The 144,179-nt window shown below is 42.0% G+C and overlaps 1 protein-coding gene across 1 annotated transcript; it reads right to left on the reverse strand.

Moving 5' to 3' along the window:
* Positions 1 to 14,995: 14,995 nt before the first annotated feature.
* On the reverse strand, positions 14,996 to 92,305 carry CPD (carboxypeptidase D; the record flags this gene model as incomplete). The annotated part of the gene is made up of 21 exons (XM_080712488.1): positions 14,996 to 15,222; positions 18,354 to 18,453; positions 18,767 to 18,952; positions 20,083 to 20,214; positions 22,911 to 22,975; positions 23,085 to 23,180; positions 23,957 to 24,088; positions 26,691 to 26,826; positions 29,233 to 29,428; positions 33,308 to 33,631; positions 34,321 to 34,490; positions 37,136 to 37,278; positions 40,346 to 40,448; positions 47,287 to 47,396; positions 49,174 to 49,341; positions 52,549 to 52,740; positions 53,240 to 53,589; positions 55,726 to 55,895; positions 56,879 to 57,021; positions 81,196 to 81,443; positions 91,575 to 92,305. The coding sequence occupies 21 exons, from the start codon at positions 92,303 to 92,305 to the stop codon at positions 14,996 to 14,998; spliced, it is 4,122 nt and encodes a 1,373-aa protein (XP_080568614.1).
* Positions 92,306 to 144,179: the final 51,874 nt, after the last annotated feature.

Below are 144,179 nucleotides of genomic sequence, written 5' to 3' on the forward strand. Positions count from 1 at the left end.
TCCTCCTGTCTCAGCCTCCGAAATGCTGGGATTACAAGTGTGCGCCACCACACCCAGCTTATTTTACAGCTTTTGAGGAGCAAGATTGAAATTTTCAGTGTTAGTCCCTGACGCTCTCAGCATGTCTGTCTTCTGGCATTTGTTTATGCATGCTTTTTGCACATCACATCTTCATTTATTTATTTTGTGGCACTGGAGATTGAATCCAGAGGCATTCTACATCCTCAGCCCTTTTTATTTTTTGTGTTAAAACAGGGTCTCACTAGGTTGCCGAGGACCTCACTAAATTGCTGAAGCTGTCCTTGAACCTGAAATCCTCCTGGCTCAGTCCTTTGCTTTCCCTGGTTCTGCAACAGCACTGGTAAGTCCCTATTTGTGTCTAGGATTACAGGCGTGAACCGCTGCGCCCGGCTTATGCACCAAATCTTTATCATCTCTTTCACCTGGTTTATCCTTTCTCTCAACAGGTGCCTACAAGATTGAAAGAGTTACCCTCAGACAAAACTCGCTGTTTCCTTCACCTCTTAAATGTGTGCCTTCAGCCAGCCTCTTCCTTCTCAGAGCCAGAGGCTCTTCTCCTCATCCTGTGCGCCATCATCTACCCTCTCTAGCCTAACCCTTCTCCCCTGGCCACTTTATCCTGTGTCTACAGTAGAGGCCCAGCTACCTTTTCTTTCCAGCCACCAAATCTAGAAAGTGTGTGCTAACTCTTTCCACAGGCTCTCATTCTGACTCCTCATCCTGTTAAAATTCCTGCTGGGCACCCTGGTTATCCAGGAGGCTGAGGCAGGAGGATGGCAAGTTCCGGGCCAGCCTTGACAACTTTGTCTCAAAACAAAAAATAAAAGGGCTGAGAATGTAGCTAAGTGGTAGTACAATCCCGGGCTCAATCTTCATAGCCTGCCCCCTCCCCTAGTTGCTTTCCAAATATACCCTTTATTACCATTCTATTGATGTTGACATTTAAATAATTCTAGTGAAGTTGTAGTTACCTCCTGTGAAGTCCTTTCCCCCAATTTACTTATAATTTTCTTTAATATTTCCTCTACCTGTACATTGAGAACCACATTGATGTTGTAATTTAAGTTCAACTATGCAACATACAAAATTCAAGAGAAAAAACTCTATTTGCTTATATTTCACTCCTTCTGTTAGGTTGGAGCAGGGATGTTGGCGGGCCCCACCCCTAAAAGTTACAGCTGGCTGATGCATGTAACTGCAGTTAAACAATGGCCTAAGTGCCCTGGCCGATGCAAACACATATGTCACCCAATTCCTGACACAAGTGTCGCCTAGTTTCAAGAATTCTGATACAGACCACTGCTTAAGAAACAACCTATCTGCCTGGAAAGCCCTCAACTCCCCTCTTTCTCCCGCCTTCAAGAAATAGCCCCATAAAAAGTCTCAACCTGCAGACCCTAGCTGCCCGCTTCATTGGCCCTGCCTTTGGACCAGTGAACCTTGCCCGGGAGTGCAGAATAAAGCGCCCCTTGTCTTTTACTTGTCCTGCTTGTTTCATTCCCTGTGTCACAACTTTACATTTGGTGCTGAAACCCGGAAGGAGTGAGCACCCTGTCTTGCCATCCAGGCAAGACACACACCCTCCTTGCGACACAGGACCTTTGAACCTCTGCTTTCCCTGGTTCTGCAACGGCAGTGGTAAGTCCCTTCTTGTGTCTGTCCTTGGCGGCCATGCCTGGCCTCTCTGTCCACAAACCATGGCTGCATCCGAAACAGTCTTCACTGCAAGGCTCGGGACCTAGGCTGTCTGGGGAGATGTCCTCTCCACCCTCAGGTTCTCTGCGGCAAGGCTTGGACCTAGGCTGGTTGGGGAGACGTCCCCTAACCCTCAGGTTCACTGTCTGCAGGCCTGACCAAATGACTGGGATGCTGGTCTTTTGCTCTTGCCTACTGGCCCTGAGGATTAGATGTGGGAAATCTAAATTCTAAGCCAGGTCTGAAATCTCCCTTGGGATGACTTCTTTCAATTGGACAATGGGTCATAGTGGCCCAAAAATGGGACTTTTGATTTTGATGTACCCACTGACCTTAGTAATTTTTGCAAGCAAGCCAAAAAATGGACCGAGGTCCCCTACATCCAGGCCTTTTTACTTCTGCAGTCCCGTCCCTCTCTCTGTGTCCCTCCTGTTCTACAGTCCAGCCTCTCTATTCATCTCTCATGACCTGTCTCCAGTGCTACCACCCTCTGCTCCTTTGCCTGCCACCACAGACCCCCCTTCTCCTCCAGCTCCCTCTCTGGTCAGCAAACACACCCGCTCTCAGGACCCCTCCCTTCACTGCCCACTTCGCCTAGCTCACTGGCGCTGAAGGGGTGGTTCAGGGTCATGTTCCTTTTTCTCTGCTACACCTCTCTCAGATTGAAAAGTAACTTGGCTCTTTCTTCTCTAACCCCAGCAATTTAATTAATAAGAAATTCTGCTATCTTTTTCAGGCATGCAGGTGATCTACCACAAAGCTGCTGACTTTGACAAATTGTGGGAAATCATTCAGGCCCAGATGAAAACCCCGCAGTCTTCCTTAACCGGCAGACAGAGACCCTCACCCTATCCTAGATCTCCAGGCAGGGCTGCTGTCCTACACAATCAGCCCCAGACATCCAGGAAAAAATTTAAAAGGCTGAGGATGGCCCTCAGACCTCTATCTGAGACCTGGTGAATATGGAATTTAAAGCTTTAATGCCCAAGAGGAGCAGGCAGAATCTGAACAAAGAGGCCTGTCTCCAACAAAAGGTAAATCTGCAAACCTGAGCCTTGGTTGCAGCCCTGTGACTGGTGACAGCCAGGTGAGACTCCAGGGAGCCTGTTCACAGTGGGGTCACAACAACCAGATGAACACCTGGAAGATGCTTCAAGTGTGGTGAGGAAGACCACTGGGCAAGGCTGTGCCCTTGACCCCTAACCCTGACTGTGCCTTGCCCGGCGTGCAGCCAGAGTGGTCACTGGAATAGTGACTGCTCTGGGAAAAGTGGTGGGCCTCCTGTGTCTCAGCATGGGGGGCCACCCTTCCAGATTGATGCCCCACTGTTGGCAGTGTTGGGATTGGCTGAAGATTGATGGAGCCCAGACTCCCCATTACCCTCACCAAGCCCAGGGTAATGCTCAAGGTAGTGGGTAAGCCAATTTCCTTCTTGGTCGGCAAGGCAGCACCTACTCTGTCCTGCCCTCCTTTTCAGGGCCTGTTTTCCTCTCCATGGTCTTGGTTATGGGTATTGACAGCAAACCCACCTGCTTGCTAACTACCAGGCTCCTCTCCTGCCACCTAGCGTTCCCTGTAAACCCTCAGTTCTGGGATACCTCAACACCAGTGGTGGCTAGACATTGCGCCCCCATTAAATTAGACTTAAGGACCCTACCTCATTAATTCTCCCTGCCAGATGCTTCGGCTCCCAGGTTCACTCCCCTTTGGGGTGCTTGCTAACTTTCCCACTCCAATCCTGAGGCCAGTGGGGCCGCCTTGGCATCTGTGCACACCACCCCTTTGAGATGTTGCTGTGGGTTCTTGTTCTTAGCTGGTTTGAAACCTGTGCTGTGCAAACCTTTTCTGTTAGATCACTGATCAAAATTTTTTACTTGATTAGCAAGGTCAGGGGCTACATGGTTTTAAAGTTTACATGTTTTAAAGTTTAAGGCATGTACTGTCCACCTGTGTCCTTGGTGATTTCTCAGCCTTTCCCTATGTTTGTCTGTTAGAAGTTACTTATTAATTTAAAAACTTGTTTTATAATAAAAAAAGACACAGGAATATAATCTTTTAAAGTATGGAGGTTTTGGGCTATAACTATTTTGTGTAATTAGTAATTAACATTGGGTTAATATTGCTTGCTTTTTCATCTTTTAACTTTAGTCTAAATTGTGAGGGTCTGTATAATTCTTTTTTCTAAGTGTAGGGATCCGTACTTTAACTAACATTCAGTGTTCAGCTGCGCTAAAAGCTAACTTCTAGCTAACCAAGGTCAACCCTGGCTGCAGCCTTTGGCTAACAGCTTAGAGACAAAAAAAAAAAAAAAGGATTGTATTGTTTTGTCTAAGGATAAAGATTTGTTCTTATTAACAATCAATATAGGCTCAATCCCCATCACAGACGGGACCCCCTCTCTTGCCCCTGCCTTCCCTCTGGGCAGTCAGCTTCAGAGCCTGGCCAGTCTGGCGGGTGCACCCCTCCCTCGTGCCCTGTTGCTCCTCCTCCTGCTCTTGTAGCCGCTGCACCCAGCCTCCTATGGCTCCTGCTGCCAAGTCCCACAGCTCAGCTCCTGCTGACCTTTGCTTGCATCCAGGATGCCCAAGCCCCCCACTGCCCTGGCCTTGGGATACCCCCTCTGATCCCACACCACATTATGGCTCTGGGACCCAAAAAAGGCTGCATCTGTCCCTCTAGCACTTTGCTTACCAACAAATGGGTTCCAAAACCTCAAAGATACCCTCCGAATCCCCGTTGACATGTTTCTTTAAACACCGTTCTACTTTGGGACTAAAAATGAAACTTAAAACACATTATTTTCTACTGTAAAGGGTTCGGACAACTTTACTATCTGGACCAGCAAAAGGCAGGTGTCTTTCTATCTGTACAGGTTTTTTTTTCCTACTCCATTCTTTTTTTTTTTCTTCTTGTTTTGGTAGTACTGGGGATGGAACCCTTCTACCTCCAGGCTACACTCCCAGACCTATTTTATATTTTATTTGGAAACAGGGTCTCCCTTAAGCCAGCACGGCTGGCTTCGAACCTGAGCGATCCTCCTGTCTCCACCTCCCAAGCGCGGAGATTACAAGCGTGTGCCACCACGCCCAGCTCTACTCCATTCTTGGCCCTCTCTTTGTAAAATTGCTCCCTTTCACGCCCTCTTCCCCAATGCTAGACTAAGAATAAAAATCTTCAGATTCCCATTCTGATTTCTGAAACTCTGTACAGGAGCCTCTACCCTACCTTACTGCCCATCCCATTCCCGCGCTAGCCTGCAGCACCCAGAGTAGCAGCTGCGCCTCCTACCCCTATCCACCTGGCCCAGGGCCCAGGGCCCAGGCTCCAAGCCTGCCTGTTTCCCTGCCCACACCTGGTGCTGAGCCTCAACCTTGCCTCTGCACCACCCTCTCCTAAAGGAGCATTAAAATGGCTTGGTGGCTAAAGCTCTGTGCTTTCAGTCAGGCCTGGTGGCCTGGGTTCTGTTTCCAGTTAGGGACTAAATACACCTAAAAGGGTAATTGCAAAATTAATTTTCTTATGCAGGCCTCTATACAAGTTTTATTATAGAAAGTATGGCTGTTTTCACTCTTCTGGAGCTCATGGATGTTTCCAAATACAATGTTCATTTCTTTTAAAGGTTTTTCTTTGGCTGGGTGTGGTGGTGCACCCTTGTAATCCCAGTACTTGGGAGGCTGAGACAGGAGGATTGCACAGGATCAAAGCCAGCCTCAGCAACTTAGTGAGACCCTGTTTCTAAATAAAGTATAAAATAGGTCCAGGGTGTAGCCCAGAGGTAGAGGCCCCTGGGCCCATCCCCAGGACCACAAAATAAATAATAAATAAATAAATAAATAAATAAATAAAGGTTTTTCTTTGTCACTGGAAACATACATTGCTGTAATGATCTTTTCTACCATACTGTCCTGCTATGGGTAAAGTTTTATAAAATCTGTATATCTATGGACTATAACATTTTAATATTTGTGTTCCCAAAATGTACACTATGACCATCTTCTCTCTGGTAATTCTGCTTTACTTTCTCCGCCCTTCATGTTTTGATCTTTGTCCATATTTCCCATAACATAAAATAGGGCAGCAATTTAACCTGCCCTTACTTTTCCGTTCAGGATGCCAGAAATTTCCTGGGATGAGTTGTTTCAATTTACCAATAATTCAAAAGTAAAACCAGTTTAATATATGATATGTAAAAACAAGTGGAAAATACTCTCCAATCAAATAAAATTTGGGGGCCATGCATAATCAACCTGAGTAGGTCACAAATCAAAAAACCTCACTAACTGCTCTGTAAATGAGGTTCTCCTCTTGCAGATCAAAGGCCAGTGCATCCTCCTCCCAAACGCACAGGACCTCTGAAGCCCCTCACAGTGCCTGCGACACAGCTCCTAGCCCTTGGCCACAGTCTGCTCTCTGCTCAGGACTTTAATGACAAACCCCAGCTTGCCCTGGAGTCCACAACCCCAGCTCTCGCCTCCCTGCAGGAAAAATGTTGCTACTACATCAATAAATCTGGTCGGGTAAAACAAAACGTACACCCCTTAGGCAAATTGGGTGAGGAACTGCAAGCAAGACACACAGGGCTGAGTCTTTCCTTGGCTGGTTTCAGCCCCCCTGGCCGCTTGGATCCTACCCATGATAGGACCAGTCATTTTAATCTGTCTCCTTTTTCTTTTAGCCCCTCGCCTCTTAAGATTCACCTGCTTCCGCCTCGCAGAGTTACCTTGAGTGACTATTAACCAACTCCTGCTACAGCCATATGCCCGCCTGCCCAAGGACCCCTGACCGCCTGGTCCTGGCCTATAGCCCCCTACGATACCCCCCTTGGTCAGCAGGAAGTAGTCTGTGAGATTTTGGAGCCCGGATGTTAGGTTGGAGCAGAGACGTTGGCAGCCCCCACCCCTGAAAGTTCCAGCTGGGTGATGCATGTAACTGCAGTTAAACAATGGCCTAAGTGCCCTGGCTGATGCGTACAACCGCGAACACATATGTCTCCCAATTCCTGACACGGGTGTCACCTAGTTCCAAGAACTCTAATACAGACCACTGCTTAAGAAACAACCTACCTGCTTGGAAAGCCTCCAACTCTCCTCTCTCTCCTGCCCTCAAGAAACAGCCCCATAAAAAGTTTAGACCCTAGCTGCCCGCTTCACTGGCCCGCCTTTGGACCAGTGAACCTTGCCCTGGAGTGCAGAATAAAGCGCCCCTTGTTTTTTACTTGTCCTGTTTGCCTCATACCCTGTGTCGTAACTTTACACCTTCCTTTCATTCTAAGATTCCTTCTGTCATTTCCATTTGGTTTCAAGAACTCCTTTCAGCCATTTTTAAAAAAAAGAGCAGGTCAAGCTTGGTGTGGTGGCGTGCTTGTAATCCCAGTACTTGAGAGGCTGAGACAGGAGGATCACAGGTTCAAGGACAGCCTCAGCTACTTAGGCCCTCAGCAACTTAGACCCTGTTTCTTTTTTCTTTTTCTTTCTTTTTTTTTTTTTGTTGGTGGTGGTACTGGGGTTCCTGGAAGCCCTTCTACCTACGGGCTACACTCCCAGACCTATTTTTATATTTTTATTTGGAAACAGGGTCTCTTAAGCCAGCGAGGCTGGCTCTGAACCAGCGCGATCCTCCTGTCTCCGCCTCCCAAGCGCAGGGATTACAAGTGTGCGCCACCACGCCAGGCTAGACCGTGTTTCTAAAAAAAAAAAAAAAAAAAAAAAAAATAGCCGGGTGTGGTGGTACACGCTTGTAATCCCCGCACTTGGGAGGTGGAGACAGGAGGATCATGCACAAGTTCGAAGCCAGCCATGCTGGCTTAAAAGACCCTGTTTCTAAGTTAAAAATGTAAAAAATAGGTCTGGGAGTGTAGCCCGGAGATGGGTTTCCAGGAACCCCAGTACCACCAAAAAAAAAAAAAAAAAATAGAGCTGGGGGTGTATCTTGGAGGTAGAATGCCCCTGGGTTCAATCTCCAGTTCTGAAAAAAAAGTTATTAGGTGACGAATTCTATTCTATTTTTAATCTGATATCAATTTTTCCTTCATATAAAATCTAGAGTTGACAATTTCTTTTTTTTTTTTTTCAGCAGTTGAAAAATGTGCCAATCCCTCTGGCCACATTTGAGTTGTTTTCATATTACAGCTGATTTTCCTCTCAGTGCTTTCAGGAATTGCTCTTGAATATTTATTTATTTATTGTGCTGGGGATTGAACCCAGGGGCATTATACCTCTGAGCTACACTCCCAGCCTGGTTTTATTTTGAAACAGGACCTCGCTAAGTTTCTGGGGCTGGCCTCAAACCTGTGATCTTCCTGTCTCAGCCTCTCAAGTACTGGGAGCACAGGCATGCACCACCACACTTGTCCTCCATTATACTTTTGAACTGATTTGTTGAGTTTAGTTCATCTATTGTATTTTTCAGATCTAAAATTTCTGTTAAAAATCTTTGGGGTCAAGTCAATAGGTAGCAATCAAAGCACTCTTTGTGGTTCTATTATTTTATTAAAATGTTATTTTTCTTTGCAAAAAAATAAAATTTCTGTTCAGTTTCTCATCTTATCTTCTATTTATTTGCCAAGACTACTTATTTTGGTGGGGGGTATCAGCGTCTTCCTAAATTACAGAGGGTAGTCTTAAACTTGCAATCCTGCCTCAGCCTTCACAGTAGAGATTACAGGCATATGCCACCATACCAGGTGTAATATTTTATTGTAGCTTTTTAAAGAAATCCTTCTGTCGGGCGTGGTGGCGCACGCTTGTAATCCCCGCGCTTGGGAGGCGGAGACAGGAGGATCGCGCTGGTTCGGAGCCAGCCTCGCTGGCTTAAGAGACCCTGTTTCCAAATAAAAACATAAAATAGGTCTGGGAGTGTAGCCCAGAGGTAGAATGGTTTCCAGGAACCCCAGTACCACCAAAAAATAATAATATAAATTAAAAATCCTTGTCTGATAATTCCAGTATCTCTTATGTTGGGTATGCTGTGTTTTTTTCACTCATTTGAAATTTTTCAGGTTCTTGGCATAATGAGTGAATTTTTATTATATCCTGGATATTTTAGATGAGACTCTGGATCACATTTAAATCTCCTGTTTAAGCCGGTTCTTCTGACACTGAGTGTGTAGTGGGGCACCAGGAACTGCCATGTCCCCACGTGGGAGTGGGAGTTCAGGTTCTCTGGTGGCACTACAGGCCCAGGGTGCTTTTCCCTCCTGTCCTGTGGCCTCTGCTGACACCACACAGGGCCACCTTCTTTCCACCTTTCTGAGTCTCTCTCTTTTTTTTTTTTTTTTTGGTGGTACTGGGGGTGGAACCCAGGGTCTTTCTACTTCCGGGCTATACTCCCAGTCCTATTTTTTATTTTATTTGGAAACAGGGTTTCACAAGGTTGCTGAGAGCCTAAGTAGCTGAGGCTGGCTTTGAACCTGTGCAATCCTTCTGTCTCAGCCTCTCAAGCACGGGGATTACAAGCGTGCACCACCACGCCCAGCCTTTCTTTTTCTTTTTGGTACTGGGGATTGAAACCAGGAATGCTGCCACTGAGCTACACCCCTAGCCACATTATATTTTATTTTGAAACAGGGTATACATTTCTGAGGGTCTTGAAAAGTTGCCGAGGCTGGATTCAACCCTGCAATCCTCCTGTTTCAGCATTCCAAGGACTGGGATTACAGGTGTGCACCACCACTGGCAGCTATATCTTTAATTTCCTTTCTGCTTTCACTCCTCCTTTCCATCACCACTTTGTCTTTGGTGCTCTGCAGTTTCACAGATGTGCACACTTACTTTTTTTTTTTTTTTTTTTTTGGTGGTACTGGGGTTCCTGGAAGCCCTTCTTCCTCCGGGCTACACTCCCAGACCTATTTTATATTTTTGAAACAGGGTCTCTTACGCCAGCGCGGCTGGCTTCGAACCTGCGCGATCCTCCTGTCTCCGCCTCCCAAGCGCGGGGATTAAAAGCGTGCGCCACCACGCCCGGCCACACTTACTTTTTTTTTGTGGTACTGGGATTGAACCCAGGGGCATTCTACCTCCGAGATACACCACCAGCCCTGTTTTTTATTCTTTATTTTGAAGCAGGATCTCACTAGTTGTGGAGGGCCTCACTAGTAGCTGAGACTGTCTGTGAAGCGTGATCCTCCTGTCTCAGCCTCCCAAGCCCTGGGATTCCAAAACATGCCCACTATGCCTGGCTCCCACTAACTTTCTTGGGTTGGCTGCGTCCCTCTAATCTATGGATCTTTATCAGCTTGGATGAGCTCTCAGTGATGCCTCAGGGTTCCTATGCAACATTTTTTTCTCTTCTCCCCTTTAGAATTTATTGAACTCACTTTTTTTCAGGTAGTACTGGGAATTTAACCTAGGGGCATTCTATCTCCAAGCTACACCCCCAGCCCTATTTTATTTTTTATTTTTAAATAAGAGGTTTTTTTTTTTTTTTTTTTTTTTTTTTTCAAGTCTGGGGATGGAACCCAGGGGCATTCAACCTCTGAGCTATACCTCCTGCCCTGTTTTGTGTTCTTTATTTTGAAACAGGGTCTCACTAAGTAGCTGAGACTGGCTGTGAATCTGTGCTCCTCCCAGGACCTCTGCAAGTGTTCTACCACTGAGTTCCAGTCCCAGACCCCATGCCCACCATTCTTTTTTTTTTTTTTTAACATTTTAAGACACGATCTCTCTAAATTGCCCAGGCTGGCCTCAAGTTTGCAATCTTCCTGCCTCAGCCTCCCATCTAGCTTGGATTATAGGCATGTGCCACCACACCCAGCTACCTCACAACTTTTCTTGATCCTAGAGCTATGGCATGAGATAGATGGGGAGTGGGCACATGGTTGAGCTGCTGGGCTGCTACTGCTTGTGATGTCATTATGGAATGACTGAATGCCTATCCAGCTGGCTGAGTTACAAATGGAAAAGAGAATCATAGCTACGATATGACATGAATAATACTTTAGAAACAAGGCTTTCTTTTCAGTCAATCTATAAAGACAGCAATGTTCTATAGGCAACATCCTGTATTCCCATCCTGATTATATTTCCGCCCTACAATAGGTAGAAAAACAAATATATAACTTCTAAATTTGGACCTATAACTTTCTCTGGCATACTGCATTTGATAGTTAGGAGACAAAACACAAAAAAGACAAACATCATAAAATAACTTTTATACAGGATTAGTAGATCTGTTTACATATAAAAAACAGAAAGGACCTCATTACAGTTAGATTTCACATAAATTACACAGATTGACTTTTTTAAACTACCATTCAACTTAATTTAAAGTCCCTTTTAAAATTTTTCATTTTGAAGGCACAGTGCATGAAATAAACTGAAGACTGGAGCACTTGAGATGAGTGGCTGTTGGGCATGTTACAGAAACAGCTATAAAGAGTTCTGAAGTTGGGAAGTATCATTCTGAAAAAATGGACAAGTGAAAAAAAGCATAAAAAATACCATTATGTTTACCTACAGAAAACCCACATCATGGCCAGCACAGAATGTAGCAAGTACACTCATGTGATACCATTTCTAAAAATCATAATCATACACATTTACATAATTTTACCCAATTGCCTCAAAATGGTAACCTACTTTCATATTTTATAATGTATTATGTCCAATGAAAATCATTCAGGACAATACTCTCAAAGTCAGGTGGAATAATTAATGAATTATTGCAAAAACAGAAGAAGTGGGGCTTGGGAGAGAGCATCATGACGATAACTCCATTGTTTGGCTGGATTTCATAAAGGACCTTAATTATAGTCCTCCTCATTTGCTTCAACTAAAATAAATCAGAAATCCAAAGAGTTATCAGAAAGTTTATAGACAGAAAATCACTGATCATTAGCCTTACTGGGATTTTTAGCAATAACAACAAAGCAAAAACGGGAAATACTGGTTGCCACTGTTAAAACAGCTCCACCAGAGAACCATAATGGTGGGTGCTGTTTTAGTATTCATAGCCAAGAAGCTTTTAATACAGCAGCGGCAAAACCTGGCACAAATATATTTTTGGCAACAAGAATTAAAAGTATTTAATGCTGAGAATAAGTAGTAGAAATGGAGCAGGTCACAGTTACTGAGTAACTTGGTGTTAGCTCAGAAACACAATAAACTCAGACATACACATCTTTTATTTATTTGTCAACTCATAATTAGTTTGAAGTTTCAATACCCACTAATTTAGCAAATCCCATTCAGATGAAAGTTACCAAAAATTAACCAACCAATCACACTGGGCCAAAAATACAATTCGTTTCCTTTCTGAAAGATAACAAAGTCCCCAAGCAAGTTCCCATCAATGATAATTGCAAGCAGTCCTCAACTGGATGGAATCCCACTTACCACATCAGAACCAGAAAGGCTTTCCCTCTGAAGTTACTTGGAGTCATCTTATTGAACTATATCATCAGGACAAGTACATTTACGAAGGCTTTGAACATTATCTACTCAATTACTTTGCTTTTATTAAGGAGCTGGGAGGGGGAGAGGCTCACAAGCTGATCACCAGGATAAAACTATGCCTTGTGAGTAAGGGAAGGCACAACTCAGATTTGGGCAAATTTCTTAATACTGTGGTACTCACTTGCCTGCATGACTCGCAGGAAATGGAAAGTCTCTAGGAGAAACACTGAAGAAATGTGTTCTCCATCCCATATGGCTTCAATGCCTTCAACTGTGAACATGGCCTAAGATTAGAGCCACACATGAAAGACAGAGCAGGGCTGAGAACGCAGTCTTAGTAGTCCTGGATCCTGTACATACATGGCAATAGTAACACAGGATGAAAAGGCCTTGTTTTCCAGCTAAATGCATTATTTGGAAATTCATTAAAGACTCAAGACTTGAAGTAGAACTTGTTTTTCCTTTTAGGAAAAATTGCTAAAAGAACTATCTGTATGTTCATTCTTAAAAAAATTATACACACTTAAAAGGCATGGCCCTCAGTCAGTGAGATGTATGTTAAAGACATGTTTAATTCAAGAAAGAAAGAAATGTAAAGGTATCTTCTAGTGAAAACCACTGCTAATAAAGCAAAAGCTGTCACATCAACTTGGCTTCGTTTCTACTGCACTGTCCCATGCAGGGCCAGCCATTCTTAGGCCCCTTGTTGGTTTTCTGACTTTGTACTCTTAACAATAAAGCTGAAAAAGAGCAATGCATCACATTCTTAAAATGTAAAATGTTATACGCCGGGCGTGGTGGCGCACGCTTGTAATCCCTGCGCTTGGGAGGCGGAGACAGGAGGATCGCGCTGGTTTGGAGCCAGCCATGCTGGCTTAAGAGACTCTGTTTCCACATAAAAATGTTAAAAAATAGGTCTGGGAGTGTAGCCCGTGGGAGTGTATACCGGAGTCGTAGAAGGGCTTCCAGGAACCCCAGTACCACCAAAAAAAAAAAAAAAAAAAAAAAAGTAAAATGTTATTAGCAGAAATTAAATCATGTGTATTTCCTTAATCATTAGTATCCCACAATCTGTTCTGTGTATGTGGTGACAGGAGAGAGGGGAGGCAGAATTCAGAGGTGCTAGTACCGGGATGAACACCCAGACGACTTCAGCCACCCAAACTTATCACAGATTTGATGAGCTTATTATTCTTGATAAACAAAATCCCTATTTTACAAAGCCAGTTTGGGTGCATTCCTCACAAAACCTGGTTGAACGACCTATGTACAAGGAGTGAACTACTTCACATGGGAGCTTTGGGATAACTGACACATGAATGGCTGTGGAACATAATTGGAAAAAAGATGAGCGCTAGATTTTTGATCCCCTGATTTAGTACAAGTTCAGCAGCATCTTGGCCTTTAAAACATTCAGTATTAAACCATTAGATCATTGGTAAGACTCACCCTTACAAAAAACACCATTTCCACTGACTAGGATAAGATAGACATGATTAAATGCAAGCCTTTCAGGTCTCTGCCTGATTGGCAGTGAAGATGCCACTGTCACACCACAGTGTTATTTCATGACAGTCTGTAGTTTACATTTTTTTTTTTAAATAGAAGGAACCATAATTAAAAGCTTTCAGCTAAACTCTTAACAAAATTGGATGGTCAAAAAGAAAGAAGGAAGGAAGGAAGGGGGGGAGGGAGGAAGGAAGGAAGAGAGGAGGGAGGGAGGGACAGGAAATAAAGAGAGACAGTCAAATGAGACAAAAACCCAATCACTTGCAAAGGACTGTGAACAAGACCAGCCAGCCATTTCAATGAGGATGCTATTATAGGGTGAAGGCTCAGGCTGGAGCACGGAGCATAGATTTTTTTTTGTGTGTTCAAATGTAGGTTAAGAATGTACAAGTCAGTCTCTTCCGCACTTCTAGATATTTTCAGTGGAATTCAGATCTTGTAGATGGATGGGTCATCTGAAAAATGTAAGTGTACAACATAGAAATAGGTTCAAATTTAGGAAATATTAAAGAATTAGGCATTCCTAGAATAAATTAGTGTTTCACAGATAAAAGCAGCAGCACCTGTGGGTTTTTACCAAGTTAAAAGACAGGCAACATGAGTTTCAGCATTTGATAGATTTCCCTCTCAGCTCCATTCAAGTGGACATTTAGATCTTTCACAACAAAGTCCGTGAGTTCTCCCTTAAAATAGGGGATTTTTAGAGCATTGCTAAGCCATACAAGAGAGGTAGTAAAATCCTGCTTAGAGCACAGCCCACCAATTCTGATCTAGCCTGGAAACAGGTAGAAAGACAAATGCAGAAGCCCATTAATTCATTTCCTCATGTTAAATATGTTTAAAAATCATTCAACCTCCATTAAACCTGAATAAGAGAAACTCCAGCTATTTAATAACTAGAGAAGAATACTCCTCAGTGGGTTGAGAAAAACCTCGAGTTTTTAAAGCTTTATGTCAGAATCTGACTGCTGTCCCTGCCTTATTGGTTCTGGATTCTTTTGGCCTTTAAAATAAAGAAAAAAAGCTAAAGCCACTAGTAAACACCTGATGTGCAAAATACAACATCTACCAACTGGCTTTATGCTGTCATTAGATAAGCTCCAAATAGCTTGTTTTAAATTAAAAAGGAAGACAAAGTGGCTATCCCATCTCTGCTGCATAAATAAAAATCAGATTTTTTTTTAAAAAAAGCTAAGAGTATTTTAAGGAAGGGAAGTTCAAAACTGCCAGACAAATTCACAGAGAATAGAGATTTAGCAAATTAACTTCCCAAAGCTCTTTGAAAAAGCAACATAGTCTTTCTTCTTAATGCAGTGTCTCCCAAGAGGAACTGAAATTTTGCTTGGTACTTATGCTGGGAGATAGGCAAAGTATATTTTTCAGTGTTTGCTGGAATATAATGTTTCCTCTTCAGTGTCCGTTTCATCCTGGAACTCATGGCTTAGGAGGGACTTCTTGGAGCCGGTTGACATCAAGCGAATTTCATCTTCATACTCGTCATGATGCTGCCTGAGTCGATGAAAGCCATCCTTGTGTCTGTTAGACTTGATTGAGCAGATGCACCAAATAATGCAGGCTGTTAGGATCAGTGCTGACATGGTGGCCCCTGCCAGGAAAAAAAAAAAAAAAAAAAAAAAAAAAACCATTGTGTGGGCATGTATACTTTAAGGATATCAATCAGCAGCTACTTATAGTGTCTGTCTGTCTGACTAAAAATTGAACTCAGAGGCATTCTACCTCCAAGCTACACTCCCAGCCCTCTTTTTTTTTTGGTTCTGGAGATTGAACCCAAGGCATTCTTTGAGTCACACCCCCAGCCCTGTATCTTTTATTTGAAAAAGGGCCTCACTAAGTTGCTGAGAGTCTCAGTTGCAGAGGTTGGCTACAAACCTGTAATTTTCTGGTCTCAGCTTCTCATGTACTGGGAATACAAGCATGCACTATCATGCCTGACTTCCCAGCCATTTTTATTTTTTTGTTTTGAAACAGGGTCTCATTAGGTTACTGACAGCCTTGCTAAGTTGCTGAGGCTGGTCTTGAACCTGTGATCCTCTTATCTCAGGCTCCCAAATACTAGCTTTACAGACATGCACCATCATGCCTGGCTTTACAATGGCTCTTTTAATAATATGCCCCTCATTCTTTTTTTTTATTTCAAGTACTTAAGAACAACATTTTATCATTATGGAAGTAGTATATGTACACAAAAGTTAGAATATACAGATTAACAAAAACTAAAACCAAGAGCTGGGCATGGTGGCGCACGCTTGTAATCCCCGCACTTTGGAGGCAGAGGCAGGAGGATTGCGCAGGTTCAAAGCCAGCCGCACTGGCTTAAGAGACCCTGTTTCCACATAAAAGTATAAAAATAGGTCTGGGAGTGTAGCCTGTGAGAGTGTAGCCGTAGGAAGAAGGGCTTCCAGGAACCCCAGTACCACCAAAAACAAACAAACAAAACCCTAAAACCAAAAAACTCTACATCTTTGCATTTGTATTTTTAATTACCTTTAGAGCATATTTTCCTAGATCTTTCTTTATGCATGTACATATACATGAATTTTTTTTTCTTTTGTCACGATGAGTTACACTGTTGTTCTACAACCTGTTTTTTTTTTTTTTTTTTTTTTTGCAGTATTGGGAATGGAACCCAGGGGCATTATATCTCCGAGCTATACCCCCAGTCCTATTTTTTATTCTTTATTTTGAAACAGAGTCTCTCTGAGTTGCAAAGGGCCTCCCTAAGTAGCTGAGGCTGTCTGAAAACTGCGATCCTCCTGTCTCAGCCTCCTGAATGCTAGGACTACAAGGGTGCGCCACCATGCCTGGCTCTGCTATGTGCTCTTTATCAATCAATGACTTCCACTTTTCCTTTCTAGTGAATTTTCAGTTCATCTCAAGCCCTTCTTTTAAATTTGTACATAAGGCTAACAACAACAACAACAACAACAACAACAACAACAACTACTACTACTACTACTACTACTACAGTTTACAATAGCTAATAAGTGGCAGAGCCAGATGTAAAGCATGGATGAATTCTAGCTCCTGTGTTTATCACTTTTAGATAGATGGGTCATCTGTTGTTTACACTTTGTCATGTCCAAGTTAAGAACTCTTTTAAGTGCTCTATAACAGGCCCTATGATTACACCATGTTCCCAATTGCTATGGTCAGACATAAAATGTCCCCTGAAGAGCTCATTTATTAAGTTTTCAGAGTAGATATAATTAAGTCATAAGGGTTGTAATCTCCTCAGTGGTGGATTTATGGAGTGGCTAACCTAGGCAGGTAGGGTATGACTGGAAGAGATGAGCCCCTGGGGTGCTGCACTGAGGATTATATATGGTCCCTTACTTCTGGCCTCCACAGCGTGAGAGAAGAGCCCTCGCTCTCTCTCTCTGCTTCCCACTGCCATGGCCTGAACTTCACAGACCAGGCCTGACATGGACGGAACCCTAAAATCTCCAAAAACTGTGAGCAAATAAATCTTCCTTCCTCTTAATTGTGTGGTCAGTTGTTTTGGATTACAGCAGTGATAATGATGACTGAGACACCAATGTACTACTTTCTCTCCACTGATAATCACTCCCATACGCACCTTGTAACAAAACTTGGTCACTTTGACTCAAGTCCAAGTTATACTTAGAAATGAACCAAGGTTCTCTGAGAAATGAACCAAGTTTCTCTGTCTTAAACAGATACAATACAGCAGAGTATTTATTTTATTACATATTATTTTTCTTCCTAAAGCTTTTAGTAATTCCAACAATGGCACAAATCAACCCTGAAAAAAACCCAATATTTTCTTCTTTCCCTGAGCTTGAAAAGCCAGAACGAATATAAGTTGAAATTTTAGGAACTTGTGACCATAACATAAAGTATACCATTCACTCATTCAACAACTCTTCATTAAGATCTGCTAGATGGGTATGGTGGCACATGACTGTAATCCAGTACTTGGGAGGTTGAAACAGGAGGATCACAGGTTCGAGAACAGTTTTAGTCCTCTTTAGTGAGACCCTGCTTCAAAATAGAAAATAAAATAGGGGTGGGGACGTAGCTCAGAGGTAGAAGAATACTCAAGTTCAATCCCCAGATGCCCAGTACCACAGGGGGGAAAAAAAAAAAATCGGGTACCTGCAACCATAGTTCTAGGTTCTTGGGCTACAGATAAACTCCCGGATCCCATAGCTTTTATTTAATTAATTAATTAATTAATTTATTTATTTATTTACTTTTGGTGGTACTTGAGTACTTGGAAGCCCTTGTACCTCTGGGCTACACTCCCAGACCTATCTTATGTTTTTATTTGGAAACAGGTTCTCTTAAGCCAGCGAGGCTGGCTTCAAACCAGCGCGATCCTCCTGTCTCCGTCTCCCAAGGCCGGGGATTACAAGTATGCGCCACCATGCCCGGCATTAGCTTATATTTTAATGAGAGAGAGAGATTTAATATAGACAAATAAATGGGTAAATAAAAGTGAAGAGGAGCTAGTAACAGGGATACTAAGTTACCTAGGGTGATCAGGAAGGCCCATCAGTGGAGGTGACATTGGAGTACAAACCTGAATAAGTGAGGGTTAGGCAAGCCAGGCAAACACATGGGAAAACAGTGGCTTGGGGAAATCAGGTTTAGATAAGGAGAAAACATGATAAGCTGCAGGTGATTATGAAACTGATCCACTGATATAGCAAGACTGGTTTTAACTTCAACTGTTAAATACTAAAATTTCTTTACCCGATATAGTTACCACAAGCTCCCTTGGCAAGCCAAATATACGGTTATCTGTGTCGAAGACTATAACCACAGAACTAGCTGCATCATGACGCACAAAGACCTGAAAGAATAAAAGGCAAGAATTATGAAAAAGTTTATTTTAAAGTAGACCGTCTCCCTGTTGCATTCCCAGGGCCTTGATAGCAAACCAAGAAGATGACTCATTGTTATCTAAAGTATACAAAATGCTATAAATTTTGTCTCTTTTCTTGTAAAAGGAGCAACAAAAAGAGAGTAGGATACCATAATAAAGAAATGGTCATATTTTTTATTTCTTGACTCCTTTCATGCTTCCTAACAAGAGTTTCAAAATAAGACAAAAATATTATTAACAATAAGACTCTACATAGTACTACTCAGTGTGAGCATCTGACCTGTGAGTGTTGCTGCTGGTACCCATCAGCAATGGCATTGATGTTATGCACGCCTGGGGCTAGCAGTACGTGGAAGTAACCTCCTTCTTTTGTGTGCACTTTTATTCCTTCATTGAGTACAATGACTGCTTTTGAGATTGGTTTTCCAGTTTTATCTTTAACAAATCCATGAACTCCCTTGTGAACCTGGAAGAAATGATTAAAATATAAACATGTCTTCTTTTTTCTTTTTTCTTTTTTGGTGCATTATAGTGTCATATCATAATGTAAATCATGTTGACAAGGGCATACATGCACACAATACTTGGTGCATCTCCCCTAAACTTATGCTTTCATAATGCATCTTTTGGCATGACCAAAAAATCCCAAATACTGCATGCACGCACGTACACCAACACCCTGTGAGCCTGGCTTATTCCTTCTTCCCCACTGACCCTCATCACATTTGCTAGCCTCTCAGTGCTTCAGAGTCACAGGGAAAAGAGAATTTGGTAGAATCAAAGCCTAAAGCATTAGAACCCACTCTTCTAAAGCCTTGAATGACTTCCTTCCCACCACAGTACACTGACTCAAGTAATGCTATGTGATAGAAGAATCTGCAACATTTCACAAGGTCAAAAGACACCAGATTTCAGACATGTGGATATATGACCCATTTAGGCAACATAAAAAGAGCAAAACTCTAAACACCTTTAAAATAACAAAATTTACTTTTGGCACTGGGGATTGAACCCAGTGGCCTCCTACCTTTCAGCTATACCCCCAGCCCTATTTTTTGTGTACATGTGGGGGGCACTGGAGATTGAACCCAAGGGCATTCTACCTCTGAGCTATTCCTCCACCCAAATTTTATTTCTTATTTAAAAATAGGGTCTCACTAGGTTGCAGAGAGCCTTGCTAAGTTGCCAAGGCTGGCTTTGAACCTGCAATCCTCCTGTCTCAACCTCCCAAGTACCAAGTACTGGGATTACAAAGTGTGCGCCACCACACCTGACTGAAAACTAAAAATTTTGATAAAAGATGAAAACAATGTTTTGACTTTTTTTTTTTTTTTGGTACTGAGGGTGGAACCCAGGGGGCTTTCTACCTCCAGGCTATGCTCTCAGACTTATTTTGTTATTTGGAAACAGGGTCTCACTAAGTTGCTGAGCGCCTCACTAAGAGCTCAGGCTGGCTTTGAACCTGTGTGATCCTCCTGTCTCAGCCTCCCAAACACTTGGATTATAAGCATACGCCACCACACCTGGCTTGAAAAGAGTTTTCATTAAACATACACCTATATCATACTTCTAGTCAAAAAGGGAAGAAAGACTCACCTCCACCAACATGCTAAGAAGAGACCTTTTATTTTCTGCCCACAAGGAAGGAAGTTGTGCTGCACTGGGAAAGTAGCAGCAGCTTGTGTACACTGTGATTTCTGGGCAATGGCCATAGGTGACACTGTAATCCTAGAATATAAAGTTCAAAATCAAATGGAGGAAAGTTAATAAGGCAAGAATAATAACAAATTGAATAAATGGAATAAAAAGAAAATCTAAGTGATGCACAAAAACAATGTGTAATGTATTTTATGGCAATATAAATAAACTACTTTGTATCACACTGGGTCCAAAACATGACAGCTCCTCAGGAGCAGAGTTATGTCTAACTGCTTCCATAGCTCCCGTGCTCACTGCGCCTGGTCAGTAGAGGGGGTTTATTAGGGTTGGATAAATGAATGAATACATGTAGAAAGCCAGCTTCCCTCTATACTCTGGAACTTCACTATTGCTCTTAGAGCCTTGGAGATAAAAGAACAAGTCCTAATCCTCTGAGACCCTCAACGCAGCCTGCAGATGACAACAGCCATTTCCTATAATACAGCATCCATCCAAGCATGGGACTGCTTGTGTGGCAGGTTCCAAAACTTCCCTCACCACCTTACCCCCAGACCTGTCCTTGTTTGTAATGCAGCTACTAGGACTAACTCGTGTGCCTAGCCACGAAGCCTTGTCTTTGCCTTACCTCACTGTCATCTGTGACTTGCCCAAGCTGTTGACTCCACCTCTATACTATCTCTAATTCCATCCCTCACCTCCTCTGCCATTGCTGCTGTCCTCATCAAGGCCCTCATTACTTCTTGTCTAGACTATTCAAACCAGTGTCCCTATCACAGTCTCTTCTTCCCTCACTTTAAAGAGATTAACTTCCCATAGACAGCTCAGACTGTGTCACTATATCCTGTTCAAAACCTTCATGCCAAGCTAGATGTGGTGGTGCACGCTTGTACTCCCTGTACTTGGGAGGCTGAGACAGGGGGATCGCAGGTTTACAGCCAGCCTCAGCTACTTAGGGAGGCCTTCTGCAACTTAGTAAGACTGTTTCAAAATAAAGAATAAAAAATAGGGCTGAGGGAGTAGCTCAGAGGTAGAATGTCCCTGAGTTCAATCCTGGGTACCACAGAAAAAAACAAAAGAAAACAAAAAACCCAAAAAACAACCTTCATGGCTTTCCATTTCTTACACAGCATTCAAAGCATCAACCTATCTTTTCATTCTTGTTTCAATTACACTGCATATTCTAACTAAATTAGACTGCTTACTGACCTCTGTCCATTCTGATTTCTCTTCTGTAATGTCCTCCTTCACCAGCTCTGCATCCTAAATCCTCCCTCCTCTATAAAGGGGAGGCTGCATCTCAGACTAGGTGTAATCTTTTCTAGTTTCTCATGGCATGTTGAGAACTGCTTTCTTCTAGATCAATTAATTCTATAATAGTTATTTATGCAATAAGCCAGGGAATATATTTTTCACTAACAGCAAGTACCTCAAACAGTACCTTTTTTTTCCTTTTGTGGTACTGGGGATTGAAACCACGGGTATTCTATCTCTGTGTTATACCTCCAGCTCGCGCTCGTGCTCGTTCTCTCTCTCTCTCTCTCTCTCTCTCTCTCTCTCTCTCTCTCTCTCTCTCTCTCTCTCTCTCTCTCTCTCTCTCGTGGTACTGGGGTTCCTGGAAGCCCTTCTACCTCCGGACTATACTCCCAGACCTATTTTTTATATTTTTATTTAAAAACAGGGTCTCTTAAGCCAGAGCAGCTGGCTTCAAACCTGTGCGATCCTCCTGTCTCTGCCTCTCAAACGCAGGGATTACAAGCGTGTACCACCATGCCCGGCTACCTCCAGCTCTTTTTATCTTGAAACAGGGTCTCACTGTTTCAAGTGCACTGGCCTCATGCATTGGCCTCATGCACTGGCCTCAACCTCAAAAAAGTACATCATCATTATTATTTGCAGTATTGGGGAGTGAATCCAGGGGCATTCTACTTCTGAGCTACACCCTCATCTCTATTTTTTATTCTTTATTTTGAAACAGGGTCTCACTAAGTTGTGGAGGGCATCACTAAGTACATAAAGCTGGTTGTGAAATTGGGATCCTCCTGCCTCAGCCTCCCAGGTACTGGGATTACAAGGGTGCACCACCATACCTGGCAAAATAGTAACACAAAAAGTAACACAAAAGAGGTTAAAAGTTATATAAGTTTACATGAAACTTACATGTAAATTACATGAAATATTTAGAATAGGCAAATCTATAGAGACAGAAAGTAAATTAGAGGCTACCAGGGCTTTGAGGAAGGTGGAATAAGAAGTTATTGTTTAGCGGGTACAGAATTTCTATGTGGGGAACTGTAAAAGTTTTGGAAGTAAATATGGTATTAAACTGTAAAGTTAAAAGCGGCTAAAATGTCCCCTCCAAAAGGGTGATGGGAGCCGGGTGTGGTGGTGCACACTTGTAATCCCAGCATTTGGGAGGCTGAGACTGGAGGATTGAGGTTTGCAGATAGCCTTAGCTACTTAGCAAGGCCATTTGTAACTCAGTGAGACCCTGTTTCAACAATAAAAAGACTAAAAAATAGGGCTGAGAGTGTAGTTCGGAGGTACAATGCCCCTGGGTTCCATCTCCAGTAGTACAAAAAAAAAAAAAAAAAAAAGGTGATGGGAAGAGAGAAAGAGATTACTAACAGATTAATTTAAGCCTCAGCACGTCAAGAAAGCCATGAGGCAGATGCCAGTCACTTTATTGTATTAGAAAAGTTACCTATTCTATCTTTTGGTGGCCAATATTTGTAATTTCATTTCTAACCATGTTATGTAAAGCATACCTTCATACTGCCCAGGTGACTGTGCCATTCAGCTCCACGCATTACTCCTCCTGGAATATTCTCATCTATAAAAGCATTGAGAGATGTAGGACCAACAAGTCCATAAGCAAGACCCTTCCTCCCCCCAAACAACCATACAACAATGAGTAACAAAGAGTAGGGAAAAACACCTACCTGACTTATTTGGACAACCAGGCTGACCCATATGCATTGACGGATGATTATTGGCATAAAGAGATGCCAAATGCTTTAGAGTTTCTTTGTTTTCCACTGTAAAAAGAAAAATTGTATTTTAAGCCACTGGAGAAATCTAAAAAGATTTTTGTCCAAATCCAACATCACAGATACAAAGTAATCTTCCCCTTCTAATAAATCTTGCACTGCACTGAGGTTTACTGAGTTGTTATTATAGGTACATGAATTTGTTTAGGCCAAGATAACTGGACATAGAAGATAAATATTTCCTTACATTAAAAGGAACTAATAGTGAGGCTACACAGCAGGCTACCACACTAAATGCAAACTTGTTTTGGTATGTTTGACTTCATTTGAAAGCAACTGTGGCCTAGTAACAACATTTCTTGTAAGTTGCACTGAAAACAATCCAAAATATTTTCATATGTTGTGACTGCACTGAGATTTAACAGCAATGTTTACCTAACCACAAGGTGCAACCTGTCAGTCAAGGTTTAAAGCAGCAGAGGGCGGCTCGGTACTGATAATATTTGGTTACATGTCTGAGGCAGCTACTATGTCATATTCATTTTTGTATTCCCATGGGTTATACACCATAATTGCTAAAAAAAAATACTTGTGGATTAAATTGAACAAATATTTGGATGTCTAGACTCAATGAAGCTAGGTCTTCATTAGACCTGACTTCACGTGTTTGGACTGCTGATGTATGGATAATCTTCTTAGGTTGGTTATTACTCACAGGATACGGTCAAGTGCTCACCATTTAAAAAAGTTAGAAGGAACATTATTTACTTGGAATTTCCTACCTATGCATAAATAATACACATGTGAAATGACTTTCTACGTACCTGTCTGTACTGGTTTGTCATATGGGTATGTGACCAGCACAGAACCAGCATCTAAGGCAACAGAAAGACTGAAGTCCTGCTTCTGAATTAAATTTTCAATGATGGCTTTAGTCTCAGGCTGGGAGGCATTATCTAAGAAAAGAGAGTAGTCAAGTATAAAATATCAAGCTCTAAATTTTACTATGTATCTAAAAATACATGTAGTAAGTATCTAAAATGTTCTCTATTTGAGCATAATCAAAATGCTAACTTCCAAATTTGTAGATATGTATTTCTCTATCAGCCACTATTTTAAGCAAGAAAGATATACTCTACAAGATAGGTTATTCTTTTTTTGGTGGGATTTTACTGGGGATTGAACTCAGAGGCATTCTACCTCCAAGTTATACCCCCAGCCCAATTTTACTTCTTATTTGGAAACAGGGTCTCACTAAGTTGCCGGGGCTGGTTTCAAACCTTCAATCTTGCTGTCTCAGCTTCTCAAGTACTGGGATTTTAAGTGTGCACAAGGTACGTTATTTTACAAAAAGGTAAATAACTTTTTTGTGTGTGTGTGTGTGGTACTGGGGGTGGAACCAAGGGGCTTTTCTACCTCTGGGCTATATTCCCAGACCTATTTTTTTTTTTTTTTTGGTGGTACTGGGGTTCCTGGAAGCCCTTCTACCTCCGGGCTACACTCCCAGACCCATTTTTACATTTTTATTTGGAAACAGGGTCTCCTAAGCCAGCGCGCGCGGCTGGCTTCGAACCTGCGCGATCCTCCTGTCTCTGCCTCCCAAGCGCGGGGATTACAAGCATGCGCCACCACACCCGGCGACCTATTTTTTTTTATACTTTTATTTGGAAACGGTCTCACTAAGTTGCTGAGAGCCTCACTAAGTAGCTGAGGCTGGCTTTGAACCTGTTCGATCCTCCTGTCTCAGCCTCCCAAGCGTGGGGATTACAAGCGTACGCCACCACACCCAGCTGGTACATAAACTCAATTTCCCAAAATAGGGCTCAAGATAGGTTATTCTGGGTTCTACATACCTCAGGATAATGTGTATAAATTAATGATGCTAAGCAAGTTTAAACAAATTCTCACTGAATGAAAGAAGATGAATATATCCCATCTAAAAATAATTTATATGTGGAAGTAAGAGAGAAAAAAGAAAAGGGACTTGATGATAAAGAGAAAGACCAGTAGAGTGACAGAAGGGGACAGGGGAAGAAGGAGGGAGAGAAGGAAAGAGAAAAGATAATGTTAAGAGCATAAATGGATGTATCAGTATGAATCTCGCTGTCATGTATTGGGGAGGAGAAATGAAGAGACAGGGGAGGTATGGATAGGAAACAGACCAAATAATGCTATGTGTACACATGAATGTAGCATTATGAGTCTCACTATCATGTACAATTAAAATGTACCAAGAGCCAGGTGTGGTGGCACACATTTGTAATCTCAGCATTCTGGAGGTGGAGACTGGAAGATCGCGGTTCATGGACAGCCTCAGCTACTTAGCAAGGCCTTTCACAACTCAGTGAGATCCTGTTTCAAAAATTATAAAAGACTAAAAAAATAGAACTGGGGGTGTAGCTTGGAGGTGCAATGCCCCTGGGTTCCATCCCCAGTACCACAAAAAAACCCACCAATAGAATATTACAAAAATAACTTAAGGAATATGTCACCTATCTTTGAAACAAAGTAAGATTTAAGATTTTTAGAAAGCAAAGTGTTTTCTACAGCAGTGTTTACAAGAGCAAAAACTCAGAAACAAACTAAATGTAAATGTCCACTAGTAGGAAATGGTTGAATAAGCCATGCATGGCTTAATATTACAGGGCATTCCTGTAATCCTACTACTTGGGAGGTTGAGACAGGAGGATCGTAGGTTTAAGAACAGTCTCAGCAAGTAGTGGGACTCATCAACATAGTGACATCCTATTTTCAACTTAAAAATAGGGATGAAGGTGTAGTTCAGAGGCAGAATGCTCCTGGGTTCAACTCCCAGTACCATATATACAAAAGGGAAATGGTTGGATAAGCGAGAATATTGCCATATATTGATGGCATAAAATGTTATTAATAAAAATTATTAGCTGGGCATGACGACACACACTTCTAATTCCAGTACTGAGAGACTGAGACAGGAGGATCACAGAGTCAATGTCAGCCTCAGCAACTTAGTGAGACCCTGTTTCCACACAAAATAAAGGTTTTTAAGACTTACTGAGACTCTCAGCAACCTAGTGAGAACCTGTTTCCAAAATAAAAACTAAAAAGGGCTGGTGGTATAGCTCAGAGATAGAATGTCCCTGGTTTCAATCCCCAGTACAAGTATCATTAAAAAAAAGTCTTCAAGTACTCAAATGGAAAGATATCAATGTTATATTTAATGAAAAAGTTACAGAATAATACATAAAGTTGATGACTTCATTTAAGTAAATAAGAAACAGCCCCTCCAAATCAACATACATATTCAGTAAGTGTGTGACATAGTAGAGAGAATACACATTTCTGTATAACATCTCAATAAGATTAACTGAATTTCTATTTTTAAAACTTGAATAACTTCTGCAAAAAAATGAGAAAAATTTTAAATGTTTTCTGGATGTTTATACTCATTTATACCTCACAATCATAATCTAGATATGAAAGTACCTCATTACCCATCTACAAAATAGGATCAGCCAATCTCCTAGCAAAAAGAGAATTATCTACAAAGTACTTTAATGGCTTAAAAATGGGTCTTACTTGTGAAATCTGTGTCCAGGTCTTTGCCACGGGCATTTGTTTGTCCTGTCTTTGAAGTACAGTCTTTCTCTTGTGCTCGCTCTCGTCCATCTGGATTTAGAGAAGGGACAATCACAATCCTGGTCCTGTCAACCAACTGAAACAGAAATAGAAATAAATTAATTTATTAGCTCTATATGGAATCACAGGTAACTTTCCCACACCTCAAACAGAAAGTATTATTTATTTTAAATATAGTTACTTTAAAGGGAAAGCTACAAAGTTTTAAAATGCAAAATAAAATTCTTTCTTGCTGCAAAGAAATTTAAGAAACAAAAAGCAACTATACAATAATATTCCCAGAGACCTCCTGATGACCTAAGAACAGGATCAGAAAACACTACCTACATGTAAATGCAATCTGCTGCCTGCTACCCTATGTAAAATTTTATTGGTCCATAGTCGGGTTGATTTGCTGACTTAGGACTGCATTATATGTCAACAAATTATGTTGGAACAGCAGAAGTGAGTAGTTAAAACACAGAATGGAAGGAGTTTATTTGGATTCTTGGAGCTTAATGAGTTTTTAAAGAAATGTTCATGCCTTTGGGGATGAAGATCTGGTACTTGTATTTTTTTTAAAACCTTCCAGGAGTTTCTAAGGTACAGCCAGAGATGAAAATCACCATCTTAGTTACTCTTTCATAAAAAAAGCACAAAAATGTCCTTGAGATATTATTTGCAGCTTACTTTTTTATAAGAAGTCATCAGTGGAATGTGCTTTGCTGAAGATGGGTAAACTAATTTTTGATTAAGGCTAATTTAAGTGCATCTCACCTAGTTACAGAGATCCCTCCTGATCCTAAGTTCTTTCTAAAAGTCTTCTAGGAGAGGCCGCATGGAATAACAAAACTGCATGGGACTTCAGAATGGAATACACTTGAGTTTATTTCCTTTTCATTTTTTATAGGAAAAAGAACTCAAAAATTGACTCCACACTTGGGTTTAAATTCCAGTTTTACTGATTACTGGCAGTGACACGTCCTGTATGTTAACATACATCCCCCCCCCCTCGGTTTCCATATGTAATTGAAGATAATCATTCTTAAAAGGTTGAGAACTACATTTATATGCGAAGTACCTGCTACAACAAATATGACTTGTTTTCCCCTTTCCTAAATTCAATATAGACAGAGACAATTTAAGAAGTGTACTCTAAAAAATGCACTCTTTTCTTCCTTTTCCTGAGACAACACAAAACTAGGTCGATTAATAATGCCTGACTAAGCCCCTAGATCAAAATTCTTTTCTGTAGTCATTCATGGTTAAAATAAGCAATGCTGTACCACCTATTATAAAGTCTCTTGGCAGTCAGATGCCCAACAATTATATTACATGGAAAGAAAAACTTTCACTACATTTTACAGTACAGTGTCCTAGTTTTAAATAACTGAGTGGAATTTTCTTAAGCTGGAATGTACAGAACTGGAATAAAGTTAAGAATGGAACCTTGGCTTAAGTAAAAGAGTAGAGAACTGAATGCAAACCTTTAGTATTTTTTATTCTATATCTCTTAATATATACAAAGAAATACTTTGTACATATTACTAGATATTATTAATGATGAGTATATACAAACATAGTTTTTTTTTTTTTGGTGGTACTGGGGTTTCTGAAAACCCTTCTAACTCCGGGCTACACTCCCAGACCTATTTTTTTTAATATTTTTATTTGGAAATAGGGTCTCCCAAGCCAGTGAGCCTGGCTGCAAACCTGCGTGATCCTCCTGTCTCTGCCTCCCAAGCGTGGGGATTACAAGCATGTGCCACCACGCCCAGCCAAACAGTTTTTTTTTTTTTTTTTTTGTGGCACTGGAAATTGAACCCAGAAGTATTCTATCTCCTAGCTACACCCCCAGTCCTATTTTAGTTATTATTTTTTTAATTTATTATTTTTTTGTGGGTCTGGGGATGGAACCCAGGGGCATTTGACCTCCGAACTACACCCCCTGCCCTATTTTTTATTCTTTATTTTGAAATAGGGTCTCACTAAGTTGCAGAGGGCCTCACTAAGTAGTAGCTGAGGCTGTCCATGAACCGTGATCCTCCAATCTAAGCCTCCCGAATGCTGGGATTACAAGCGTGTGCCACCACGCCCGGCCTCCTTTTTTTTTTTTTGGTGGTACTGGGGGTAGAACCCAGAGGCTTTCTACCTCCAGGCTATACTCCCAGACCTATTTTATATTTTATTTAGAAACAGGGTCTCACTATGTTGCTGAGAGCCTCACTAAGTAGCTGAGGCTGGCTTTGAACCTGTGCAATCCTCCTGTCTCAGCCTCCCAAGCGCAGGGATTACAAGCGTGTGCCACCATGCCTGGCCCAGCCTCCTATTTTATTTTTATTTTGAAACAAGGTTTTGCTAGGTTGATGAGAGTCTCACTACTTGATGAGGCTGTCCTCAAACCTATGATCCTTTTGCTTTAGCCTCCCAAGTATTGGAATTACAAGCTACACCCGGCTATCCTTTTCCTTTTAAAGCATGTCAAAATAGTCTAATTTCTTACTTGGGTAACAGCTGGGTTCTTTTTGTAGTTCAGGCACAGAAATTCTGCCAGAGCCAAGAGCAATTCTGTTCCAACCGGTGCATTTCCATGGATACCAGCAACAAAGCGAATCTTTGGCTCTTCAGGCTCAGACATGTTGGGTTTATTGGAGACTTCAAGGGACCAAATATGACGATACTCAGCACTCTGACCCAAACTTTCAAAGGCCAAAAACAAAGAGTCAGCGAGTAATAAACCATTCTGTTAACATTGACTTAAACATTTTAACACACACACACACACACACACACACACACACACACACACACACACACACCTTAAAGTCTACTTATTTATTTATTTATTTATTTTGCGGGTCTGGGAATGGATTCCAGGGGCATTCAACCTTCAAGCTACACCCCCAGCCCTATTTTTTTATTCTTTATTTTGAAACAGGATCTCACTAAGTTGTGGAGACTCTCACTAAGTAGCTGAGGCTGGCCCCAAACCACGATCCTCCTGTCTCAGCCTCCCAAATGCTGGGATTACAAGCGTACATCACTATGCCTGGCTCTTATATTTTTGAAACAGGGTCTCACTAAGTTGCAGAGGACCTCATTAAGTAGCTGAGGCTGGCTGTGAACCTGCGATCCTCCTGTCTCAGCCTCCCATGTACTGGGATTAAGCATGCATCACAATGCCTAGTTTAAAGAATGAATCATTGTGTCAGGAAACCTTAAGAAATTAGATTTCCTTGGCCAAAGAAAGTCTGAAGCAGGAAAATATTATCAGATTTAGGAAAGATTATAATTTAATTTAGTTCAGAATTCCTCCAAATTCAGTCTTTCCCTTTATCTATCTCCTGGGATCTATGACTTCTTCTTCTTTTTTTTTTTTTTAGTACTAGGGATTAAACCCAGGAACATTAATTATACCTCTGAACTATACTCACAGCCAGATTTTATTTTTTTATGTTGAAGCACGGTCTCACTAGGTTGTGAAGGCTGGTCTCCAACCTGAGATCCTTCTGTTTCAGCCTCTCATGTACTGGGATTACAGATGTGCCACCATGCCCAGCTATGACTTATATTAACTCACATTTTTATTAGGAAAATATTTATGTTTTAAATCTAATTTTATGTAGATAAGGCACTTTACATTCTATTATAAATGCAGCACCAGTTTCATAGTAAAAATAACTCAATGAAAACAGAACAATGAGCTGGACATGGCACTTGTAATCCCAGTACTTGGGAAGCGGAGAGAGGAGGATTGCAGGTTTGCAGCCAGCCTCAGCAACTTCGTGAGGCCCTCTGCAATACAGTGAGACCCTGTTTCAAGATAATAATAATAATAATAAAAAAAAGCTAGGTGTGGTGGCGCAAGCTTGTAATCCCAGTACTTGGGAGGCTGAGACAAGAGAATCACAGGTTCGTGGCCAGCCTTAGCTACTTAGTGAGGCTTTATGCAACTTGGTGAGACCCTGTTTCAAAATAAAGGATAAAAAACAGGACTGGGGGTATAACTCAGAGGTAGAGTGCCCCTGGGTTCAATCCCCTATACCACACACACAGAAAAAAATAGCTGTGAGTTTAAGGCCTGATTTTTTTTTATTGGTGGTACTGGGAGTGGAATCCAGAGGCTTTCTAACTCCGGGCTATACTCCCAGACCTATTTTCTATTTTATTTGGAAACAGGGTCTCACTAAGTTGCTGAGAGCCTCACTCAGTAGCTGAGGCTGGCTTCGAACCTGTGCGATCCTCCTGTCTCAGCCTCCCAAATGCTGGGATTACAAGCGTGCGCCACCACGCCTGGCTAAGGCCTGATTTTTAAAAAATATAAGTGGAGATTTACAAGAGATAGATGGAAAATATATTAGCATTAAATTGAGAAAAATGAATAGAACAAGAAATATTATTGCTTTCTCATGATGCTATTCAGTGATACTCAGTGTATCATCTCCTGTTGCTCACCACTGATAGGTATGCCAAATTTGAGGGAGATATTTAACTAAAATGACTATCTTTTATTGGAAATTTAAAAAATTTAAGGAAGTTACATAAATAGCAAAGTAATTTCCAATTTGGGGTTTATTTGTATAAACTCTTTATGGTACTAATATAAATGATTTTTTTTTTGGTGGTAATAGAGATTGAAGACCATTCTACCTCAAAGTTACAACCCCAGCCCTTTTTAATTTTAATTTTAAAATAGGGTCTCACTCAGTTGCAGAAGGCCTCACCATGCTGCTGAGGCTGGTCTCAAACCTGTGATCCTCCTGTCATAGCCTCACAAATGCTGCAATTACAGGCATGTACACCATGCCTGTCAAGATAGATGGTTTTATTTATTTATTTGTGGTAGTGGGGATGGAACCCAGGGACATTCTACCTCTGAGCTACACCCTCGGTCCTGTATTTTAGTCTGTATTTTTTGAAACAGGGCCTCACTGACTTTTGAAGGGACTCACTAAGTAGCTGAGGCTGTCTGCAAACCGTGATCCTCCTGTATCAGCCTCTCAAATGCTGGGATTATAAGTGTGCACCACCATGCCCAGTCTAAGATAGATGATTTTAAAATATGAATGAGGCAAAAATATTTAAGAAATGAGAAAGGGAGGTAACTGATATTGCCAAGGTAAATATTAATCTTTGCATCTATAAACATTATAAACATTAAACTTAAAAAGCTAAATTTTCACTGGGCGTGGTGGCGCACGCTTGTAATCCCCGTGCTTGGGAGGCGGAGACAGGAGGATAGCGCTGGTTCGGAGCCAGCCTCGCTAGCTTAAGAGACCCTGTTTCCACATAGAATAGTTAAAAAAAAAATAGGTCTGGGAGTGTAGCCTGGAGGTAGAAGGGCTTCCAGGAACCCCAGTACCACCAAAAAAAAAAAAAAAAAAAAAAAGCTAAATTTTCTGGCAAAAGTAAAAGGACAAATGAAATGAAAGGCTAGATAACCCCATTTAGAGAAGGAAAACCATAAGAATCAACTAATCATGAAAACTATTTTGGAATAATTGTAACAAGACCTGTAAGAGGACTTATAAATAAGCAGGGAAAGTGAAAAACCCCAGAAAATAAAGAAAAAGCCATCAGTTTTACATAAGCTAGCTGCATATTTTCCAGGGAGTCTTGATAAAACATATCTCTAAACCCTCAAGTAATAGAAACTGTCAATAGACTAGAGTATAGGAAATGACAGCAACCAGGCTTCATTTTCTTATTTGGAAAAAAAAGGTCACACGTGATCCCTGACAGGTTAGCTCAGAGTTCCAAATTTCTTCTTTACCACTAGCAAAATAAAACAAAACAAGCACTATTTAGTCAGTGCTGGGTGTGGTGGCACATGCTTGTAATACCAGCATTTGGAAGGCTGAGACAGGAGGATCGCAGTTTGCAGACAACCTCAGATACTTAGGCCCTTTGCAACTCAGTGAGACCCTATTTCAAAATAATAAAAATAGGACTGGGGGTGTAGCTCAGAGGTAGAATGCACCTGGGTTCCATTCTCAGTACTGAAAAAAGAAAAAAAAGAAAAAAAAAAAAGGCAGTACATGAAAAAAGATAGGAAGGGTTTTGGAATCAGGCAAAGTAATCATGAGGGGGAAAAATGCATTTCTTCAAGCCTCAGGCTAATCTAACAAATAATGAGTTCAATGCTCTTCATTAAAGTTCCCAAAATTCATTGTTAGAAAGATCTCCATCAAGCTGAGTGTGGCAGCGCATGTTTGTCGTACCACTAACTCCAAGGATCATAGATTGGAGGCCAGCTTCAGCAGTTTAGTGAGGCCGTCTGCAACTTAGTGGGACCCTGTTTCTGAATAAAAGAAAAAGTATGCCTGGGGATGTAGCTCGAAAGTAGAATGCCTCTGCTTTCCATCCCTAGTACCACAAACAAACAAACACAAAAGAAAGAAAGAAAGAAAGAAAGAAAGAGAAGAAAAAAAGCTCTCCATCAAATATCAATTGCAGAAGAAGTAAACTCCAATTCTGCATATCCAGTTCCCAAGTATTTCTAAATATACTGTGAGACCAGTGTGGCTGATCTGAATACACTCTTAAAGGGAAGAAAGAAGCAATAGGAAGGCACTCACGTGGTAAGGTTTGTGATATGTGGATAGTTCATTACAAGGCCTCTCAAAAACTCTGATAAGTCTTTGTAAGAATGGTATCGATAAAGAGCCAGATTCGAGGAGGAGCTTAGCATCAGGCCTTGCAGACCATTCTCAGCAGAAAGGTCTTTAATTAAAGCCTCAAACTCCTTGGTGGTCGGGTCGCTGGCGTCGCCAGCGCCGGTGCCGTCCCCTTTTCCTTTCCTTGATTCATTGTTGGCATCTGTTGAGGATCGAACCAGTGTGAAGTTGACCTGAATAGCACCTTCACTCCTGACGTCCACGTTCTTGGTAACTGGGTTATACCTAAAATAAAGCAGACGGGTCAGAGCCATCCTTCTCCAGCTGGAGGACCCAAGCACTGGGAAAGAGAGGATACAAGAATTCTCAGAATAAATGTGGGATATCTTCCTAAGGACAAGTGTTTAACCTTGAAGTAATTCATGATTTTAAAGCATTCATAAGAACAGACATAGGTAAATGGAAAACATGAACAAATGTGTGTGTGTGTGTGTGTGTGTGTGTGTGTGTGTGTTTGTATGTGGCACTGGAGATGAAACCCAGGGGCATTCTAACTCTGAGCTATGCCCCTAGCCCTATTTTATTCTTTTATTTTGAAACAGGGTCTAAGTTGCAGAGGGCCTCATTAAGTTGCTGAGGCTGGCCTCGACCTGCAATCCTCCTGTCTCAGCTTCCCGAGTTTCTGGGATTACAGTTGTGTACTACCATGCCTGGCTTCACTATGACTGCTGCAGCTAGACAGGAGGCAATGTGATTAGAGTGGAGGAAGGTACAGGTACATGATTTCACAGATTTCTTACAATTGACAGTTCACGTACTAATTTTACCATGAGAGAAAAATGAAAATAGCTCCAAACTCCCAGCACTGAATGGGTTGCTCAGCAGACTCTAAGAGATTTTCAGAAATAATTTTTCAGAATGGAACCATATTTATCTTACCCCAAGCCCCTGACTTTAAAGCACTTATCACTCACCCTCGAGCAGATGCTGTGATTTTATAAGTTCCTGGAACTAAGAGACGCCAATAATCTCCAGTTTTGTAAGTAGTCACTGGGTGATTAACTTCAGCAACACTAATGGTGGCGTTTAGTATACCTCTGCCATCTGTGGCATCAAGGACAAATCCCTTAACACCCTGATGAACCTGTATAAAGGACAAGAACACCAGATTTTAATGCTAAAGGTCATCGTCTAATTACCTTAGGAACCCATATCCAAAATGACAGATTGCTAATAATGTAATACTTTTGTTTCCAAAGGCTAATATTTCATAGGCTGTTTTTTCTTTATCATGGAAATATAAGTAATACTGTTTAAGCTTGGAACATTATTTCATAACATAGACTATTCTATAAGAACACAGGTCTGGTCTCTTCAAAAAGCAAATGTCATTTTAAGAAAAATGGAAGCTGGGTGTGGTGGCACACATTTGTAATATCAGTACTTGCAAGGCTGGGATAGGAGGATCACAGGTTGGCGTCCAGCCTCAGCAACTTAGTGAGACCCTGTCTTAAAATATAAAAATAAAATAGGGCTGGGGGTATAGCTCAGAGGCAGAATGTCCCTGGGTTCAAGCCTAAATAAATAAATAAATAAATATGAAGGACTGGAATAAAGAGGGTAAAAAAGAAATAACAACCAAAAACAATGTGTAAATCTTGATTAGACCTAGTACTAAAATATAGCTATAAAATTCATTTTGGAGACAAGTGTGGAAATTTGAATATAGAGTAGGTATTAACTAATATTAGAGAATTCTTATTAATTTTCATGGATGAGACAATCGCATTGAAGATGACATGTAGGAGAGTATCCTTAAAGAGATCGAGCTGGGCATAGTGGCACATGCCTGTAATTTTACTAACTTGGGAGACTGAGACATGAGAAACTCAGGTTTGAGATTAACCTAAGCAACCTAGCAAGAAAGCCCGTTTCAGCCGGGCGTGGTGGCGCACACTTGTAATCCCCGCGCTTGGGAGGCGGAGACAGGAGGATCGCGCTGGTTCGAAGCTAGCTCCGCTGGCTTAAGAGACCCTGTTTCCAAAAACAAAAAAGTATAAAATAGGTCTGGGAGTGTAGCCTGGAGGTAGAAGAGCTTCCAGGAACCCCAGTACCACCACCACCAACAAAAACAAAACAAAACAAAACAAAACAAAGAAAAAGAAATCCTGTTTCAAAAACAAAAAATAAAAAGGGCTGAGGGTATAGCTTATAGGTAGAATGTCCTTGAGTTCAATGCCCAGTACTAAATAAATACATACATACATATATAATTACATACATACATGGAAACAAATTTTTTGTGTGTGTGACATCAAGAATGGAACTCAGGAACATTCTACCTCTGAGCTACACCCCTAGCCCTATTTTTTATTCTTTATTTTGAAAAGGGTCTCACTGAGTTGCAAAGAGCCTCACTAGTTGCTGAGGCTGTCCGTGAATTGCGATCTTCCTGTCTCAGCCTCCCAAATGCTGGAATTACAAGTGTGTACCACCATGCATGGCTAAGATGCTAAAATATTGAGGGGTAAAATAATCCCAACAATTTCAATTTATTCTGAAATAGTCCAGCCAAAAACTGTGCATTCCATGTGTGTGTGTTATATATATAAATATATATATATATATATATATATATATATAAATCAAACACAACAAAATTAAAAATTGTTAAACCTAGAAGTAGGAATAGGAGTGTTTATTATACTAGTCTTATAACTTTTTCATATTTTTAAAGTTTTTCAGAGCTGGGCGTGGTGGCGCACGCTTGTAATCCCTGCGCTTGGGAGGCAGAGACAGGAGGATCTCGCAGGTTCGAAGCCAGGTGCGTGTGCTGGCTTAAGAGACCCTGTTTCCAAATAAAAATACAAAATAGGTGTCTGGGAGTGTAGCCCGGAGGTAGAAGGGCTTCCAGGAACCCCAGTACCACAACAAAACAAAACAAAACATAAAGTTTTTCAGAATAAAATGTTTTTTTGTTTTTTCTGGTTTTTTTTTTTTTTTTTTTTTTTGGTGGTACTGGGTTCCTGGAAGCCCTTCTACCTCCGGGCTACACTCTCAGACCTATTTTTACATTTTTATTTGGAAACAGGGTCTCCTAAGCCAGCACGCATGGCTGGCTTCGAACCTGCGTGATCCTCCTGTCTCTGCCTCCCAAGCGTGGGGATTACAAGCGTGCGCCACCACGCCTGGCTTAAAATGTTTTTAAATATTAGTATTTACCCCAGTCTTTATGCCATACCACTTTGGAAAATGATAAAAGCAGAAACTTACTATACAATGTAATAATTATTGTAATTAACCATTTGCATATTTCTTATAGTCTGCACCTAGAAGCCACCATGCATATCCAAACAAGAGAAAATTAATTGCTTATTAATAAATAACTGGCAATAAGAAAAAGAATAAAAATATTTCTGTTATAACTCATGCTTCTATACTTGACAAATGCTTAGCTGTGTATCTAAGTTATACTGGTCTTTATAAAGTCAGGGTAAAAAGCAACCACTAGCCATAAAGTGAAAAATGTCATTACCTTTTTTGTTTTCTTCAACTCTTTCCCATATATACAAATAAATTTATTTTCATCCAAGAATTTTACAGATAAGTACACTAAAAAATTGGAAAACTCAAATTGGATAAATGTATTAAATCTTGAAATGTGAAAGGGTATACTCTAAAATTACCACATGGAAACCATTTGTTCACACAAAAAGCTTCTTGCTCTTGGGAGAAATCATACTTCACTCATGAATCGAAATCATACTTCACTCATGAATCATACCTCACCTGCTTCATAAACTGGATTAGAGATCTTCGATTCTGTTCCCAATACCTTGGCAAATCTTTCTCAAATGGATATTTCACACAACCTAGCTCAATGGTTACTTCAAAGCAATTTGTTTGTAAATAGTTCCAGTCCTGCATACCACCTAAAGGACAAAAAATTGAAACAAGTCACTATGAAGAAGTTCTTAAATAGTTCATATCTTAAAAGTAGAAAGTTAGCTGAGCATGGTGGCGCACACTTGTAATCCCTGCGCTTGGGAGGCGGAGACAGGAGGATCGCGCAGGTTCAAAGCCAGCCGTGCTGGCTTAAGAGACCCTGTTTCCAAATAAAAATATACAATAGGTCTTGGAGTGTAGCCCGGAGGTAGAAGGGTTTCCAGGAACTCCAGTACCACAGGAAAAAAAAAAAAGTAGAAAGTTGCCAGGTGTGATGGCACACAGTTTATAATCCCAGCATTTAGGAAGCTGAGACAGGAGGATTGTCGTTCGTGGACAGCCTCAGCTACTTAGTGAGACCCTGTTTCAAAATGAAAAATAAAATAGGACTGGAGGTGTAGCTCAGAGGTAGCATGGCCCTGAGTTCAAAGCCCAGAACCAGAAAAGAAAAAAGTAAAAAATATATTTAGAAGGCAAAGATCTAAGCCAGGCATGGTGGTGCATGCTTGTAATTACAGCATTTGGAAGGCTGAGACAGGAGGATTGCAGTTCTCGGACAGCCTCAGTTACTTATGCCCTTTGCAACTTAGTGAGACCTGTTTTGAAATAAAGAATAAAAAATAGGGCTAGGGGTGTAAAAATAGGGCTAGAAACTGATTCCTTTTTCTGTGGTACTAGGAATTGAACCAGGGGACACTCTACCTCCAAGCTACATACCCAGCCCTATTTCTTTCTTATTTTATTTATTTATTTATTTATTTATTTATTTATTTATTTATTTATGTGTGGTACTGGGGTTCCTGGAAGCCCTTCTACCTCCGGGCTACACTCCCAGACCTATTTTTACATTTTTATTTGGAAACAGGGTCTTCTAAGCCAGCGCGCGCAGCTGGCTTCAAACCTGCGCGATCTTCCTGTCTCTGCCTCCCAAGCGCGGGGATTACAAGCATGCGCCACCACGCCCGGCCCTATTTATTTATTTATTTATTTTCTTTCTTTCTTTCTTTCTTTCTTTCTTTCTTTCTTTCTTTCTTTCTTTCTTTCTTCTCTCTCTCTCTCTCTCTTTTTTTTTTGAAATAGGGTCTCTCTAGGTTGATCAGTCTCACTACTTGTTGAGGCCGTCCGTGAACCGGCGATCCTCCTGTCTCAGCCTTCCATGCACTGAGATTACAGGGGTGCACCACCATGCCCATCTTAGAAACATATTCCTTTAAAACTTTCCTTGTAGCTGGGTGTAGTGGTGCCCTTGTAATCCCAGCATTTGGGAAGCTGAGACAGGAGGAGCAGGTGGAGGAGTGGGAGGGGCTTCACCTCTGGGGCGAAGCTCAGAGGTAGAACACCCTGGGTTCAATCCCCAAAACTCCCCCCCCCCCCACACACACACACTAAATTCATCTTGGATCAGCACGGGGAGAAAAACAATTATGTGTTCATGGCAGGGCTTTTTTTATTTTTATTTTTTGCCATACTCGTGATTCAAGGACAGTCTCAGCTACTTAGTGAGGTTCTCTACAACTCAATGAGACTGTTTCAAAATAAAAAATAAAAATAGGGCTGGGGGAGTGCAGCTTGCATGTAGAATGCCCCTGGACTCCATCCCCAGAACAACAACAACAACAACAACAACAACAACAACAACAACAACAACAGTAGAAAGTTCAAGAGTAGCTACATACAGTTTGCCAGAAGTCAAAGAAAGGCTTTGATCAGCAAAGGGCATATGGCATCTAGAGGACATTTGGTTTCTGCAAGACCTTGTTATTTTTTTATTCTTTATTTTTTTGTGGTACTGGGGATGAAACCCAAGGTCATTCTACCTCTGAGCTACACCCCCAGCCCTAGTTTTTATTCTTTATTTTAAAAGAGAGTCTCACTGAGTTGCAAAGGGCCTCACTAAGTAGCTGAGGTGGTCTGCAAACTGCAATCCTCCTGTCTCAGCCTCCCAAATGCTGGGATTATAAGTGTGCGCCACCATGCCCGGCAAGACCTTATATTTTGTAGAGAAAAAATGAAATTTGGGATAGATCTTTGCAGTTTAACTGTATTGTGTTTTGTTATTTTAAACAAGTCATGTTTCATCTTCTGTGTTGAGCTTCAAAACCAACCTCAGCAACTCAGAGAGATCCTGTTTCTAAATAAAAAATAAAATAGAGCTGGGGTGAAGCTCAAAGGTAGAACACCCTGGGTTCAATCCCCAACACTTCCCCCCCACTAAATTCATCTTGGATCAGCATAGGGAAAAAAACAATTATGTGTTCATAGGAGGGCTTTTTTTGTTTTTATTTTTTGCGGTACTGGGGATGGAACCCAGGGGCATTCTACCTCTGAGTTGTACCCCAGCCCTATATTTTTATTCTTTATTTTGAAACCAGGTCTCACTGAGTTGCAAATGGCCTTACTAAATAGCTGAGGCTATCTGCAAACCTAAATCCTCTAGTCTCTGCCTCCCCAATGCTGGGATTATGGGAGGGCTTTTTGATGACTGGGATTCAGGGAAAACTTATCTGTACCTTTTATGCTAAAGAATGCAAGTATAGCTTACACTCTTCCTACTGGCAAATATAAGGCCTTTACAACAGCCAGAAATTAAATTCAACTTTTTCATTAAATTACTATTTACTGTATTACTTAATGCATTACTTTTACTCCAAACTCAAAAGAAGACCAAATGCAAAATAGTTGGAAAGGCTATTTTTTTTTTTTTCCTGCACTAGGGATGGAACTCAGGGACATTCTACTTCCGAACTACACTCCCAGCCCTATTTTTTATTATTTATTTTGAAACAGGCTCTCACTGAATTGCGAAGCGCCTTACTAAGTAGTAGCTGAGGCTGGCCAATGAACTTGATCCTTCTGTCTCAGCCTCCCAAATGCTGAGATTACAAGCGTGGGCCACCATGCCCGGCTCTGGAAAGGCTATTTGAATGTCTTAAACTACTTACACAATATTTTTTAAAGAATGGTTCTTTCTCAAAATTAAAAAAAGATCAGCAACAAGCATCACCATCTAGGAAGCAGAAAGTCCATCAGATTTAAGGCCTTGATAATCTTTACCTGGGACATTATACCAATTAGCTCCATTTGTTATTCCATGAGGAAAATATTCATTAGGGTACATATTCTTGCAAGGTCTACCTTGAAACATCTGGGAATTTTCCTTAAAAAAGAAAAGAAAGAATCTACTTTTATTTGTTTGAATCTATATAAAAGTAATAGAAGAATATAAGAAAATAATAAATGTGGTTATCAATAGGGTATATGAGAACATGGGGCCATCAGAAGCAGTGAGACCTTTCAATATATATATCGTTTGCTATGCCATTTGCATTCTGACTATGTTGAATTCATTTTTCTTTTAACAATTTTTTTATTGAACATAAATAGTATACATTTAAACTATACTTGGTGCCCTCTCCCCCCCCGCCCCCGTTTTCCCTTCCCCCCTCCCACCAATGGTTGTCCAGGTTAACCATGTCTTATTCATTTTTTTTTTTTTTTTGGTGGTACTGGGGTTCCTGGAAGCCCTTCTACCTCCGGTATACACTCCCACAGGCTACACTCCCAGACCTATTTTTTAACATTTTTATGTGGAAACAGAGTCTCTTAAACCAGCAAGGCTGGCTCTGAACCAGCGTGATCCTCCTATCTCCACCTCCCAAGTGCGGGGATTACAAGCGTGCACCACCACGCCCGGCATCTTATTCATTTTTAAAAATCAAAATTACATGAGTTTTGACAGGAAATATAGAAGACCATTTATTACTTCCAATTACAAGTAATATAAAATTCAACCCAACCACTCTCTTAAAAAATTATTTTCATATTCATATATTCATTTCATACTTTTCTTTTTTCTTTTTGTACCTGGGATTGAACCTATGCGTAATCTGTCTCTGAACTACACACTAGTCCTTTTATTGTTATTTTTTGTTGTGGTTGTTTGTTTGAAACGGGGTCTTGCTAAGTTCCTGAGAGTCTTGCTAAGTTGCTGCCCTTGAACCTGCGATCCTCCAGTCTCAGCCTCCTGTCTCAGCCTCCCAAGTAATGGATTATAGGCGTGCACCACCACAACCAGCTCATTTCATACTTTCAAGGAGCTTAAAGTCCACAAAGATAACACACATACAATGTGGAGTTAAGCAGCTTTCCCTGATTTCCGGGAGGATTAAGATGGGCCCATGTGCTTTGGCCACACAATGTACATTAATTATCCTCTAACAACTGGCTATGCCTTTCACTTCCCTTAAGACAATACTACTTTTTTTGTCTTGGCATCCTCACCATCCACTCAACATCTGGCATACAGCACATGTATAACTCCTTACTCAGTGACACATAAGGAAAAATGCCATGCAGACACACACAAAAATGCTTCAAAAAATGCCCAAAATGAGCCGGTCGTGGTGGCACATGCTTGTAGTCCCAGCATTTGGTAGGCTGAGATTGGAGGATCGAGGTTCTTGGACAGCCTACTTAGTGAGGCCCTCCGCAACTCAGTGAGACCATGTTTCAAAATAAAGAATAAAAAATAGGGCAGGGGGTGTAGCTTGGAGGTCAAATGCCTCTGGGTTCCATCCCCAGACCCACAATTAAAAAAAAAAAAAAAAAAAAAAGCCCCAAACTTCATTTCCCTCTTTTGGAAACATGGGAGGAGGGAGTATGGAAAAAGAAAAATAAAGATTTCCCATTTCCCTACCACCTTGAGAATTAAGCATCTGACTTGAAATATATACATAATTCCTTCCAGAAACTTAACATACCAATTAAAGGTTTATAATCCTGTAGTGCTCTTATAATTAGAAAACATTATTTTAAATCACTGTTATAAATGTTAACATACTCTTTTGCTTTCTGGTTTTCCACGAAAGGCTTGAACCATAATCTTATATGCCTCTGTCTCTATCTCTATTTCCATCAATATCTATCTATCCATCTAGCTATATTATATAGATGTACTACTGTACTATTATACTAATATGTGTGTTATAAACATAAGTAAAAATTTCAAAGTTAAAGGATACATTTAAAACTGTAAATAGGACTTTTAACACGTATCTTCCCTTTTTTTGTGGTGCTAAGAACGGCACTCAAGGCCTCATACATGCTAGGTAAGTGCTCTACTACTGAGCTCTATCTCTAGCACCCTTTTTCCTGCATCTTAATAGATCATCTAGTATAAATCCCACTTGACATCACTGACTTCATTCTCAGAGGAATAAGGAGCCAGTGAAGATTCTAAAAGGAGACATGTAATATACTTATGGCATTGAGAGTTTATTCTACTATTCAACAGACAAATATCACCTTTTCAAGAAATGGTATTGAGACAACTGAATATCCACATTCAGAAGAAGGAATCTAAGGCAGGCGTGGTGGCGCACGCTTGTAATCCCTGCGCTTGGAGGCGGAGACAGGAGGATCGCACAGGTTCAGATGCCAGCCGTGCTGGTTTAAGAGACCCTGTTTCCAAATAAAAATATAAAACAGGTCTGGGAGTGTAGCCCGGAGGTAGAAGGGCTTCCATGAACCCCAGTACCACCAAAAAACAAAACAAAAAAAACAGAAGAAGGAATCTAGACCTCTTCCTCACACTATACCCCAAAACTAGCTCAAGATGGATCATAAACCTAAATGTATGAGATAAAAATATAAAACTCTCAAAAAAATGCAAAGGAATAAATCTGTGACCTTTGTTTTCTAATTGTTATATTAAAACCCAAAATGACAAAAAATATCAATACATTGAACATCATCAGCTTTCCTTTATTTTCCCTGTTTGTTTTCCTCTCCTCATTCATTTGTTTTCATTAAAATTTTTTTTTTTTTTGCATAACTGGGGGTTGAGCCCAGGGACATTCTACCTCCGCACTATACCCGCAGCCCTGTTTTATTTTGGAACACGGTCTTTCTAGGAGGACGGAGCCTAAATACTTGTGAGGTGGGCCTCGAATCCGTTACCTTCATGTCTCAGCCTCCCGTACACTAGATTATAAGCACACGCCACCAAGCCTGGCAAACGGTTTTCATTTTCTGACTGAGTAAAGGTGTTGTTTCATATTCTCAATGTATGTTTTAGGTATATTATAATCTGTTTGGGGTGTCAATTTATACTTTTCTTCTGATTCTTGATTACTTTTTGGTGGTGAGAGGGTTTCCTTGTTTATATTTCATTTCCTAATTTTCTTTTCTTTTTTCTTTTTCTTTTGTTTCTTTTCTTTTTCTTTTTTTTCTTTTTTTTTGGTGGTACTGGGGTTCCTGGAAGCCCTTCTACCTCCGGGCTACACTCCCAGACCTATTTTTACATTTTTATTTGGAAACGGGGTCTCCTAAGCCAGTGCACGTGGCTGGCTTCGAAGCTGCACGATCCTCCTGTCTCTGCCTCCCAAGCGCGGGGATTACAAGCGTATGGCACCACACCCAGCTTCATTTCCTAATTTTCTGCAATAGTTCTCCATGAACTTTATTTTCTTCTTGTTTATTTTTATTACATGAGGCTATTTTACATGATTCCTAGGGTAACACTGCCCTTTTTTTTCGCAGTCTAGTAAAGTCCAGGTACTTCAGTGTGGTTGTTTTGTCTGGGTGGTAAGGGGGAAGTTACAAGGCTGTAGATGTAATAGTGCTTTCTGTCTTGTAAAACCCTACATTTACCCTTCCTCCCCTTTTTGTGATACTGAGGATGGAACCCAGGGGCCTTCTACCTCTGGAAGACACTCCTTAGCCTCCCAAGTACTGGGATTACAAGCGTGCACCACCATGTCCGGCTAATCCCCATTTTTTTCTTCTTTTCCTCATAACCACTTAATTGCCAAAGAGAAACTTTTCATTTCTTTTTTTTTCCCCCTCCTTTAGAAGATATGAGTTTGGACAATTTCTCCTTAAACCTATTTAAATTGTGTTTATCCCTTTAAATCATACCAGATCCTTTACATTGCATGAGTTTTGCAATCTCTTCCCAGTATTCTAGAGCTCTTACCTGCCCAATTCCTTTTTTAACATTTTTAGCTCTAAGGTGTATGGAATGTCATTCCAAATCACTTTCAGGCTAGCTCTTCACAGGTTTTCTCAGATGGCTTTTCCTCTCCACAAAGCCTTAAGGTAAGGTGAAGGTAGGATGGGTGCACGACAGATCATGTTATTTTTTTATTTTTTTTTATTTCACTCACAACTATTTTGTAGTTCAAGGATCTTTTGCAATAATAGGTAGAATCTAGGTAGTTGTAAAGTCATTTTATATGATTTGGGGAGAAATTCTGGGAGGTTGATTACTACAAAGATAACACTGTCTTGCTGGGCATGGTGGCGCACGCTTGTAATTTCAGTATTCAGGAGGCTGAGACCGGAGGATCGCGGTTTGCGGATAGCCTCAGCTACTTAGTGAGGCCCTCTGCAACTCAGCGAGACCCTGTTTCAAAATAAAGAATAAAATAGGGCAGGGAGTGTAGCTCAGAGGTCGAATGCCCCTGAGTTCCATCCCTAGACCTGCAAAAAAACAACAACAACAAAAACAAAAACACCATCTTTGGCTACTCAGAACTCTCCCCAAACTATTTACTTGTGAGAAACTTGGAAGCAAAGGATGAAAATTTTGGAAGGATAGCTTGGGGGGGGGTATTAAGATTAATGGAAGTCCTTATTTTTAGGTAAGATGGTTATTGGCCAAGAAAATGGGAGGCTGTGAGTAAAGACTGAGGATTCAGATGATCAGCTTTTCTGTTAACAACAGAAGATATAGACACAAGATTCTAGAGAAATCAGGCTATAGTGGGATTGAAAAATGGATGCGAATGTGAATTACAAATAAGTCATAATTGAGAAGACAGAATCTGAATGAACTCACATCAGATTACTCACAGTTCTTCAGTCCAATGCAAAGAAATCTACTGAGAATAGAAAAGGAGAATTGAGATGGTGGAGGATGAAGGTCAGGATCACCAGAGTAGGAAATGAGTCAGAAAGTCAAGCAACAAAACTAAACATTGCCAACTAGGACTGAAGGCTCAGCTGGGGTTAGAGGGCATACCCCAGGAGCGCAGCAAATTCCCATGGTGGTCTATTCTGAGAGGTACTTATGATGGAGAAGAGAATTGGTGGTGACTACTGAGGATTAGATAGTGGGAAGGCAGATATGTCAAAGAAATGTACAAGATCCTCAGGAGTATCACTGAAAAGATATGTCCATGGGGTCCAGCAAAATTATGAGAATAGGCACAGAATGTGATGGGAATATATACAAAAACATGATCACTTAATTTTGATTTTGATGGTGAAAACAGTACCCATTCTTCTCTTTCTAGTTCTCTTATGCATGTCCCTCCAAAAAATGATAAGCCCAGAGAAGATTGTAATTCTTTAAGGTGAAATAATTCCCAGCTGTACTCCTCCATGTGCAACTCTGAATAGCCTCAAAAGATCTCTTTGCAGAGGAGTAGGAAAGGTGGAATGATAAAAGGCTGTGATTAGCGAGCACAGAGTTGCAGTAATAATCTTTGTTATCTATAACCAAAAAGTTAGTCTGAATCAAGAGCCCAAAAACTTGAAACGAACATGCCTACTGCCCAAACCCTAACTTTGAACATATTTTTCTAAGAACCATTTTTCACAAACACAAATTTAATATTTCTTTTTTTTTTTTTTTTGGTGGTACTGGGGTTCCTGGAAGCCCTTCTACCTCCGGGCTACACTCCCAGACCTATTTTTTATGCTTTTTAAATTTGGAAACAGGGTCTCCTAAGCCAGCGCGCACGCCTGGCTTCGAACCTGCGCGATCCTCCTGTCTCTGCCTCCCAAGCGCGGGGATTACAAGCGTGCGCCACCACGCCCGGCCTCAAATTTAATATTTCTAATTGGAAAATGAATCCACATTCTTTATAGGAAGTTTAGGCACCAAGAAACTTCCGCCTGCTTCCCCTTGCTAGATATATTACTATAGAATTCAAAATGCCTTAATCAGTCATTGGGAATTTTCTTCTGCAAAGAGCCAGACAATAAAAATTTTAGACTATTTATTTATTTATTTATTTATTTATTTAGCAGTATTGGGGATGGAAGCCAGGGCCTTCAGCCCTATTTTTTATTCTTTATTTTGAAACAGGGTCTCACTAAGTTGCAAGGGGCCTTACTAGGTAGTACCTGAGACTGTCCACAAATTGTGACCCTCCTGTCTCAGCCTCCCAAATTCTGGGATTACAAGTGTGCACCACCACACCTGGCTAAATTCTAGGCTTTACATATCTCAAAATCTTGTTCAGCTACTCAATTCTGCCTTTTGTATCTATTAAGATGATTACAGGGTTTTTCTTACTATTAATACGGTAAATTACACTGACTTTTTTTTTTTTTGCAGTATTAGGTATTGAACTCAAAAACATTCTACTTCTGAGCTACACCGCAGCCCTATTGTTTTATTCTTTATTTTGAAACACGGTCTCACTAAGTCGCGGAGGGCCTCACTAAGTAGCTGAGGCTGCCCATGAACCTTTGATCTGTCTCAGCCTCCCAAGTACTGGGATTACAAGGGTGTACCATCATGCCTGGCTTACACCTACTTATTTCTAAATGTTGAAAGAAAATGTAGCTATAGACAGCCTGTAAAAGTATGGCTGTGGCTGTATGTCAACAAAATTTGATTTACAAAAACAAGTGATGAGCTAGATTTGGCCCAGGAGCTGTGGTTGGTCAATCTTCTTGCTTTAGCCTACTTTACTGGCTTGTAATGAAAACATCTGTCAAGTGAAATAAAGTAACATGCATATTCTCCAGGTACTGTGGTAAAAAGCAAAGATGTAAAGATATTACCTGAGCTTAAAGACTAATGGAAAAAGACATGTAATGTGTTCTAAAGTGAAATGGAAAACAGGAGAAAAAGCCCAAAGGCCAACTGAAAGGAGTCATGGAAGGTATACTGAGAAAGCACTTGACCTGAGACCTGCAGGACTTTAAGACATTTTTAATTAATTAGTTTTATAGCATCTGATATTCACATACAAGCCTACCTTGGAATAAGAAAGTGCTATTTGTTGAAACACAGCATCATCTGGTGATTTACTGTATGTGGCAATTCCTTGTTCATCATCATCAAAAGGATAGTTAACCACTAAAGAACCTGTAAGGGAAAGAGGAAAACGCATCAATTAATCTGTTTTGGGATGGAGTGTTAATGGGTTTTTGTTTTGTTTTTTGGTGCCAAAGGCTGAACCCAGGACATTCTACTTCTGAGCTACATCCCTAGTCCTATTTTTTAATTTTCTGTTTTGAGACAGGGTCTCACAAAGTTGCTGAGGCTCTTGCTAAGTTGCTGAGGCTGGTTTGAACCTGTAATTCTCCTGTCTCAGCCTCCCAAGTACTGGGATTACAGGTGTGCACCAGCATGCCCGGCAGAATGGAGCAGTAACGTTAAGCTAGTTTTTCACAATATTGTCAAAAAAAGGAAATGAATAAAATGTGCTAAAGCCAATTTTCCCAATAGAAATGAAAAATAAGCAAGCATGATGTCTTGGGTTCAATCTGCAGATCAAATATATACACAAGTAAAGCCATTAAAAAAGTTAAAACATTAGCACCATGAGCAATGGGGAAGAAATTTAGTGACAACATTTGCTACATAAATGTGATCATACAGTATATGATCTATTGTGATCAGCTTTGTCTCTTAGCATACTGTTTTTCTTTTCTTTTCTTTTCTTTTTTTTTTTTTTGGTTGTTGTTTTGCAGTACTGGAGATAGAACCCAGGGGACCTCTACCTCCAAGCTACACCTTCAGCCTTATTTATTTATTTATTTATTTATTTAGTGGTACTGGGGGTGGAACACCAGGGGCTTTCTACCTCTGGGCTATACTCCCAGACCTATTTTATACTTTATTTGGAAACAGGGTCTCACCAAGTTGCTGAGAGCCTCACTAAGCAGCTGAGGCTGGCTTCGAACCCGTGCAATCCTCCTGTCTCAGCCTCCCAAGCGCAGGGATTACAAGCGTGCGCCACCACGCCCGGCTAGCATACTGTTTTGCAAGTTCACCTATACTGCAGCATGTATCAGTATTCGATCCCTTTCCACATAATACCCCATATTTTACTAACACCCATGTATCAGTCAATGGTTGTTTGTACTTTTTGGTTATTATCAATAATGCTGAATTAATATTCCAGTACAGTGACCGTTTGTAGACAAGTTCACATGTGTGCATATTTTAAGTTTTCTTAGATATTAATACCTTCACTTTTACTCATATAACCCTAGGTAGACACTGATGATTTCTCATGTGGACTTTTCATTCTCTTCAGCTGGTCCATTCCTGCTGAATCATAAGCATAAGCCCATCCCCTCCTACGTAAGAATGAAGGCACTGTACTGAACTTAAGGGTATACACAGCAAGGGAATACTAAAATCTAAACTTACATAAAAGGTTATGAAACTTTAGGGAGGACTAAACATTCAAATCTGTTGGTTTTCGATTTTTATAAATGACAAACAGCATGCTACCAAATTCCTAGTGTGAGGAACAAATAGAAAACATGTGAAGAACTACTCGAGAAGAGGAAAAGGAGAGGATGAGCAGAGAAGGAAGAAAAAAAAAGAAGGAAACTGGGAAAAGGAAGGGAAAAGAGGGATAAGAAATGAAGGGGTGAGTAGAAGATAGAGGAGAAGCATAAAATTAGAAGAGGGGTACAGAAGGAGAAAAGGGGAATAGAAGACAGGAGAGAGAAAATGGAGCAGAATATTGGCATAAAGAGCAATGAGAAAAGATTTTTATTGTGATCTGCCGTAGAAGCAGTAATAGGATACTCATTTTAAGAAACCCTAAGACTACCAACAGATGAAATTGCACCGGATTTCCAAATGTTCTCAACGAGAACTAATTAGCGGGGACAGAGTCGCATACCTCCGTGCAGGTTTGCGGACAGCACGAATGGATAGGCCTTCATCCAACTCATTACAGCGATAGTTTCTGGTTGGGTAGGATCTGTGATCTGAAAAAACTGGTCTGGGAAATTTCGGTTCAGGTCAAAGTTGTTGCTGTTGTTTCTGCCAATTACACTTATCGAATCTCCTGTATCATAGAAGATTAAAATGTAAGGCACATTTTTTTTTCTGATATTTTATTTATTTATTTATTTTTTGTGGTACTGGGGTTCCTGGAAGCCCTTCTACCTCTGGGCTACACTCCCAGACCTATTTTTACATTTTCATTTTGGAAACAGGGTCTCCTAAGCCAGCGCGCATGGCTGGCTTCGAACCTGCGCGATCCTCCTGTCTCTGCCTCCCAAGCGCGGGGATTACAAGCGTGCACCACCACGTCCGGCATATTTTTTCTGATATTTTAATTAAACACATACTGCTTTAGTTATCTTAACTCAGAGGTAAGTGAAAACACATCAGGCTTCACTATTATCAATCCCATTGTGATTAAAATACATCCTTTTTTTTTTTTTTGGTGGTACTAGGGGTGGAACCCAGAGGCTTTCTACCTCTGGGCTATACTCCCAGACCTATTTTATATTTTATTTGGAAACAGGGTCTCACTAAGTTGCTGAGAGCCTCACTAAGTAGCTGAGGCTGGCTTCGAATCCGTGCTATCCTCCTGTCTCAGCCTCCCAAGCGCGGGGATTACAAGCGTGCGCCACCATGCCTGGCAAAATACATGCTTTTTATACTGTGTAATTTTAAAAAATCTATCATTTCTTGGCCAGGCGTGGTGGCGCACGCTTGTAATCCCCGCGCTTGGGAGACAGAGACAGGAGGATCACACAGGTTCGAAGCCAGCCATGCACGCTGGCTTAGGAGACCCTGTTTCCAAATAAAAAAATGTAAAAATAGGTCTGGGAGTGTAGCCCAGAGGTAGAAGGGCTTCACTATTGTTTCTGCCTGTGGTCATAATTTGAGAGGAAGAAATTCAATTACAGAAATTGTATTAAAAGCATTGCTAGCCAGGCACGGTGGTGTTCACTTATAATCCCAGCATTCGGGAGGTGGACACCAGTGGATCGTGGTTTGCCGACAGCCTCAACTACTTAGTGAGGCCCTTCGCAACCCAGTGAGATACTGTTTCAAAAAATAAAAGACTAAAAAATAGGGCTGGGAATGAAGTTTGGAAGTAGAATGCCCCTGGGTTCCATCTCCAGTACCGCAAAAAAAAAAAAAAAAAAGCGTTGCTCAACTGTCAGTAATCTACATGCAATGACATTACCCCATGTTGAGCAAGCATACTTAACTTGTATATAGCTCACTAGGACACTGTAAAGAAACAGATCAAATGAAAAGAAAACTGAGATATGCTTACAGTCAAGTGATCACAAAAAGGTGGTTAGCCAAGAACACAGTTGGATATTTATTTATTTATTTATTTATTTATTTATTTATTTTAGTACTGGGGACTAAACCCAGGGGCATTCTACCTCCAAGCTATACCCCCAGCACTATTTTACTTTTATTCTTGAAACAGGATCTTACTAGGTTGGTTAGAGTATCACTACTTACTGAGGCTGTCCTCAACTCTGTCATCTTCCTGTCTCAGCCTCACAAAAACTGGGATTACAGGCATGCACTATCACACTTGGCCAGTTGGATATTTGATTTGATGAAGGAAAAAGGCTCAATTTAAGTTTAATTGTGCATATTCCATTTTAATATGAAGAGCCCTGTTACTGTCAATATAATAAAAAAATTGCAAGTGAATGAGGATTCACTAGTGATGATTGGTTCCACCTTCCTGAAAGGGAGTTGGAGGGATGTGAGATGGATTTGTGAGGTAGACAAAAATTGAGGTCCCTAGGTAGAGACTCTGAATAACAGATAAGGACTGACCAGAGCCTGTGGGCTCAAAAGAGTTTCTGGGTAATAAGGGCCAGCGGATTCTCCCTCTGATCAGGCCAGTGTAGGTTATATAAATCATGTGGCTGCACATTCATATTGTGGTGCTTTTCCACTCACAGGTATCACTGCCTAGAAGTACTCTGGGGAGAGTAAATAAGCCCACCCCAAATAGATTTCTTGGGCATATTTCTAGTTGGTTATTTAGAAGAACTTTGGATATAGCTCTGAAAAGCTGTCCTTTTGTAAAAACAAATGTACATCTATTTACATTAGTGAATAGCAAATGCAGGCCAAGTTTTTTCTATCTGATATCCCTTTTCTGCCTAAGAGAGGTATTTCCATAGGAAGAAAAAGTCAGGGTTCTGACAGCTGACTCAGACAGAGAGGATCATGGGAGGCAGTTACCTGTAGGATTTTATCTGTGTAACAGAACAAGCCTTATTTTCTGTACATGTCCTCCCTTCAACCTTCCACAGCTGACAGCCATTTCCCTTCCCACTTACCCAAAGAAGCCCAAACCTCTATTCCTTTTTTTTAAGCTATATATAAGCTTCCACTGTCTAGCTGCCTTTAAGTTGCATAGTTTGTGTATGGCTTCTCTGTTTCTGCATGTTACTCAATTTGTCATTTTTTCCCAGTTAATCTGTCCATTGTCACTTTATTATAGGCTAAAATGATCAAACCTTCAGAAAAGAAACTTCCCTACAAAACCATGGGCTGGGAATGTATAGACTCTCACTATCCTGAGGTTCTGTAATAGGCAGCCAACATAAACCTGTTCTCCCAGCCCTCATGATACTGCCCCAGAGAGTCGGGCTTGCCTAGAGGAGGCAGAAGAATGGAAAGCCAACAACTTAGCAGGTTCTAAATATGTATGAGGAACAGAATCAAGTAAAAACAGCCCCTGGCATGATTTTTTTCACTTACAAAATAAAGGTCCTAATATGATAATTTAATAAGAATTATTATTAAATGAAACAATTTAGAGCTGGGCGTGTTGACACACGCTTATAATCCCAGTATTTAGGAGGCTGAGACAGGAGAATCTGGGTATCGGACAGTCTCAGCTACTTAGTGAGGCCCACCACAACTTAGTGAGACTCTGTTTCAAAATAAAGAATAAAAAATAGAGCTGGGGGTTTATTGGAGATAGAATGCTCTGAATTCAATCCCCAGCACTACACACACAAAATATAAACAATTTATAAATATACTATCTTTGATAAATAAGATCTACTATCAAAATTTTAAAAAGCTAATATAAGCTTGACTTCATAATCAATGATCTGGCCTATCTTACAGGAATACAAGAGTTAAAACCAATTAAAAATTATAAGCATAAAAAAGGAAGAAATTCCAGGCAACATGTTCAAATTTCCTTACCCCACAGTAATCATGCCATATGATAACAAAAATTAAGCACTAAAAATCAGCTCTTCTTTACCTTCCTGAGACTTTTCATACCCATCGGGATTCATGGATGGCATAAGATGAATTCTAGTGCTTTGAACCAAATCTGTTACTTCAGGATCTGTTCCAAAGTTCTTACAAAGATATTCAATGAGATTCAAAAGCAGTTCCCGTCCAACTACTTCATTTCCGTGCATATTTCCAATGTACTTAAATTCTGGTTCACCTGAAAACAAAGCAATTACATGGAAGACTTTTTTTTTCCTTTTCAATTATCACAGACTCTCTGATTTTCCCCAGTATGATAAAAATCCTGAGCCCAAATTTATGAAAACATGTATTTTGACAAAAGCAAGAAAAACCTTCACATCATATAAAGCAGTTTTTTTTACTAACATATGTCTGAGTTGACATAAAGCATACATACACATAAATCCTCTTCCCCCACATATACATGTGTTACATAATATAAAAATAAAAATGTGTTACATAATATAAAAATAAAAATATTAGCAGAAGGAATCGGATCTATGCACATATTAAATATTATGCCTAATATATTTCCCAACAACTTCTTTGTTGAAAAAGACTGGCTACATTTTCTTTTTTGATTATGGTTTAATTTGAGCTATACATACTACAGACAACCTTTGTGGACAATGCACAGCAATATAACCCATAGTTCTGAGAGGCACTGAAATTATGCCTAAGACCAAATCAATTACCTGGCTCGTGGACACCTGGATTATCAGATATCTCCATCACGTAGAGTTCTCTTGACTCAACTGATTTTCCCAATGAATAAAGATGAGTGATATTAGGATATTCATTGGCAAATCTTCTCAAGAAGATTTCCATATCAGGGAAATGGTGGTGATGGAAGTCTTTTGGCTGAATTGGCTGGTGGGAGGATGATGTTCCAAGAGGAATATTTGGGCTAGCAACTGTGCTAGCAGTTGCTGCAGCCTCAGTGGTCTCCAGAGTTGCTGAGATCACAGTTGGTCGAAGAGCGAAATCTACCTCTGTGGCTGGTCCTTCTTTTACTATTATGTTATTAATAGTCAATGGAATATACCTGAAAAAAATATTAAAAAGGAGGTTGCCTGAGGTTAAGACATGCAACGTTTTAACATTATAAAAACACAGTAGCCTTTCATACTCGTGTATGTAATAGTCTATCAAAACTCAAAACTAAATAAAGATAAATGTGTAAATTTAAGAGTTTCAGGATGTAAGCTCATGAAAAATCTCACTTTAAATCTTATGTGTGTGTGTGTGGGTGCCACAGCATCTTTATGCAGATCTTGAGAAAGCTCGATCAGGGGATCCGCAACGGCGTAGATCCCCCATGAAGTATGTCTGGCATTCCTTTCTTCATAAAATTATTTCAGGATTATTTGGATTAATATGTATAATTGGAATTTTATGTATAAACATTATAACTAAAACTGATGGGGAGCGGCTTGTGAGAGACTCAGGTGGCAAAGATATCTTCCCAAGGATAAAAATATTAGGCCAAATATTAAGTTCAAACTGACCTTAGTTAGAGCCACTGTATAAGAGTAAGTTTGAGTCAGCTTTGTGAAGTGAGACAAAATATACTATGATTATTTAAATGTCTGGCACCCTTGCCCTAAACTTTATAACAAATAATACTTTTTACTGTCCTTGGCAATCCTGCTTGCATGACTATGCTCTTGCTTTTCTGCCAAAAAATAAAGTATAAAAACTGTAACAAATCCTAAATAAAATGGAGAAGATTGAATCTGAATCGTGTGGCGTCTTCTCTCATCGGCCTCGGTTTCCCCTCATCAACACACGGACCCTGACTCTGCTAGGGCTGGACCCCGGCAGGGGGGTAATGAGGATTGAACCCAGGGTCACTTTTTTTTTTTTTTTTTGTAGTACTGGGGATGGAACCCAAGGGCTACCTCTGAGCTACACCCCCAGACCTGTTTTTTATTTGGAAACAGGGTCTCACTGAGTTGCAAAGGATCTCAGTAAGTAGCTGAGGCTATCCATGAACCACAATCCTTCTGTCTCAGCCTCCCAAATGCTGGGACCACGCCCGGCTGAACCCAGGGTCATTCTACCTCTGAGCTATCTCCCTTGCCCTTTTTCTTTTGAAAACAGGGCCTCACTAGGTTGCTGAGAGTCTCACTACATTGCTGAGGCTGTCCTCAAACCTGTGATCCTCCTGTCTCAGTCTCCCAAGTATTGATAGCTGGCTTTGAACCTGTGTGAACCTCCTGTCTCAGCCTCCCAAACACTGGGATTACAAGCGTGCGCCACCATGCCCAGTTCTAGTCTTCCAAGTATTGAGATTACAGGTATGTACTATGATGCCCAGGTAGACTGTCTTAGAATTATTTCTCTTGCCAACTTTCTCAAGTACCACATGCTAGAATGCTTATCAAAAAAAAAAAATCACATTCAAAGGCAAGATTATGCTTATTACTCCATTGTAACTGTTTCTATTATACTCAAAGGTATAAATTATCTAATTTTTGCAGTGCTTTATAAAACTGATATTCTGACTTTTTCCCCAAGTAGTAAAGTTCAAAATTAAATGATAGGTTATCAACTAAATCCTTATGAAATTAAGCTTCCAGAAAGGTTTCCAGGGGAGGTGGGAAACCACCCCTTTAATATATTAGAATGCTGATAAGACAGTTCTTCAAGCATTATTTCCAAATGCGTCCTGGATTTACATTGAGCGTTGAGGCAATGCTTTACACAGCCAAGCCTCTTTTCAAGCTTTTAAAATTGTTCTTCATCCCAGTGCTATCATTACGCTTCACAATGTTAAAACTATGTGACAAAACATACCATGGTAGCATTTTCTCATGGTAAAAAGAAAAACATCAGAAAGTAAGGAAAAATATGTTGGGGTTGTAGCTCAGTGATAGAGTGCTTGCCTACCATATGTGAGGCCTTGGGTTTAATCTCCAGTACTGCAGAGAGAGAGAGAGGAGAGAGAGGAGAGGAGAGAGGGGGGAGGGGGATGGAGGGAGAGGAGAGGGGGGAGGGGGAGGGAGGGAGAGGAAGCACACATGCAAGCAGTCAGGAAGGGAGGAAGGGAAGGAGGAATGAGATATGATAAAATAAGAAAAAATGAAAACAAAATATAGTAGCATTTACTAGACTATCTTTCTGTCTTAGACATTAAAAAAGGCCTGCCACTTTAATTAAGAGTAGTTTAAATTCTTACCCAGTTGAAACTACTGTAAGATTATAAGTTCCAGGAACAAGTAATCTGTGGAAATCACCAAATCTGCCTGTTGTGATATTATGATTAATACCAGCCACGGAGATGGTTGCATTCTCTAGCCCAGATCCTGTTACTGAATCTCTAACAAATCCTTTAATTCCAATGTGGACCTAGAGAACAAGAAACAAAGTTCAGAAACAATCGATTCTGGAAGGCAAGAGAACATAACACCTCTCTGCATTGATGCTAGAATTTCTAAAAAATAAAATTACTCCTCTATCTTTCCCAAATATTTTCCCCTTGAAGTTAAAATAAAATATAGATAAAAGTATTAAATATTTAAGCTTATGTCACATGTCTGTACTCCACACTTAAGATGCTTTTGAAATTCCCTCTCTTCTAATTCCCAGGCTTCTAATTCTCTCAATAAACTGCAATTTCTGGTATATCCAATAGTTGTATTAGCTTATCTGATATTTAAATTATTTAGTTATTTAGTTACTTTTGTGGGTCTGGGGATGGAACCCGGGGCATTCGACCTCTGAGCTACATTCCCTGCCCTATTTTTTATTCTTTATTTCGAAACAGGGTCTCACTAGGTTGCGGAGCATCTCACCAAGTAGCTGAGGCTGTTCACAAACCGCGATCCTCCTGCCTCAGCCTCATGCCCGGCTTTGATATTTAAATTAAACTGACATCCAATGGTTCATATTGTGGAAAAGGCTCCAGCGAGTATGAACACATGACATTGTAAGAATCTGATCATACAAATATGTGTATTATTCTTGGGGGGTGTTTGGGGCTGGGGATCAAACCCAGGGCTTCACACATGCCAGCGGAGCTCTCCCACTGAGTTACATGCTCCATCACTCAGCAGTAATATTTGGCAAACTGCTCTACTTTCTCAAGATGTTTGTTCTAAGACCGGCAAAGGGCATCCTATGGAGCAGAAAACTAGGGATGAAAGGGCAGAGCTAGAACATTTTTAATAGGTTATGATCTAATATTCTCTAAAAAAAACCCCTACAATGTTAAGTAATAAAAACACAAGATGAAGGATAGCTAATAAGGATTTTCACTCAAAAATAACTGAATTTCTCCCTTATTTAACCCATCCTTCCTATTCCCCAACCTTGCAGCCAGCTACTTTTACCTTTTCAATCAATGTGATCAAAGACTCACGATTGTTCTCCCATTCCTGCCGAAGTTGTGAAGCAGGCGGGTACTTGCAACAAGAAAGCTCTAATGTGATCTCAAAACAGTTGGCCCACACATAATTGTAATCTTGCATACCACCTGTAACATGAAGGATAAAACAAGTTTACATGAAGAAGGAATGGAATTCTACCCTGCAAAAGACTGAAGAAATTGAAGCAGCCATCTCTGCCACGTATGAATTTTCTTTTCATTGAGTTGTTTAAAATTGGAGAAGCCTCTTCAGTTGTAGAGGAGAACAAGAAGGAAGGGTAAAGGATTAGACAAAAAGGAAACATGTAACCAGTAGGATGAACAATGAGGAGGAGGAGGATTATATCAGTTACTAACAGTAACAGTCTGAGCGTGGTGGCACACACTTGCAATCCTAGTACTGGGAGGCTGAGACAGGAGAATTGTAGGTTCTCGGCCACTCTCAGCTACTTAGTGAGACCCTGTTTAAAAAAAAAAAATAGGGCTTGGGGGTGTAGCTTGAAGGTAAAATGCCCCTGGGCTCAATCCCCAGTATTGCAAAATGAATGAATGAATGAATGAATATAACAGCTCTACATTTGAGTGTGTACTATATTCTAGACCTGTCCTAAGAGTTTTACATGTATTAACATTTAATCTTTTTTTTTTTTTTTTTGGTGGTACTCGGGGTAGAACTCAGGGACTTTCTACTTCCAGGCTATTCTCCCAGACCTATTTTCTATTTTATTTGGAAACAGGGTCTCACTAGGTTGCTGAGAGCCTCATCAAGTAGCCGAGGCTGGCTTTGAACCTGCGCGATCCTCCTGTCTCGGCCTCCCGAGCGCGGGGATGACCAGCGTGCGCCACCGCGCCTGGCTGACATTCAATCTTTACAGTGATTATACGAGGCAGGCATTACTGTTTGTCCATTTCACAGAGAAGTGAGGCAGAGGAGTTACGATTTGTTACAGAGTGTCAGCAGACGGTGCCATGATCTTCAAGCTGTCAAGAATATTCATGTGAAAGCAGTAAATATTTAGTATTCTAACTCTACTCTCCTCTATCAAGAAGGTGGCAAGAGGAAAAAGAAAGACTGTAACTGTGGCAGTGCAGCTAACCGAGTTAGGAAACCAGAACACGGTAACTCTAATATGTTTAAGGGACAACAGAGTAAAAATGGAGTTTTGCATCCAGGGTCAAGCATCATCCCCCCTTTACACCTGTAAGCGCCCATACACTCATTGTGTAGAAAGCCTTTACCTTAATACTCTCTGTGCGACAGGGGGTTGAACCCAGGGGCATTCATTCTACCTCTGAGCTATCCCTTCAGCCTTATTTTATTATTTTAAAACAAGGTCTCTCAAGCCGGGCGTGGTGATGCACGCTTGTAATCCCAGCATTTGACAGGCTGAGACAGAAGAATCAACAGGTTTGCGGTCAGCCTCAGCTCCTTAGTGAGGTCCTCTGCAACTCAGTGAGACCCTGTTTCAAAATAAAGGATAAAAATAGGGCTGGGGGTGTAGTTCAGAGGTAGAATGCCCCTGGGTTTTATCTCCAGTACCACAAAACAAAACAAAACAAAACAAACAAAAAAAAAACAAGGTCTAAGTTGCAGAAGGTCCTGCTAAATTACTGAAGCTGGCCACAAACTTGCAATCCTCCTGTCTCATGCTCAACTCACTTGATTTCACCTCTTGTTTTAGCTGGATAAAGACCAGAGTGGAGAAAGAAAGGGATGTAACTTTTCTATGATCTCACCTTTCTCCTGAAATGTTGGTAGGCTAATATTTACAGTATCAGATAGTTTCCATGCCTACTTTTTTGCATATGAAATGGACCCTGCCGATAGTTACTTCCTTCCATTATCCTTGAAAGATGCTTCACAAGCCTTGCTTTGACTCAGTCCACTTCTACTACTCTTTGAAATCCTCCTACAAACTTGTGCCTGGCAAGGTGGACTTCCTTTTCCCCAACCATCCCGTTTTTTCCCCTCTGATAGGACACGGTACAATGTGACTTTTGAGAATCATCTTTTTTTAGCCCTAGTGTATCTCAGAAAATGCTATACAGGATCCTTCAGATCAGACTAAGAGAATAATTTTCCTTTCATTTGATCAGCACCAACAGGTATGCTTGAGTCATAGATTCTTCTACCACACACAGGCTGAGAACTCTTCGCACTAAAATGGGTCTTTATTTGCAAAGTGGACATTAGATAATCACAAAGGACCCTTCCAGCTCTTGGGTTCTAAAATATTTAAAAATATACGCCGGCTCAATTAGAGAAACCTGTTTGTAGAGAAAAGTCAATGTCACAGGCTAAAGCACAGCTTACTAGTTCATCAAAAAATAGGAGCTTACCAGGTGTGGTGCACCTTTGCAATCCCAGTACCTGGGAAGCTGAGACAGGAAGACCAAAGACTTGAGGCTAGCCTCAGCAACTTAGCAAGGCCTTCCACAACTTAGTGAGACCCTGTTTCCAAATAAAACAGAGCTGGGGGTGTAGCTCAGAGGTAGAATGCCCCTGGGTTCAGTCCCTAGTACCAGAAAAAGGAGGAGGAAGAAGAGGAGGAAGAGGAAGAATAGAAGGAAGAGGAGGAAAAAGAGAAGGAGGAGGAGGAGCTTAAAAAACAGTGAAGCGAACAATATGGCACAATTAACAAAATTTGGACAGAATTTCAATTTGGACATTGAAAAAACAGCAATGTTCCTGGAGCCTAAGCTCTCAATCTCATTTCTATCAAGACTTCATTATGTGCTTTGAGATACAGGCTATTTCTACTTTACCTAAAACAATCTGTTCTACTTTGTTGACATATTTATAGAATAAATATGCTGAGACAGAAAAGCTAGGGTAAGTATAAAGAATAAAAAACCAGTAAGAAAGAAATTGATCAAAAACCATTTAAAAAATCTGGGACTCTATGAACTCCAAAAGATGCCATTCAGAAAAAGAAATAAAAGAAGGAAACCCCAATGCTAGTGACAAGAAATGTCAGGTGTCCATCCCTGGGTACCTAAAGGAGATTACCAAATTATATTCATGTTCACCCATGTTAATACTTATAAATGAGGACAAAGCCAAGTGTGGTGGTACTCTGCAATCCCTTTAATCTCACTACTTTTGGGACTGAGATAGGAGGATTGTAGGTTTGAGGCCAGCCTCAGCAACTTAGTGAGACGGTTTCAAAATAAAAAAGGGCTGTGGGCATAGCTTGGAGGTAGAATGTTCCTGGGTCCAATCCTTATTACAAACAAACAGACACACACAAAAAGTAAGGCCAAGCTTTAGTTTACAATCTTAAGAAGATAATTACATCCATAAATAATTCATGCAAATATGCTAGAAGACAGTGATAATGGTTATACAACAATGTGAATATAATTAATGCCAGTGAATTGTATAACTAAAATGATTCTTTATATATTATGTATATTTTACTACAATTTTTAAAAACAGTCATTGAAACACTCTGGCCTCATGCCAGTAGTGTAGGGCTGAGAGAAGATCTAGAAGAGTTTCCTGAAGGAGCCTTTTTTTTAGCTAGGTCTTAAAGAAAGGTGGATAAAACGGTATGAGTCAGAAAAAGGGATGTGGGGAATCGACACTGGTCTAGCCAGAGGAAATAGCTTTGTAAAGGTATAAGGTAGGAGGGTCTTGGCTGATAAACCACTATCTAGAGCAGGAGCACAGGGCTTCTGGACGTCGTGAAAGGTCAAGCTGGAAAGATAAGTATGGTCTAAAAGAAGCAGGGGATAAAGGCTTCCTTGGCTTCCCAAGGCATTAAAAAGCTGTATTTTGTTAGTTTTGAACAGAAATGGCATGATGGCTAGAAGGATGTCTGAGGAGCAGAAAGACTGGAAACAAAAAGCCCAGTGAGGAATTTTAACCATGGTCCAAGTGAAAAGAAATCGGGCCTAACATGGGGAAAGGACAGGAAGGGTGCAGCACTGACAGGGGCTGATAAGTTGGGGGAGTTGAGGAAGAAAGGGGACTCAAAGAGGATTTCAGGCTGGACCAGTTGGACTGAGTCATTAACACAGGGAAGAAGTGAGGTTTGGAAGAGTAACTAACAGTGGATGGAAAGGCCATGACACTTTTTTTTCCTTTTGGTTCTCCTGGGGATAGAACCCAGGGGCATTGTACCTCAGAGTGACAACCCCCCGCCCTATTTTTTAGGGTTTTTTTTTTTTTTTGGTACTGGGGTTCCTGGAAGCCCTTCTACCTCCAGGCTACACTCCCAGACCTATTTTATATTCGTGTGTGTGTGTGTGTGTGTGTGTCTGGTGGTACTGGGGTTCCTGGAAGCCCTTCTACCTCCAGGCTACACTCCCAGACCTATTTCATATTCTTGAAACAGGGTCTCTTACGCCAGCGCGGCTGGCTTCGAACCAGCGCGATCCTCCAGTCTCTGCCTCCCAAGCGCGGGGATTACAAGCGTGCGCCACCACGCCCGGCAGTCTTTTTAGTTTTGAAACAGGGTCTCACTGAGTTGCGAAGGGCCTTGCTAAGTAGCTGAGGCTGTCCGCAACCTGTGATCCTGTCTCAGCCCCCTGAATGCTGGGATTACAAGTGTGAGCCACCACGTGTGGCTTAGGCCATGCCAATTTTGTTGAGGCATGTTGAATTTGAGGCATTTGCAGAACATTTAGATAGAAATATCCAAAATGGAATTTTAAAATGTAAATTGTGGAGCTGGGCATTGTGGAGCATGCCTGTAACCCCAGTGCTTGGGAGGCTGAACCAGGAGAATCGTTCAAGGCCAGTCTCAGCAACTTAGTGAAATTCTGTTTCCAATTTTTTTTTTTTTAATGTAAGTTTAGAGCTTGGAGAAAAGAGTAGTCCTTCTCAAGAAATGATCATTCAAGCGGGTATGGTGGCATACATTTGTAATCCCAGTACTTGGGAGGCTGAGGTAAGAGGATTGCAGTTTCAAAGTCAGCCTTGATAATTTAGTGTGGCTTTCAGCAATCTAGTGACACCATTTCCAAATAAGAAATAAACCAGCTGGGGGTGTAGCTTGGAGGCGGAATGCCTCTGGGTTTAATCCTCAGGAAAAGCAAGCAAGCAAGAAAGAATTATTCAAAGCTAGGAAGTTTGACTTTCTTTCAGCAAATATTTGCTGAGCACTTGACTACACATCAAGGACACTTGTAGGTCTATGAGAATATAGTGTTGAACAAAACAGACAAGATTCCTGCTCTGATATAACTTAAATTCTTATATAAATAAGAAATATCAGATGATGAGATATATTGTGCAGGAAATTTTAATAGAGTGATGTGATAGCTAGCAACTGGTGGCAACTAGAGATTAGGTGGTCAGGAAGAGAATTTGTAAGGAGGTAGTATTAAGCTAAGATCTGAAAAACAAAACATTTATATTCAGAACTGTTTTTGTTTGTTTGTTTGTTTGTTTGTTTGGTGGTGGTGGTACTGGGGTTCCTGGAAGCCCTTCTACCTCCGGACTACACTCTCAGATCTATTTTTTATATTTTTTATTTGGAAATAGGGTCTCTTAAGCCAGCTTCGAACCAGCACGATCCTCCTGTCTCCGCCTCCCAAGCTCGGGAATTACAAGCGTGCGCCACCATGCCTGGCTATATTTATATTACTGTACAACAGATCTCCAGAACTTTTCATCTTGCAAAACTGAAACCCTGTAGCCTTTTACTTCTCTCCTCAGTCCCTTGTCAACCTCTATTCTACTTTCTGTTTCTAAGTGTATGACTGCTACAGATACCTCTTCTAAGTGAACACATGAAACATTTTATCTCTTTGAAATTGGTTTATTTCACTTAGTACTACTGGGCAAAATAAAAAGGTGGCTATGTATAAAACATTTATTGAGATTTGGGGGATTTATAGATTTAAAAATCCATCTTTCTTTCTTTCTTTCTTTTTTGCGGGTCTGGGGATGGAACCCAGGGGCATTTGACCTCCAAGCTACACCCCCTGCCCTGTTTTTTATTCTTTATTTTGAAACAGGGTCTCACTAAATTGTGGAGGGCCTCACTAAGTAGCTGAGGCAGTCCGCGAATTGCGATCCTCCAGTCTCAGCCTCCCCAATGCTGGGATTACAAGTGTGCGCCACCACGCCCAGCTAAAAAAATCCATATTTCTAACCAGTGTTTAAAGTCTTGGTGAGGAACCCAAACAGAGAACACATAAAAACAACTATTTTAGAGCTATGTAAACATGAATCGTTTTCCTTTTCACCTATAAAAAATTTAATAGCTGTATTATTGCAAACATGTCCAATTTGTACTTTAATTATACCAGCAAAGAATGAAGTAGACTACTTATAACACTATAATAATTAGGCTTGGACCTAGCATTCTTTCATCTGTCCCTTGTTTTATTTCAGCAGCAACTCAGGAAATACTAGCTAAGAGGCATAAAGAAGATCAAGTTAATAGTAATATATGAGAGTATTACCTAATCTGAGTTTTAGATTTAACTTTAATTGGCCATACCTAGCCAGTACCAACCAATGACACATCCACTATATATCCCAAGGATAGTGGGTAGGGAGGAAGGACAGGAGTCTTTTAAAATCTTAGCAGAATACCCATGAGTTCAACCCTCAGTACTGCAAGAAAAAGAAAAAAAGAAAAAAAAAAAAGGATGACCTTAACACAGAAATTCCTGTTTCCGGGAATTTATTCTAAATAATAGCCAAAAGGAGGAAGCTTATGGTGCTTATACTAAAAGAAAATAAAACTAGAAACAACCTTAAATGTCTAAAAATAAAGAAGCACCAGTTTAGTAATCCATGATATAAAACGGGCTAAATATGTGACCACTTTAAAGTGTTGCAGGCATATTTACTGCCATATTTACCCTGTATTAGTCAAAGGAGGTTATACATATATAAAGCATGTCTTTTTGTATGATAACTTAAGTTTTATTGTTCTTTGAAGCATACAAAGTTTTAATTGATTCCCCTTTACTCATTTTATGAAGTAACTGATTCAAAACACTTCTGACAATCTTTAAAATCAAAATCCTGTTTTAAAAGTCAGGTTTATGGAAGGTATAATTTATGATGTAAGATTCATCCTATTCAAGTGTACAGTGCATTGTACAGAGTCATATAACTACTAACGTGATCAAGATACAGAACATTCACATCAGCCCACAAAGTTCCCTGCCCCCAGCCTCTAAGTCATATACAACCATTAATTTCTTTCCTTATATTTTTGCCTTTCTCAACGTGTCACATAAATGGAAACATGCAGTATATAGTCTTTTGTACCTTGTTTTGTTTTAGCACAACGCTTCATGCTTCTGAGATCCATCCATGTTGCTGAATGTATTTATAAGTAGTATATTTTTTACTAAATATTCTACTGTATGAATAGAGTACAGTCTATTCTCTATGCAATAGATATTCCAGTGGCTGCCAGTTTTGGTAATTATAAATAAAGCTGTCCATAGATCTTAGTGTGGACATATGATTTCATATCTTTGGGGTAAACACCTAGGAGTGGCAGTGGTTGAGTCATATGGAAGTTTAACTTTATAAAAAGCTTGTTTCCCAATGCGGTTCTACCATTTTCATGTTCCCACCAGCAATGCGTGAACATTCCAACTGCTCTGCGTCATCGCTGATGAGATGTTTGACCAACTGGCTAATCTTGTGTGTGTGTGTGTGTGTGTGTGTGTGTGTGTGTGTGCAGTGCTGGGGATTGAGCCCAGGGCACTCTACCTCTCATCTACATCCCTAGACCTGTTTTTTATATTGTTGTTGTTGTTTTATAGTACTGGAAATTGAGCCCAGGGGCAATTGACCTCTGAACTACACCCCCACCCCTTTTCTTAATTTTTTTGTTTTTGTTTTTGAAATGGGATTGCACTAGGTTACTGTGCTGGCCTCGAAAATGTGATCCTCCTGTCTCAGCCTTCCAAGTACTAGGATTAAAGTTTAAGCATTATATGTTTAAATTGGGTGTATACTGGTGTATCATTGTGGTTTTAATTTATATCTCACTGATGACTAATATATTAATCCTTTCTTTTCCATGAAAAGTTATCTTTCATATCCTTATTTATCACCTACATTGGGAACCCTGGAAGCCAGAGACTTGGTTACATAGCAGATGTGGCGAGGCTTAGGAAGAGGATCCCATGAAGTTGTCTGTAAGTTCCTGGCTCACTCCTGAAGTGCGCATGTGTGGGTCTGACCTTGAGCAGCATACCAAAAGCACTGAGAAACTGAATGATGGAAAAGCCACTGCCTCGTTCCCAGACTGGCCCCTCAGTGGTGTGCACATGACAAATCTCAATACCGCACGGACTTTGTAAACTGAACTGATTCTGGATCTGCAGTTCACATATGGCTATTCAAAACTTGAAGCTCAACCTAACTGGGCCATTTCCTGTGAGAACAAACAAAAAAAACTTTATCATTTAAAAATAGGATTTAGCCCAGTGTGGTGGCGCATGCTTGTAATCCCAGCGCTTGGGAGGCTGAGACAGGAGGATCACACAGGTTCAAAGCCAGCCTCAGCTACTTAGTGAGGTTCTCCGCAACTTAGTAAGACCCTGTTTTGAAATAAAATATAAAATAGATCTGGAGTAAAGCCTGGAGGTAGAAAGTCTCTGGGTTCCACCCCCAGTACCACCAAAAAAAGTAAATAAATTAATTTTTAAAATAGGATTTAAACAAGATGCAGGGATTGGTAGAGTGCTTGTCTGGCATGAACAAGGCCCTGGGTCTGAGCTCCAGCACAAGGAAATAAAACAAAACTCAGATTTCAGAACATGAGATTCAAAAAGGTCCAGAATATTTGACATTAAAAGAACCAATAAAATCTGAGCAAACTGCAAGAAGAAAAGTCAAACAATATTAAATCTTAGTTAACTCAGATGTTAGAATTATCAAACTAACCTTAAAGCAGTTACTACAGTCATGCTTGAAGGAAGATTAACATTCTTAAAATTCAGTGACAGAAACAGAATACATAAAAGGAAAAAATGGAAATTTAGAACTGAAATAAATAAAAATAGAATTTAAAATTTACTGGGGTAGTTTGGGGGTAGAATGTCCCTGGTTCAATCCTCAATACCAAAAATAATAATAAGTCAGCTGAGATGGTACCTGTTTGTAATCCCAGTACTTGGTAGGCTGAGACAGAAGGATCGCAGGTTTAAGACCAGCCTCAGCAACCTAGCAAGACCATGTTTCAAAATAAAAAATAAGCCAGGTGTGGTGACACATGCTTATAATCCCAGCATTTGGGAGGCTCAGACAGAAGGACTGTGGTTTGAGGACAGACTCAGGTACTTAGTGAGGCCCTTTGCAACTCTGTGAGACCCTGTTTCAAAATAAAGAACAAAAAATAGGGCTAGGGCTATAGCTTGGAAGTAGAATGCCCCTGGGTTCCATCCCTAGTACTAAAAACAAAACAAACAAACAAACTAAGGAAATAACAGCTTAAAACGACAGAACTAGTAAAAGACAAACTTATATTTCAAGGTCAACAAATCCTAAATAGGTTAAACTCAAAGAAATCCATGCCTAGGCACTTTAAAAATCAAACTTCTGCAAACCAAAGACAAAAGAAGTCTTGAGAGGATCCAGAGACAAGTGATGCATTTAGACAGGGAAACAACGGAGTGGCTGTGAGCTTCTCAACAGAAGCCATGGAGGCCAGAAGGAGCGGCACACTAGTTTAAAGTGCTCCGGAAGCAAACACAGCAAAGCCCTGCTAGCCTCTAACGCAGAGTAAAATATCAAAGACCCAGTAAAAAGTTCCTTCAGGAATAGAGGCAAAATAGATATTCAGTGAAGAAAAACTAAAATCAGACTTGATTAAAAGAAATTCTAAAAGTAGGACGATACCAGGTAAAAGAAAAATGATATGAGAGTGAAACTTGGAACTTCATATAACTATGGGTGACGTTAGCTATTTTTCTCCTCTGAAATTCTTTAGATAATGTATGACACTTGAAAGTAAAAATCAGAATATGGTCTGATGGGTTCTCAATGCATGCAGATAGAATACATACAGCGCACGGTGAGAGGATGAAGAACGTGGCGGTCAGGTCTGGACATTCTCCTCCCTCCCTGTCCCCGCCAGCACTAGACTGAACCCAGGACTTTCACAAACTCGGCAGGTGCTCTACCACCAAACCCATTCCCAGTCCTTTTCATTTCTTGATTTTGAGAAAGTCTCACAAAGTTGCCCACACTGGCCTAAAACTTACCATCTTTCTGCCTCAGTCTCCCAAGTAATGAAATACAGGATTATGCAACCATACCTAGCTGTACATTCCTCTGGAAGTGGTAAAATATTAATTGTACGTAGGTCTAATTAAGTTAGGTATATAAATTGTTATTCCTAAAGCAACTACCAAAACAAATTTAACAGATAGAGTGAAAGTCACAGTAAATTAAAATGAAACACTAAATAACATTCAAGCAATCCAATAAAAGGCAGGGAAAGGGAAATAGTGGAATAAAAAAACAGAGTAAACAGGAAAAGTAATAAAAGTAGACTTAAGTAGCCAGGTGTGGTGGTGCACATCTGTAATACTGGTGCCTGGGGGGCTGAGCTAGGAGGATCACAGGTTTGAGACCAGCCTTGGCAACTCAGGAATACCATAAGCAACTTAGTTAGACCTTGCTTCAAAATAAAGAATAAAAAAAGGTTGGGGAGAGCTGGGCGTGGTGGCGCACGCTTGTAATCCCTGCGCTAGGGAGGCTGAGACAGGAGGATCGCACAAGTTCGAAGCCAGCCTCAGCTACTTAGTGAGGCTCTCAGCAACTTAGTGAGACCCTGTTTCAAAAAAAAAAAAAAAAAAAGGTCTGGGAGTATAGCCCGGAGGTACAAAGCCTCTGGGTTCAACCCCCAGTACCACCAAAAAAAAAAAAAAAAAAAAAGGTTGGGGGTTAGCTCAAAGGTAGAAAGCTCCTAGGTTCAATCCCCAGTACCAAAAATAATTGTTAGAAACATATTAGAAAAGAAATTCATAACTTGTGAAAATTATATAAAATTTTAATTTCAATGTTCTTAATAAACTTAAAAAAGCAAGACAAGAAACATGAAACTGCTATATTATCATCAGGTATATTAGAGCAAAGAAAACTGCCAGGAAAAAAAGAGAGATTACATAATGATGATCAATTCTCCAAGATGACATAATCCAAAGTGTGTACATACTTAAGAAGTTCAAATTAACATGAAACAAAAACTGATAGAACTAAAATGAAAAATGGATGAATCCAGAATTACAGCTGCAGACTTCAACACAGAAGCCATAACACCATCAACTAACTACTGTAAGTGATATTTCATTGTATAATCCATTCAACAACAGCAGAGGTCACGTGCTTTTCAAATACATATCCAAGACAGACCACATTCTAGGTCTTAAAAGAATTAAAATCATACACAGTATATTCTCTGACCTTGGTCGGGTGAAATAGAAGTTATAGAAAGGTATCTACATAATATCCTTTCCTGGGATTAAAAAAATCGATATCTCATAAAAGTAAACCACATTTTCCCTGAGTCTATTATAATGAATTTTTCTCAGAAGGCAACTAGTGAGTTGTGATACCAATCTTAATATCTATTTTTTTAAACTCTTAAGGGTCAATTGATGTTTGAAAAGCAATAAACTGTCATTTCACAAGACAAAAAAAAAAAGAAAGAAAAGAAAAACCTATCCCAGCTTTATAATATCAAAAAGTACTCACCATCTTCAAGTTTTTATTTTGAAAAAAATTAACTAAAAACCTAAAAACTAATGGAGATGTTAGCTGAGTTTTAAAAAACTTTTTTGTGAGATGCTACAAATAGGTATCATTTGCCGTCTATGTTAAACTTGATGTTTACTGTTCCAATGATAAGTGTCAAAGGCCGTTGATGAGTGATCACAACTGATCACAACTGAGTAGCTGGCTCTGTCTGGTGCCCCAATGTCGTTCTTCCACCCTTACAAGGCTAGACTGCACCTCAGCGTCGATCTGTAATCACACCTGACATCGCCGGCCTCAGCAGGCCAGGTGTTAAGTATTAAATTGTATTATACAAGAACCCAACTAGTCCTTTATAGGAAGACTACAATATTTTTAATCAGGAAATTAATTTTAGAGTATAGGATATTGATAGACAATCTCTACTTAATTTCGAGCTTAACACGATAGGAGCCCCCCTTATGTCTGGGGGATATGTTTCAAGAACACAAACTAAAACAAAGATAGGGCACCAAATCTCATGTACATATATACGTATGTATAAATATATGTATAAAATGTTTTCCCCTATACAATGTATCTATGATAGTTTTATTTCTAAATTAGGTCCAGTATGAGATTTATAGTAACTGATAATAAAATAGAACAATTACAATAATATATTAAAAGTTATATGAATGTGGTCTCTCAAAATATCTTATTGTAGCCTATAATCCCAGTACTTGGGAGGCCGAGACAGGAGGATCGCAGGTTTGAGGCCAGCCTCAGCAACTTGTTGAGACCCTGTTTCAAAATAAAAATTAAAATGGGGCTGGGGGCGTAGCCTGGAGGTAGAAGGCCCCTGGGTTCCAGCCCCAGTACGATGCGCGCACACACACAACCAAACCCTACTGTAATGTGCTGCCCTCCTTGTGATGGCGTGCGATGATGTGATCTAGCATCAGGCTACTATGTAAGGGTGACACGAACACAAGCGCCACCATATTGCCAAAGTCGTAATCATGAGACTAGCGGAGGGAGGTGTACTCGGCGTGGATGTGCTGGGCAAAGGCAAGATTCGCGTCTCAGGTGAGACAGCAGGACAGCGAGAGGCTGCATCATGCTATTCGAAGGGCACACAATTTGAAAGATATAAACTGTTTATGTCTGGAACTTTCCATGTAATATTTTTTTTAATATTTTTATGTCTTATTTATTTATTTTTATTTTTTATTTTTTATTTTTTTGGTGGTACTGGGGATGGAACCCAGGGGCCTTCTACCTCCAGGCTACGCCCCCAGCCCCATTTTAATTTTTATTTTGAAACAGGGTCTCACTAAGTTGCCGAGAGCCTCACTAAGTAGCTGAGGCTGGCTTCGAACCTGCGCGATCCTCCTGTCTCAGCCTCCCAAGCGCGGGGATTAAAAGCGTGCGCCACCACGCCCGGCTTTTCCATGTAATATTTTCAAACTGATTGACAACAGGTAACTGAAGCCTCAGAAAGCAAAACTACAGATAAGGGAGGACTACTTAGTGCTTCAAAGGTTAGTGGAAAATTAGGAAATTAGCTAGGAAAAGAAGGAAATTCTCACAACTCAGATTTCTGCTAGCTTCTTTCTTCTTTTCTTTTTCCCTTGCCCTCTCCCTTTTTCCTTCCTTTCCTCCTTCCTTCCTCTCTTTGGTTCCTTCTTTCTTTGTCTCTCTTTTTTTGGTGCTGGAAAATGAACCCGAGGGAATTCTACTCTGAACTATACCCTTTTTTAAATTTTAAACAGGGTTTCACGAAATTGCCGAGGCTGGCCTTGAAGCTGAGATCTTGTCTCAGACTCCCAAGTACCGGGATTACAGATATGCACCACCATGGCCTGCCCCTCTCCATTTCTTAACAGATAAAAAGTGAACTTACAGAGATAATTTGGTGCTCCCCAAGATATTTTTAAAAATTGACAAGCATGATGCTCCTAAAAACTTTAAAATAGAAAATCTGAGCAAATGAATGGAAAACAGAAGTTGCCCTAAACAAATCCCCCCAAATCCCAATCTTGAAATCTGGGCTGGCCAGCTCTTAACTGCACTGGGTGTTTGCGTGCCGGCGGCCTATGTGCTGAGCACCTGCTTCCTGCAGCACTCCCACTAGGTGTATTTACTAATGATATGATTCTGCAGAGCTAAGTGGTCCCGCCTCTCTTCTTAGCTCTTACTTCATCAACATGATCTCTCACAAAGTTCTCTGAACTAAACGTTCCTTTAAAAAAGCATACTCTTTCCGTCTGTATCCCCTGAATGTAAGAAGGGGGAGCACATCTAATTTATAGACATCAGTTGTGAAGATTTGGGGGCCCAGCCCTAAACACAGGCCTCTGACCACATCACAAAGTACAGAAGTCCACTGCTCCTAAAGGTCAAATTTCATATTAGGTTATATTTCACTTTACTAAAGCAAACTCAGACACAAGTAAAAGCAAATATTTTTTTGAGTATGGTTTTCTTTTTTTCTCTTTTAAAAAAAATTAGACAGCACAAGCCAGGCACAGCGTGGCGGCCACGCTTGTAACCTCAGCATTCGGGAGGCTGAGACCGGAGGATCGCGGTTCGCGGCCAGCCTCAGCTACTGAGTGAGGCCTCTGCGACTCAGTGAGGCCCTGTTTCAAAATAAAGAATAAAAAATAGGGCTGGGGTGTAGCTTGGAGGTAGAATGCCCCTGGGTTCCATCCCCCTCACCACTAAAAATAATAAAATAAATACAAATTAGACAGCACTCAGTTTTAAGAGAAAATGATTCAACCGATTCTTGGGAGGGGGCTGCTGGAGACGGAACTCAGGGGCCTTCTACCTGAGCTGCTTCCCCAAACCTTTCTGTTTTCATTTTGAAGTAGAGTTTCATTAAGTTGTTGAGGGCTTTGCAAAGTAGCTGAGGCTGGCCTCAAACCTGTGATCCTCCTGTCTCAGCCTCCAAAGTACTGGGACTACAGGTGTATACCACCATGCCCAGCTTCAACCAATTTTTTTTATTGTATGAACCAGATAGGAACAAAAGCACTGTACTAATACACATTTGATTATCAATTATACTCTTAAAACATGAACAGGCAGATAATTAGTATCTGAATTGTCAGCATTTCTTAAAGAAAACATCCTAGTACAAAATGCCAGAAGTATATTCACTTTGGAGGTGAAAACCACCTGTTCATTTATATATACGATCTGGTTGAATTTCTGACTGAGCAGTTAAATTATGCCAAGGAACAATACCAATTCGGTTTTCAAAAGCATGTATGCTGCCGGGCGTGGTGGCGCACGCTCGTAATCCCCACGCTTGGGAGGCTGAGACAAGAGGATCACGCAGGTTTGAAGCCAGCCTCACTGGCTTAAGAGACCCTGTTTCCAAATAAAATATAAAAATAGGTCTGGGAGTGTAGCCCGGATGTAGAAGGCCCCTGGGTTCCATCCCCAGCACCACCAAAAAAAAAGCATGTATGCTGCACATGCTTTCCAGATGTCTCCAAGGTCCTCAATCTCTTGCTTATCGATCTCTCACTCAAGTTCCAGAAGTGGTTTCCTAACTACTACCTCCAATTTTCACTCTCTTCCCACCAAAAGAAAACGCATACTTGTCCACGAGGACAAGGGGTCTTCTAAATGGCTTTTCCCATCCCCGTGTTCATTCTCACTTATCCAGACTCAAGCCCTCAGTCACCTTTTTGGATCCTTCCTCTGACATTCGGTTCTACCCCTTAACCGGCGGTCAATCCCGCACTCCTTCTGCACAATGTCTTATACATCTCACATTTCCTTTTCATTCCCACACATTCCTCTAGATAAAGCCCTAATCTCCAGAAGAGACCTCATTCAAAACAACTATAAAACCTCCCTTGTCTCCCTTTCTCTAGGACTCTGTTCCTTCTAATGTTACACAAAAACAACTCCAAAATGAATAGCACTGCTGGGTCTTTATTATCAAAGAATTCACACACTAACAAGACACACACACACACACACACACACACACACACACACACACACACACGCAGAGAAACCCCCTGTTAACGTAAGTGGATAAGCATTATGCGGATGACATAAGCAAAAGAAAGGCCCTGGGAGGGCAGGAGGGAGGTGTTACTGCAGGGAGGCTCGGCTCTGCTGGAGGAAGCATTCCAGACAGACAACAGCCCAGCATGGTTTTTTTCATTTTGCTGAAAACATTTTGGGAGGACAAATAGTCCAGTGGTGCTGGGGTACTTCCCACTTGGAGTGATCCTAGAAATAGAGGTTGAACCAGGCTCTGCTAAAGTTTAGACTTGATCCTACTAAAATATAAAACCAACAACAATACAAGAGCCCTCTTAAAGTTTTGTATGTCTGTTTACTTTGGGTTTTCTTTTTTAGGGGGCGGTTAGCCTGGTTTTTTGTTGTTTTGGTACTAAGGATGAAACCCAGGGGCATTCTACCCCTCAACTACACCCCCCCCAGACATTTTTATTTTTTATACATTTTTATTTTAATACAGGGTCTCACTAAACTGTTGAGGGTTTCATTAAATTGCTGAAGCTGCCCACAAAGTTTCAATCCTCATGTCTCAGCCTCCCAAATACTGGGATTACAGGCATGGGCCACCATGCATGGCTTAATATATAATTTTAAGAACAAGATTATATATTAAAAACAAAGAAGCACTTAATAGAACCAAATACATCTTCTCTAAGGGCGACAACTGGTAAGTTACTAAGTCATCTAGCCTCAGAATAGTAAAAAGACTGCAAGAAAATTAGATATGAAGACAGTATTATTATTATTATTATTATTATTATATGTGTGTGTGTGTGTGTCTGTGTGTGTGTGTGTGTGTGTGTGTGTGTGTGTCTGTGTGTGGGGTACTGGGGTTGGAACCCAGGGGTATTCTACCTCTAATTTTTTATTCTTCATTTTTGAAAGAGGGTCTCACTGAGTTGCAAGAGGCCTCACTAAGTAGCTGAGACCGTCCGCGAACTGCGATCCTCTGGTCTCTGTCTCCCAAATGCTGGGATTACAAGTGTGCGCCACCACTCTCGACATGACAGTATTCTTTCTGTACATGTTTATTAGGTCAAGTTGGTTTACTGATGCCATTCAAATTTACTTTATCCTTATTCATATATTTGTCTTCATGATCGGAGCACAACTTAAACTCCCAACTATATTCATGGATTCATCTACTTATCAATATAATATTACTGTGTTTTGTTCATTTGATTCTCTGTTTTAGATTCTAATTTCCTGCTCATAATACCCCGTTCAATGACATAGAAATACTCCTCAAAATAAGCTTTTTGTTCTATCCGTAGACCAAATCTACCTTTTCTGCTGTTAAAAACAGTTTAGTAATTATTTTCCCTATGTTCTTCCCTTTCTGGTGGCAATCTGCCTTAAGCTAAGGTATTCCAATATTTAGAACACATTAGTCCTGCTCAGTCTGACCTCTATTTTAGAGAAAAAGTGGGTGCCCACATGATCAAAGGAGTATATTCAACAATGACCATATTCAATAAAAACTGAAGCTGGGTATTGTGTTGTGCATCTGTAATCCCAGTGCTTGGGAGGCTAACACACAAGGATCATTAGTTCGAGGCCAGCCTCAGCAAATTAGTGAGACATTGGGCAACTTAGCAAAACTATGTTTCAAAATAAAAAAGGGGGGGGGGCTGAGGGTGTAGCTGGGAGGTAGACTGCCCCTGGATTCAATTCCCAGTACCAAAAACAAACAAACAAGACTGATCTAATCACATTTCATAACTCTCAGCAGAGAGAATAAAAGGAGAGGGAAGGAATATACTTGTAATCCCAGTACTTGGGAGGCTGAGACAGGAGGATCGCAGGTTCATGACCAGCCTCAAGCTACTTAGTGAGGATCTCTGCAACTTAATGAGACCCTGTTTCAAAATAAACAATAAAGAGCAGAGTGTGGTGGTGCACGCTTTTAATCCCAGCATTTAATCCCAGCTGAGACAGGAGGATCACAGTTCACAGTTCACAGGAGGACCTCAGCTACATGGTGATGCCCTTTGCAACTCAGTGAGACCCTGTTTTAAAATAAAGAATACAAAATAGGGCTGGGATGTAGCTCAGAGGTAGAATGCCCCTGAGTTCTGCAAAAAAAGAAAAAATAAATAAAAAGTAGAGGGAGAAAGGTCTGATAAATCCACAGAGTATTTTCTTTTTCCAGGGGAGAAAAAAGTCATAATTACCAGTTTGAAAGGGCTCAGCCCCAAGTTGGCAGTGGCTTAAAACACACACACACACACACACACACACACACACACACACACACACACCATTGTGGCAGTTGTCTTAACTAACCATGGTAAGCACAGACACATGAGCAGCACACAGGGCTGCCAACTCTAACTCTGACTAATTTCCTATCTCAATACTTACTCAAATTATAGGGAAGGCAACCTGAGATAAACAGTGTTTCAGTCCTGACTGGAAATGACTGAGACACATAAGCGAGTCAGGGCCAAAGGAAAACACCAAGGAATAAGTTGTCACGTGCAATATGTAATGTGTTTTGATCCTACTCAGAATTTGAAAAGAAATGACTTCTATCTATCATAGGATGATCAAGAATGGTATTTTTCAAATTGCCGTCATAACCTATTTATAAGTTATATAAGATATATTAGTGGTTCAGACATTTTTTAAATGAAATAGAAGACAGAAGAAATAATACCACAAAATATTTAAAAAGTAAGTGCCATTTCATGAAATTGTTTTAGTTTTATGTATGTTTGAATATGTGAATGTATAAAAACAACTAAAAAGTATTTCATAATCCAATAACAAAATGGGCAAGTGAACTAAATAGACATTTCACGAAAGAAGAAATTCAAATGGCCAATAAATGCATGAGAAAATGCTCAACATCACTGGCAATCAGAGAGATGCAAATCAAAACTACCCTGAGATTTCACCTAACTCCAACTCGGATGGCAATCATTCAAAACACAACAACAGATGCTGGTGAGGATGTGGAGAAGTGGGAACTCTAAAACATTGTTGGTGGGACTGTATGAATATAATGCACCAATAAAAAAATTTTTTAAAAGTACCTCATATTATATCATGATTAAAAAATGTTTGAAAAACACTATGATCTTGAATATGCCAGTGAAGCCAGCTTACTTTCTCTAAGTGGAAGCAAACCTAGGAAGAATATTTTTATAAATTTTTACATGATTATATATCCAAAGATTACCTAAGATTTTAAATAATAGTATACTTATATTTTCAGTAGCAAGAATTCATTTATTAGAAAAAAAAGTTTTTAAAGCCAGGCAAACCAGGTGTGGTAGTACATACCTATAATCCCAGTACTTGGGAGACTGAAATAGAAGGACCACAGGTTCAAAGATAGCCTTGGCAAGTAGTGAGACTCTCATCAACCAAGTGAGACCCTCTTTCAAAATAAAAAAATAAAATAGGGCTAGGGGTGTAACTCGGAATGTCCCTAAATTCAATCCCCAGTACCACCACCACCATCAAAAAAAAAAAAAAGTCTCAATGTATTGAGACTCAGCGACCTAGTAAGATCCTATTTAAAAAAATATATATGTTTGTAAAAACAAAAAATAAAAAGAACCAGGGATATAGTTTAGAGGTAGAATGCCCTGAGTTCAATCCCTATTCCCAAAAAATTAAAACTAAAAAATTTTTTAAAAGCCAGATGTGGTGGCACATGCTTGTAATCCTAGCATTTAGAAGGCTGGGACAGGAGGATAATGGTTCGCGGAGACCCTAGGCTACTCAATGAGGCCCTTTACAACTCAGTGAGGTACTTTTTCAAAATAAAAAATAAAAAATAGAACTGGGGTGTAGATCAAAGGTCGAATGCCCCTGGATTTGATCCCCAGTACTGAAAAAAAAAAACATTAAAAAAGACATATTGCTTACTTTCTATATAATAGGCATGGTTCTATGTGTTAAAAATAGAAAACCAAATAAAATGAAAGTCCCTGTGCTTAGGAGGATTAATTCTGGCAGACATAAGTAGCCATGATGCTCAGTGCTAAGTGCTTTACATAGTTCTCACTTGAGCCTCATAATCCTGTGAGGCAGGTAATAGAGCATTTACCTTCATTTTATGTGTATAGGAACCAAGGTTTAAGAAACTTCATTAATATATCCATATATATAACCAGGCGTGGTGGCACACGCTTGTGATCCCAGCATTTGGGAGGCTGAGTCAGGAGGATCTCTCTCTCTCTCTCTCTCTCTCTCTCTCTCTCTCTCTCTCTCCCTCTCCCTCTCCCTCTCCCTCTCCCTCTCCCTCTCTCCTCCTCTCCTTCTCTCTCTCTCTCTCTCTCTCTCTCTCTCTCTCTCTCTCTCTCTCTCTCTCTCTCTCCCCCCCCTCTCTCTCTGAAACAGGATGTCACTAAGTTATGGAGTGCTGTCCATGAACCGTGATCCTCTGGTCTCAGCCTCCCAAATGCTGGGATTACAAGTCTGTGCCACTACTCCCGGCTCTCTCTTTTTTTTTTTAATGTGGTACTGAACCACAGGAGAACTATGCTCCTGGGTACTAGAACCCAGAAGCATTCTATCTCTATGCTACAATGCTACACACCGGCCCTATTTTTTTTCTTTTTATTTTGAAACAGGGTCTCACTAAGTTGTGGAGAACCCCACTAAATTGCTGAGGCTGGCTGCAAACTTGCAATCCTCCTGTCCCAGCCTCCTGAGTACTAGGATTGCAAGCATAAGCATGAGCCACCACGCCCAGTCAAATAATTTCAGTTATAAATAAGTCTGGAGTTACTTGCCCTTTCTTAAATTTTGTCAGTTAAGAGATAATAAATTCTCTCGCCTTCCCTCCTCCTCTCTTCCCCTCTCTTCTTCTCTTTTTGTGTGTATATGTGGTACTGGGTATTGAATCCAGGGGCATTCTATGGCCAAGCTATACTCCCAGCCCTATTTTATTCTTTGTTTTGAAAAACGGTCTCATTAAGTTGTGGTGGCCTTTGAGAAGTTGCTAAGGCTGGCCATGAACCTATGATCTTCCTGTCTCAGCCTCCCAAGTACAGTGATTACCAGGGCATGCTATTGTGCCCAGCTGAAAGAAGGCAATTTTTAAAAAGTGACCTAAAGCTATAATTAGTTTCATTAAACATAGTCTAGGGTACACATACTAAATAATCAGCTAATTTTTATAAAGTCTTAAAAAGGGAGAACAAATGATAGGCAAAAGACATATACAGCTCAGCACACTGTGATCTCAAAAAAAGGTGGCACCCTGCTCCATAAACAAGTCCATCTTAGGCTCTCACAGAAAAGAGGCTTTGGGAGGTGAGATGACAATTCACAGGCCTTATCAGGGAGTCATTCCCAAGATGGATCCTGCAGGTCTGAAAGACATGTTGAGAGATGCAGGGCCCGCCTACACAGGCAGCTAGATGTGCTGAGTCAACCCTGGCAAGGAAGGTAAAGGTGACAGAGGCTAGATTGCCCCGTGTTCCACACTACTAAATACAGTCTGAGCCTCACAGAAGGAACTGTTTCTGCTTTGCTCCCATGGTATCCCCATCACTTAACACAGCATATGGAATACGGCAGGTACTCAGAAAATATTTGCTAAATAAATAAATTATATTGCATGAGTTATTCCCTCTCTTGGACTTTGGATTTCTATAAAGAAAAAGGACTGGACTAGATCAATAGGTTCCCTTCCATCTCTGAAGGTTTATACTTTGAGCCATAATTCCTAAATCCATCAAACAGGGTTTCAGTAACATCACTCCAGGACATCCGGGTTTGAATACAGGCCAAGTCACAAGGTTTCACAGCATCTTACTCACTGCAGCCCTGCATAAAATAAACAAAATGAATTGGCCCTGTTGAAACTACTGAAACCATGAAGGCCTCCTTTTCAAGGAGAAACTGCCTGATATTTGCTAAGGGATGAAGAGCAAGTATTGTAGAAATGACATAAAACATGTCTGACTATTCAGCTAAAACAGAAGAAAAACTGATGCATAAAAACAACAGTAGCAACAATTTAGTTTTTTAGGATGTGTGAAATCAGAAAACTCTAATAACTGGTTTAGCCAAATAATCTCTGGCCTTAATACCAAAGTATGCTTACTTTCTATAAAGGCAGGATATTTATTTTTGAAACATAGACTTATGTTCAATTGTCAGTTAGGAATTACTCTCTAACCTTTTAGATTTTTTTTCCAAGAAGAGAAACCATCATTTTAAGTAATAGCTTCTCAAATTAATGAAGTAACCTGACTTACTCACCAAACCATCAGGTCACAGATTTGATTAAATATATTTGTTGCAGATTGAAATGTAAGGATTAAACATTAAAGTATGTCCCTTATCTATAAAAATATTTTGATGATTTCTGAATCACCTCTAAATTTTATAGGGGAATGTTTGGCCTCTAAATATTTCAGACCTCTTTGCAGATTATATATATATATATATATATATATATATATATATATATATATATGCTTCTAATATATATGTGTGTGTATGTATATATATATTCTACCATATATATTCTACCATATACATATATTTATATATTTATATATTCTACCATATACATATAGTCATATGTATATGGTAGAAACTATAGAGGGATCAGGAAATTCTAGAAACTATATTAAGTTCTCAAATTTAGGATTGACTCATTTTGGGTATCATGGCTTAGCATAAAAAGTCAAAGAGTAATTCAAAAGTTTAAATAAAGGCACATTAAGACACACATCAAAAGATACTTTATAAATGTGACTGTTAATAAAAAGATAAGACCAAAGGCATTTCACTGTGGACAAACTATAAGAGAAAATGTTTACACTGTTCACATTTCCACTCATTGGCTTGTTCTTACTGCTTGTTCCCTGGTTGTTTGTTTTGGTGGTGTACTAAGATGGAACCCAGGGGCATTCTACCTCCAAGATACACCCCCCAGCCCTCTTTACTTTTTGAAACAGGGTCTTGCTAAGTTGCTGAGGCTGCCATCATCTTGTCTCAGTCTCCCAAGCACTGGGATTACAGTTGTATGCCACACCTGGCAGCTCTATTTATTTTTAGTGCACGCTGGCCTTGAACCTGTGATTCTTCTGTCTTAGCTTCCCAAGTACTGGGATTCCAGGCATGTACCACCATATCAGGTTCCCTTCGGCTTATTCTTATTTCGGTACTAGCTATATACTTGAAAACTAGGACGTGGAGCCAGGCGTGGTGGCTCACGCCTGTAATCCTAGCATGCAGGAGGCTGAGACCGGACAGCCTCAGCTACTTAATGAGACCTCTGCAACTTACTGAGACCCTGTTTCAAAATAAAGAATAAAAACTAGGGCAGAGGATGTAGCTCGGAGGTCAAATGCCTCTGGGTTTCATCCCCAGACCCGCAAAAAAGAAAAAAAAGAAAAAAAGAAAACTAGGACCTGGATACGTGTATGACAAAGTTCATTATAGCATTCACAGTAGCAAGGTGGAAATAACCCAGTGTTTATCAACATATGAATGGATAAATAAATAAAATATATATGTGCAGGGAATATTATTCAGCCATAAAAGGAATGAAGTTCTAATACATGCTAAAATAAATGGAAAAAGCTTAAGAACCTTATGCTAAGTAAAATGAGACACAAAAGGACAAATATTGCCTGACACCAGCTGTGTGAAACAGCTAGAACGAGCAAGTTAACAGAGACGAAGGTAGATTAGAGCTTCCTGGTGGCTAGCTGGGAGAAAGGAATGGGAATCATTACTTACTTAATGGTTACAAGGCTTCTAAGCTGATGAAAAAGTTTTGGAAATAGTGGTGCAAGGTTGCATACCGGTATAAATATAATTAATACCACGGAATTCAATAATTAAAAATAGCTAAAGCGCCAAGTTTTATTATATATATTTTTGTATACAAAATATATTTTATACACACACAAACACACACACACACAGAAGTCCACAGATGGACAGCATGTAGGATGACAGTATTGAATTACTGTTGATTTCTTGGTTATGGTAATGGCATAGAGCTGTACAGAAAAATGTCTGTACTTGGAAATTATGCTAAAGAACATAAAAGTGAAGTGTCATGAAATCTGCTACCTATTTTTGGATGGTGTGGCACAAGACTAAGTGTATGTGGAGAGGGAGAGATAAAGCATGTAGGGTAGAACAGTGGGTGAATAATTTTTTTCTTTTTCCTTTCTTCTTTTTTTTTTTTTTTTTTTGGTGGTACTGGAGATAGAACCCAGGGGCATTCTATTTTTGAACAATACCCCACCCTTTTTTATTTTTTTTGTTTTGATACAAGGTCTTTCTAGGTTGCTAAAAGTCTCACTAAGTTGCTAAGGCTGGTCTTGAAGCTATGATCCTGTCTTAGCCTCCCAAGTACTGGGATTACAGTTTTGTATCACCACACCTGCTACAATGGGTGAATGTAAATAAAGGTTACATAGGTAAAGTCTTCTTTCAATCTTACTATGGGTTTGAAAGTTTCAAAATAAAAATAAGATAATTAAAAATGAGAATTTCACAATTTTCCTCTCTTCCTCTCAGAACATACTTAAGAAAACTAAGTGATCAAGGAGGGAACAGAGCAGATTCAGTGCTTTGCATACCTTCCACATCATACCAATGTGCACCATTTGTGATTCCATCTTTGAAAGTCTCGTCTTCATCTCCTGGACAATGAGGCTCACCAGTTTTCATTATGGGGTGGTTTGAAGCATAAGCTTTTGCCAAGTATTTAAAGACTTCATCATCTGAGGTTTTGCTATAGATTCCAGTGACCTTATGTTCTGGAGAATCATCAAAAGGATAGCTTGCTACCACTGAGCCACCATGCAGATTTCCAGAAAGCACAAACCTTTGAAAATACAACAAAATCATATATCACTTTAAAAGGGCACAGAAAGCACCATGCATTTAAAAATTCTATAACATCTCTCACAAATGAACCTTTTTTTTCTTTTCTTTTCTTTTTTTTTTTTTTGTTTGATGCTGGAAATAGAAATTCATAGCCTCCCATGTACAAGGCAAGCACTCTAACACTGAACTATATTCCCAGCCCTATAAATGAACTCAGATATCTCTCATGGAGACCTAGAAGACAATCCTATCAACTTTTATAAGCAGACAACTACAATAACAAAAAAGAAAATGGAAAGGAAGTATCATCCATTTAAAATCTCAACCAGTTTTCACAATTTTGAAGAAAATTTCCCATTATTGAAAAATAGCTGAATAACCCAGCATAACTTTCAGGACATGTAATATTTAGGCAATTCCAAATTCATGTAGTAGATTGAACTATATTAACATTCAACATTTTTAACCCATAATATGACAATTTTATATAATCCAATCAATATTTAAATTTCATAATGTGTCAACTCCATAGAAAAAGCTGGCTGTATAAATATTTTTAATACAAGAGTTAACTTTTATGCTTTGTAAATATACTGTCTAAAGAGATTTCTTTTCTTGCTTTTTTTTTTTTTTTGGTACTAGGGATTGAACCCAGGGGCATCCTATCTCTGAGCTACACTCCCAGCCCTATTTTTAATTATTTATTTTGAAACAGGGTCTCACTAAGTTGCAGAGGGCCTTGCTAAGTAGCTAAGGCTGGCTGTGAACCTGTGATCCCTGCGTTCAGCCTTGCAAATACTGGGATTACAACTATGCTTAAGCATGTGCCACTACATCTGGCCTAAAGAGAATTTTAAAGATAGGATTTGTTTATTTATTTCTTATTTGTTTATTTATTTTCCAGGGATTGAACCCAGAGGCATTCTGCCTTTGAGCTATACCCCCAGGCCGATTTCATTTCTTAATTGGAAACAAGGTCTCACTAGGTTGATGAGAGTCTCATTACTTGATGAGGCTATTCTGGAACCTGGAACCTGTGATCCTCTTATCTCAGTCTCCCAAGTACAAGGATTATGAGCATGAGCCATCAGTCCTGGCTTGGAAGTCTAATTTAAAATAGGATGTGAGCTAGGCATGATGGTGCACACCTGTAATCCAAGTACTTGGGAGGCTAAAGTAGGAAGATTACAGGTTTAAGGATAGCCTCAGCAACTTAGCAATGCCCTCCAAAACTCAATGAGACTCTGTTTCCTAATAAAAAAGTAAACAGGAGGTACAACTCAAAGGGAGAATGCCCCTGGGTTCAATTGCCAGTACCACAAAAAAGAGAGAGAGAGAGAAAGAAAAAGAAAAGTAGGAAGAGAGAGGGAGAGAGGCAAGAAAAGAAAAAAGAAAAAGGAAACATACCAGGATGTGTTTTGTTTTACACCAGTTTCACAAAATATCTATACTAAATTCATACGTTAAAGAAAGAGGCCACAGTTAAGTTTCATCAGAAGCCAGGTGTGGTAGCACATGCTTGTAATCCCAGCATTTGGGAGGCTGAGACAGGAGGATTGCGGTTCGCGGACAGTCTCAGCTACTACTTCGTGAGGCCCTTTGCAACTCAGTGAGACCCTGTTTATAAAGAATAAAAAATAGGGCTGGGGATGTAGCTCAGAGGTAGAATGCCCTTGGGTTCCACTCCTAGTACTGCAAAAATAAATAAATAAATAAAAGAAGTTTCAGCAGAAACAAAACAAACCTCATGCAGTAAGATGTGTGTGTGTGTGTGTGTGTGTGTATATATATATATATATATATGTATATATATGTATATATATGTATGTGTATGTATGTGTATGTATATGTATATGCATATATCTAAGACTAGTTCTCCAATCACATCAAAATATTGGGTAATTACGAAATAAACTGACAGTGGGAGTAGTGGCACATGCCTGCGATCTCAGTAACTGGGAGGCTAAGACAGGAGGACAGCAGGTTCCAGGACAGCCTGAGCAATGTCGTAAGACTCTCAGCAACCTAGCAAGTCTCTGTTCCAAAACAAAAAATAAAAGAGCTGGGGGTATATCTCGGAGGTAGAATGCCCCTGGGTTCATTACCCAGTATCCTCTCCCCCCAAAAAAGGAAAGAAAGAAAAACATGGAGACAAGGCTGTTCCTTAAAAAATGTTTCTACTCGCCAGGCATGGTGGCACACGCTTGTAATCCCCGCGCTTGGGAAGCGGAGACAGGAGGATCGCGCAGGTTTGAAGCCAGCTGTGCTGGCTTAAAAGACCCTGTTTCCAAATAAAAATATAAAATAGGTCTGGGAGTGTAGGCCAGAGATAGAAGGGCTTCCAGGAAACCCAATAGCACCAAAAAAAAAAAAAAAAAAAAAAAAAAAAGTTTCTACTCTGTGCATTTATGTGTGGTACTAGGCATTGAACCCAGGACCTTGTACATGCTAGTCAAGCCACTACCACTGCTACATCCCCAACTCTATGCTTTTAAGTGAACCAATATATAATCTGGTCAAGTTCTGATAAGCAAAGAAATGCTGAAGAACTCTTTTATGGTGAAAGCTAAAGGTAAAAACATGCTTACATTCCAGTTGTGCATCTTTCACAGACATAACAGTTTAAACTACTACTACAAGAGATTAAATACTTTTTTGTCTTTGCACTCTCAATTGGATTTTCTTCCTTCTGCTTTTCTATGGTTGAAATTAATCTAAGGAAATCCTTCAGGGAGTTGATATTTAACATCCCCCCCACCCCCGTAAGCTTGAAAGAAAATTAAATCTATCATGTCTAATTTGAAAGGTTATTTTAAGCATGATCAGTACCATCCCAGGAGATCAAACAATGAAAATTACTTATAACCCAGAATCTGTTCATTACAAGAAAGAACTTAGCCAATAATGACTATGATTAAACATTAGCAGTGACTATAAAAAGAGACTAGTTTAAAACTAATATAATTAGCACCCTTTCAAACACCAGAGAATGCCACTTAGTATAGTGGCAAAAGCACAAGCTTTGGAGCCAGACAAATATGGGTAAGAACACTCAGTCTCCTAGAACCGTAGCTGAATACAACCTCTAAACCAATAAATCTAGTTTCCCTCTCGTCTGTAAAGAAAGGATTAAAGCTACCTGCTTTCCAGAGTTATGAAAACTCAGTAAAACAACACGTATGAACTTCTTCTAGCACAAAGACTGCTTTCTAGCTTCTGTTCAATAGAAGAAATGAGTAGTTAGCATATCTAGCATCCTGCTTGAGAAATCTCTGCCATTGACAGCCCTTCTGTGATAGAATGATTAAGAAACTAAAGCTATGTACGTATTTTAACTTTCTAACTCTACCCTACCAACCTCTCCCCCATGACTAAAGAATTAACAATTACTTTCTGCTTTACATTTCTCGTGTGTGTGTGTGTGTGGGTGGGGGAGTATTGGGGATAGAACTCAGGGACATTTTACCTCTAAACTACACCCTCAGCTCTATTTTATTTGTTTTATTTTATTTGTGGTACCAGAGATTGAACCCAGGGACTTCCTACATCTGGGCTACACTCACAGCCCTATTTTTTATTCTTTATTTTGAAACAGGGTCTCACTAAGTTGCAGAGGGCCTCAATAAGTTGCTGAGGTTGGCTGTGAACCTGCGATCCTCCTGTCTCCTGGCTGCTTTGTATTTAAAAAATATACTTTCCCCCCATTGATTCTAGAAAAGCTATAAAAAGTTTAGCCCAGTTCAGGCAATCCATTCAGCAACAAATATTTTTTGAGTATCATAAGCATAACACAGTTCTAGGAATATGTATGAACAACAACAATAACAACTAAGTCCTGAATATTCTAAAAGTGAAGTATGCTACTTTATTTTTTATTTTGTTTACTACTGGGGATGGAACCCAGGGGCATTCTACCTCTGAGAGACTCCCCCACCTCTAATTTTTAAAATATATTTATTTATTTATTTTTATTTTATTTTATTTTATTTTTTATTTATTTATTTATATATATATATTTTTTGTGGTACTGGGGTGGAACCCAGAAGCTTTCTACCTCCAGGCTATACTCCTAGACCTATTTTATTATTTTATATTTTATTTTGAAACAGGGTCTCACCAAGTTGCTGAGAGCCTCACTAAGCCGCTGAGGCTGGCTTCGAACTTGTGCAATTCTCCTGTCTCAGCCTCCCAAGCACGGGGATTACAAGCGTGCGCCACCACACCCGGCTTTTATTCTTTATCTTTGAAACAGGGTCTCACTGAGTTGCAAAAGCTCCTGGGTTCCACCCCCAGAACCACAAAAACAAAACAAAAAAACTTTAAAGTCCAAGATTTTTCCTCAAATTTCACACAACACTTTAGAAAGAACTATCTTTAAAATGGCCTGGCCAAGTATTTTTAAAACAATAAAATATGTGCAATCGACTTGAGTGAAAACATCCCATTAAATCTTCTTTACTCTAATACATAGTTTATAAGGAAGATTTTATAAGAAAGATTTCAAAAGAAAGTAATATCTATTACACTCTTTTTTTTTTTTTTTTTGTACTGAGGGTGAAACCCAGGGGCCTTCTACCTCCAGGCTATACTCCCAGCCCTGTTTTATAGTTCATTTGGAAACAGGGTCTCACGAAGTTACTGAGAGCCTCACTAAGTAGCTGAGGCTGGTTTTGAATCTATGCAATCCTCCCATCTCAGCCTCCCAAACACTGGGATTACAACCATGCACCACCATGCCCGGCTATATAAGATCACTCTTTTGAGCCTTTGTCAAAACAACTTTGCATTGTCTATCAATTACAATCTTATTTGGAAAGTATTTTGTGGTTATTCGAGTTAATTCTCTCAATATTTTTTCTTTTTCTTTTCTCTCTTGTGTGTGTGTGTGTGTGTGTGTGTGTGTGTGTGCGCGCTGCAGATTGAGCCCTAGAACATTTTACCTCTGAGCTATAACCCTAGTCTATTTTACTTTATGTTTTTTTGAACCGGTCTCACTGAGCTGCCCAGACTGGTCTTGAACCTGTGACCCTCCTGTCTCAGCCTCCCTAGTACTGGAATCATAGGCTTGCACCACCACCCCCAGCCACTTCAGTATACTTTCATATCTCTCCTTGCATCCGACTTAAAGTAGTTGGGCTAGGGAAGTAGCAGAGGCCTAGAGCTCTTGCCAAGCACAAACAAGGCCCAGGTTCAACCCCCAACACACACACACACACACACACACACACACACACACACACAATGAAACATAAAGTAGAACTAAATATATGATAAATATTACAAATAGTGAAGAATCTACAAATATTGCGAGTTAATTCTATCCTAGTACCACCAAAAGTCAGTCATTTAAATGCTAATTGCCTATCTAAGTCTGAATAGGTGAATTTACTTAAAGAAGTCTAGTGTGAAGCCCAGCATGGTGGCCCATGTTACCAGTACTTGGGCGGCTGAGACAGGGAGGAATGCAGGTTGGAGGACAGCTTCAGCAAGTAGTGAGACTTTCATCAACCAAGTGAGACCCTATTTAAAAAACAAATATAAAATAGGGCTGGGGGAATAGCTCAGAGGTGGAATGTTCCTGGGCTCAATCCCCAGTAACACACACACACGAAGTCTAATGCTGGGCATGGTGGCGCACACTTGTAATCCCAGTAATGGGGAAGCTGAGACAGGAGGATTGAAGGTTCTCAACCAGCATTCAGCTACTTAGTGAGGTCCTCCACAAGTTAGTGAGACCCTGTTTCAAAATAAAGAATAAAAAATAGACCTGGGAGTGTAGCAAAAAAGTCTAGTGTTTCAAAAGTATATAGTTAAATAAACTATAAAATATTTCAGTGATGGAGTTAATATTTATTTTATATTTTCCTAAGTATTTGTTTTAATTACCAATTATACAAAACACCCTTTGGTTATTTTTGTATAAAATAAGACAAAAAATAAAAATTAAGTTTAAGCTGGGCGTAGTGGTGCATGTTTGTAATCTCAGCATTCTGGAGGCTGAGACGGGAGGATCGTGGTTCGAGGACAGTCTCAGCTACTTAGTGAAGCCCTTTGCAACTCCGTGAGACACTGTTTCAAAATAAAGAATAAGAAATAGGACTGGGAGTATAGCTCCAAGGTAGAATGCCTCTGGGTTCCATCCCCAGTAACACACACACACACACACACACACACACACACACACACAAAGTTTACTGTCTTACACTGGAGAACTTTTAAAATTATTCATATTCAAAATAACAAGCTCTATTTCCTCCCTCCTTCTTTCTTTCCTCTCTTCCTTTTTCCTTTCTTTTTCTTCTCAAGCATGGCATTCTACCTCTAAGCTACATCCCCAGCCCTATTTTTTATTCTTTTTTTTTTTTTTTTTTTTGGTGGTACTGGGGTTCCTGGAAACCCTTCTACCTCCAGGATATACTCCCAGTACCTATTTTTATACTTTTTAAAATTTGGAAACAGGGTCTCTTAAGCCAGCGCAGCTGGCTTCGAACCTACGCAATCCTCCTGTCTCTGCCTCCCAAGAGCAGGGATTACAAACATGGGCCACCATGCCCGGCTTATTCTGTGTGTGTGTGTGTGTGTGTGTGTGTGTGTGTGTGTGTGTGTGGTTTGTTTTTTTTTTTTTTTTTTGGTGGTACTGGGGATGGAACCCAGAGGCTTTCTACCTCCGGGCTATGCTCCCAGACCTATTTTATATTTTATTTGGAAACACGGTCTCACTAAGTTGCTGAGAGCTTCACTCAGTAGCTGAGGCTGGCTTCGAACCCGTGCGATCCTCCTGTCTCAGCCTCCCAAGTGCGGGGATTACAAGCATGCGCCACCACACCCGGCTTATTCTTTATTTGTGAAACAAGGTCTCACTAAGTTGTGGAGAGCTTACTAAGTAGCTGAGTTTGGCAGAGAACCTCAACCTCAATCCTCCTGTCTCAGCCTCCGAAGTACTAGGATTACAAGTGTGCGCTACCATGCCTGGCTACAAAAATCTATTTCTAATATAGCTGGGTAAGCAGGATATCAAGGAATCACTAAACTACACTCCCACCCTATTTTACTTTTTATTTTGAAAGAGGGTCTCACTAGCCGGGCATGGTGGTGCACCCTTGTAATCCCAGCATTTGGGAGGAAGAGACCGGAGGATCGCGGTTCGGGGACAGCCTCAGCTACTTGGGGAGGCCCTCCACAACTTAGTGAGACCCTGTTTCAAAATAAAGAATAAAAAAATAGGGCAGGGGATATAGCATGGAGATCAAATGCCCCTGGGTTCCATCCCCAGACCCGCAAAAATAAAAAATAAAATAAAAGACTAAAAATAGGGCTGGAGGTGTAGCTTGGAGGCACAATGCCCCTGGGTTCCATACCCAGTTCCGCCAAAAAAAAAAAGGGGGGGGTCTCACTAAATTGCTGAGGTTGGCTTCAAACCTATAATCCTGCTATCTCAGCCTCCCAAGTACTGTGATTACAAGCATGCAACACCACATCTGTTTTTTAACTTTATTCGCATCCTTTGTTATTGATAAATCCTTAAAGAATGTGTTTTGAGAGAGAGAGAGAGAGAAAGAGAGAGAGAGAGAGAGAGAGAGAGAGAGTGTGTGTGTGTGTGTGTGTGTGTGTGTGTGTGTGTGTGTTATTAGAGATTGAGAGAGAGAGAGAGTGTGTGTGTGTGTTATTAGAGATTGAGAGAGAGAGAGAGAGAGAGAGAGAGAGAGTGTGTGTGTGTGTGTGTGTGTGTGTGTGTGTGTGTGTGTGTGTGTGTTATTAGAGACTGAACCCAGAGCATTCTATCTCTGAAACTGGTTCTTCTCAGTTGCTTATAGTCTCACTAAGTTGCTAAGGCTGGTCTCCAACCTACGATCCTCCTGTCTCAGTCTCCCAAGTACTGGGATTAAAGGTGAGCCACCATGCCCAGCTTGAGTTGATTTTTGAAGACAGAGGATGGATGGATGGATGTACTCCTCATCCTATATAATCACTTACTTTCCCTTTTGATTAGAGTTACATGTTTGAAAAAATGGTTGGGTACAATTAGGGTAGTCTATTGCACAGAACAAAATGACCCACCCACACATGAGCTTTAAAAATCTTCACAAGCTCCTATCATTAAACTAAACAGACCAAATCATAATTCATAAGCATTAAATACTAGTAATATGAGTTAATCAGAGAGGGAACTTTTGGGTCCAGATTTAAAGTTCAAGGATCAGTATATCTTCAAGGTGACATATATCAAAAGGAAATTTTCATTTTTGGTCTCAGCAGAATTAATACTGAAATGAGAAATTCCTACAAGGACTGAGAGAAGGTAAACACTTAAGCAATGGCAACAGTGCAGATGATATATCACCTCAGAAAAGCCCTGGCCATCAGAGCTTCTGACAATAACTATTATGTTAAAGTCAAATTAATGCAGATGTTTGGAGTACCTGACAGAGTTATCCTTAAAAAAAAACTTTCTAGAAAGTGTATGTGAAATATCTATAAGGGATCTTCTAAAGGGGAGTAAAGTAAAAGGTAGAAGATAAAAAGAATCTGGAACTGGTCTGATGTCCATGAATCTTCTAGATGCACTGTATCTGATTAAAATCTCATTGAAGAAATTATTCCCAGACTCATAGAGAACCTTCATTGCTCACTATTACCTATATCTTATCTGCCACTCAGAAACCTTTAAATCAAGACAGAAAGATTAAATAACTATTGCTTCAAAAGCCTTATGAAGACACCAAAATGGGAATATGCTGGCAATACCTGTGCTTGAAAAAGGAAAGTTACATGCGTGCTCCCTTTACACATTAGTCTGTTTGAAGTAACTACCCTCTTCTTTTATTCCTCTGCTATTTTTTTTTTGCTATAAATCCCAAATCCACAGGTCTTGCTATAAATTCACAAGTTTTACTATAAGTCCCATATTCACAAGTCTTTCTCAAGACTCAGTTCAAAGTTCTACCTCGTGCACAGAAATGATATGTTATTTATTGCAGCTCACGCACATTTTGCCAGTGGGTTCAGTTTCTGCAAGGTTTAACTAGGCAAACATCTCATACAGATTATATATTTTATTTATTTATTTATTTATTTTTTGCAGTACCAGGGATGGAACCCAATGGCATTGTATCTCTGCGCTACACCTCTCCAGCCCTATTTTTTAGTCTTTTTGTTTTTGAAACAGGGTCTCACTGAGTTGTGAAGGGCCTCGCTAAGTAGCTGAGGCTGTCGGCGAACCACAATACTCCAGGCTCAATACTCCAGTCTCAGCCTCCCGAATGCCGGGATTGCAAGCGTGTGCCACCACGCCAGGCTCATACAGATTTTTAACATTCTTGTTATATAGTCATTTCTTGAGGCCCTCATTGTGCTTTTTAATTTTTTCAATTGCATACAATGCTTACTCACACTCAGTGTGCATCAGGAGTGACAATTAGCCATTCTACCCAGGCCCGATAAAAAATAAGGTGCAGGAATGGTATCAGAAACCCTCCGAGTGTAAAATGAAGCGACCCACAGATCTGTACAAGTTCTCCAGCCAAGACCGTATGCTCCTTAGCAGAGTCACAGGTAAAGAGGAGAACCAGTTTCTGTCAAATAATCAAGAGGAAGAAACCGAGGGTGTCATTTACTATTTCTGGGCCTCTCTCCCCAGTCGAGCACAGACTCGGAATCAGATTAAGTCCCAGCTACACTGCTCACTATGTAAATTGTTACCAGCCTGACCCTGTATTTCCCGTATGCAAAACCAGGATACGAACGGTGTCTCTCTGTCCTCACGGGTTGTGGCCAATATCAAGTGAGATAATGGGGTCACGGAAAGTGCTTAGCACGGTGGCTCTCGAAATAACATATCGACTGCTTATCTATAAAACGAGTTATCCTTCGGTTCTCGTCCATCACTCACACTCTACGGTTCTGGGAGAACAGAAACAGCATTCCAGAACGTTGTCTCCCCTTCGGCCTTGCCTTAAACAGATGCCAGCCTCCTCCAGGCAGCGCTCTTTGACGATCGGCGGGACGAGGCGGCTCCGCGGGCCTGGGCCGCGTCCTGTCACCCCGCGCCCGCCTCGCCACGCGGGTGCAGCCCGGGCCCGGCCCCGTGCCCTTGAAAGCCGGGCGGCCGGGAGGGAAGCGGGGCACTCACTTGTTCCTGCGGATCCAGTCCATCAGCGCGCGCACCTCCGGCACCTCGTCCAGCGAGGGGGGCTCGCCGGTGCCGAACTGGTCGGGGAAGCTGCGGTTGAGGTCGCGGCCCCGGCTGTTGTCGCGGCCGCTGGCCCGGGGCGCGCCGCCGTCGCCGAGGCCGCAGTCGCCCTCGCGGGCGCGCTCGAAGCCGTCGGGGTTGAGGCTGGGCAGCAGGTACACGTCGGTGGTGTTGAGCAGGCGGACGAGGCGCGGGTCCCCGCGGCCGTAGCCGGACGCCAGCTCGCGCGCCAGGTAGACCAGCACCTGGCGCGACACCGTCTCGTCGCCGTGCATGTTGCCCACCAGCTTCACCTGCGGCCGGCCGGGCAGCAGCGGGCCCGCGCCGCCGTCAGGGAGCGGCGGCCCCAGGCCGGCGGTGAGGCGCAGCACCCACAGCGGCCGGCCCTCCACCGAGCGGCCGATGCTGAAGAGGCGGGCCAGGCCGGGGGGCCCCGCGGCCGCCGCCGCCTCCAGCGCCTCGCCCAGCTCCTCTTCGTGGTAGTAGCGGTCGAACTGGCCCTCGGCCGCCTCGGCGCCCGCGCTCGTCGTCGTGGTCGCCTCCGCCTTCTTGATGTGCGCCGCGCGGGCCGGGCTCCGCCGCAGCAGCAGCAGCAGCAGCAGCAGCAGGCACAGCGGCAGATGGAGGCGCCCGAGCCACCCGGGCGGCCGCGCTCCCCAGCCGCTCGCCATCTTCCAGCAGCGCCGCTAAGCCCGGCTCCGCTCCCGCGGCTCCGCGCTCCGGGCGGCCGCGGCCCGCCGGATCCCCTCCGCACCTAGCAACCCCATCCCGCCCTCCCGCCGCAGCCAATCGCCGGCCGGCCTGCGGTTGCGTCACGCCAGGGGGCGGGGCTCTCCTTAAAGCGGCCCCTTCGCTCTGGGCGTGCCTTTGCCCCTCCAGTCCCGGAGGAGTTGGGTCGCTCCCTTCCTTGGTTAAGGATCTTCTCCTTCTCTTCCCCTCCTCTCTGCTTCCTTTTCTGCTATTGCTCCGCTTTTCCTCAACTCTCCGTTTCTTCTTTATGGCTTCTCTCCTTAAATCGTCACCCTTCTTTCTCTGAGTACTTACTACGCTCCCTTCCCATCTTCCTTGCAGCTTCTCATCTGCGCTTTAACGCTGGGAGCGGAGAATCGAAAGAATCAAAAGGACTTGCAAAGAGCAATGGGTTCGAAAGAATCGACATTCGAAGGATGGAAGGACGCCTTAGTCCCGTCTCCTTTGCACCCAGCCTTTCTCCCGGCTGCGTCCTGCCTCCCCTCGAACCCAGCCGATGAAGAGAATGAACACCCGGAGAAGGCTCTTACCTCACAAAGCAGTCCGTTCCATTTTTGAGTTGCTATGTGAAAAGGTGTAGTTCTTATGTTTAGCGCAGATCCGCTACGTAGTAAGCCCCCTTTGTGCTGATGTTATCTACCTGGAGTCATCCCACGTTCTTTCTCTACAACTAGTTTGTGGGTTCTGGTCCCAGCTTCCTTAGGCGACTGCATTTCGTGGTCCACCTGCCTACCTGTCTCACCTCTTCTGAGTGAATCTTAGGTACTTAACTGTGGTCTTAGAATGGCATATTTTAAGCCGCAGGCTTGACATTTCTGGAAACACTTGCTTGGAGAGTATAATTCCCGAACTCTTCAATGTTTGACCAAAGGTGGAAAATACAGACGCCAGAGGTCTTTTTAAACTGGTCTTGAAAGTAGAATTTAATCAGTTAGCTTGAAGAAACACAAAACTTGTCCTTTTATCCAGTGTGAAATTCTACCCCTTTAATAACATAATTGCAATAACTTGTATTTCCTTCTTTCAGAGCCAGATATTTCCCAGCAGATCCTTGAACTATAATTGAACCCTAATATGACTAGTAAAATCCATTCATTTATTTATCAAGTATTTATTGAGCATCCACTGTGTGCCAGAGCTAGCCACTGGGAAGCCGTTCTTTCTTCTGTCCAGTTGGAGATGCAATGCAGCTTGTGATAACTCCCCAGCAGAGTTGTGGGAGCACGGGTGAGGGAGCACTACTTCAGTCTGAGAAAGAGGAAGGGAGGGATTCTGGACAGAAAAAGAAAACACAGAAGGCTGCCAGGTCTGAGAACAAATACTGCATATTCTGGAAATTGTATATAAGTCGGGATTCATGGTGTGAAGGGGATCTGAAGTGTGGAGGTAACAAGACATAAGCCAAAGCAGACCTAAGAGCCTTGTAAGCTGGGCGCTAGGAGGCACACTTGACTCAGAACCCCATAGGGAGCCACAGATGGATTTTAAGCTAGTTTGGGGGCGGGGGAATCCTCTGACGGTAACATGGAAGCCTGAGACCTGAGGCTGAGAGACCTATAAGGAAGATATAATCCAAGACCACATGATGGGTTTCTGAACCAAGGCAATACCAGCAGAGATGAGAGAAGGAAATGCATGCAAATGACCTTTAGGAGGGAAAGTGAACAGGATCTGAGAGAGAGAATGGTAGGCTGGCTCCCAGTCCTAGCCTAAGAAGCTGCCGGTGCTGGCTGAGGTGTAGGTCAGGTGGAAGCACAGGCCCGGGTGCAGAGGATACAGTGCTCCACCAGGAGAGGAGGCCCCGGGTGCCGGGAACTCTTCTCCAAGTCTCCCTTGGTCTAGGTGGTGGTGTGTACGACAGCTGCAACTCATCGGGAACAAAGCCCCCACTCTGTGCAGTTGAGACTGCTCCCCCCTGGGGTGCTTAATCATGACACTGGACACTTACAATAATCCAGATCAGCGGAGCCCAGGGGACTTGTTAGCCTCTCGCCACGCGTTTCCTTTTCTACCGTTTTTCACTCAGAATCCTCTTCCTGCCCCCTCACTCCTAGTTGAGGCCAGCTGAAATGTAAATAAACAAGTGAGGGCTGTGGAGTAATGTGACTTGAGCCAGAGCCCTCCCAGGGACCCTCAGGCCTCCCACAAGCATGTGAGGCCACTTTCGCCGCTGGAGCCTCCTTAAGTCGACAGACTGTGCCTGTGGTTGAAGTGAAACCCAAAGCCTCAGCCCCCATCACGAGGGCTGGCTTTGTATTTACTCACAGCTGAATACCTCCATCCAGGTCCCAGAAGTCTAGAACCTTGTGACAGGTGTCCCTTTTCTCTCCACCCTCCCTCTCCAGAAAAGTCTCGGCTCACACATGAGAGAAGTTGGGGAAAGCTTGAAGGCAAAAAGGCTTCCTGGTACTGTGGATTGACTGCTTTTTGAAACAGGTGCTTGCTAAATTGCTGAGAATCTCACAGACATGCACCACACCATACCTGGATTTTCTTAGATTATTTTTCTTTTCTTTTCTTTTTGCAGTATTGGGGATGGAACCCAGGGGCATTGTACCTCCAAGCTACACCCCCAGCCCTATTTTTAAGTCTTTTAATTTTTGAAACAGGGTCTCACTGAGTTGTGAAGGGCCTCGCTAAGTAGCTGAGGCTATCCACAAAATGTGATCCTCCTATCTCAGTCTCCCAAATGCTGTGATTACAAGCGTGTGCCACCATGCTCAGCTTTCCTTAGATTTTTTAAAAACAAGGCAGAAGCTATTGGATGGCCAGTCCGATTCAATAACCACTTTCACAGGTAATTGAAGCACAGCTTAGATCATAAACTTGTGTTTTGTTGTCTAGTACAAACATCCACAGAGTTACAAACTTAATTTGACAAATATTTATGAAGCACCCAAGCTAGTGAAAGACCTGCTGTGCTGGGTACAGGGGGATCAGAAGATGAATGAAGGAGATCCTTCCCCTCCCACAGGCTAGAATCTAGTAAGGGTACCCAGAACACAGACATACAAAGAGTAGGATGTGACCGATGGCCAGGAGCATGTAACATGCAGTGTACTGGACTACACTGGCTGATTCATTTAATGTAGTCAGTTACTATTAACATTCTCATTTTTTTTCTTTTATACTGAGGGTTGAACCCAAGAAACATTCTACCTCCGTCCTATACCCCAGCCATTTTAATTTTTTTATTTTGAAACAGGGTCTCACTAGGTTGCTGAGGGTCTAAGATGCTGAAACTGTCCTTGAACCTGCGATCCTCCTGTCTCAGCCTCCCAGGTCCTGAGATCACAGGCGTGCGCCACCGCGCCCGGCTGTCAAATCTGGCTTCAGTCTGTGTATTTACCCTCTATAACAAAAATGCTTCAATGTAGTGAATTTTAAAACAAAATTCTGCTTTTGGAATACAAAGGAAAGAGCAATTATAATGAGAAGTCAGATAAAACTTTCCTAATATCATTAGATTATGGGCTGTGATGTCAGAAGAGTTCAAATCCTAGAATAATCATTTTCTAGCTGCTTTGACTTGAACAGATTATTTCCTCTTTTCTGAAATGATATATGCATTTTATGTAATGCTTGGCATAGAATAAACCATCACTGTTTTCTTGTGGTCCTGGGAATTGAACCCAGGGCCTCATGCTTACTAGGCAAGCACTATACCTCTGAACTACACTCTCAAACAGGAGCACTTTTAAGAAAAAAAGGAGAAAAGAACACTCTATGAAGTGGAACCAGCAAGGAAAGTGGGATATAAAAGGACAGCAGGGTTATAAAACATGGTAGGGTGACACCAGATGAAAAACCTGGAATACCAAGCCGAGGGAGCGGCTTTATTCTATAGCAAACTGAAAACTTACAGTCATTCATGAGACGGAAGAGTGCGGGCCGCACCTGTGCTTTATTTATTTTATTTATTTATTTTTTTGATACTGGGGGTGGAACCCAGGGGCTTTTCTACCTCCGGGCTATACTCCCAGACCTATTTTATACTTTATTTGGAAACAGGGTCTCACTAAGTTGCCGAGAGCCTCACTCAGTAGCTGAGGCTGGCTTCGAACCCGTGCGATCCTCCTGTCTCAGCCTCCTAAGCGCTGGGATTACAAGCGTGCACCACCACGCCTGGCTCACACCCGTGTTTTAAAAGAATTCCAGGAGCTGTATGGGCAGGTTCAAGAACGGTTACCATGCAGACAAGAGTTGGTTCTGGCAAATTCAGGGGGAGAGAAAGAAGATACATTTGAGGGATCTTTAGGTTGTTGAATTGATAAGATTTAGAAATTGGTTGAATAAGAAAGAAAGAAGAAAGAGTAAAAAAGAACTTCACAAGCTAGAGAGGATGGCCAGGGAGTTGGCCTTGCCACTATCCAAAACAAGGGCAGCTGGAAAAAAGAAGTGATTGGGGGACCTGGGTTTATGGGGAGAATTGAGTTTGGGACTGTTTAGACTTGAGATGCCTGTTTGAAATGCAGAGACAGATATGGAAACAGTTTCTGAAGCAATATCCCTGGAGCCTGTCTCAGGTGAGTTGAACAGGCCAAGTAATGTGCAACTTCCATAGGTAAGATAATAAAGAGAAGCAGGAAGGTTTAGCTGACTCCAAATAGTTTCTTTCACAGATAAGAAATTTGACCATGGGGAGTCTTCCTTCAAATTTGTTTTTGCATCTCTAAGAGTTATCAATTTACTTAAAATTTTTCTTTCTGGCACTTGGAATAGAGTTACACCCCCAGCCCTACTTTATTTTTTATTTTGAAACAGGGTCTCAGTCTGAGGCTGGCCTCAAACTTGCAATCCTGCTGTCTCGGCCCAAGTTATATACAGCCAGACACAAATCACAGTCATGAACAAAACAGAAGAAAATGCCTAGATCTGGAGATATAGCTCAATGCTAGAGTGCTTGCCTAGCATGCATAAAGGCCTGGGCTCAATCTCCAGCATCACAAAAAATAAATTCCTTCCTACAGGAGATCTTGTGAGAGAAGGAAACAGATGGAATGTGACATTCAAAATAAATTGAGGTTCTAGGTAGAGGAAAGCTGGGCATGGTGGTGGTACATGCTTGTAATCTCAGTATTTGGGAGGCTAAGACAGGAGGTCACAGGTTCATAGCCAGCCTAAGCTCTGTAACTTAGTAAAACCTAAATAAAGAATAAAAATAAAGAATAAAAAGTTTCAAAATAAAGAATAAAATAAAGAGCAATTCAAAATAAAGAATAAATAAATTTCAAAATAAAATAAAGAATAAAAAGTGGGTTTTTTATTCTTTAGATGTTGAATGCCCCTGAATTCAATGCCCAGTTCCGCAAAAAAGAAAAAAAGAAAAAAAAAAGTATGGTAGAGGAAAATAAAACGGAGAAAGAGAATAGAGAGTATGGGATGCATTGTTCAATATGGTGGTCAGAGAAGGGCTCACTGAGAAAAGGACATTCAAGACCTAGGATCTAAAGGACTGAGTCACATGCATAACAGGAGGAAGAAGAAAACCCAGCGGCAAGGCCTTGAGGCAGTAGTGTGCCCAAACAGCTGAAGGGGGAGGTGGGATCTGTGAGTACAGAGTCCAGTGGTGATGGGGGATGTGCCAGGTGGGAGGGGAGGGGTCACATAGTAAAGGACCTGGACCAGGGCGGGGGTTGAGAGTTGTAGCAGATCATTTAGGTCAACAGACCACAGCTGGAGACATGGATTTTTGCAGAGACATGACCTGATCCTACTTAAGATTTTAAAGCATCACTTTGGGTGGTCTATCTCCATGATGAAGATAGACTGCTATGTCCAGAAGCAGAGGAGCCACTGAGGAGGCCATGCAATAATCCAGACAAGAGAAGTGTGTGTGTGTGTGTGTGTGTGTGTTACAGGGGATTGAGCCCAGGGGTGTTCTATCTCCAAGCTACACCCCAGCCCTATCTTATTTATTTTTTATTTGGAAACAAGGTCTCACTAAGTTGATGACAGCCTGAGAGCCTCACTCAGCTGCTGAGGCTGGCGTTGAACCTGCGATCCTCCTGTCTCTGCCTCCCCAGTACTAGGGTTACAGACATGAGCCACCATGCATGGCAAGAAGCGGTTGGATTCTTGATACATTTTGAAGGTATAACAGAATTTGCTGATGGATTGGGTGTGAGAGAAACAGAAGAATTAAAGATAGACCCTAAGCCAGGTGTGGTCGTACACTCCTGTAATCCTAGTATTTAGAGGCTGAGACAGGAGGACTGCAGTTGAGGCCAGCTTCAGAAACTTAGAGTGAGACCCTCTGCAATTTGGTGTGATCCTGTTTGAAAATTAAAAATAAAATAAGGCTCGGGGTATAGTTCAGAGATAGAAAAGCCTTGGGTTCAATCCCCAGTACTAAAGGAAAAATAAGATATCCTGAGTTGTACCTAAGTCACCTAACCAGAAGGAGAGAGGTATCACTTACTGAAGGGAAAAGATTTGGGGAAGAGAAGATTATGGGGAGATATCGGCATTCAGAGATCCCTATTAGATACTCAAGGCATAAAGCAGGCAGTTGGATATATAAATTTGTGGTTCTAGGAGAGGTCTGGACTGAAGATACCAGCTCAGGAGTCCGAGGTATAATGATATCTAAGCCAAGAGATGAGATCACCAGAGGAGTGAAAGAGGAAGAAAAAGAGAAAAAAACAAATCTGGAGACTGAGACTGAATCCTGAGTCCTTGGGGGGCACTTGAGTGTGTGGAGGCTGGGAATAGAAGGAGGAATGGGAAAAAGCAGAGAGGAGTGGTCAGTAAGTAGAAAAACGTCAAGTGGGTCTGAGGTCCTGGGTGCCACGTGACGGATGGGTTTCAAGGGGGAGGGAAGGGCCAGTTGTGTTCACTGCTTCTCGCAGGGCAAGTAAAATGAGGACTAGACTGAACTGCCTTGGGTCTAGCAATGCAGAGACTACAAATCAATGCTGAGAGCCGCTTCGGGGGAATGGTGTAGGACGTGAAAGATGTAAGGCCATGAGAGAGGGGTTTTGTTGTGGGAGAATTACAGATTGTTCTTCTATAGATGGGAATGATTTAGTAAAGAGATAATAGGCTAGAGTTGTAGCTCAGTGGCAGAGCACTTGCCTAGCATGCAAGAGGCCCTGGGTTTGATTCCATCTCTACACAAAAAATAAATATGTAAGTAAAAAAAAAAAAAGAAATTTTGATGATGTATTAGAGAAAAGGAAAAATTGCTAAAGCCATGCCTTTGAGTATGAGTGGTAGGGAAGGGATGGGCTCTAACAGATCAGTGGAGAGATTAATTTTAGGTAGGAGCACAGATATTCAAAGCATAGTCATAAACGGGAAGGCAGAATCTATGGGCATAGGTACAATTAAGTAGGTGGGTGAGCTGGGCCTGTAATCTTAGTACTCAGGAGGCTGAGGCAGAAGGATTGCAAGTTCAAGACCAACCTGAGCAACTTAGCAAGACTCTGTCTCAAAATAAAAAATAAAAAGAGCTGGACAATAGTTTAGTGATAAAGCACCCCTGTGTTCAATCCCCAGTACCCCAGATGGGGGGTGAGTTGGTGACATGTTGATAGCTAGCGGTGTTCTCTGCCGATTGCTTCTGTTTGCCTAAGGAAACAGAAAGCAAAGCCATTAGCTGAGAGTGAGGACGTTGGCGATCGGAGGAAAGAGAAAGGTTTGCAACAGTCATCTCAACGAGTAGGAGAGAGAAATGGGGAATAATAATAATTTCCAGCCACTGATACTTCATAGGGCCCAATAGTTTCCTAACATGTCAGCTAGAACTGAAAGAGGGTGGGCCATAGTACAGAAGTTTTTTTATTTTATCAGAGATTGTCTGATAGCATAAAATCTAATGAATCAGATTCTGAAAAAACAGTAGCCCACCCTGAAGGGGTGGGAAGCCTCTGAGCCTGATGGACACAGAGGGGAAAGACTAGATCATAATCAAAGGCTCCCTTTCAAGTTTGCTCCATACCCAGGTCATCCTAGCACAAAATCTCTCCAGCGCTTCTGCGGCTATAGCTGGAACCTCATTGCGCTTCACTCGGGCTGAGGTAGACGTACACTGTGTGCCTATCTAACAAGAAAGAGTAAGAGAAAGAAAGGGGCAAATAGACATGTTGGTGAAGACCGTGGAAAGGATGTATGAATAATCTTAAAGCATTAACAAAGAAATGAAATGCAACATTCAGGTGACCTGGACAGACAAAAAGGATAATAAAAACATGAAGCATCCAATGAGGATTTCCATACCTTTTTTATTTTGGGGGGGGGGTAGTGGGGATGGAACCCAGGGGCAGTTTCGTCTCTTAAACCCCTAGCCCTTTTTAGCTTTTATTTTGAAACAGGGTTTCACCAAGTTGCAGAGGGACTGGCTAAGTTGCTGAGATTGGCCTCGAACCTGCGGTCTTCCTTGTCTCAGCCTCCCAAGTCCTGAGATTAATTAAAGGTGTGTGTCACCAGGCATAGTTAGGATTTCCATATATTTGCTATTGTGTAGCAAGCAGCCAAAAACAAGAATGCTTTTAATTCTAAAGAGTAATTTTTTTAAATGGAGTAAAACCTCAAAATGGGCAAATGAAGGGAATTTTCAAGTGATACTTTGGCCACACCAGGTCTTGCAGGTGCTGTTGGTTTGACACCTAGATTCTCCCATCAGGCCAGTATACCTACCTCCTAGCTGCAGATTTCCCCTGGCTGACAGGGGTTGCTTTGCTCAGAAATCCCTGAGAAGTTACACACACTGCCTGAACCCTACCCCTTGTCAGGATAAAATAGGCTCCCTCATCTCTGGATGGAACAAACATTGGAGCAATTTATGCCCCAGAGCTTTCTGTGGGGTCAGGCTGAGTTTAGAGTTCTTTCATCCTGCTTGGCTTCTAGCCTTACAATGCTTTCCCTAATCCTTTATAGGTTTTACCTAAGGACACTCACTCAGTAAATCACTTGCACAAGCATCCCTGATATAGGCTGACTTCTAAGAAACCTGCCATAAGAAGGTGGCATGGTGGCACACACCTGTAATCCCTGTACTTGGAAGGCTGAGACAGGAGGATCGCAGGTTTGTGGTCAGCCTTAGCAGTTTAGCAAGACCTTTCACAATTCAATGAGAACCTGCTTCAAAATTTAAAAAAAAAAAAAAAGGAAAAAGGGCTTAGAGTGTATCTTAGAGGTAGAATGCCCCTAGGTTTAATCCCCTGTGCCCCTCCTCCAAAAAGAAAAGGCTAGGTAGAATGTAACTCTGTAGCTCTTCCCTCTATAGGCTAGACTAGACGGAATCCCTCTCCTCCCCTCTCCTCTCTCCTCTCCTCTCTCCTTCCTTCCCCCTCCCCTTCCCCTATACCTCCGCTCTCCTCCTCCTCCTCCTCCTCCTCTTCCTCCTCCTCCTCCTCCTCTTCCTCCTCCTCCTCCTTTCTCTCTCTCTCTCTCTCTCTCTCTCTCTCTCTCTTAGGATATGCACAACATATTTCTTTGTTGAGATAAGTGAACAGTTTTAAGAGATAAGTCCACGTTGGAAGGAAGGAAGTGAACGTGCTCCAGAGGGAGGACCATAGTCTATTCTAAGAATGGAAATGACCTACATGGGCTGCATTGTGCTTTCTTTGCTTTATAATATGTTGTTGTTCGTTTTGGCTTTTATTTTTCTATAAACAGAATTTGCTCTTAATTTCTTGGAGTCTTCATCTCTCAAAGAAGAATGAAATATATTTATTGAAATTTCTTAGCTGGGCGTGGTGGCGCACGCTTGTAATCCCAGCGTTTAGGAGGCTGAGACAGGAGGATCGCACAGGTTCAAAGCCAGCCTCAGCTACTGAGTGAGGCTCTCAGCAACTTAGTGAGACCCTGTTTCCAAATAAAGTATAAAATAGGTCTGGGAGTATAGCCCGGAGGCAGTAAAGTCCCTGGATTCCACCCCCAGTGCCACACACAAAAAAGAAATTTCTTTTAAAATTTGTCCTTGATTATGTAGGCTTATTTGATTCCCCCACCCTATCTGGAATTGAATCCAGGGCCTTGTGCATGTTAAACAAATGCTCTGCCACTGAGCTTCACCCTCAGCCCTATTTTATATTTAGTTAGGCCTATTTTCCAGAGCACCAATATGCTCCTGCCCAATCAGGAAACCAGGATAGGGATATTGACCTGTGTTTCCCAAAGATTCCCCATACTGCAGTACCAAATGGACAGCAGTTCTATTCTCATGAGGCAGGGAAGGAGAGAAGCAAGTATCAGATACTTCAAGTTGAACATATCAGAAAACCTGACTCATTCAAGATTAAATAATAAATGGAATTCATTGGCTCACGTAACTGAGAAGTCAAAGAAGGAGACGTCTGGATTCAGATGTAGCTTTATCTGGTGACTAAATGTCACCAAGCACCTGTTTCTGTGGTCCCACCTTCACAATGTTTACTTTATTCTGACTCTCCTTGTGGATCCAAGAGGGCTGCCAGGGGCTCCCAAAGCCAAAGGCTTTCTCATTCGCACTCAGCAAGAAAACAGAGGGTGCCCTTGTCCTAACAAAACTGCCTAGTTCTACTCAGATTGGAGCAGCTTCGGTCACATGACCACCCCTGAACCAATCATTATGGCCAGAGAGATGAGATACTCTGATTGGCTGTGCTTAGGCTCTGAACTCCTTTGCTGGGGCCAGGGACAGAGTCTGATCCCCATGAATTCCTTGAATCCACAAATGCAGAGTAGGACTTTGGCAAGGCAAGAATGGGGAGCAGACCTGGGGAGACCAGTAATGAACGCCCACCTGCTTCATCACAGAAGCAAAACTGCAGAACATCAAGTGTGCCTTGTCCTGGACGGGGAGCAGCTTCACTGTCCAGGGGACAGAGGGAGGAGAGGAAGTGTTAGAAAGCAATGAACTAAGTGACAATACGAACAAATACCCACGTGGCCTTTGTTACTGATTTATTTATGCGCGTGTGCGCGTGTGCGTGTGTGCGTGTGTGCGTGTGTGTGTGTGTGTGTGTGTGTTGAACCCAGGGGCATTCTACCTACAAGATATAACCCCATCCTTATTTAATTTTTAATTTGGAAACAGAGTCTTGCTAAGTTACTGAGAGTCTCACTAAGTTGCTGAGGCCAGCTCGGAACCTGTGATCCTCCTGTCTCAGCCTCCCAAGTACTGGGATTATAGGTATGCATTACCACACCCAGCCCGCATGGCACTTCAGAATTTACCATATACCAATACTGCATGACACTTTAGAGTTTTCATACAGATTGTCTCACTAACCCCCACAATTTGAAAAGGAGCATGTGTCCATATTTGGGGCTGTTCAGCATGTCAGTCCCTTGTGTGGGGAGCACACCACCTTAGGCGTCTTGGTAGAGGGCAGGGCTTTCTCCCACTCCACAGGCGGAAAAGGTCAAGGACTTGCTGTGCCAGCACAGGGCCACGCGGCTTAGGCGTGGCCAAGCAGATTACTGTGTGACAGAATTGGTTTTGGGAGCTAGTGACACAAAGAAGCGGAGGCTGTGGAGAATTCCTTCTGGCTGTGATGGAGTGGAGAGAGCAGCGACTTAGAGTTTTGGGGCAGCAGGACATCCGCTCCCAGTGCCTGAGCAATTGACAGGAACAGCTGCAGCAGCTGGTGCTTGGCGATAGCAGTTCCTTAAGTTTTCCCACTTGCTGTGGGACATTGCTTTTTATCTGTGTATGATGTCTGATTTTCCAACCTTTCTAGCAAATCTGTGCATCAACCAATGTCTCTTTTTAAAATTTATTTTTGCATTTATTTTATACTGAATTTATTCCTCTGGGGGTTTTTTTTTGGGGGGGGAGGGAGAGCACGAGAAATTGAACTCAGAGTCATTCTACTCCTGGCTACACCACCAGCCCTTTTTATTTTTATATTGAAATAGTGCCTTGTTAAGTTACTGAGGCTGGACTTGAACCTCCAGTCTCATCCTCCCAAGTACTGGGATTACAGGGATGTTTCACCATGCTCAGCTCATTTTTGTGCTTTTGTGGTTAAAATTTAATTTAATTTGTATGTGTATATACATGTGGTACTGGGGATGGAACCTAGGGGCTACCTCTAGCTATACTCCCAGACCTATTTTATATTTATTTGGAAACAAGGTCTCACGAAGTTGCTGAGAGCCTCACTAAGTAGCTGAGGCTGGCTTTGAACCTGCAGGATCCTCCTGTCTCAGCCTTCCAAGTACTGGGATTAAAAGCATGTGCCACCATGCCCGGCTCTATGGTTAGAATTTTAGATATTACCCCTGACCCCACCCTATGTGTTAAAAGATTGATCACCAACCAGGCCTGGTGGCACATGCTTATAATCCCAGCATTTGGGAGACAGACCAGAGGATCACGGTTCGTGGACAGCCTCAGCTACTTAGTGAGGCCCTTTGTAACTCAGTGAGACACTGTTTCAAAATAAAGAATGAAAAATAGGGCAGGGGGTATAGCTTGGAAGTAGAATGCCCCTGGGTTCCATCCCCAGTACTGCAAAAAAAAAAAAAAAAAAAAAAAAAAAAAAGATTGATCACCAGCCTGTGTCACTACTGGACGGTGAAGAGGCCTTTAAGAGGTGGGCCTTGTGGGACGAAGTGAAATCACTATGGGCCTGCCCTTGAAATGGATACTGGAATGCTGGGCTCTTCCTCTCTCTCCTTGCCTCCCAGCCACCTTGAGCTGAACAGACGTCCTCTGCCACAGTATCCTGCCATGATGCACTGCGCTGTCACAGGCCCGAAGCAATGGGGCCAAGTGACAAGGGCCCCGTTCAAATTACGAGCCCTCTTTTCCTGGTTTAGGACAAATTTGTTCCTTTTCAGTGAGGATCATCTCAGTGTGGCCGAAGGAGCTGCTGGAAGGGGTAATCCAACCGTGAGCTCCACGAGTGCGGCAGTGCAGCTTGGGAACTTTGTTCATTTGGGTGTGTTCGATGACCAGAAAATGAGTACTACTCTCTGCAATTTTTCCCTCTCCATGTTACTCTTGGCATTTTTCAGCATGTGTAGCAAAAATTAAACACTCTTTTAGGCCACTGGCCCTGCGTTCAGGCTTATTATTTGGCCTGGGCACATCTACTAGTGATGAAATGCCATTGGACCCAAGGGCACTTTATCACTAAGATATATCCTCATCTCTTTTTATTTTGTTTATTATGAGATAGAGATAGGGTCTTACTGAGTTGCCCAGGTAAGCCTTAAACTTGAAACCCTCTTGCCTCAGTCTCCCAAGTTGTGGAATTACACTGTGCTTCCTTCCTTCATTTATTTATTTATTTATTTATTTATTTATTTATTTATTTATTTATTTTTGCAGTACTACGGATGGAACCCAGGGGGCATTCTACCGCCAAGCTACACCCCCTAGCCCTATTTTTTAATTCTTTATTTTGAAACAAGGTCTCACTGAGTTGCATAGGGCCTCACCAAATGCTGGGATTACAAGTGTGCACCACCACGTCTGGCTGTATTGTGCTTTAAAAGTGATATCTTTCAGCTAGTCACAGTGGCAAACATCTATAATCCTAGTAATTGGGAGGCTGAGACAGAGAGATCACAAGTTTGAGTCCAGTCTCACAACTTAATGAGACCTTAGCAACTTAGCAAGGCCCTGTTTCAAAATACAAAATAAAAAGCTGGACACAGAGTTCCATGCCTGTAATCCTAGGACTTGGGAGGCTGAGACAAGAAGATCATATGTTCAAGGACAGCCTTGACAACTTACCAACATTCTCAGAAACTTGGACCCTGTTTCCAAATAAAATATAATATTAAGAAAGGAGCTGGGCATGGTGGCACACGCTTGTAATCTCAGCATTTGGGAGGCTGAGAACGAAGGATCATGGTTCTCAGACAGCCTCAACTACTTAGGCCCTCCACAACTTAGTGAGACCCTGTTTCAAAATAAAGAATAAAAAAAAAAGGGCAGGGGGTGTAGCTCGGAGGTTGAATGCCCCTGGGTTCCATCCCTGGACCTACCAAAAAAAAAAAAAAAAAAAAAAAAAAAAAGAAAAGAAAAGAAAAGAAAAAGGGACTGGAGGTATAGCTTGGAGGTAGAATTCCCTTGGGTTCAATCCCCAGTAACCCCCTCAAATAAATAAAAGGGATGGGAGTACAGTTCTGACATACAATGCCCCTGGGTTCAATTCCAGGTACAGGGGGCTGGGGGAAAGTGGTCATCTTTCAGGAGCTTGGTGGTTTATTGGATATGCATACCCTTGATAGTCTGGGCAATTTCATGGTGTGTGTGTGTGTGTGTGTGTGTGTGTGTGTGTGTGTGTAGTATGTGTGGTGCTAGAAATCAAACCCAGGTCCCTGTGCATACTGGTAACTTCTCTCCCATTGAGCTATATCCCCAGCCCTCACTGCTATTCTTAATGTGAACATGAAGTTTTTTTGTGGGTTTTTTTTTTTTTTTTTTTTTTTTTGTGGTACTGGGGTTCCTGGAAGCCCTTCTACCTCCGGTCTATACTCCCAGACCTTTTTTTTTTTTTTTTTTTTTTCAAACAGGGTCTCTTAAACCAGTGCAGCTGGCTTCAAACCTGCGCGATCCTCCTGTCTCCGCCTCCCAAGGGCGGGGGCGGGGATTAGAAGCCTGTGCCACCATCCCCGGATCAGCCTCAGCTACTTAGTGAGACTCTGTTTCCAAATAAAAGATAAAATAGGTCTGGGAGTGTAGCCTGGAGGTAGAAAGCTCCTGGATTCCACCTCTTTCTTGGGGATGAAACCCCAAGGCCTTGCACACACTAGGCAAATGCTCTACCAGGGCCACATCTCTAGCCCATTAGACTTTCAATTAGTGCATTTTCAACAAGAATTAGTTCCTCCCCCTGCCCCTCCTCCTTTTAATGTGTGTGTGTGTGTGTGTGTGTGTGTGTGTGTGTGTGTGTGTGTGTATGTGTTTTACTGCGATTGAACCCAGGAACTTTCTACCTCCAAGCTACACCTCCAGGCCCATTTTATTTTATTTTATTTTATATTTTTTGTGGTACTGGGGATAGAACCCAGGGGCATTCTACCACTGAGCTACACCTCCCAGCTCTATTTCTTCTTATTATTTATTTTGAAGCAGGGTCTCACTAAGTTGCGGAGGGCCTTACTAAGTAGCTGAGGTTGGCCATGAACCTGCAATCCTTCTTTCTCAGCCTCCCAAGTACTGGGATTACAAGCGTGTGCCACCACACCTGGATTTTTTTTTTTTTTTTTTTTTTTTGAAACAGGGTCTTGCTAGGTTGCTGAGGCTGGTCTTGAACCGGAATCCTCTTATCTCAGCCTCCCAAGTACTGGGATTACAGGTGTGCACCACCATGCCTGGCTCCAAAAGCTTCTATGGCTGCAACTTACCAAAATAAAACTCTTTGAAGTCAGTATCACCATTCTCAGATCATAGAGAAAAATACAGGCTGAGAGATAGGTAACTAGTGTCTAGGACCACTCTATTTCCCAACTTCTAACCCCATGTTTTTTTCAGTATGTGTGTCACTCATAGATAAAAGTAACTGGGTTTTTTTGTTGTTCCAAATGAATTTAAGGATGAATTTTTCTCTGTCTGTGAGGAATGAGGAATGTCAATTTAATGGGTATTGTGTTGAATCTGGAGATCACTTTTGGAGGATGGCCATTTTGATGATATTTATTCTATCTATTCAAGAACGTGGAAGATTTTTCCATCTTCTAAGGTCTTCTTTGGTTTCTTTTTTCAATGTTATATTATTTTCTTTGTAGAGGTCTTTTACCTCCCTGATTAGTTTATTCCTAAGTGTTTTATTTTTTTTGGTCAAATATCCTGAGTGGAACGGTTTTCTGGATTTCTTTTTCAATGGATTTATAGTTGGCATTCAGGAAAGCTTCTGATTTTTTAAGACTGATTTTGTATCCAGACACTTTGCTGAATTTGTTGATCAGTTCTAAACGCAGAATAGCCAAAGTAGTTCTCAGCAACAAGAACCATGCAGGAGGCATCACAATACCGGATTTCAAACTATACTATAAAGCCATAGAAATAAAAACAGCATAGTATTGGCACAAAAACAGACACAGTCAATGGAGCAGAATAGAAGACTCAGAAACAAATCCACACACTTACAGCCAATTGATTTTTGACAAAGGGTCCAGCTCCTTGAAGAGGGCATAGGTCCAACACTTCAACTAGGCCCAGGAAAAACTTTCTCAACAAGACCCCAAAGGCACAAGAAATTAAAGGGAGGATCAATACGTGGGATTGAATTAAACTGAAGAGCTTCTGTACACCAAAGAAAACTATCAAGGACTTCAACAGAGAGCTGACAACAGAATGGAAGAAAATTTTTGCCAACTATTTCTCCAATAGAGGACTAATATCTAGAATATACAGAGAATTAAAGAAACTCACTGCTAAGAAAACAAATAACCCAATCAAAAGGGCAAGTAAATTACATAGAAATTATGAATAAATTTCTTCACAAAAGAAGAAATTCAAATGGTCAATAAATTTATGAAAAAAAGTTCAACATCATTAGCAATCAGAGAGATGCGAATCAAAATTACCCTGAGATTTTAACTAACTCCAATTAGAATGGCAATCGTTAAAAACACAACAACAAATGCTGGGGGAGGATATAGAGAAGTGGGAACTCTAATACATTGTTGATGAGATTGCAAATTAGTGCAACCACTTTGGAAAACTGTATGGTGGATCCTCAGAAGAATGGGAACAAACTTGCCATATGATCCAGCAACAACACTTCTGGGTGTCTACCCAAAAGAATGGAAACCAAACTACCTAATGCATGCCTATCTATGTTCATAGCCGCAATATTCACCATTGCTAAACTATGGACCCAGCCAAGATGTCCATCAACAGATGAATGGATTACAAAACTGTGGGGTATGCGCACAATGGAATTTTACTCAGCCATAAAGAAGAACAAAATTACATCATTTGTGGAGAAATGCCTGGAACTAGAGGACGCTATGCTAAGTGAGATTAGTCAGTCACAAAAAGTGAAAAATTCGATGCTCTCCCTAATATGCAGAAGCTAGGGAGAAAAAGAGTCATAAGAGAAACGCTGGATGAAGAAGGAGAAACCGTAGTTGAGCAAATAATGCGACCTCACTGAGGGGGAGGGGAGGGAGGAAGAGGGAAATTCCCTAATGTGCATGATGTACATTCACAAACATCAAAGTCAATCAGTAAGCCAAACACGAGAAGGAAGGAAGGGGAAGAGAATGGGGTGGGAACTAGGGAAGGCCTAAACGAGTGACGTGTGCATGTGTGCCTCTACCATCTTGTACTCCATTAAGATGTACGATTACAATGCACCATTTAAAAAAAAAAAAGATAAAGAGTAACTGGGACAGGCTCCTGATTCCCAAGACAGCCCTTTCTGTCTAGTGCCTAAAATGCGACATTAGAGAGGGATTATCTGAGTCCTCAGACTTTTTCCCCTTAAAAGGCAAACACTCCACGGATCCTGAGAGTGGCAGATGAAATCTAGGGAGGGAGTGGGAAAGGCTTAAGAGGCTACCTGGGAGAATGAAATGTAAGTGGGGTGAGCACAGAAGAGGAAGAGAGACACTAAAAGCGAAGTCAGCTGCCAAGGCCAATGGTACCTATGTGACTAGGGCAAAAAGCAGAACTTGTTCTCTTATTTCTAAAAAGGATCTTTGGCTCAATTTAGTATTTGAATAGAGTGGAGCTCTCAGCAGGGGAAGCCCCAGGGAAAATTCGATTGCTTGGTGCTAATGGTTCTCATCCCTGGCTATTTGGTAGAATATTTCAGGGAGTTAAAAAATATATACTGGTGCAGAGGAGACTGGGAAATGGCTGCTTGATGGGTACAGCAGTTCCTCCTTGTCCTCCAGGAAGATAGTCGCAGACGCTTGAAGTTATGGCTAGGGCCAACTGTCTATATGCTAGAATAAAGTTATATGAATGTGGCCTCTCTTGTCCTTTCTCAAAATACTGAAGCTGGGTGTGTGGTGCATGCCTGCAATTCTAGTACTTGGGAAGCTGAGACAGGAGGCTCACAGGTTAGAGGACAGCCTCAGCAAGTGGTGAGACTCTCATCAATCCTGTGAGACCTTGTTTAAAAATAAAAAGAAAAATAGGGGTGGTGGGTAGATTGGAGGTAGAATGCCACCTGGACTCAACCCCCAGTCCCCCCCCCTCTCTCTCACACACACACACACACACACACACACACACACACGTGTGGTAAATTGTCTTTTTGATGACCATATTTTTTTTTTTTTCAGTTTTAGGTACAACAGCAAAAGTAACTGAAAGTTCTTTTTTCTTCTTCACAGTTTCACAGATAAAATAGTAGGGGTTCTATTGACTTATTTTGGTACTGGGGATTGCACCCAGGGGGGCAATCTACTTCTGAGAAGATGCCCTGTCCTTTTTTTTTTTTTTTTTTTTTTTGAAATAAGGTCTCAGCAGGTTCCTGAGAGTCTTGCTAATTGGGTGGCCCTAAACCTATCCTCTTGTCTCAGTCTTCCAAGTACTAGAATCACAGGCGAGCTAAAGATCAGGGTTTTTGTTTGTTGTGGTGCTGGAACAGGAGGCCTTCCACTGGGCCCCAGGCAGCTCCTTCTTGCTATGCATCTTAGTGACCTCTGCATGTGAATTTTTTTCCCCCTTTCCTTACTAAGTAGAGAACTTTCGCCTTTTCAGTTAAAGAAAGCACTTTAGTTTGTTTGAATTGCCAGCATTCCTACTCTTCAGTTTGGGGGACATTATTAAGTAAAATAAGGGGTACTGTGATACCATGACAGTGGATTTGATAACCCAGGCAGCCACAAGTGACTAACAGTAGGTGATGTTTACGACGTGGATACACTGGACAAAAGGGTAATTTATGTCCCAGGTTGGATGGAGGAGGACAGTGCAAGATTCCATCACACTACTCAGAATGGTACACAATTTAAAAATTGTGAATTATTTGCTTCTAGAATTTTTCATTCAATATTTTTAGGTCGGGGTTAAAAATTGGTTTCTGAGCCGGGCATGGTGGCACACGCTTGTAATCCCCACACTTGGGAGGTGGAGACAGGAGGATCGCGCAGGTTCGAAGCCAGCCGCGCGCACTGGCTTAGGAGACCCTGTTTCCAAAGTGAAAATGTAAAAATAGGTCTGGGAGTGTAGCCCGGAGGTAGAAGGGCTTCCAGGAACCCCAGTACCACCAAAAAAAAAAAAAAAAAAAAAAAAAAAAAAAAAAAATTGGTAACTGAAACTAGAAGGTGGAAACACAGACAAAGAGGAGCTATGGCACAGGATTTCCTTATATGGTGGTAAACATGTTGTGGAACCACAAGCAGCTAACGGTTGCACAATATCGTGAATGTACTGAATGCCACTGAATTGTGCACTTTAAAATGGTTAACTTTTGTTTTGTTGCTGCAGATGGAACCCAGGACCTCACACATGATAAGCACATACTCTAGCACTGAGTTATACTCCAGACCCTAAAATGATTAGTCTTATGTGAATTTTGCCTTGAAGTAAAAAGCAAACAAAACATGCGGGCTCTCCACATTCTTTGAGAGGAGAGAGGATAATAAAGAGCATAAGCGAAGATAGGCATGGTGGCACATGCCTGTAAACTCAGTAACTGGGAGGCTGAGACAAGAGGATCACAGGTTTGAGGTCAGCTTTAGCAACTAACAAGACCCTGTTTCAAAATAAAAAATAAAAAGGAGCTGGGAATGTAGCTCAGAGGTAGAATACCTTGGGTTGAATCTCTAGTACCCAAACCAAACAAACAAACTTCAGTGCCAATTTGCCATACTTTCCTTTTTAAAGCTTTAATAGAAATTAGATTTGGGCTTCTTTTTGATGTTTCTTTTGTGCTGAAATAGAGACAAATTTAGCAGCTTTACTGGATTATACTTTATACTTACAAGTTTGCCCAAGGCTGTCTCTAGATTGTTGCGACAAATTCAAAAGAGACCAAGTGCTTGCTCTCTTGTTTAGATATAGTAAGATATATACAGATCCAAAGATAACTTTCAATAGAAACAGCAAGAAAGTAGGATGATGCCTGTAATCCCAGTACTTGGGAATCTGATACAGTTTCAAGATCAGCCTTGGCAACTAAGTGAGGCCCTCAGCAATTTATAAAGACCCTGTTTCAAAAAAAAAAATAAGGGCTTGGGTTATAGCTCAGTAGTAGAACACCCCTGGGTTCAGTGGTTCAATCACCAGTAACACACACACACACACACACACACACACACACACACACACACACACGAGAAATTAGGATGGTGTACTGTTGCATAAAGGGCCCAGAGCACAACTCATATCTTGTAATCAGAAAAACGTTCAGTTACCAGCGATGCTCCAGCAGCCAGCAATCTCAGCCTCCAATTTTGATAAAAATACTTGCTGAGACTGAACTGGCATAAACGAGGCACATTTACACTCAGCCAGCTGGACTCCAACTCAAGAGTACAAGCTGAAGCAACAGAAGGTGAAGAGATTGATGCTATTTATGGGAACAATCTGCAGCCATCGTTCTGTTGGAGGTCTGATGGGAAATGATGTAAAGGGAATTAGAGCCCTGGAGAAGGCAGCCACCAGAGCACCGCTAACACACACAAGAGCCAAAGCTGTGTCAAAAGCTGCGGACACAAAGCAGGGCAGTGGCTTTGCAAAATGACCCTTGTAAGGAGCAATGGCTAGCTGATGTGCCACTAGTGAGGAGTAACACTCAGAGAAAGGAAAGAACAGACAGACCATTGTGCCAGATAAAACAGCATGGACCAGTGCAACCAAAGACGAGACAGAGCTGGTAGAAGTTATAGCAGGTTTCTCAGGGTGCCTGAGCAGATGTTCCGGTCAATATGTCTAGTGCTTCTTCCCAACCCTGTCCCTTCACCCTCTGTGTGTCCCCTTCTTTCTGCTTGATTCTGCTCTGCAAGGTCTTCCATCCAACGTATCTTGATTAAGCTTGGTCTTTTAAGCCAGGCCCAATACAAGGCTCTGAGCACACAGAAGTGAGGAAAACACAGTGAAGGACTGTAAGCTCAGTAATTGAGAAGCTGAGACAAGAGGATCACAGGTATGAGGCCAGCCTCAGCAACTTAGTGAAACCCTCAGCAACTTAGCAAGATCCCGTTTCAAAATAAAAAAATGAAAGCCAGGCGTGGTGGCGCACGCTTGTAATCCCCGTGCTTGGGAGGCTGAGACAGGAGGATCGCATGGGTTTGAAGCCAGCCTCAGCTATTGAGTGAGGCTCTCAGCAACTTAGTGAGACCCTGTTTCCAAATAAAGAATTAAAAAGGTCTGGGAGTATAGCCCAGAGGTAGCAAATCCCTGGGTTCCACCCCCAGTACTAAATAATAATAATAATAATAATAATAATAATAATAATAATAATAATAAGAAGAAGAAGAAGAAGAAGAAGAAGAAGAAAAAGGCTGGGGAGAATACCCCTGGGTTCAACCACTAGTACCTCTACCACAAAAAAAAAAAAAAAAAAAATTAGTGATTTACTGAGTAGATATAGATTCCAAAGGCAAAGATTAAGTGGTTAAAGGATAATAAATAGAAAGCAAATGTGAACAGGTTAATGAGGCGTGGCAGGCCTGCTAGGAGGCCTAGATAGGATTTTGGCTCCTGGGCCCCCCAAATTGCTGCTTAACAGTGGAACCTCCTTCCCACTTCCTAAGTTATCCTGAGAGACTAACCCAAATGCAGTGGGTTCGTGAATGGTTTAGATAAATTCATAGCTGAAAGATGTCTGGGCTGTGTCTCTGACTTGTGGTTATCAGTAGATTGAAGAACAAGGATTTGAATCCTTCAAGAACAGAACAATCAACTTCAACAGAAAAGTCTTCTGTTGAAGACTTTCTGGTTTTGCAGGAACCCAAGGAGACCATACAGACAGTTATTGTTTTACCTGCCTCAAAGAGCACTCTACTTCTCTGGAAACTCCCCTACCCCATCCCCAGCATAGTTAGGGCATGGCTGCTGAGTCACCGCTTCTCCATTCTCCAGCCCCAGGGTGGGCACTCGACCCAGGCTGGTCTCCACTTGTCAGGCTGTGATTGGTGCCGAGATGGCGCCTGTCTCCGGTAGGGATAGTCAGGTCTCTGCTGGAACGCATGGGGGGATGTCCTCTCTTCTCTGCTTAGGTTAAAAGCTTAGTTAAACAGCTGAGCTCTAAGGACAAAGCTATGTGGCGAGAAGCCAAGGGGCGAGCTGCCAAGCAAAGAGTGGCCAGAAGGTGGCTCCGCTCTCTCCTCGGGCGCCTCCAATCTCCAAGGCCTGCTTGTAAGAGGCAAGGTATTTTGCTTTCTAGCTGGGAGTGGAGGTGCACACTTGTAATCCCAGTGCTTGGGAGACTAAAACAGGAGGATTGCAGGTTTGAAGACAGCCTCAGCAATGTAGTGAGACTCTTAGCAACCTAGTGAGAACCTGTTTCAAAGCAAAACAAAACAAAAAAGCTGGGGGATATAGATTGGAGGTATCTGGGTTCTATCTCCAGCATTAAAAATAAAAAATTGAACCAGGCACGCTGGCACATGCTTGTAATCCCAGTATTTGGGAGGCTGAGATGGGATGATCGCAGGTGTCAAGGACATCCTCAGCAAGTAGTGAGACTCTCATCAACCTAGTGAGACACTGTTTCAAAATAAAGATAAAAAATAGGGCTGGGGGTATAGCTTGAAGGTGGAATGCCTCTGAGTTCAATCCTTAGTGCAAAAAAAAAAAAAAAAAAAAAAAAAAAAAAAAAAAAACACAAAAACCTTTCTATTTAAACTAGTTTGTATTTGTTTAACTTGTACACAAAGTGTTCTATCCCAGAATAGCCATCCAGAAATATTCCCTGAAATAAATTGGATAGGGGAATTTATAAAAAGTTGCACAGGCATGATTACACACCCACTAGAATGGTTAAAATTCTAAAAACTAACAATACCAAATGACAAAAATGTGAAAAACCCGAGATTTTCTAGGGAGTGTAGAAGAAAAGATAAAAACACAACACTTTGGAAAACTGTTAGACATTTTAAAATAAAGTTACACATACAACTTTTGTGTGTGTGTGTGTGTGGTACTGGGATTCCTGGAAACCCTTCTACCTCTGGGCTACACTCCCAGACCTATTTTTATACTTTTTTTATTTGGAAACAGTGTCTCTTAAGCCAGTGAGGCTGGCTTCAAACCTGCGTGATCCTCCTGTCTCCACCTCCCAAGCGCAGGGATTACAAATGTGCGTCACCACACCTGGCCATATACAACTTCTTTTTTGTTTGTTTGTTTGTTTGTTTGTTTGTTTGTTTTGTGGTACTGGGGTTTCTGGAAGCCCTTCTACCTCTGGCCTACACTCCCAGACCTATTTTTTATATTTTTATTTGGAAACAGGGTCTCTTAAGCCAGCACGGCTGGCTTCAAACCTGCGCGATCCTCCTGTCTCCGCCTCCCAAGCGCGGGGATTACAAGTATGCGCCACCACGCCCGGCTCACATACAACTTCTAATGAGAACAATTCCACTTCTAGGCATTTATTCAAGAGAAACAGAATTATATGTCCACAAAAAGATATATTATAAGAATGTCTAAGAGAATGGGGGTGTAGCTCATTGGTCACACATGCACCTAGCATACATAGGGCCCTGGATTTAATCTCCAGCATCCCCAACCTGCCAAAAAAAAAAAAAATGCTCATAACAGCTTTATTTATAGTAGCTCCACCAAATGGGATCAGATTTTTTAAATGTGTATAGATTGTACAATGACATTAAACTTAGCAATAAAAAGAAACGAATTGCTGGTATGGTGCCTCACACCTATAATGGCAGCACAAGAAGATCACAGGTTCAAGGCCAGCTCAGCAACTTAGTGAGACCCTGTTTTCAAATAAAAAGAAGGGGGGGCTGGAGGTATAGCTCAGAGGCAGAATGCCCTGTGTTCAATCCCCAGGAACATACACACACACACACACACACACACACACACACACACACTGAATGAATTATAACAATGTAACTGAATCTCAAAACATTATATTGAGCCAAAGAAGCCAGACACAAAGGAGTATGTATGTATTGAATAATTCTATGTATATTAAGTATAACAGGAAAAACTAATCTGTGGTGATATAAATTATGAGGAGGAGAGACTGGAAGGCACCGGAGAACTTCCTCAGGCAATAAAAATGTTCTCTGTTTAATTAGGGTGGAAGTTACATTGACCAATATATTTTCTATAATGTATCAAACTGCTTACTTAAAGTCTGTGGGTTTTGGGAGGGCATGCTGGTACAGGCTTGTAATCCAGTACTTGGGAGGCTGAGACAGGAGGATCACAGGTTTGCAGCCAGCCTTGGCAACTTAGTAAGACCCTGTTTCTTTCCTCTTCTTTTCTTTTCTTTTCTTTTCTTTTCTTTTCTTTTCTTTTCTTTTCTCTTCTCTTCTCTTTTCTTTTCCCTTTCTTTCTTTCTTTTTTGTGGTACTAGAGATTGAACCCAGGGGTGTTCTACCTCTGAGCTCTACCCCCAGCCCTATTTTTTATTCTTTATTTTGAAACAGGGTCTCCACAGAGTTGCAAAGGGCCTCTCTAAGTAGCTGAGGCTGTTCACAAGCCTGGATCCTCCTGTCTCAGCCTTCCGAATGCTGGGGTTACAAGCATGTGTCACCATGCCCAGCTAAGACCCTGTTTCTAAATAAAATAATAAAATAGAGATGGGTGTGTAGCTCAGAGGTAGAATGCCCCTGGGTTCCAGCACCAACACACACACACACACACACACACACACACACACACACACCTGTACATTTTATTGCATGTAAATTGTCTCTCAGTTTTTCTATTTTTATAACATTTTATATAACTCATAAAGCAGTGCTTGTATAAAAAAATCACACAAAGTTGCTAGAGAGCATACAATTTCAAAAATGTCCTGGAAAATTGAATGTAACAATGTTTTTGTTACATTCAATTTTCTAAGGATGAACTCAAATTAATGGTACAATGTAGACATTATGCGGTATTTCATTATCTTTGGTAAAACTAGTCTCATTAACTGTCTTCTCACAGTATTAACTCTGATATCCACTTTGTGCAGGGTTTGCTCTCACTAGGATGTCAGAAAAACATTAAGGCTGGATGTACAAGAGGCAGGTATTTCCAAACAGCAAAACATCCCCGGGGCCCCCACCCTATCTGCACGGCTCAAGGACCTCTGACTGGGAGTCTCAAGACCCCCTCACAAGCAAGAAACCACCTTTAAGGGCAAAGGTGGAAACTGAGGCCGTCTGTCCAGGAACCCAAGTGTCCGTGCCACGGAGTGGTCAGGCCAGTGACTCTTACCTTATACACAGCCAGACCAGTCACCACTAAGTAGATCCCATTGGTTGGTAGATGATTGCTGCTGACACGCCCCTCCCCCAAGAGGAAAGGAAGGTTTGGGGCCAACACTGAAGGGAGAGGGGCACACTAGCGCTACTGACACTGGACACCACTTTATTCCCTGTCAAATGTTTGTCATCACGTAGACACGGCTGTGTGAACTGAAGCAGGATCACAACACTTAGTACATTCATGACTATCTTCTGACATTCTTTAACAATTTACTAACAGAGAAAACCATGACCACTACCACCTACTGTGACGTACTATTTTACTTAACATCAGAATGTGTCTGTGCTAATTCTTTAGTCCTTGAGATACAAGGAAAAAAATAAAACCCCCAAACCAAAGAATTTAGACAGGAGGGGAAGAAGGATGGGGGATGCCAACAGACTATTATGGAACACATTAAGTTCTGAAAAAATAAGTATTTGTACTTCTACTGCTTCATGTAAAAAACATGTCCACCGGAGCCACCTGTATGGATAGAGAAGTGAGGACGCCATACAGACAGAACACAGTCCAGAGGGACAGGAAACAGCTGCCAGAGTGTGTCCACCTCTTCACTGAAAAGGACCATAGGATTATGGGCCATCAGGGAGGTGTAAACCAAAACTACACTGAGAGTCCATCTAACCCCAGTCAGAGTGGCAAGCATAAAGAAATCAAATAACAATAAATGCTGGCGAGGATGTGGGGAAAGAGGAACTCTTTTACACTGTTGGTGGGAGAGCAAACTAGTTCAGCCACTATGGAGATCTGTGTGGAGAGTCCTTAGAAAACTGGGAATACATCCACCATATGATCCAGCTGTACCACTCCTGGGTATTTGTCCAAAGGGGTTGAATTCAGAGAAATACAGCAACATATGCATACCTATGTTCATAGCAGCACAATTCATAATAGCCAAAATATGGAACCAACCTAGGTCTCCATCAACAGATGAATGGATAGCAAAACTCTGGGAAATACACACAATGGAATTCTCATAAAGAAGAACAAAATCATATCATTTGCAAGAAGATGGAAAGTCCTGGAGAGCATCATGTTAAGTGAGATCAGCCAAGCACAGAAGGAGAAGGTACATATGTTTCCTCTAATATGCCCAAACTAGGGAACACAGAGGATACCAGTGGGACTCCAGATAATGGAGGAGAAATATCAGCAAAGTTTGAATGGAAAGATAGGAGAGGAGGAAGGCTGAACTTGATTAATGAGGGTCTACATCCGAATATGAGTAAAATTATGAATATGGCATGGTTACCCTGGACAACCATTGGTGGGAGGGGGGAAGGGAAAATGAGGGTGGGTGGGGGGGAGAGGGCACCAAGTATAGTTTAAATATATACCATTTATGTTCAATAAAAAATTTGTGTTAAAAAAGAAAACAAAAGATAAATAAAAATATAAGGAGGACCTAGTCTCATTCTTTCTGGTTTTTTTTTTTTTTTAATTTCACCACATATTTTTCTAGCACCGGTTTAGAGACCAGAGTTTGGAACCACAACAGTACAAAGGAGGTTGGAGACCAGAATTTGAAACCATTACAGTACAAGAGGGTTTGACCACAAGTCATAAAAATCCTGAGCTCATTAAACCATTATTCTGCTCCAAGATGACATTTCCTGGTTCCATAGGACACTATTGGAAGACAGAAGCCTGGAGGACCAATCCACCACAGTAGGAGCAGGGGCTGGGGAAGCAGACTTGTTCACCCTGAGATATTCATGTAGTATACTTGTGGCTCTCTGCGCCTGCGTGCTACTGTGTGTGCTTTGCAGTTATGGCTTCCCAGAAGGCAGGAAGTGAAGCAACCCCAGCCTGATGCACCAGGAAGCCGAGTCTGTGCGGTAGCGGTCAGGTAACAAGATGGGGGATGGGAATACAGTTTAGTGGCAGAGCATTTGCCTGGCATGCGCAAGACCCTGGGTTCAATCCCCAGCACTGAGAAAATGTAGCAAATGTGACGCTATAAGAAAATTCAAAGTTGGTGGCAAGGTTTGACCTTGGCTATGACGTCCCAGAAACGTCTGAGCATCAGCATGGCGCTTCCCGTGCCTGTGAGGCTGTAGTGAGGAGCGAGCTGAATGGGCGCTGCAACTTGTGGTGGCTTGAGAGTTCTCTTCCTCAAGCGGTATTGAGATGCTTCGTTCATTAGCATGACAAAGTTGGTAATGGTTGGCTGTGTTGGTAAAGAATTTAATGGTAGATCCAAAATTATGTATTAAAAAAGCAAGAGATGAGCTGGGCTGAGACAGGAGGATCACGGTTCGAGGGCAGCCTCAGCTACATAGTGAGGCCCTTTGCAACTCAGTGGGACCTGGTTTCAAAATAAAGAATAAAAACTAAGGTGGGGGTGCAGCTCAAAGGTAGAATTCCCCTGGGTTTCACCCCCAGTACCATACACACACACACACAAAAAAAAAGCAAGATATGACATGGCAGTGTCGCACACCTGTGATCTCAGTACTTGGGAGACTGAGGAAGATTGCAGGTTCATAGCTAGTGAGAGATCTTATTTCAAAACAAAAAATAAAAAGGGCTAAGAGCTGTGCATTGTGGCACACACCTGTAATACCAGCATTTGGGACTGAGTCAGGAGGATATGGGTCCAAGGCCAGCCTCAGCTTCTTAATGAGGCCCTCTACAACTTAGTGAGACTCTGTTTCAAAATAAAGGATAAAAAAAATGGGCTGGGGGTGTCGTTTGGAGGTAGAATGCCACTGGGTTCCATCCCCAGCACCAAAAAAAAAAAAAAAAAAAAAGAAAAAAGAAAAGAAAAGAAAAGAAAAGAAGGCTAGGAATGTATTTCCGTGATAGAGCACTCCTGAATTCAATCTCCTAATACTGCAAAAAATAAAAAATAAAAAATCATGGTTGAAAGGAATCAGTGTACTGCGATTAGTGTGATACTCCTAGTATCTGTAATATGTATATCAAATAACACTTTATATTTCTTACATTGTTTTTCTCAGATAATATCATGGGAGCCTAATATGTTAAGATGTATTTTTCAAAATAACCACACACTTTAAGGAGAATGACAAATAAGTACAAAAACCGTGTGGGGGTGGGTGGAATCCAAGGGCATGAGCATGCTAGGCAAGTGCTCTCCCACAGGGCTACATCCCAACACACAAAAACTTCCTTATGCTCCTCCCTGGGCGTTCTGTCCTCACTGTGCTCGAGCTCTTGTAAGCTATGCCAGCCTATGCTCCCACGTGGATGCCCTCTTCACACTGTTGGGGCTCTGACACCGTCACCTGATCACCTGTGTGCGTGGATACCTTCCTCATCTGGCTCAGACTGTGAGAGTCTACCTGAGCCACCACCTCACATGAACACCCTCCTCACACTGCACAGGCTCCCCACTCTCCCACAGGAGCCGCTCTCCAACCAGGTACTCGCTCAGATTCAGCACCCACTCTGGGCTGCACCCCTCTGTGCGTCCCCTCTGCTCCCCTTGGGTTTTGGCGCTCTGTGGGGTCACACCCCGGCATGAATGTCTACCATGTTTGTTTGACAGCTCTTCTTTCTTACTCATATATGTGGGTTGAGTCCTAGTTTATATTATCTCCAATTGTTTTCCCTTATTTCTAGATTTTCATGAAATCTGATTTCCCAATTCCCTAGTTTTTCATTCTGAAATGTCTTAATTGGCTGGACTTTATCATTGGGTAACTTTTTCAAAAAGTTTACATATGTCTAACCTGAGATAAATCTTTGCATGTTTAAAACTATTCTTTAATTGCCTTTATATCGAAGTAGAAATTTAGCTAGGTATAAAATCACTTAGTTGTACTCATGGCTCCTTATAACTCTTTACATATTTCCCTACAGTTTACCAGCAATGAATTAACTGAGATCCTAGTTTTTTTTGTTTTGCTTGTTTTTGTTTTTTGCTTTTGGTACTGGAGATTAAACCCAGAGGCATTTTACCCCTAAGCTATACTCCCAGCCTAATTTTATTTCTCTTTGAAAACAGGGTCTCACTAAGTTACCGAGAGCCTCACTAAATTGCCGAGGCTGGCTTTGAACCTGTGATCCTCCTGTCTCAGCCTCCCATGTACTGGGATTATGAGTATGGACCACCACGCCTGGCTCCTGGGCACTCAGTTTTACCTCTTTCTATTATAAATGACTTGTGTTTTCTAAATAGGTTCCTGTAGAATTATCCTTATTGCTTATAAAGCTTAGTTACTTTATGTAGTTATGTCATGTTTCCATGCCTTGTGTTAATTTGTCCTACAACACAAAGTAACCATTAAATTTGTAATTATAAACTGGGCATAGTGGCACATGCTTGTAATCCCAGCATTTGGGAGGCTGAGACAGGAGGATCGTGATTCACAGACAGCCTCAACTAATTAGTGAGGCCCTTTGCAGCTCAGTGAGATCCTGTTTCAAAAAATAAAGAATAGAAAATAGGGCTGGGGTGTAGTTTGGAGGTAGAATGCCCCTGGGTTCCATCCCCAGTACTGCAAAAAAAAAAATTGTACATTATATTTATTTCAGGAAGGTAATAATTTGTATATGTATGGTCGAATGATGGAAATTTTATGTTCTTTCTCTGTTCAAGACTCAGATACAAAAACTACAAGTGATATTTATTTATTTATTTATTTATTTATTTATTTATTTATTTATTTTATGTGTGTGTGTAGGAGAATATGTAGACTATGATGTAGGAGATAAAGATAGCACAATAACCAGGTCTGGTGGTACATACCTATAATCCTAGTACTTGGGAGGCTAAGACAGGAGGATCAGAGACTTCAAAACCAGTGTGTGGCAACTTAGCAAGACACTTTTTCAAAATAAAATTAAAAATAAAAATAGGGCTAGAGGTGTAGCTCAGTGGTAAAATGGCCCTGAGTTCAATCCCCCGTATATATATTTAAAAAAAAAAACAATAGCCAATTCATTTTCCAAGAACTACAGTGACCAGGCAAAAACCAGAACTAATTTTAATTAGTTTGTTTTTCCTATGGTACTGGGATTGACCCCTGGGCTTTGTGCATGCTTGGCCTCATCCTCATCCCTAGAATAAATTTTTAGTTTAGTTTTTTTTTTTTTTTTTTCGTGGTACTGGGGTTCCTGGAAGCCCTTCTACCTCCGGGCTACACTCCCAGACCTATTTTTACATTTTTTTTAATTTGGAAACAGGGTCTCCTAAACCAGCGCGCGCGGCTGGCTTCGAACCTGCGCGATCCTCCTGTCTCTGCCTCCCAAGCGCGGGGATTACAAGCGTGCGCCACCACGCCCAGCAGTTTTTTTCTTTTTTTGACAGTACCAGGGATTGAGCCCAGGGCCTCTCACATGCCAGGCAAGCACTGTACTACTGAGCTACATCCCCTAGAACTAATTTTTATTCAATGACATAAGCACTTTACATATAGTAGCTCATTTAATTCTCATGATAACTATATAAAATTTTATTATGCCAACATCTAATAATGACAGGTTAAGCCTTAGAAAGGTTAACTGAACTACCAGAGTTGTATTTCTATGAAATGGTAGAGTGTTTTTAGAATCGGAGTCTCCAAAGCAATGTCCACACATGAATCCACTGGACTTGCTTTTACCCATCTTCTGCCATAGTGTGAATCCTGATGGGGGAAAAAAGAGATGTGTGTGCCTCCAAGGGATATTCGTATCTTAAGGAATCGAATCTTTTGCTTCCCGTGATGGCACATTACCCTACAGTATTGTATGTTAAAATATGTAATCCAGGCATGGTGGCGCAGGCTTGTAATCCCTGTACTTGGGAGGCTGAGAAAGGAGGATCGCAGGTTCGTGGCCAGCCTCAGCTACTTAGTGAAGCCCTCCACAACTTAATGGGACCTGTTTCAAAGTAAGAATAAAAAATAGGGCTGGGGTGTAGCTCAAAGGTAGAATGATGCCCCTGGGCTCAATCTCCAGTACCACAAAAAATAAAAAAGTAAAACATAAATTATAGAATTTTTAGCTATCGTCCCGTAGTATCTTCATTCAGCTGCACCTTAGGTCCTTTCCCTGATGTCCCAAAAGGCACTTAAGTTCAGCTTTTAAAACAAAATTCATTGTTTTATCCTAAACTAACTTTTTCTTCCCCTCTATTTAATAACTGACACCTCTACCCTCATATTTTCTTTTATGTTTTCTTTTTCTTTTTTAGTACTGGGGATTGAACTCATGGGTCTTCTACCTTCGAGCTCCAACCCCAACTCAGTACAAAGAAAGGAAAGAAGGAAAGAAAGAAAGAAAGAAGAAATGCACCAGAGGCATTCTACCTTTGAGCTACACCCCAATCCCTTTTTATTTGGAAACAGGGTCTCACTAAATTGCTAAGGCTGGCTTTGAACTTGTGATCCTCCTGTCTCAGCCTCCCAAGTACTGGGAAGCTCTTACTTTTTCATTCACTGTCAAACACTGTCTTTTCCTGAAAGGCGCTATTATATTCTTGTTATTTTAAAATCCAGTTGTAGCCTGGCATGGTGGCGCACGCTTGTAATCCCCGCGCTTGGGAGGTAGAGACAGGAGGATCGTGCTGGTTTGAAGCCAGCCGCGCGCGCTGGCTTAAGAGATTCTGTTTCCAAATAAAAATGTAAAAATAGGTCTGGGAGTGTAGCCTGGAGGTAGAAGGGCTTCCAGGAACCCCAGTACCACCAAAATAAATAAATAAAAATAAATAAATAAATAAAAGTAATTAAAAAATAAAATCCAATTGTAGCAGGTTTTGTTCTGAGGTGCTAGGGATCAAACCCACGGTCTTTCTCAGGGTAGGCAAGCACACTCTACCACTATGCCACATCCTCAGCTCAGTAGAATAGGTTTTTGTTTTTGTTTTTGTGTGTGTGGTACTGGGGTTCCTGGAAGCCCTTCTACCTCCGGGCTACACTCCCAGACCTATTATATATTTTTATTTGGAAACAGGGTCTCTTAAGCCAGCGTAGCTGACTTCGAACCTGCGCGATCCTCCTGTCTCCGCCTCCCAAGTGCAGGGATTACAAGCGTGCGCCACCACGCCCAGCAGTAGAATAGTTTTTAAAGTCATTTGTAATAACATAAACGTCAGAAATTTTTAAACACTAGCCTTTTTGTGAGAGAAAAATAATGTGTAGTTCATCTTTATTTCTTTGATTATTTGTGGTACTGGGAATTGAACCCAGGGGCATTATACCTCTGAACTACACCCCAGCCCTATTTTATTTTGAAATAGGGTCTCACTAAGTTGCTGAGGCTCTCAAACCTGCCATCCTCCTGTCTCAGCCTCCCAAATACAGGCGTGCACTACCATGCCTGGCTAGTTCATCTTTAAATGGACAATTCTCTTAAGTCTTTACCCCCAAATTACCTATGAACCTTTTTTGATACAATTGATGTTTATAGTGACTTCCTATCTTACAACACTGTATAAAAAGTCTATTGTTTTGTTTTGTCCTGGGCATTGAACTCATGGCCTTGTATATGCTAAGCGTGCACTACCCCACAGAGTTACAATCCCAGCCTTCGATTCTATCATTTAAAGGTCTTTTTTTGTGAGTTTTATTTTTGTGTGTTTTTATATAAATAGTCTTAATTTCACCTTGAAGCACACAACTTTCTCTCAGAAGACCTCTCTTACCATTAATGAGGACTGACTCATGAACAGGCAAGTATGACTGCTGGCAGCACTACATGTAGTTTGTTTAAGTGAAGATTAACTATTTTAAAGAAAAGTAAACACAAATGGTAGCATTCCTTTTGTAGCCAGGTAGATCTCCTGCACCTCCAGGACTGAGCACGCGCCTCTCGAGAGATTTCCGACCTGAAGCACCGCCACGTCCTGTCACTGTCCTGCCAGCAAACCCTCATCATCTCCCCACCACCCATTCAGCCACTCACAAGCCCAGATGCTCCCTTTCTGTGTGTATGGGGGTGGGTTGGGGGCCAAACTCAGAGGCATTCTAATTCCGGCTACACCCCCAGACCTTTGTTTTTTAAACAGGCTCTTACTAAGTTACTAAAGGCTGGCCTTAAACCTGGGATTCTCCTGTCTCTGCCTCCCAAGTACTGGGATTACAGGAGTGTGATGCCACGGCTAAGATTCTCTCCTGATAACATCTATCCCCAAACCCCATTTATGTTCTCACTGGCCCGGCTGAGCCCTTTACAAACACCCGTCCTTCAGGCTCAGGGATGACTCTGCTTCTGAGCTGAGGCTCACTCCTTGGCTCAGCTTGCCTTCCTGCTGGGTCCGCGGTGTCTGTGAGCTATTGCTCCAAGTGGTTTCCTATTTATTCTTCTTTTTCTTTCTTTCTCTGAGCTACTGTTCCAAGGGACTCACTCCTCCTCTATACCTTTCTCTGCACCCTTCCTCCTTTCTTCCTTTCTTTTTTTTTGGTGCTGGGGATTGAACCCAGGGGCATTCTACTTCTGAACCTAGTCTGATTTTTTTTTTTTTTTTTTTTTTTTTTTTTTTTTTTTTTTTTTGCGGTACCAGGGATGGAACCCAGGCACATTGTACCTCTGAGCTACATCCCCAGCCCTATTTTTTAGTCTTTTTATTTTTTGAAACAGGGTCTCACTGAGTTGCAAAGGACCTCACTAAGTAGCTGAGGTTGTCCGTGAACCGCAATCCTCTGGTCTTTTGGTCTTCGCCTCTCTGGAATGCTGAGATTACAAGCATGCACCACCACACCCAGTGATTTTCTATTATTTGTTTTGCAACAAGGTCTTGCGGAGTTGCCAAGGCTAGCCTTGACCCTGTGACCCTCCTGTCTCAGCCTCCTGAGCGCAGGGTCACAGGCAAGTGCCATGGCTCCCAGATGTTCCAAGTGATTTCTCTGTGTTTATTTATTTAATTCTATAACTCTATGAAATAATACTATTACTGTTCCCATTTTACCGAAGACAAACGGAGACGGAGGTTATTTACATGACTTTTCAAAGCTACTCACTCAAGTGATGGAGATGTGCATCTGACTCCAGAGCCTATAACTCTAGGCTGTTCTGCCCTATCCCATGCCAATGTGCTGTGCTGCTGATGGTAGGCCCTGTGAACATTTCCAAGCCAGACAGCTTTCAGTCAACAGCATGGCCAAGCTCGGTATTACACAGTGCCGCTTTAGGGTAGATCAGAGACAAGTTCAAAAACCCAGGTGTCCCAGCATTGGAAATGGCCTAGGAAGATTTGTGAAAGCTATGATTATTAATATATTTCAAAAATTGGGTGAAGGGCAAATCTGTGCAAGAACTTGGTTTCTGCCTAAAAGCAGGCAACTATTCCAATGTAAATTAATCGAGCTAAAAGCAATTAACCAGTCAATAGGAGAGGAGAACTAGGCCTGTCTCTATCTAAAGACAGATCTTAGTTGAGGAGAACTAGGCCTTTATCTAAAGACAGATCTACATGATAAGCCAGCTAACATGGTAGGAGGGGTCGACCTTCATGAAAGTAGAGGCCTTGCCACACCTTGCTAGGGGAGGTACCTTACAGGGTAAGGGGAGGTACCTTAAAGGGTTAAGGGGAGGTACCTTACAGGGACGTTTACTACATCAGAGTCACGTAAACAAGATGGGGGTCATGAGTATAAAAGTCCGCTCCATGTGTAATTTCCTTTGATGTATTCATTTCGAGTCACCTCCCCATGCCATTTTGGCATGGGGCTGTATTTCTATTTTCTATATTTCTATCTTTCTAATAAACTTCTTTAAATCTTCAGCAACTGTCCAAGCTATGCATATTTATTCTTAGCTTAGGACAAGAACCCGCAGTTTATTTCTGTTTTTGGTTGTTTGGGGTTTTTGTTATGGGTTGGGGGAAAGTGTGTCCAGGACCCTAGCAGGGGTTCCCGGTGATGAGTTGGGTCCTGTACTCGTGTGACTTTGCGTCACATGACCTCTGCATGGGCAAGGGGGGGGGCCGAAACACCAGCGAGAATTGGGCGTTCCCACGAGTAAACCCCCATCTCGTGAGACGCATACCTTGAAAAGGAGAGCCCGCGTCCTCTAGCTTCGGACAGGTGCGCAGGTCCCACGGTGCCTCGCCCTGATCCCCGGGAGAGCCATGCCATTAAAACTTTACATGCCATGTGTACTGGACCTCTCTTGTGTTTTTCACACCCTGCTGTACTCACTTATTTTTTATTTTACTAGCATAATTTTTTATTTTACTTAACATTTGGTGCCGAACCGGGAGAACTCTTGGGTCCCTCCCCTTTTTTTTCTTTTTTTTCCCCCTTTTTATTTTTACTCTCTTTTTGAGCCCTGGACTCTCCGACCTGCCAGCAGCTCGACTGCGAGGTCCCACACCAGCACTCTGCTTGCAAGTGTTGCTCCCACCACTGCCGCCGCTGCTGCCCTGTGCCTGCCCGAACGTAAGCGTTCTTCCCGCCCCGGGCTCTGCTGAGAGTCCATGGCCATCTTTCTGGCCCCGCGCTCTGCTGAGAGCCAGTGGCCATCTTTCTGATCCCGCACTCTGCTGAGAGTCCTCGGCCATCTTTCTGGCCCTGTGCTCTGCTGAGAGCTGGTGGCCATCTTTTCCTGCCCTTGTGCTCTCTTCCGGAGCACTGGCGGCCATCTTCCACTGCCACCACGGCCGCGGCCACCACCGCCGGGGTGTGCAGGCTCCGCCAGCCGCCAGGCTGCCTGTTCCACCCACCCCGAGCCAGGCTTCTTGGGTGATGCTGGTACCTGCTCTGCCCACCGACCGCCTGCGCGGGCCAGGACCTCTGCCTGCTGCTTGAACCTCCTAAAACCACCGTTCCAGCTCGGCGCTCCGGTCACCGCCGGGACCTCTGGCCAAGCCAGGCTCATTGGGCGGTGCACAGCCGGCCTCGGCGTCCACCACAGTCACCCGCGCCAGGCATAGCTCTACTCGCTGCTGCTGCTCCGTTCCACCCGCCCAAGCCAGGCTCACTGGCGGTGCTCCTTGGGGCCCAGCCTCAGCGTCTGCCGCGCGCCTGGAAGCCATTTTGTCTCCACGCCGCAAACCCGGCAAGCCATGCTGCCTGTGTGCCACCGTTTGATCCCGCCTGTGCCGGCCGCCAGTGCCGTCCACACCAGCCACCGGCATCCGCATGCCCCAGCTCCACAGCGCCCCCAGTAGCTTCTCAGCGTGTCTGTTGCAGCCAGCGCTGGCCGGCAATGCTTCACTCCGGTAAACTGCCTCCTTCCCTTGGTTAGCGGGTTCTGGACTTGGGTCTTCCGGTCCACTGGAACCCCAAAATCCAAGCGCTTGGTAATCCATTGTCCCCTGGTCCACTGGGACCACCCTCTGGATGACCAGGTCATCCTCCGGTTTTGAGAAGGAATGAAGACGTTCTTCCCTATCTCTTAACCTCCGTTTCCTAATGATTGAGCAGGGAAATCGGGGATGCCCATTTCCTGTTCTTCATTTTTGCCCGTGAACCAATTATAGGGAGTCGAACCTTTATACTAGCAGATACCCTGAGAGCCTGTCTGCCTTGATACGAGTTGGGAAATGGGTTGCGGTGGCTCAGGAATAGTTAGGAACTTTTATAAGCGGTCTGGTATCCTTCCAAATGCTCTCCCCCATCAGCTGCTATTTATTTTCCCGCCAGCCGCCATTTTGTGATGACACGTTATCGCTGCCTGGTGACGTCACAGTCGCCATCTTGGCCTGCGCTAGACTGCAATTTTGCTGGGCGGCCACCCAGCCGGCTCCACATGGTCCTAAAAGCGCTTGGCTTCTGGCTCCCTTTCCGGCCCACTCGGGCGCGCCCTAGGTGCTGCGGGAAACGCTGGGCCAGGGCCGGGGTGACACCCTCTGGCCGCCCATGGGAAGTCTGCGTTGCCATTCTTGCCGGACACCCACCCTGGGACGCACTCTTTGTGTGTGAGTGTAGGTCCGTCGCAGCTGACAGAACCTTAACATGGCATCTAAAGTTTTAATTCCAGAGAGAAACAGGCGGTGATGGAGCGTACACTCTGACTTTGCCAAAAGGCAGATCCCTGGTAGCTGCCCTTTGGCTGGCGGTGGCGGCTCAGCCCTCTGGAGCGCCACCTAGGGGTGGAGGACTGCAACGACGACTACCTCCAGGAGCCTGTCTGAAGTGGGGCAAAGCCACACCCACCAATTAGACCGTGCCCGGCATGTGGCCAGGAGGGCCACTGGAACAGTGCCCTTGGAAAAGGGTGAGCCCCAGGTGCCTCAACACAGGGGAGCACCTTTCCAGACCAGGCCCCGCCGCTGGCCCTACTCAGCCTGGCTGAAGACTGATGGCTCCTGGATCCCTCAACCTCCATCCTCCTTTGCCAGCACAGGATAACTCTCTAGATAGTGAGTAAGCCATTCTCCTTTTTGGTTGCCTGCTCAATCTCACGATTTGTTTTTTTCTTTAATAGCCCTCGCCTGTTCAAGCCTCCTCAAGTGCACATCACTGAGCTGTCCAGGGTAACCTCCAATTCGCACTGCAGCTATGCACCCACCTTTCCCCCCTTCAGGGGGACTGGACTCCCGACTCCTCCCGGCCTGGGGCCCCTGACTATGCCCCTTGACAGCAGGAAGTCGCTAGAGGGTCCAATCGTCATCTCTTATACCTACCATCAAAAGGCAGGGATGATAAGTTGGGTCCTGTACTCGTGTGACTTTGCGTCACATGACCTCTGCATGGGCAAGGGGGGGCCGAAACCCCCGCAAGAATTGGGCATTCCTGCGAGTAAACTCCCATCTTGTGAGACGCATACCTTGAAAAGGAGAGCCCGCGTCCTCTAGCTTCAGACAGGCGTGCAGGCCCCACGGTGCCTTGCAAGCATGAGCCATCACACCCAGCTTTTTATTTTTATTTTTTTAAGGCAGTCTCAATAAGTTGCCCAGGCTGGCCTCAAATTTTCTGTCAACCTTCTTCTATAGTAGTCATGCTTACAGGCTTGTGTGATCATGCCCAGCTGTAGTCACTATAGTAATGCTTACTGTGTTCTGAACACTGTCCTGTTCAACTTAGGTTCATTGTCCCTTTAACTGTCACAACGATCCCATAGAGACGTGTCACCATTATCTTTTTCTTTTCTTCTTTTTGCGGGTCTAGGGATGGAACCAGGGGCATTCGACCTCTGAGCTACACCCCCTGCCCTAATTTTTATTTTTTATTTTGAAACTGGGTCTTACTGAGTTGCAGAGGGCCTCACTAAGTAGTTGAGGCTGTCCGCGAACCATGATCCTCCGGTCTCAGACTCCTGAATGGTGGGATTACAAGCGTGCGCCACCACGCCCGGCGGTGTCACCATTTTCTAGACACACACACACACACACACACACACACACATACACACACAGAAAAAAAGAGAGAGAGAGAGACTGGTGGGACATGGTGTTGCACACCATCCCAGGACTTGAGAGGCTGAGACTGGAGGATCACAGACTTGAGGCCATATTCTGTAACTTAGTGAGACTCTGGGGGTATAGCTCAGAGGTAGAACCTCCCTGTGTACCATGGAAAAAAAAGGAGAAAAACAAGAGGAGAGCCAGACATAGTGGCACACACTTATAATCCTAGTATTTGGAAGGCTGAGACGGGGATTGCAGGTTCGAAGCTAGCCTCAGCTATCTAGATGCTCTCTGCAACTTAGTGAGAACTTGTTTCAAAATAAAGAATAAAATATAGGGGTAGGGGTGTAGCTCAGAGGTAGAATGCCCCTGGGTTCCATTCCTAGTATCAAAAAACAAAACAAAAAATAAGATAAGGAGGGAGAAACTGAGGCCTGAAAAGTGTAATTTTCCTCAACTCACACAACCAAATTGAGTGTTCAGCTAGGATTGGAACCTCAGTATGTCTGAATTATATATGCTAAATGTTAGGTTCTAAGCCCCCACGGGGCAGGGGCGGGGCTGGAAGCCAGGAGGCAGGAAGACCTGCCTGCTTACCTTGCGAGCTCCGGGATTCCCACGGAAAACCACTCCCCTTTGATAAAAAGGGGTCGCGGCGATCTGGACAGACAGACTTCTACACTCGTGGAAGGCTCTCTTCCACACACCACCCCCACACCACCCCGCACCCGCGACACGGGGGTGGGGGAGGGAGCTGCTTGGGAATAGTGGGCTGAACTAATAAAGACTTATGGCACCTGCACTTACAGTTTCGCGTGTCTGTGGGTGCAGAGGGATTACTTGCGAACCTTACACCTAAGAGTGGCTTGGTGTGGAGGGATGCTATAGTTACCACCTTTATATACCTTTCATTAATTTGTTCAAAGCCATCCATCCTAAATAAACATACAATCTAAGGAAAAAACACTGTGCTAACTTTTAATCACAACTTCAGCTCAAGATCTGCTGGATGGTTCGATACCAGGTGGCTACATTCGTGGGCTGTTAACAACGGGCTCCCACCTCCTCCCCACTGGGTGGTATTAAGAGGCCCCGGGGACAGTGGTGGAAGAATCATGCACCCTCCTTCCTCCAACTTCTTTTGTTGTTGTTGTTGTTGTTGTTGCAGCAGCACTGGGGCTGGAACCCAGGGCCTCCCCCATGCTAGGCAAGTGTTGTACTACTAAACTACACCCCCAGCACTTCCAACTTTGAATTCATAGCACAGGAGATGAGAAATTAGCATTTTATTATGTTACCTGCTGACAGCAGTAACATAACATCCTTTTCCAGGGCAATTTCAGTTTCTGCGGTACTGTAATAACCCAATGCCGCCAGGGCCTTGTTCCAAACTGTGGTAGTCAATAGTTTAGCAGTAGTGGCTTTAGTGGGTTTTTTTGTTTGTTTGTTTGTTTGTTTGTTTGTTTTTTTGGTGGTACTGGGGGTGGAACCCAGGGGCTTTTCTACCTCCGGGCTATACTCTCAGACCTATTTTATATTTTATTTGGAAAGAGTGTCTCACTAAGTTGCTGAGAGCCTCACTGAGCAGCTGAGGCTGGCTTTGAACCTGTGTGAGAGGCTGAGACAGGAGGCACAGGTTCACTGCCAGCCTCAGCTACTTAGTGAAACCCTGTTTCCAAATAAAAAAATAAAATAGGGCTGGAGGTGGAGCTCAGGGGTAGAATACCTCTGAGTTCAATCCCTAGTACAAAAAACCTAAAAAGATTAGTACTTCAAAAGTAATTTTTTAGCCGGGTATGGTGGCACAAGCTTGTAATCCCAGTACTTGGGAGGCTGAGACGAGAGGATCACATTCTCGGCCAGCCCGAGCTACTTAGTGAGGCCCTCTGCAATTTAGGGAGACCCTGTTTCAAAATAAAGAATACAAAATTGGGCTCAGGGTGTAGCTTGGAGGTAGAACGCTCCTGGGTTCCATCTTCAATACCACACACACAAAAAAAGTGATTTATTAATCCAGGCATGGTGGCACACACTTGTAATCCTAGTACTTATGAGGCTGAGACAGGAGGATCACAGTTCATGAACAGCCTCAGCTATTTAGTGAGGCCTTTTGCACTGAAAAAAAGTACTAAAAGATTTATTAAAATATTAATATAGCCCATAATTAATATTATATTCAATGTTGGAAGATTGAAGTCCCTTTCTTTCTTTCTTTTTCTTTCTTTCCTTCTTCTTTCTTTCTGTTTCTTTTTTCTTGTGGTACTAGGGATGGAACCCAAGGGCATTCTACCTCTGAGCTATACCCCCAGCCCTATTTTTTATTCTTTATTTTTGAAACAGGATCTCACTGAGTTGCAAAGGACCTCACTAAGTAGCTGACGCTATCCTTGAACTGCGATCCTCCTGAATCCTGGGATTATAAACATGCATCACCATGCCTGGCCTATTATTTATTTTGAAACAGGGTCTCACTGAGTTGCAAAGGGCCTCACTAAGTAGCTGAGGGTGGCTGTGAACCGCCATCCTCCTGTCTCCGCCTCCCAAATGCTGGAATTACAAGTGTGTGCCACCATGCCCAGCTCCTTGAGGCTTTTTCTTAAAATCAGAAACAATCCAAGAATGTCAGCTTTCTATTCAACAATTCAACATTGTACTACATATTCTAGTCAGGGATATTAGACAAGACAAAAAGAAAGACATTTAGATAAGAAAGAGGTAGCCGGGTGTGGTGGCACAGACTTGTAATCCCACTTGGGAGGCAGAGACAGGAGGATCGCACAGGTTCAAAGCCAGCCTTGCTGGCTTAAGGGACCCTGTTTCTAAATAAAAAAGTATAAAAATAGGTCTGGGAGTGTAGCCTGGAAGTAGAAGGGTTTCCAAGAACCCCAGTACCACCACCAAAAAAAAAAAAAAGTAAAATTACCTCTCCTTTTAGTTGATATGAACTGATCTTATAAATACAAAACCCTAAAGAATCCACTAAAATATTGAAGGGTCCAAGAATCGCCCACCAACCCAAATAACAAAGGACTCAAAAGAGATGTAAAATGCAAGCGAGGTTTATTGTGCTGCAGCTCTGTCCCGGCTAGCCAGGGGTCGAGACCAAGACACTAAATGGTCGAGGTTTCGACCCAGAGCTCACTCCAAGGTCTGAATTTATAGCCCCAGGAGGGAGTGGTTACACACATGTCAGAGCCAGCCAAAAGTCCAAAGCCCGCCAACCTTAAAATACAACCAATCAGATACAAGGACAAACAAGTACAACCAATAATTTTAAAACATGCATCCACACATGTCAGAGCCTGCTAAAGACTGCTTATCTCCCTTATGGTATGTGGTCCTTCCCTAGGGCTGCCTTTCTCACCCACCTTGGCTGGGCCAGGCTTATCTCTGCCCTGAGGAATCTGCCTGGAGGGCAGATTAGCATGGCCTTGTTCCCCAGGCCAGAGGGGGAGTGCTGATCTGGCTCAGAGATATGGGGATGGGCCCATGTTGCTTGCAGCTGTGGGGGCAGTGCAGGAAGGACAAAGACCTTGGCCAGCAAGCTGGAGATTGGAGGCTTTGACCTGGTAGGTCCCCTACCCTGGTCCTGGGCAGCTGGGCTTATGGATCTTCATTCTGTTTCCAATCCTACCTTACTTCTATATCTTAACTCTATATTCTAATATCTTATTTCTAATCCTAATATGGGAGAAGACTTCTCTAGTTAACTTCTCATGCTGGGCGGGGGCGGGGGGGGGCGCTTCTTCCAGCCTGCTTTCCAGCACCCCTACATTATCTATTAAAACTCAGAATTAAGTTTAGCAAGATCAAATGAAACAGGAGAAATGTGCAAAAAATAAATTGTATTTCTATATCCTACCAATGAGTAATTTAGAAATGAAATTAAGAAAATGATCTAATTTATAATGGCATCAAAGGACAAACTGAGCAACTCAGCAAGACCCTGTTTCAAAACAAAATATAGAAAAGACTCAGAGGTAAAGTGTACCTGGGTTCAATTCCCAGTACCCCCCTTTACACACACACACACACACTAAACTGTTACAAAAGAAGGGCAAGACTTTACAATGAAAACTACAAACCATATTTGCAATAAATTAAAGAAGACCTAGATAAATGGAAAGATATCCTATGCTCATTGATCAGATATGTTAATATGTTAAAACTCTAAATTGATCCATAAATTTAATGTAATTCTATCAAAATGCCAGCATTGGGGGGGTTGTTTGTTTTGTTTTGCAAAAATGATGCTTCTAGCATTCAGATGGGACTGCAAGAGACCCAGACTTACCAAAACAATCTTGAAAAAGAATTACACAGAGGACTCTTACTTCCTGATTTCAAAACCTAGTGAAAAGCTGCAGTAATCAAGAGTGTGTGGCAATAATGTTCAGAATGAATGTAGATTCGTGAGGTACTCTGCAACTTAGTGAGACTGTGTTTCAAAATGAAGAATAAAAAGCCAGGTGTGGTGGTACATGCTTGTAATCCCAGTTATTTGGGAGGCTGAGACAGGAGGATCACAGGCTCACAGGTTCGCAGCCAGCCTCAGTTACTTAGTGAGGCTCTCAGCAACTTAGCGAGACCCTGTTTCAAAATAATGAATAAAAAATTGGGCTAGGGATGTAGCTCAGAGGTAGAATGCCCCTGGATTCAATCACCAGTTCCTAAAAAAAAAAAAAAAAAATAGAGATCAGTGGGATAGAACCAGTTGCCCAGATGGCTGGTAAAACATCATTTGAGAATATGTTCCTAGTGAGGGTCTGCTGGAAGACATTAGCACTTGAATCAGTAAATTGAGTAAAGAGGCCCAACCTCACTAATTTGAGTAGATATACTCCAATCTGATGAAGGCCCAAGTCAAAAAAGTGGAAGAAGGGTGAGTTCTCTCTCCCCTCTCCCCTCTCCCCTCTTCTCTTTCTCTTTCTTTCTCTTTCTCTCTCTCTCTCTCTCTCTCTCTCTCTCTCTCTCTCTCTCTCTCTCTCCCCCCCCCCTCCCAACCCCTCACCCTACTTGAGCTGGGACATCCATCTTCAGTCCCTGGATATCAGTTCTCCTGGTTCTTAGACGATGAGATAGACTGAATGATGCCATCAGCTCTTCTGGTCTCCAGCTGCAAATGGCAGATCCTGGGACTTCTCAGCCTCCATAATCATGGGGGCCAAATAAACGGACTGATGAGTAGATACATAGATAGATCCTATTGGTTCTATTTCTCTGGAGAAACCCAACTGATACATTCAGCTAGCAATTTATTCATCTCTGTTCCTCAGTGTATTATTTATTATAAACATGTGCATATATGAACATAAAGTCACCCATGACTTTTAGCATCATTTTCAAGCAAAACACAGGACCTCTATAGTATAGATTTTTCCCCTAGAATAAGAACAAAGTCATAAATTCCAAACTGATGAATTTTGTTTCTAAAAGCCAAAAAATATCAAAATTATCAAAACACCATCAATATCAATATTTCTTTAGCAAAATGTGGTTATAAATTACTCTATTGCTGAAAATGTATAAATCCGCTTACCAAACTGACACAATTTATGCTTGAACAGAAAGCAAACAAAGGTCCTTTATCTAGTGACAGTCCAGGCTGCTGCAAAAATCCAATGGTGTACAATGTGAGTCTGAAAATATATGGGGAAAAGACAAATTCAGTTTCTCTTATATTCTCACTCAACAATCAACAGAGAAAACCTCTATGGCTGAATGTGTGGGTTTTCCCTCACACACACAAAGCAAACAATGAATTCTTCCAGAGACACCAGTGGGTGTCCTCTAATTCAGTTCCATTTTGACACTGTCTACCCGGACATAGGTCACATCCCACAGGTTGAGAGCTCAGTCCCCAGACTGCCATCCCTTCTACTTTGTTAGAGGTTGGGGGAACTGTTCCTGGGGACCTCTGTTAGGCTCCTGAAAACTTCCCATTGCCACGGGTTCTTGTTCTGAACCAGGATCGAAATACACTAGTCCAAACTCTTGCCGAAAACTTAAATGAGTTTATTATTACAAAGATAGAAATATAGGAAAAAGTTTACAGACCTATACTATTCCCAGGGTAGTCTCAGAGGGTGACCCAAAATGAAATCACTGACAATTTCTGTTACAGTTGTAACTGTTATGAAGCTATTATAAAAAGGGAAAGTTAGAGCTTAGAGTAAAGCACTACGCCACAAAGTGACATAGTGGGATGACCCGAAACAAAGTCACCGAAGATTCCTGGACACAGAGTGTTTTTATAACCAGTCTTCTGACCCGACTAGATCTTCCCTTACTCCGGGGAAGGGGGGCAGGTCTTTTGATAGACCAGCTCTGTCTCCAGCACAGACCCCCCACACCTTTTGTTACACTCCAAAATGTGTTAAGTTGCTTATCTGGAGTCTGGGATTCCCCTCCATCCTTGAGGAAGTTTGCTTCTCTTAGAAATGTAAAAAGACCCTAGGCTTTTGGGCTCCTTCTATTCTCTCACTAATTACCCTTGTTGCTGCAAATCTGCAGCCTTTTCCTTGAAGCTCCTGGCTTTTTTTTTTTTTTCTACCAAAGATATATTTTCGAAATTGAAAATTTTGAAAATTGAAAATCTTTCCCAATACTGTTTTGTTTTGGTTTTTTATTTTTTATTTATTTTTTATTTTTATTTTATTTTATTTTATTTTATTTTTTGCGGGTCTGAGGATGGAACCCAGGGGTATTTGACTTCTGAGTTACACCCTCTGCCCTATTTTTTATTCTTTATTTTGAAACAGAATCTCACTAAGTTGCGGAGGGCCTCACTAAGTAGCTGAGGCTGTCCGCGAACCTCGATCCTCCTGGGATCCTGCTGGGATTACAAGCGTGCCCCACCATGCCCGGCTCCAATACTGGTACATTAATACATTTTGAAGCCTCTTCCCAATACGGGTATACACCTCCGATGCCAATTACAAATCCTAGGTTGTTTTACCTGTGTTTCTGACCTACAGCTCTAAATAGGGTTCCCACAATCCCCTCCTCATGCTTAATTCATTAGAGTGGCTCACAGAACTCAGGGAAACACTTAGGTCTACTGGTATATTATAACGAGTATTAGAAGCTGGGCATTGTAGCACATACTTTGTAATCCCAGTACTTGGGAGGCTGAGACAGGAAATCACAGGTTTGCAGGCAGCCTTAGCAACTTAGTGAGACCCTGTTTCAAATTAAAAAATAGGCCGGGCATGGTGGCACACACTTGTAATCCCAGCATTTGGGAGGCAGAGGCCAGAGGATGGAGGTTTGAGGACAGTCTCAGTTACTGAACGAGGCCCTTTGCAACTCAGTGAGACCCTGTTTCAAAAAATAAAAAAGAGACTTCCAGGAAGATGGCGACCGAGAATAGCGGGGCTTAAGAGCCCCGCTAACAACCAACCTCCATTACCACAAAATCAGCGCCTTTCATAGCCAGAAAACACCATCACGAGAGAAACAAAAAAATCACCAGGCTCCAGAGAGAAAGCGGACTGAGAACAGAGCTCAGAGCCACAGAGGAGATACACTGGCCTCAGGCCCGAGGACGCGACAGCAGCGCCATATTGCCGGCGGCAGCAGTGAATTCACCGGATGGCTACAGCAAGCCGAGGTGAGCCGCTGCGGAACAGCCAGGCGGGATTTTTCAGCGCAGGGAACATCTAAAGCTCCCAGTGGCTGAGCTCAGCACACGCTGCAAGGACTCAAAGTGGAATTCAAAACCAAGAAGAAATAAGCCAGCCTCATGGCCGAGGGCGTAGCAGCGGCGCCATATTGCCATCGGCGGCAGCAGCAGCAAATTCAACGAGTCCAGTACAGCTACATCTGCGAACTCAAGAACAGTGAGTCAAATTGCGGGCCACAGAGGAGAAATCCCAGTACTGTACTTCCTGGGACTTGACCCAGTGGGAGAGTGGCGGTGGCAGAGATATCACACCATAGGAGAACGTGCAACCTGGCACCCCCTATAGTTTAAAGCAGCCTCTATCGATTCTCTGGGTCGGAGACTCTGTGATACAACCCAGTAAAGGAGTAGTGGGGTCTGAGATACTACTGACTCGAGATCCAGAGCACCTTAAGTGAAGTCATAGTGACCCAAGGGAAGAACCCAGAGAAGGCACAAACTTCCAAAATCATGGGAAAGAGGAATAACAATGGAGCAATGAATGCCCACAACCCCACAACATCAGAACCCGATAAAACAGAAAATCAGAGATTTCTAGAAGATCAAATCAGGAAAATAACTGTAGAAATAATAGAGGTGCTTCGAAAAGAACTCAGAGAGAGCCAAAAAGAGATAAAGGATGCAATTAATGACGTAAAGGCCTCAATTCAAAGCACAAACAACCGATTAGACCACATGGAGAACAGAATCTCGCTCTTAGAAGATGATCATTCCAAAAATGAACGCATAGTTTCTAATCTAGGAAAAAATATCCAACAGCAGGAATCTGACATTGAAGAAATATGGGCCCATTTTAAGAGAGCTAACCTAAGAATAATTGGAATAGAGGAGGGAAAAGAAAGTGATACCAAAGGGATCAACAATCTCTTCAAGGAAGTAATAGCAGAAAATTTTCCAAACATAGAGCAAGAGGTTGATACACAGATCCAGGAAACTTATAGAACTCCCTTTAGACAGGATTGGAGAAGAGGATCCCCACGCCACATAATTGTCAAAATGACCAATGTGGAAGCCAAGCAGAGAATCTTAAAGGCAACAAAAACAAAGGGCCAAGTGACATTCAGAGGCAAACCAATTAGAATCACTCCAGACTTCCCAAACCAAGTCATGAGAGCCAGAAGGGCTTGGAGTAACATATTCCAAACTCTGAAAGAAAACAACTTCCAGCCAAAAATTTCCTACCCAGCAAAACTTTCTATCAAATTAGATGGAAAAATAAGAAGCTTCCATGACAAACAGAAACTGAAGGAATTTATGTCTTCAAAACCAGCGCTAGAGAAAATACTCAAAGAGATTAACTACAAAGAAGAAATAGGTAACACACACCAGAACCAGAGAAATAAGAGTTTCCATCCAACAGACAACTAAGATTGGTTATCTGTGGAGATTCATTATTTATGTTAGTCTTTTACCTATCTCTAAATTGTATAGTTTGCCTTTATTGTTGTTAATTTTTAGGATTTCTAGTTGGAATATTAATATACCTTCAGATATAGCATTTGGAAATCTTTCATCCAATTCTATTAGTAACTTTTAACTCTGTTTACATTGTCTTTGGATATACAATATTTTTTTATTTCTTAGGAAGATTGTATACTCTTCTGATGTCTGTGCCATTGAAATCATATCCAAGAAATCACTGCCAATTTCAATGTTGTGAGGTTTTATGACCAAGATTTTCTTCTAAAAGTTTATAGTCTTAAGATTTATATTTAGTTCTTTTATCTATTTTGAGTTAATACTTGTATATGGGATTAGGTAAGGGTCAAATTTTATTCTTTTCCATGTAATTATTATTTTTCAACAATATTTAGTTAAAACATTATTATTTCCACCACCAAATGTTTGTGGAAACCTTGTCAAAAATAACTTGATAATATAGGGAAGAATTTAGCTCTAGGCTTGTATTTAACTCCAATGGTTTATATATCTGCCTTTAGAACAGTACTACACTGTTTCAATTATTGTAGCTTTATATGGTTTGAAATCAGAAAATATATATCTTCTAGCTTTGTTCTTTTTCAAGATCGTTTTGGGTATCTAGAATCCATATTCCATATTAGGATAGATTTTTTTCTGAAAAACAAATATATAAATATATGATAGTTTCACCTAAAAAAATAGAAAAAAAATATTCTCTGGTAAGAAAGAACGCAAAAAGAAATATTGAAATGTTATCTTTAAGTCATCAAAAGCTTGGTATCAGACAAATGAAACTGTTATGTGAGATTATCATTTTTAATTTTGGATAAATTGCTATAATACTAGATGTCAACCACTAAGCCAAGCATGGGAAGGAGGGATGGGAAGGGAATGGGATGGGGATCGGGTGGGGGCTGACTGGTTGATATGTGCATGTATGTCTACAAAAGTTTGTATCCCACTATGATGTATGAATACAGTGCACCAATAAAAATAAATAAATAAATAAATAAATAAATAAGACTAAAATAGGTCCGGGGTGTAGCTTGGATGTATACTGCCCTTGGGTTCCATCCCCTATACTGCCCCCCCCCCAAAAAAAAAATAGGGCTGGTGATATAGCTCAGAGCTCAGAGATAGAATGTCCCTGGGTTCAATCCCCATTAACACACACACACACACACACACACACACACACACACACGTATTAGAAAGGATACTAATACTAATGGGGTTGGGAGTGTAGTTAAGTGGTAGAGCGCTTGCCTAGCATGCATGAGGTCCTGGATTTAGTTCAATCCCCAGCATTCTAAAAAAAAAAAAATCCGGATGAGCACTGGATTTAGAGACAGGTAGAGCTGGACACAGTGTTGCACACCTATAATCTCAGGAGACAGGAGGATGGCAGGTTCCAAGCCAGCCTCAGAAATTTAGCAAGACCCTTAGCAATAGTGAGACCCTGTTTTATTTATTTTTTACTTTTTATTTTTTGCGGGTCTGGGGATGGAACCCAGGGGCATTTGACCTCTGAGCTATACCCCCTGCCCTATTTTTTATTCTTTATTTTGAAACAGGGTCTCACTGAGTTGCAGAGTGCCTCACTAAGTAGCTGAGGCTGTCCGCAACCCGCAATCCTCCTGTCTTAGCCTCCCAAATGCTGGGATTACAAGCGTGCACCACCATGCCGGGCAGTGAGACCCTGTTTTAAAATAAAAAATAAAAAGGCTGGAGGTGTAGCTTGTAGGTAGACTGTGCCGATTCAATTCCCAGTACCAAAGAGAAAGAAAGCAAAAGAGAGACAGACAGGCAGGCATACGGAAATATGGGTATAGCAAAGTATGGGAAAAAGATACAGAGCTCCCCCCACCCCCCGCAGGTGTTCCACTATCTGGAAGCTCTTCAAGTCCTGTCCTTTCCAGGCTGGGGGAGGCTTCTTTATGTGGATATGATTGATGAAAGCGGCGGCCGTGCTGATGAACTTAACCTTCTGTCCCCCTCCCCTACACTCTCTGGAGGTTGGGAGCTGGGCTGAAGTCCCAACCCTCTAATCCTGTCTCAGTCCTTCCAGGGGTCAACCTCCATCCTGAAGGTATCCAGGGGCACCGCCACCCACCATCTCATTTGCATACAAAACACACTTAGCACTTTGAAGAGGAGTCCCAGGATGTTAGAAAATGTGTGCTAGGAAACAGGAAGACCAAATATACATTTCACATCTCGGAGGTGATTTGTACACCTCCGAGAGGATGTTTCCCTTCACATAGGAAGGAAATGGCTGATAGCTGGGTATGAATCAGCCCTGGGCTGATTCATGAGGGAAAAGTGTGCAGGGACGTTCTATTCTATTTATGACTGTAGATTCATGCTATAGGAGAGATTCTTCGTCTATAACAATTATTTTACGAGGGGAAAAATGTTATGGTGAAATATGTTCGGTGTGTGAGGGGAGAAATAATTCCCCCAACACAATCACACAAACAGAAAAACCACAGGTTCTTGTCCTGAGCTAAGGATAGGTATACATAGCTTGGACAATTGCTGAATATTTAAAGAAGTTTATTAAAAAGATAGCAATACAGAAGATAGTTAAAGCCCCATGCCATTCTGGCACGGGGGGGGGGGGCAACTCCCCTGTATGTTCTTATCCTGACCAAGTCTGCGGCAGGTCCTTTTTTTTTTTTTTTTTTTTTTTTGGTGGTACTGGAGTTCCTGGAAGCCCTTCTACCTTCGGGTTACACTCCCAGACCTATTTTATATTTTTATATTTGGAAGGAGGGTCTCTTAAGCCAGCAAGGCTGGCTCCGAACCAGTGAGATCCTCCTGTCTCCGCCTCCCAAGCACGGGGATTACAGGCGTGTGCCACCACGCCTGGCTGCTGCAGGTCCTTTGATATGTAGATATATTGCCCTATCTCTAGCCCAGTTTTCTGCAGTCTCCATCCCAGCCAGATCTGCCCCTCAGAGGTGGGGGGGGGGGGCTGGGGGGGTGTTCAGGAGTGTTGGAGGGGGAAGCACACCTGTCTCTGGGCACAGACCTCCACACCTTTTGTTACACTCCCAAGATGCGTTAAATTGCTTCTCTGGGATCTGGGATTTCCTCCCATCCTTGAGGCAGTTTGTCTCTCTTTAGAAATGTAAAGAGGCCCTTTTCCCTGGCTCCTGGCTTTCTTTACTTCTCTTTAGAAATGTAAAAAGGCCCTTCTTCCTGACATTCCTGGCTTTCTTTAGTACAAAGGATATATTTTCAGAATTGGAAATCTTTCCCAACACTCGTACATTAATACATTTTGAAACCTCTTCCCAATACTAGTACAAAAAATACATGTTAGAGAGAGTACTGATGGAATCCTGGCCAATATTTGTTGGTTTTTGTGGTACTGAGGACTAAACCTGGAGTGTTAGTGAGGAGATAGAAAGGAAATAGGCAGATAGGGAAAAGGCCTTGGTAGAAAAAAGTTAATTTCCTGAGTTTCCTGAGGGGCGACAAATGCCTGAAACTCCAAAGGCTCAGAGATAAGAAGGCCAGAGCTTCACAAAGCCATCTGTTTACTAATCAACAAACCCACCCAGCAAGTCTGGCATTCCTGAAAGGAGACCCTTCGAAGGACTTGCAAATGCCCTATGCAAATTCTCCTTGGAATCCCAAAAGTCACCCTAACCAGGTGTGGACTTGCAAGTGGTCAGGTCTTGCCTGACCTGAGGACAAAAGGGGGACTTTCCCGCTCGGGACCCCCTCCCCTTTTGAGAAGCTGTTTTCTCTCTCTCTCTCGCAGGTCGTGTTGGCCCTGAGAGAAGGCAGAGTGCATCTGAGGGCACATGGCTCGGGCGACTCTGGAGTAGTGACCTGAAGGCCTCTGCTGGACATCATGGCTGACCAGGCCCCTAGGGGTGACCTGTACCTCTTTTCTGGCAGATTGTGTGGATTCTGGGAGAAAGTAATTTGCAACTGATGGGCACTTGGCTCAGGCGACACTCGGGTAGTGACCCTGAAGGCAGCTACTGGACCCCGGAGTTCCGACCGCCCATATGGGGTGTTCAGCCACTTTTCTCTATTCCCTTCTGGCAGATTGCATGGACGCTGGAAGAAAGCAGCCTGCACCTGAAGGCAATTTGGCCTGGGCTACTCTCAAGTATTGTCCTGAAGGCA

This window comes from Muscardinus avellanarius (assembly GCF_963383645.1).
Source record: "Muscardinus avellanarius genome assembly, chromosome: 16".
Classification (NCBI taxonomy): domain Eukaryota; kingdom Metazoa; phylum Chordata; class Mammalia; order Rodentia; family Gliridae; genus Muscardinus; species Muscardinus avellanarius.